Below are 125425 nucleotides of genomic sequence, written 5' to 3'. Positions count from 1 at the left end.
GAAAGTTACCGTGCAATTTGATCCTGCGATCTCCTTGCACCCTGAATATGACTCTGGATATGAAATGATGTCAAATCCAATATCATACTCATATTTCTCTCAATCTTATATGATAATTTAATTAACAAAATATTAGAAACTCTTTCTAATTTTTATTCTGCTTTGATCAAAGACTTCCTAAATCATCAATCGATCAGAACAAGTAGGATGCGATTTTCTCTTACCAAGAGTGATCGATTCCATGTTGACCTACTCACAATCTCCATACACATTCTACCATATCTAGAACACCCCGTACATGACTAAGTCATGAATGAGTATGAACCAAAAAATATGGATTCATGTATACAAGGTTCTATGGTAGTCTCAGGTCAAAGGATTACATGCACAACTCCCACTATAAGAAAATATCTCTTGATAGGTAAGTAAATTTCATAAGATATTTCTTAGGTCGGATCAATTCAAAGAACTCATTCTCTAATGAGCACCCACTTCCTTGTATTAGTGTCTCACACAAGTGGCATATGAGATCTGCCATCCTCTCCATCGAGCATACATAGAAAGTGCTAATCTATCTGGAACATTGATCCCCTACTCAATGCTCCTATGACTAGGAATATTCTAAATCAGGATTTTTGAGATTTTAGATCTCATAGGTATGATCTCATCATAACTCTAAACCAATTTTTCTGATTTATGGAGTTCATCATAATCATTACTAAAGTAAGATGCAGCATATGATGAAAAATACTTTTTATTATTTAAAGAGTCAATACATAAGTCTGAAAGATTACATGAAAAACCCATCAAAATACAAATTTTGATTGGCTTGTAGGGCATATTCCTTTCAATCTCTCACTTGCACTAAAGCCAATCATCCTTATATTTTATCCCCATACAATCAAAATGGCGATCGAACTGCAGCTGTGGTAGAGCCTTAGTGAATGGGTCTGCTATGTTATTCTTTGTTTCTACTCGTTCAATGATAACATCTTGTCTTTCGATTATTTCACGAACGAGATGGAAGCGTCTTAGAATGTGCTTGGATTTATGATGAGACCTTGATTCCTTTGCATGAGCAACTACTTCAGTATTATCACAGTAAAGTGGTACTAGATTTTTAATCTCAGGAACGACACCCAACTCAGTGATGGACTTCTTCATCCAGTCAGCTTCCTTGGCAGCTTCACTTGCAGCTATATATTCTGCCTCAGTGGTTGAGTCAGCTACATTCTGCTGCTTGGAACTTTTTCAACTAACAGCTCCACCATTAAGAGTAAAGACATACCTTGAAGTGGACTTGCTATCATCAGGATCTGATTGAAAACTAGAGTCAGAATAACTTTCTAGTTTTAAATCAGATCCTCCATATACCAGAAAAATATCTTTAGTCCTTCTTAGGTACTTAAGAATATTTTTTACTGCTTTTCAATGATCTTTTCTTGGATCAGCCTGAAATCTACTAACTATGCCTAAGGCATAAAAAACATCAGGCCTAGTACATAGCATAGCATACATGATCGACCCTACTATCGAAGCATAGGGAATAGAACTCATTCTATTTCTCTCTTCTGGTGTTTTAGGAGACATCCTTTTAGAGAGATGTATGCCTTGACTCATGGATAAATAACCTCTTTTACTTCTATCCATGCTAAACCTCTTTAGTACTAAGTCTATGTACCTGGATTGGGACAAGCCTAACATCTTCTTAGATCTATCCCTATAGATCTTTATACCTAGTATATAAGATGCTTCACCCAAATCCTTCATGAAAAACTTACTTGATAACCATGTCTTGATCGATTGTAACATTGGGATATCATTCCCAATAAGAAGTATGTCATCCACATATAAAACTAAGAAGACAATGGCACTCTCACTAGTCTTCTTGTATACACAAAGTTCATCCATATTTTTGATAAAGCCAAACTCTTTGACTGTAACATCAAATCGGATGTTCCAACTCCTCGAGGCCTGTTTTAATCCATAAATAGATTTCTTAAGCTTGCATACCTGATTTTCTCTCCCTTTTGAGACAAACCCTTTTGGCTGAGACATGTAAACCTCTTCCTCAAAATAACCATTAAGGAAGATGGTCTTCACATCCATTTACCAAATCTCATAATCATGGTATGCTGCTATTGCAAGCATAATCCGTATAGATTTGAGCATGACAACAGGTAAAAATATTTCATCATAATCAACACTCTATTTTTGCCTAAAATCTTTAGCTACTAATCTAGCTTTATAGGTTTCAACTTGGCCATCCGCTCCAATCTTTTTCTTATAGACCCATTTGCATCCAATAGGGGTTACACCCTCTGGTGCATCAACCAAAGTCCACACTTGGTTGGAATACATGGAGTCCATTTTGAATTTCATAGGCTCTAGCTATTTGTCTGAGTCTCTTCTCATGATAGCTTCCGTATAGATCAAAGGTTCATCATTCTCAATGATGTGGGCTTCATTATTCTCAATAACGAATCCATACTTCATAGGTGCATCCCGCACCCTATCCGACCTTCGGAGAGGAGGTGTACTTTGTGTTTGTACTTCATTAATGGATATTTTTGGTTGAGGATCATCTTGTGATTGCATTTGTAGGTCTTGAACTTCTTCAAGTTCAATTTTCTTTCCACTGCCTCTTTCTAGGATAAACTCTTTTTTCATAAAAGTGGCATATTTACTGATAAACACCTTATGTTCAGTAGGATGGTAAAAGAGGTATCCTATACTCTCTTTAGGATAACCCACAAATAAGTATTTATCTACTCTAGCACTCAGCTTATGTCCAAATTTTTTTTTAACATAAGCTGGACAGCCCCATATCTTAAGATACTTAAGATTAGGCTTCTTTCCTCTCCATGTCTCATATGGAGTGCTTGGCATAAATTTTGAAGGTACTCTATTCAGGATATAGACAGCAGTTTTTAGGGTATATCCCCAAAAAAAAATTGGCAAATCTGTAAGGCACATTATGGACCGCACCATATCTAATAAAGTACGATTCTTCTTTTTCACTACACCATTTAGCTGTGGTGTATAGGGAGGGGTCCATTCTGAGAAAATTCTATTTTCTTTAAGATCTAAAAATTCATTGGATAAGTATTCTCTTCCTCAATCAAATCGAAAGATTTTAATATTTTTTTCAGTTTATTTCTCGATCGTACTTTGATACTCTTTAAATTTATCAAAGGCTTCGGATTTGTGTTTCATAAGATATACATATCCAAACCTAGATAAATCATCAGTGAACGTTATAAAATAAGAGTATCCTCCTCTGGCTTCTATTGTCACAGGACCACATACATCAGTATGTACAAGTCCTAATAACTCACTTGTCCTTTCTCCATGTCCACTAAATGGAGTCTTAGTCATTTTTCCCATAAGATAAGATTCACAAGTACCTAATGATTCATAATCATAAGGATCAAAGAACTCTTCTTTGTATAACTTGTTAATCCTTATCTCACTTATATGACCAAGTCGACAATGCCAAAGTAAAGTATTATTCAACTCTTTTCTCTTTTGCTTTTTACTTTCATTAATATGAAAAACATTGTCATTAGATAGAATTAGAAGATCATTATTAATAATGCCATGACAAATAATTTCATTAGAAAAAGAAATTGAGCAACTATTGCTCTTTCCATTTATTTCATAACTTTGTTGCAATAGTAACGATACAGAAATAATATTTCTAATGATCTTAGGCATATAATAACAGTTTTCTAGCTCTAAGATCTTTCTAGAAGGTAACTTTAACATATATGTCCCTACAACCTCTGCTTGGATTGACTCTCCTCCAGCATCGTAGAGCTCGAAGTCACCCTTCTTTAGCACTCTAATATTCTGCAGCCCCTGCAATGACTTGCAGATATGAGAACCGCAGGTGGTATCCAATATCCAAGAGTCTGAATTAGAAGAACTTAATGATAAAATTGTATGTACCTCATACATATCTTTTGGTGCATCGCTTGCACCTGCTTTTACAGTTGCAAGATATAATTTATAATTTATTTTTCAGTATCCTGCCTTACCGCAGTGAAAGCAGGTACCCTGTCCGGAGACTTTCTTCCCCTTCTTCTTTATCTTGCCACCCTTAGGATTCAGTGCTTTCTTTGAACCCTTAAAACCTGACTTCTTCTTTGAGGTTTTGCCCACAAGAAGAAGTGGAGCCTTTTCTTTCTTAATATGCCTCTCAGCTGTCTTAAGCATATTTAACAGCTCAAGCAAGGAGGTATTCAGTTTGTTCATATGATAGTTCACAACAAACTGAGCGAATGACTCGGAGAGAGATTGCAGGATCAAATTCTGACTTAATTCTCCATCCATCACAAAACCAAGTTGACCCAATCTAGTGATCAGATCAATGACCTTCAGGATATGATCTTGTACAGATGATCCCTCAGACATTCTAGCATTGAATAACTGCTTAGATATCTCATATCTAGCAGTTCTACTCTGTTCTCCATATAACTCTTTAAGATTGAGGAGATGGATTGAGTATCCATGCTCTCATACTGTCTCTGCAACTCATTGCTCATAGAGGCCAGTATGATGCACTTGACAGTCAAACTGTCATTCTTCCACATCCTGTATGTGGATACCTCCTCTTCTGTGGCATCATCCGCAATTTCTTGTGGTTCAGGGATGTCAAGAATATAGGAGAGCTTCTCCTGAGTGAGTACGATCTTTAAATTCCTCAATCAGTCCACATAATTAAGACTGGTCAACTTGTTGGAATCTAAAATTCCTCGTAATGATAGTGAAGATGCTATTTGTAGAATTTAATCTACAATAATTAAAGAATATTACATAAGCAAACAACTCATATTGACTCATACAATTAAATAAGGTCTTTAGATTTAATTGTGTCTCTCACTATTTTTCAAACATCATAACCCTCTACTATGATGAACGAGACATATTTAATATTTATCTTAGTGGAATTGAGACTCTAATTTCTCATAATGATCTTGTGTTAACACAACAAATCCTTATGAATTCATAGGTAGGAAACTCTTTCCAATTGCATCTCATACAATTTTCAATATTATATCTTGGCTTCTAAAATATTATTAGCTTTGTGTTAACACAATAAGCTATAATATTTTAGTTAAGTTAAACCCTTCATTTCAATATAGTCAAATTCTAATATAACTGCCCTTGTGTTAACACAACAAAGCAGTATATTCAAAATTGCCATAAGCATCTTCTATGCATCAGGATTATGTTATATCAATCCTTATGACAAACCTCATGTTAACACAACAAACTAGCCATAGTTCATGATGTAACATTAACCTAGTATGAAGGAAGGCCCTTAATAGTATTTTCAACATTAAAATTTTTCAATATCAAGATTGCTTAATCAAATTGGCCAAATAAGTAAGGTGGGGGTCCCCCCGTTGCTTTCTTTAGATACCAATAAATTAATCAGGTCAGACAATGGAACCAATTAAAGAACCACCTATAGCACTTTTTTAGACACCAATTGATCAATGAATCAAGAATTGGTTAACCCATAGTTGCATATCACTACCACTTAATATAATTTTCTAATGAGGGCTTTTATTTGATCTCATGCATATTTTAACTACATAATACTCATTTATGTATCAACATTAAAACTTTCTATATGTGCAAGTGTAACATATGGACATTTATCATCCTAGGACAACCTTGCAGCATAACCCTATTATGCTAGGACAATCTTATGTCAAGATGATGAAGTGGTGAATGATATATGCATTATTTCATATCATCATATAAAAGCATAAATCATTTTATAGTATAAATCATACTATGGATCACATAAATATTATGTATATATGATTGAACCAAATAAGGCCGGCTTTGATACCACTGTAAGCTTTTAGGGTGGGCATGCACAGTGAAAACATAATGGATTTCAAAATTTTAATAAAAAAATCTTAAATGTTAAACCCTTAAACCAGCATCTCTTTGATGATTAACAATCATATATAACATAAATTCAAGATTAAATTTAAGTTATAGAAGAATACGTACAGCGCTTAATCCAAATTTTGGCAGAACCTCCATCAGGTGCCCAAGTATTCGTCCTCCAACGGTGATCCACACAGGGCTATGATCAGGACACCAATTCTTTGAGATGATTTCTCCTCCAAAATTCTCACTTTGAGAATTTTCTTGAACATCAGGATCTCAAGACCCTCTTCCTCTTCTCCTAGCCTTCCTATCCCTACCTTTCTTCTCTCCTTGTCTTCCTTAATTCTCTTCCTAGACTCTTGTCCTAAAATCAGACTTGTCCTTTCTATTTTTGAACTTATCATAACAAGAGAAGGAAGAGACTAATTGGACAATAGGAAGAGGTGTTAGAAAGAAAGGAGGAATTGGAAATCTGAATGACTCCAATCCCCTGGCGCACCCTCATTTAAATACTTAGCGATGGGTTGCCTTCGGGAATTTTTCACGCCCCTTCCACGCGCTATCTCGTATCTATCAGAAAATCTCACACCTCTTGATAAATTCTCATGCCCATCTGAAAGTTTTTGATACATGGCAATCATCGAAAAAAAATCCAAGAGACACTTCATGCAGAAGGACTCTTCAGAATATTTTTCTCGATGATTCTCTGATGAGTCATGCAGCTTCCCATGGCATAATTTGATTCCACCACCCATCAATGTAATTTTGTCTATCCAATGGCCAAAATCAAGGCACTAACATGAGAATGTCGTGAAAAAAAATTTAGATTAAGAAGTGGCGTGACAAATGGGTTAGAGTCCTTTACAAGTTGGACTCTTGGTCAGGTGCATGGATCAGGATGACAGGATTTCCAACTTCAACAAATTTCCATGATTAAACCAAAAGGAATTTTAACTTCAAAAAAATTTCTCATGCTCAAAATAAAGTTAGAAATCATCCAAAAATTTATTTCATCATGGAACATAGGATAAGATTAAGGATGAGGCATCCCATCTCATGGGATGCGAAAGTTGTTTCTGCACACAAAAACTGCACCCACGCACAAGAGAAACTTTTGACTCATGGAGACTTGGTTTCCTGGCTCCAAATTTTCAGTACGTGCAGCCAAGGGCTGAATAAACTTAAAATCAAAATTAATTTAAATTAATTTAGCTTTAATTAGCTCAATCTGGAATCAATTTTAAATCTGATTTGAAACAAGGAGCTAGTTTTTTGCAATATATGCTAGCATGTCAATTTTGCAAACATGATCTAATCCAATTAGACCCCTGATCAATATCCTTTGTGTGTGACCCATTGGGTTCCACATCTAACCAGCAATAGATTTGAGTTCAAGTCGATTTGATTTGATTAGAATTTAATCTAACCGATCTAGATCCAATCGAGCTAATCCGATTTCAGCAATTAGAACTCTTTCTAATTGGTGATGGAATTAAACTTTTTAATTTGATCAAACCCATAAGACAAGATTGACATCTATCAATATATCATATCTACCTAGAAAATATAAAATTTTTGATAGAAATACTAAAAATATCCTTCAGTGAAAAATTATCGTGCAATTTGATCCTGCGATCTTCCTGCACCCCGAATATGACTCTGGATATGGAATGATGTCAAATCCAATATCATACTCATATTTCTCTCAATCTTATATGATGATTCAATTAATAAAATATTAGAAACTCTTTCTAATTTTTATTCTACTTTGATCAAAGGCTTCCTAAATCATCAATCGATCAGAACAAGTAGGATGCGATTTTCTCTTACCATGAGTGATCGATTCCATATTGACCTACTTACAACCTCCATATACATTCTATCATATCTAGAACATCCCGTACATGACTAAGTTATGAATGAGTATGAACCAAAAAATATGGATTCATGTATATAAGGTTCTATGGTAGTCTCAGGTCAAAGAATTACATGCACAACTCTCACTATAAGAAAATATCTCTTGACAGGTAAGTAAATTCCATAAGATGTTTTTTAAGTCGGATCAATTCAGTGAACTCATTCTCTAATGAGCACCCACTTTCTTATATTAGTGTCACACACAAGTGGCATATGAGATCTGCTACCCTCTCCATCGAGCATACATAGAAAGTGCTAATCTATCCGGAACATTAATCTTCTACTCAATGCTCCTATGACTAGGAATATTCTAAATCAAGATTTTTAAGATTTTAGGTCTCATAGGTATGATCTCATCATAACCCTAAACCCATTTTTTTGATTTATGAAGTTCATCATAATCATTACTAAAGTAAGATGCAGCATATGATGAAAAATACCTTTTATTATTTAAAGAGTCAATACATAAGTCTAAAAGATTACATGGAAGATCCATCAAAATATAAAATTCGATTGGCTTGTAGGACATATTCCTTTCAAGTGCAAGGTCATCATTGGGTCCCTCATCTAACAGTTATTGGGCCCAACCCCATCCCTATCCTGGAGTAACTCCTCGCTAATAGAGTGGTTATGTGTTCTCGATGCAACTGAACCACTGTAACCAGTCGAGAATAATCAACGTCGGTAACACGCCTGCACATCTACAATGGTGGAAGATCTACGGACTTAATATTTATGGAGAGATTTAGATTTAGATCTCATCTAATCAGTCATCATATGACCGATCTTACTGGCATGGGCTAAACCAAACTGCTAAGCAACCTAATTAAAGACCCAATCTTCTAAATTGGCCAGATAAGTAGAGAACAATGGGGGTCCCCCCGTTGCCTTCCTTAGACACCAATGAATTTGTTAGATCGGCTAACGAAACTAATTAAATAATCATATCTCATTAACTTGTCTTAGATATCAATAGGTCGATTGATCAGAATCGGTTAGCTCAAGTGAATCGGGCTCAAACCAACGGGCCAAATTATGTCTTTAGGTTAATCGATTCTATATATGAGACTCAATCGATTTGATCAACAATAATTGTATGATCATTAACTTAATTGATCTAACTCAATTCAATACTTGACTCGATTTGATCAATTACTTAATCGAATTAGATCTATATGACTTAAATCAAAAATCTTAGATGTAATCCTATTACATGACCTAATTTTGATTTTTCTATGATCAAAATCCTCATACACAAATATAAATTTTAGATTCTAAAATCATATTTGAGATCTAAATTCTTTGCATAAAAATAAATTTTAAGATATGAAAATAATTTTCAAGTTTTGACATACAAACATATATCACATATATGTATGTAAAATTAGATCTAAATAAAATTTTTGATCTAAGCATAATATCATATATCTCATATACTAATTATAGATCAGATTAAAATCAAATTTATGATCTAAATATATAATTAAATATCACATATATGAATCAAAATTCAGATCATAAAAATTTTAGAATTCATGCATGCATCTATTTCAAATGAACTAGAACTCTTTCTAGGTCAATATTCAGATCTATGCATACATCAACATATCAATTATATGTTCTAGAATTAAATCTAAAATTAAATTTCAGATTTAAAGATCCATCCATATATCTCATGTATCAAGAAAAAATTAATTTTAAATTTTTTTCAAAAATATATATATCAAAATTCAGTATATGAAAATCCGTGGCTTTGATACCACTATTGAAATTTGAAATTTGGTGCATGCATATGTGTTTCAAAATTTTATTTTCTAAACACCATAGTGAAGAATAAGATTAAAATAATTTTAATCTAAATTATGCATGCATAAAAATATAAAACTATATGGATCTATTTCATATGCTGAAATTGATATATGCTGAAATTCAGATTGTGATCAAATTACACACCTGTTTTGCAATCTCTTTCTTCAAAACTGGATCTAGAAGAGATGAGGCTCTCTGTTAGCTACACAAGTATCCGATCTCTATGAGTATCTACTCAGGATCAGCCTAGAACAGTCCTCTATAATCTAAATTTTGATTCTCCAAAATTCAGCCTGCTGAATCTGAATGAAGTCTGGATCGCGATCAACGTTTTATCTTTTTCTTGATCTTCTTTTTCTCCTCTTCTCTAATCTTTCTCCCTTGCTTACGTGCTGCTACCAGCACTAGAAACCAGCAATCAATGGATGCCCAATAGCTTTTGGGCATGAGATAACTTGGGACACGTGTCCTAAGTGGTATGGTGTGGGGATGCCTAAGAAGCAGAGAAAGAGGGAGGAAGAGAGGGCATGGGAGGTTCTCTTGGGGTGGAGAGGGGCTGGCTTAAATGATCTTAGGACTTTAGGAGAGGTCCCCTTTTATAGGCACAAAGATTGAATCCTATTCAATCATATAATACAAGTCGTACTTGCATTAGGATTTCTATTAACTTAAGTTATCCAACTTATATTAGGAAGTCCATTAGGCACCAACTATTGGAGCCCTTGAATCCATAATTAGACACCCTCTTTTACACTCAAGAGACACCCCATATGAAAATCAAAGGCTCTCTAATTAATGGACACATCCAAATTGATCAAATCAAAGTGATGCCCCATAATAAATATCAAGGAGATTCATAAGGGACTTGCATCCTTAATTCATGTGATCCATAATCTTAGACACCCAACAATTAGAGTCTCATGAATCTTATTCATGTAGGTAATTAGTAGGTAATTAAGTTAAAATTATCTTATCAAATAAGTAATCCTAACAGAAAGAAGAATTGGGTCTAACCATGTACTAGCAAGGTTACCATGAATCCAGTGAATTTCTCTAAATCCAATTGATACTTCATAAGCTCAATTTCTTATTTCAGACCTAATCTCTTTGTTGTGTAACTCCATAGGTTCAATTTTATCTAATAGTGAGATATACAATGATCTCTATCATTATATCATTGAAACTCTTTACAATAGGTCGAAATAATTCCACTCTAACTCAGCAAGAATTGTCGATCCGAAATAATCTTAGTGAGCTCTCATAATCCACTAGTGATACCTAGCAATATGTAGTAGCAACCCAGTAGAATTGAAATGAACCTCTAGATGTAGTTAACGTATAGTTTAGTCCCTCTATCGTGAGTTCCGACTAGATGACAGGTCATGGATAAATTATCAAACCTCAACATCAGTCATATGATAGATTGATTAGCTCAAGTCCAATTGTGACTTCTATGAAAACTCTTTCCATCAATCACAATGTTGTGGCCACAGAGTCTTGGACTTAACCTCTCAAATCTTATAGGACTACTCCTCTCTATCAAGGTCGATAGATCCTATCTTGATGTGCATCCCACTTCTACAGTGGACCAACTGTCGTCAACATCCATTACAAGGGCTCATTGAGATCCATGTTTACGTGTTAATTAAACTCCAGTAGCCTCACTACGAGTAGCAGTACCATCTCAAGTCAAAGGATCAATCACACAACTACAACATCGAGACAATCACTGATGATTGAATAAAAATTCAAGTGATCTCTCGTATGGTCACGTTCAGTGTCAGTTATTCTCTAACAACCACCCGCACTTATCATCCTGTATCTCTACACAGTAGATTAGAGACCCATCTATCTTGAAGAAAATAATTTATGTGCCAATCTATCTGGATCTATCATCGCCCTTATGATGATCCTATGATCGAAAGCCTTTAGGAATTAAATATATATCTCTAATTTTTAACACTTTAAAAATATATATCGAAATTAATTTCATAGATGATTCAAGGACACATTACACTTGAATGAAAAAGAACTTACTCTTTTTATTGATCATATCAATATATTAAGTACAAATTTGTATCCTAGATATATTATAATGTGTCAGTCATATTAACTTCTAGGACATACATCTAACAATCAGTATGTATGAGACTTAGAACTTCACTAGCTTGCTCATCTTTTTCAGTAAAAGGTGATTTGGTCATTTTTTTAAGAAGACGGGACTCACAGGTTGGAAGTGATTCACAATCACTGACTTCGAAGATTCTCTCCTGTGTCAATTTATTTATTCTGTTCTTGTTAACATGACCTAACCTATAGTGCCAAAGTAGATGTCGGAGACATCACTACTTCTAGGGTATTTGTTGGATGTATATATTATACTAACAGGTTGTGACAATATATAAATATCATTATTCAGCTATCCATTTATCACATTAACACTATTCATAATGATATTAAAATTATTTTTTTTATAAAATTTCATAATCGTTCATAGCCAAGAGGCCTACAGAAATAATATTCAATAAAAAAGAAGAACGAAAGTGACATTCACTAAGAATAATTATATTCGACTTGAATACAAGCTTAATAATTTCTAACGTTAGAACTGGAACTGATCTTCCATCTCCAATATTGAGAAATTTTTTGCCTTCTTCAAATCTCCTACTGACCTGTAGACCCTGCAACGAATTACAAATATTAAAAGGACTTTCAATATCTAATACCCAGGTAGTAGAATCACAAATTGAGAAATTATAAGGTGTTATCATATAATTACCTTGTGCAGCAATAACTTGCTTCTTTCTTGGCCTATTTGAATCCAAGGAGGCAATGTACTGAGGATAATTCTTCTTCCAGTGCCCTTTCTTCTTGCAATAGAAGCATTCCGCCTGACTCTGATCGGACTTAGGTTTCTTGGTCTGACTGAGTTTGGGTGCCCCAGTACTTTGCACTCTTTTTTTGTTCTTTTTATTCTTCTTTCCTTTCTTAAAGGGTCGACGTCCAGAAGAAGACCCTCCCACTACATTCATCAACTCCTTTTGGAGTTGATGATCCTTCTCAAAATTCTGCAGCAATCCCAACAAATCATAGTAATTGACTACAGGCTTTGTCATTCGAAAATGAGTAAGAAAAAGGAGGTAGGACTTGGACAGAGTTCAGAATGGCATCTTTCTCCAACTGCTTATGCAGGAGAAAGTCAAGCTTTTTTAAACACTCAATCATTTCGATCATGTACAATACATGATTGGTGACTGACACTCCTTCCCTCATTCGAGCATTGAAGATGGCACAACTAGTCTTGTGCCTCTTAATGTCATCGAATGTGTCAAAAGATTCATTCAACATTTGTAACATGTCCTGTGGCTGAGCATTCTCGAAATGACAGCTGAACTCATCATTCATTGCTGCCAGCATTATGCAACGAACCATAGTTCGATCGTTGAGCCACTTCTGATAAGTGTTTCTGATCGTGCTACGTGCATTCGGAGCTAGCTCCTCAGGTGTCGGATCTGTCAATACATACAAGATCTGTTTGTGCTCCAGGATTATTTTGGGCTTTTGATACCAGCTATCAAAATTTGATCCCATCAATTTATCACTATCTAATAGTGATCGAAGCGACAAGATGGTAGCCATAACTGTACAAGAAAAATTAAAATCTAATTAGTATATGAATTGATTAAGCCTAAAGACATGATTTTTAGTCTAAAAGTTCTCTCACTATTTTATTCGAATTGATAGCCTCTACCTTCAATTCGAAGAATTATACTAATTTCTTAGTGAGTACTAGAATCCACATGGATTGCACATGGGCCCGAGTGTGGCTCGACCAACCTTTATGCATCTATGGATAGGTTCTTAACCAATTATTTCATCAACTAATTTTTAACATTCAATTTGGCCCCAGACACCTCTTCAGCAGGCGTGTGGTACCTCCACTAAAAGTTTTGGTTAGGTCCAACCATTAACATGCCAGAATTTAGTGCATCTGACAAACGAATAATCAGACTCAAGTGTGACTCGACCAACCTGGCCATCATTAGAAAGACACAACTAAATCCATATATTATGATGATAATTCTGACAGCCAGATGAGCACCAGATGTGTGGCACCTCCAATGATCATCTAAACTATTGGACTCATTATTATCTAACTTAATGGAAGGCTATAATCTAGTTATCACCATAACAATTTCATTTTAAGAACCTAGTAATTTTAAAAAATTTAATTGGTTGAATTGAGAGATGAGAAGAAACTTGATCAGTTAATCTTAATCCTCCCACTGACTTCATTAAGTCATATTAAAGAAGATCAAGCATAAGCTGGTCTAGCCAACCAGTCATGAATCCTCCCACTGACTTCACCAAGTCATAAAGAGGACTTAAGACAAGTTGAACTAAAGATACCTAAATCAGTCATACTGATTTTCTAGTTAGCATGGGTCAACTTTAATCATTAAATGATCTAATCAAAATATTATTCATCATGTTAGCCAGATAAGTGAGATCGGTGGGAGGGATATGTCATTAACTCGATATAAATTCAATCTATGCGAATAGCTCCCAATTAATGACCACCGACCAAAGCTGCCATACTTACCTTAGACACTAACTGGTTAGTCATTTTCAATTTGATCAATTTATAGACTTGGATTTGACCACAGAGCCACGATCAAAGTCCATATTGGTCTAATCAAAGACATAGACTTGACCTGTTGGGAAATATATCCCAAAAGCCAATCGTCAAGTTATTGACGGTTGAGCAACCAAGTATTGTAATTAATTTATTAATAAATAAAATATATTTTTGACATTTTCATCATAAGTTTTCATCTTCTAATGAACTCCACTGTTATGATGAAGTCTTTAGGACTATTTAAGTTCAATAAAGAGAGGATTTATCGATTAGTTCTTAAAATTGGTCACGATCAAATGATAGGCTGTTAATAAGGACGACAGCTTCTATCGAGCATAGGTCGCTGTAGACCATATGGGTTGGTTGTCCTCTTAACCAAAGAGTGTAGAGATACTGGTATGGCATACAGATGAGGTGTAATGATACATCATCATTGAACGTGACCAACTCCAGAGCATTCTGCTATCGAGAATGTCTCAGATGGGATATAGATATAAGTGTCCCTTAGATCTGAGATCATCTCAGTGACTTGCAAGCAACTCACTGTGCTTTGGTACTGGACTAACTGAATTTCTAATTCAGTGATGAAAGGCTTCTGGACACAGTCAAGTACTTGCGAAGTCAGGGTGATCGAGATTGAATTGACCACTCCAAGAGTTAGAGAACGATGAGTCGCAGTATTTCAATTTAGCAAAATCTTGACCAGGATAATCCATCAGATGGATTTGATATTTTGAAATACAGTGTGGACAACCAGATCAGAGTTGACAGTTGAATTCTGATGTGTCCTATGATCATTTTGGTCAAAAGGATAAATTATATGAAAACTAAATCCGCATGGGTTCTAAGGATGTTGTTCTACACATTCGACCTATCCGGTCGTCGGGTACCATTGCTAGATGGTCACTTCGATTGGTACAAAAATTTATTTCTGTACTATCAGCTTAGGTTTGGACCTATGAGGTCACATACATTAGAGTTCACAATCCGATCTGATGGTTGATCAATGATTAAGAATCATTCTAGGATTAAACGATCAATATGATTGACATTTAACCTAGTGCAAGTGTTGTAGGAGGATCAATTAGTAATTTAATTGCTAATTGGCTTAATTTGATTAAGTCAATGGGTTGAGATTAAGTCTAATTGAATATGATTTAATTAGATTTAGTTTAGGCTTGATTGGATCAAGTCCAATTGATTTATTGGATAAGTCAAGAGCAAGGAAAAACTAGTCCTAGTTCAATTAGGACTTGGGTCAACCTAATTTCTAATTTATTTAAAAAATTAAAATAGATTTAAATCTAATTTAATCTGATTAAATTAGATTCTTAGTTAGATTAAAATATATTTTAATTTGATTGATCTAATTTTAGTTTGATTTGATTTGAGAAACCAAATTAAAACAAGTCAAGATAGAATCCTAGTAAGACTAGGATTCTACCTTATGCCACATAAGCCCCCCACGCCCTCTCTCTTATTCCTGCCATCTTTCTCTTATTTTATGCAACAAAAATTCTCTCCCAGGTCTTCACCATGCCCAAAAGTTTTTCTCTCTTCTTTCTTACATGGAAGATGGTTGTGGATCAAATCAAAGTAGAAATAAGTTTGGATTTCAAATTCTATGAGATAGAGTTTTAGAAATCCAAAACTCTTTCCTTTTTCCACCAATTTTATCTAGATTTTTTCTAAGATTTTCATGGCTTTTATGGCACTTGATAAGCACCCTTTGCTATTGGTCCACACACAAAAAGAAGGAGGGGACGTCCAAGAGTTGGGCGCCCCTTATCTTGCCATGTTTGGATAAACCTTGACTAGGTATTTGACCTAGACAAGGACTCTATCATATCTCTCTATATAAAATAAATTTATTCATAAAATTTTCATGAAAAATAAATAAAAGAGAAATTTTTGGGGCATCCAAAAATTAGAGAGAAAGCAGGTTGGGGCGTGGAGATATAATAGACACAAGATAGGGTGTCTAGAGAGAGCAAAGAGAAGAAGAAAAGGATCTTCTTCTAGAGTTGTTGTGTTCATCTCTTCCCTTCCTCCATCTTGAGTTTTCTGAGAGCATCTCAGATCTGAAACTCCTCCTACTTTTCATCTTTGGAAGAGTCCAAATCAAGAAGAAGGAGGCACTTGATCAACCATCGAAGAAGGATCAACGCAGTACTAGCATACTGTGCTGATTTCCTGAAGCAGGACTTCTGATCGAGATTCGTGGGCTCGTGTGGATGACTCCTAGAGGTTGGATGTCTGTACGACTCACAACATCATCCTCAAGCCCAGATTAGCAAGGTTAGAATGTCTAACTTGCAAGGTAATAGATCTGATCTATTATTTATTACATATATTAGATGTAGCATAGAAACATATTGATATGATCAACATATAGCTTATTCTCTATATGTTTTAATTTCTAATTTAATATCATGTAATAATCATGTAATAAGATCTTAGATCTAGAGATTCTTTGATTTTATAAAATAAATTTTGATTTATTTGTCTTCTACTGCATGATCTCGAAAAAATTTCAAGATCTAACCCTGAAACCCTAGATCTGATTCCTACAATTGGTATCAGAGCCTAGGTTGTTTATTACATGATTATTTATACATGCTTAGATTATTTCTTAGATTAGATCTAATTTATAATCTGATTATTAAATCTAAAATTAAAATTTTTAGATCAATCACGAACTGCAAGGTTGTCCTGCTGTAAGGTTTATCCCTTACAGTGCAAAGATTATCCTAGTTCGTGTAGATCTATCTTTAATCATAAATTTATTAGATATAATTTAGATTAAATTTATAATTTATTAGATTTAAAAAATATTTAAATCTAAAATAAAATCTCTTTGTTAATATAACCTGCACAAAGAACTATCATATTTTTGTCTGAAAAATTTGTGCAGTTTAAAGTTGAAATTATTTCAATTACATGAACCTATTTAGATTAGATCTAAAATAGTTTCATATTTATTTCATTTGCATCTTGATTATGAATCAAACATGCAAGTTGGTTGGTGGAACCATATTGTAAAATTATTTTACAAACATGAAAATTATTTTCAAAAAATCGAACCCCAACCCTCAGTCCAAAACTTAATTGAGAATTAAGAAGTTGTTTTGATTAGGTTCTAGGATTGTGAATTGAAGAACCTAAGACAAACCATAACACATTGGATTAATGGGTTAGTGAGAATTAGGTCCATTAATTGGGTTAGACCTAAGGTTAGATTAAAGATGGACTTAATTAGAGAATTAACTAAATCTAATCAATTGTTGTCTTAGATTATGTCAAGGATTCTCTAGATCAATTACAATAGTTGTAGTTGGTCAAGTTCATGTCTTTAACGAGAACCAAATGGACTTGATTCTTGGCTAAGCGGTCTAGCATGAACTGTTAGGTTGATCCAATCGAAACTAATTAAACCAGTTGGTGTCTAAGGTAAACCAGACCGGTGGCTTTTAATCGGGAGCCCGCTTACCTGGCCATTTCTGATGGTGTCTAAGACAAGCTTTGGCAGGCCCTCCCACCGATCGAACTTACCTAGTTTCTTGATGAAATTATATTTTGATTGGATCACTTGACTATTCGAGCTGACCCATGTCAGCTAGGTAAATCAGTGTGACTGATTTAGGTGCTCCTAGACCAGTCCTTTTAATGGTCTTTCTTAAGCTAACTTGGTGAAGCCAGTGGGAGGATCATGATAAGCTGGTTCATCTGATCTCATCCTCTAAATCAATTAAATCTTCTAAAATTGTTAGGTCCTTAAAATGAAATAATTATAGTGATAACTAGATCATAGCCTCCCATTAAGTGGATGATAATGGATCCATCAGTTGGATAATCATTGGAGGTCCAAAGGCCTGGTGCTTATCGACTGATGGAATTATCATTCATAATATGATTTCTTGACTGTATCTTTCTAAGTGGTGGTTAGGTTAGCCAACCAAAGTTGGGCCTAATCATTCATTGGCTAGATGGGCCAAGTATGATAATGTTAATGGTTGGACCTAACCAGACCTTTTCAGTGGAGGCCAAAGCCTACTGATTAGGGACTGGGATAAAATTAAAATTACTAAAAATTGTTTAGAGAAATAATTGGTTATGAACCTATCTTTAGATGTACATGGGTTGACCAACCAAAGTTGGGCTTGTGTGCAGTCTAACTGGATTCTAGTACCCACTAAGAAATTAGGGTAATTCCTCGAATTGGAGGTAGAGGCTACTAATTCGAATAAAATAGTGGGAGAAATCTTTTGATTAAAGTCCAAATCTTTAGGTTTAATGATTCAATTACTAATTAGGTTATAATTTTTCTTTGTGTAGATATGGCCACTTCCCTATTGCTCCGATCATTGTTGGATAATGATAAGTTGGTGGGATCCAACTTCGGTAGCTGGTACCGAAAGTTGAAGATAGTTCTGGAGCATGAACGGATCCTATATGTGATAACGGATCCTGCACCTGAGGAGCCAGCTGTCAATGCACATGGAATAGTCAGAGCTACTTACCAGAAGTGGCTCAGTGATCGGACCACGGTGCGCTGCATCATGCTGGCTGCCATGAGCGATGGGTTCAGTCGCAAATTTGAGATGGCTCAGCCAAAGGACATGCTTCAAGAGTTGGAGGATGCCTTTGGCACACCCGATGACATGGAGAGGTACAAGACTAGTTGTACCATCTTCAATGCCAAAATACAGAATGGTGCCTCTGTCACTGATCATGTATTGTACATGATCGAGCTGATGAAGTGTTTGAGTAATCTCGACTTTTCCTTGCATGAGCAGCTTGGGAAAGATGCAATACTGAACTTGCTGTCCAAGTCTTATCTCCCATTCCTCACTCATTATAAAATGACAGAGCCTGAAGTAAACTACCACGGGTTACTGGGTTTGCTTCAGAACTTTGAGAAGGATCACCAACTCCACAAGGAGTCGGTGAACTTAGTGGGAGGTTCGTCTTCTGGTTCTTGACCCTTTAAGAAAGGGAAGAAGAACAAGAAGAAGAAAGTGAAGAAGGTTAAAGTTTAGGCTGGGACATCAGTGCAGGGCCAGACCAAAAAGATCAAGCCCGATAAGAGTCAAGTTGAATGCTTCTTTTGCAAGAACTGGGGGCACTGGAAGAGAAACTATCCTCAGTACATTACCTCCCTAGACCCGAACAGGCAGAGAAAGCAGCAAGATATTGCTGGGCAAGGTATTTATATGATAATTCCTTACAATTTCTCTATTTGTAATATAACTGACTAGGTATTGGATACCGATAGCCCTTATCATATTTACAATTTGTTGCAGGGGTTGCAGGTCAGTAGGAGATTTGAGCAAGGCGAGAGATTCCTGAATGTTGGAGATGGAAGACTAGTTCCAATTCTAGTATTAGAAATCTTGAAACTTGTATTTGAGTCCCATACCGTTGTTCTTAATAATTATCATTTCTGTCCCAGTTTCTTTTTAAATGTTATTTTTGTAGGCCTTCTGGCTAAAAATGATTATGAAATTTCAATAAAGAAACAAGTTTGTAATATCATTATGAATGATGTTACTATTTTTTGCGGATATTTGAACAATGGTATGTATATGTTATCACAACCTGTTAACGTAGCCTATTCTACTGACAAGCACCCTAGATTAGATAGTGTGTCAGATATCTACTTATGGCACTGTAGGCTAGGTCATATAAACAATAATAGAATAAACAAGTTGACTTAAGAGGGAATCCTCGAAGTCAGTGATTATGAATCACTTTCAATTTGTGAGTCCTATCTTCTTGATAAAATGACCAAGTCACCTTTTACTGAAAAAGGTGAGAGAGCTACTGAGCTCTTGGGCCTAGTACATACAGATGTATGCGGGCCCATGAGCACAAGTGCTAGAGGTGGATATTTCTACTTCATCACTTTCACAGATGATCTATCTAAATATGGATATGTCTATCTGATGAAATATAAGTCGGATTAATTTGAAATGTTCAAACGATTCCGAAGTGAAGTAGAAAAATAAACTGAAAAGAGTATTAAAACTCTTCGGTCTAATCGAGGAGGAAAATACCTTTCTGGTGAGTTTCTCACATACCTAGGAGAGAATGGGATTCTCTTCCAATGAATTCCTCTAGGAACACCACAGCATAATGGTGTGTCTGAAAGGAGAAATTAGACTCTGTTAGACATGGTCTGATCCATGATGGATTTTGCCAGCTTGTCGATATCCTTCTGGGGATATACACTCGAATTGGCCTGTTATCTATTAAATAGGGTTTCAAGTAAGTCTGTAATTAAGACTCCATATGAGATATGGACAGGACGTAAGCCAGCACTTTCACACCTTAGGGTCTGAGGGTGCCCGACCTATGTCAAACGGTTAGTTATAGATAAACTCGAATCTAGGTCTGACAAATACACATTCATAGGGTACCCCAAAGAGACCAAAGGATATTTTTTTCTATCATGCTAATGAACAAAAGGTGTTCGTCAGCCTTAAGGTAATTTTTTTAGAAAAGCAGTTCCTTGGTGAAGAAACCGTTGCCTCTAAGGTTGAACTTGATGAAGTTCAATAGGTAGAAGGACCGACACCAACAGCTGAACCTGAGTCGGATTTGATTAGATCAGATCCGGAGCCCAATGTACTTGCACCATTAAGGCGATCCGATAGAGTACTGCGTCAGTCAGACAGATACTACGATTTCTTGGTCCGGGATGGTGATCCCATTGAACTCGATGAGAACGATGAGGATCCGATCACCTATATGGATGCAATGCAGAGACCTGATTCTGAAAAATGGCTTGAAGCCATGAAATCCAAAATGGAGTCCATGAAGGTCAATGATATATGGACATTGGTTGACCCACCTAAAGGGGTTAAACCCATTGGGTGTAAATGGGTCTTCAAAAGAAAGAGGGGTGCAGACAAAAAAGTGAAGATCTATAAAGTCCGTCTGGTTGCCAAAGGGTATCATCACCGTTATGGTATTGACTATGACGAGATATTTTTTTCTGTGACAATGCTCAAATTCATTCGGATAATGCTTGCAATAGCTGCCCATCTGGATTATGAGATCTAGTAGATGGATGTAAAGATAGCTTTTCTGAATGGAGAGCTGACCGAAGAGGTGTATATGATACAATCTGAGGGGTTTACATCCATAAATGAGTTCAAGGTGTGCAAGCTTCAGAGATCTATTTATGGATTGAAGCAAGCTTCTTGGAGTTAGAACATGCATTTTGATAAAGTGATCAAAACATATGGCTTCGTTAAGAATGAAGAAGAGTCCTGCATCTATAAATGGATAAATGGTCCAGTTGTGGTATTCCTTATCTTGTACATGGATGACATTCTCTTAATCGAGAATGACATCCCCATACTACAGGGATTAAAAGTTTGATTGTCATCACAGTTCTCCATGAAGGACTTGGATGAAGCATCCTATATCCTAGGAATGAAGATCTATAGAGATAGATCTAAAAGGATGCTTGGATTATCCCAGTCTACGTATATAGACACTGTGCTGAAGAGGTTCAGCATGGAGAATTTCAAGAAGGGCTATCTACCGATAGGCCATAGAATTTCTTTCTCTAAGAAGGATTGTCCAACAACTCCTGAAGAGAGAGAGCGTATGAGTAGAGTCTCATATGCTTCGATCTTGAGATCTATCATGTACGTCATGACATGTATAAGGCCAGATGTGGCATACTCACTAGGAGTAGTGAGTAGATACCAATCTGATCCTGGAGAAAACTACTGAAAAGTGGTTAAAATCATCCTTAAGTATTTGAGAAATACTAAGGACCAATGGTTGGTTTATGGCGAGTCAGATCTGAAACTTGTGAGGTTCACAGTGAAGGAAAAACTAGCTTTTTCTGCCATAGGATCTTCCAGATCTAATGAGATCTGGGGCAGAATATTTCAAAAAATATCCTACGATTATTTTAGATCTAAAATATATTAGATCTAATTTCTATTATCTAATATTAAATCTAAAATTAAATCTAAAAATATGAGAAATACAGAAATACCTCTAGGATAATTTGATTACCCTGTAGATGATCGCAGCGATGTCCGAGGTTCTGATTTAGCCACGCAGTCATCTAGCCTCTACCAGTATCCACTCGAGCAGAATCTGGATCATCTTCTTCTCATGAATCTTTGCTCCAAAAATCAGATCTGGATCTGATCTGGAAGTTCTTCAAAAGACCTTCTGAAGTTGGAGCAGCGGCTTCTCGACAGATTGTTGTAGCCTCCTGATCAAGCCGCCACCACGCCTTGGATAAGCACCAGATGGACGCCCAACTTCTTGAGCATGAAGAGCGGAGAGAGAGGACCAGAGGAGGCATGGAGAGGTGGAGTGGTTTCAGGCTTTTGCTGGGTATGGCGCATCATCATTTAACCCTAGGCACAGACAGGGTTTAAATAGACCTTGCTGCACCATGCAGTGCCACATCATTCGACCAATCAGAAAATTTCAATTAATTTTGAAAAATTTTGATTGATGGAGTGATATCATCTGATCACATCAGATAAGAATCCTCACAATCTCTCCTACTGTTGGTGCCAACACTGGATAAGCCCAGTGAGGTTGGTGCCCAATAGTTTGAATTGATCAAGGCATCAGAGTCCTCATCTCATGGGACTCTGATCCTTATCCAATGGGGGCGCATGCCTAATCTGATTATGGCACCCACTTTGAGGCTTAATTTAGCAGGTGGACACTCTACAAAAACTCTCCAATGACCTCTTGCCAAGTGGCCTTCAGTCCAAGGTCCATAGGTCAACATTTGATCGATGTCCTAAAACGAAAAATGACAGGTGATAGAAATTAGCAGGTGTTTGTCTTAAATTCATTTTATGAATTAAGACAAGTCCTTTCTGAGCTGGACTGGCTCCAATTAGATCGAGAGAAACCTTCTCAAGGTTCTCTAGGTGAGTCAAATCATATTTGGTTCAGTCGAGATAGAAAAGATTACACGAGGAGAAAGTTAGGCTCAATCGTGTGCTAGCATGATTTTCTTGAACCTAATTGAATCTAATCTAAATCAATAACTGGGCTAGTTCAATTGATGACATCCAGATCCTAACTCTTATTTGTATGATCCAGTTAGGTTTATTTTCATATGGTAATGAGACATGTCGTGATCTCATCATCGACATCATCGAAACTCCTTTCGATGGACCAGAACTCTTTTGATTCAGACAATTAGAATGATCGATCATCAAGATCATTCTAATTACTCCTAAAATCCACTAGTGACACCTAGCAGTATATGGTGGCAACCCATCAGAAATGAAGACGAACCTCTCGGTGCAGCTACCTGTGTGATTGAGTTCCTCTATCATGAGTCCCGATTGAATTAGGGTTAAGGTGAACTCGTCAAATCCAACATCAGTCATATGAATTAATCGATCGATCTGAGTCCGATATGAAACCCTAATGAAAAATTCTTTTTCATTATTTCACTCTACCATGGCCATGGGCTTAAGGACTCGTTCTTTTGATCATCATAGGACTACTCTCATCTACCGAGATTGATAGATCCCATCTTGGTGCGATTTGGTTCTTACAATGAATATGCTACAACCAAGATACACCTTAGGATTCTGAATGGTTAAGAGATCGAGTTATGGTGTAGTCAAACTATAACACACTCAAGGTGAACTGTCGATGTACCTCAGGTCAAGGAACTAGATACACAGCTGCAGCATCGAGCTAGTCATCGACGAGAAGATAGACTTTCTTATGACTGCTCGAGGTGGTCACGCTCAGTACTCTCATTCTCAATGAATACCTGTACTCTCGCTCTGGTGTCTCCACATCGTAGACTTAAGACATATCTACCCTAAGAAAGCGATCGTATACCAACCTTTCGGATCGATCACCATCCTCGTGATGATCCTATGGTCAGGAGCTGTTTATGAGTTAGTTATGTAATTCATGCCTTAAATTTTCAACTCTTGAAAATATGAATTAACATTCCTACTAACTCAAAGAATGTATCACAGACATAATGTACACAATATGATAGTAAAATAACCCTTTTATTCATTTATAGTCAAAATTATAAATTTGTCCTTAGATTTGTACAGAAATATGTCAGTCAATCTGGCATCTAGGGCACACATCTAACAAACTCCCACTTGACCTAATGCCAATTGGCTGCATATCTAAGTCCCATCTTCTCAAAGTGGGCTTCAATCTTCTGCTGGTCTAATGGCTTTGTCAGTGGGTCTGCCACATTGTCTATGGAGTCAACTCTCTTAACCTCGACATAATCTTTTTCGAGATAATCACGGATCAGATGGAATTGCCGCTCGATATGTTTGGACTTCTGATGAGATCTTAGCTCCTTAGCCAGGGCTATGGTGCCATTATTGTCGCAGTAAAGAGGGACAGCATCCGATGACATCACTCCAAACTCTGCGGCAAACTTTTTATATCAGAATGCCTCCTTCGCAGCTTCCGATGCAGCAATATACTCTGCCTCCATGGTGGAATCAGCAATCACCGTCTGCTTGGAACTCTTCCAGCTAACTGCACCACCATTGCAAATAAACAGACTCCCAGATGTCGACTTTCAATCATTTATATCAGACCTAAAGTCTGAGTCTGTAAATCTCCAAACCTGGAGTTCTTCGTTCCCAAAGACTAGAAATATATCTTTAGTCCTTCTCAAGTACTTAAGGATACATTTCACAGAAGTTCAGTGCTCTTTGCCTGGATTCGACTGATACTTACTTGTGACACTCACAGCATGGGCTATATCAGGTCGTGTACATAGCATGGCATACATGAGGCTCCCTATTGCCGAAGCATAAGGGATCTTGCTCATGCGTTCAATCTCCTCAGGTGTGCTAGGGCACATCTTCATGGAGAGATGAATGCCATGTCTAAAAGGTACTAAACCACTTTTGGAATTTTTCATGCTAAACCTTTTTAGCACCTCCTCTATGTACATCTTCAGTGAAAGTCCCAGCATCCTATTTGGTCTATCTCTATAGACCTTAATACTCAGTATAAAGGATGCCTCTCCTAGATCTTTCATAGAGAACTCCTTAGACAGCCATATTTTGACTGAGGTCAACATGGAAATATCATTCCCAATTAGGAGGATGTCATCTACATACAGTAAGAGGAAGACAATTGCGCTCCCACTGACCTTCTTGAACACACATGGTTCCTCATCATTCTTGATGAAACCAAACATTTTGATCACATCATTGAAATGAGTATTCCAGCTCCGAGATGCTTGCTTAAGTCTATAAATGGACCTTTGTAGCTTGCAAATCTTGTGATCATCATCACTGGATGTGAAACCAAACGACTATTCCATATAGATATCTTCCTCAAGATATCCATTTAAGAACTCCATTTTCACGTCCATCTGTCATATTTCGTAATAGAAATAGGCTGCAACAGTAAGCAATGTGCGGATGAATTTTAGCATGGCTACGGACAAAAAGGTATCCTGATAGTCAATACCTTCATGCTGACTATAACTTTTCGCTACGAGCCTAGCCTTGAATGTCTCCACATTCTCATCTACACCTATCTTTCTCTTGAAGATCCATTTACACCTAATAGGTACAATACCTTTAGGTGGATCTACCAAGATCCAGACTTGGTTTGAGTGCATCAAGTCAATTTCTGATCTCATTGCCTTTAACCATTTCTCAGAGTCGATATCTGATATCACCTCGTCATAGGTCTTGGGGTCATCACCATGAGCCCTATTTCTCGTGAGGAACATTTTCTCTACATCCTCTTGTATAGTACCTAAGTACCTTTCAGGAGAACGAAAAATCTTAGTCAATCTACGAGGTGGAAGAGGTTGTGTTAGGACTAGTTCTAATTGATTGGGTTCCTCAGGTTCCTTAGCTCGTTACTCTTGGGAGACATTCTCCTTGAGCTTAATTATTCTTTCGATGCCACCATCTTGAATGAACTATTTTTCAAAAAAAGTAGTATGTCGACTCACAATCACATTGTAGTTTTTCAAAATATAAAAATAGTATCCTAATGACTCTTTAGGATATCCTATGAACCGAGTTCTAAAAGACCTAAACTCTAATTTGTCCGTCTGCTGTCTCTTGACATGAGCTGAACAACCCCAAATTCTGAGATGACTCAGACTTGGCTTCTTACCATGCCATATCTCATACTGTATGGTAGGAATGGTTTTAGAGGGAACCCTATTCAATACATATATTGCTGTCATGAGATAATGTCCCCAAAAAAACTCAGAGAGGTCTGTGAAGCTCATCATGAAATAGACCATATCTAATAGGGTCCGATTTCTCCATTCTGAAACTCCGTTGAGTTGTGACGTTCCAGGTAGAGTCCATTGAGAGACTATGTCATTATCTTTAAGATAGTCTAGAAACTCCTGATTAAGGTATTCACCTCCTCGATCTGATCGAAGAACCTTAATGGGCTTTCCTGTTTGTTTTTCTACCTCATGTCTGAATTCTTTGAACTTTTCAAAGGCTTCAGACTTGTGTTTCATTAGAAACACATATCCGTACCTAGATATATAATCGTTAAAGGTAATGAAGTAGACATAGTTGCCTCTAGCCGGTACATCAAATAGGCCGCACACATCTGTATGTACTAGGACAAGTAGGTCTGTGGCCCTTTTCCCATGTCCTATAAAAGGGAGCTTGGTCATTTTGCCTTGAAGACATGATTCACAAACTGGATATGACTCGAAAGTCAACAGACTCAACAGCTCAGATTTCTCCAATTTGTTAACCCTGTCTTCCGCTATATGACCTAGCCTTAGGTGTCACAGATACCTATCATTTAGACTATCTCTAGGCCTTTTAATTCTTATGGCATTCATATTTTGCTCGATATTAAATACAGATACATCAATATGTAGCTGATAGAGATTATTAATAAGAAAATCATTTGCAACTTTATTATTTTCAAAAAATATGTTATAATGATCCTTATGAAAGCTAATCATATAGCCTTCTTGTGCTAAACATGAAATAGAAATCAAATTCCTACTTACTGTAGGTACATAATAACAATCTCTAAGAACTAAATCTAATCATAACGGTAATCGCAGAGGGTAGGTTCCCACGGCCACAGCAGCAACTCTTGCTCCATTTTCGATGCGTAGGATCATATCCCCATCCCTCAGCCTCCTGCTCTCCTCAAGATCCTGCATAGAAGTACACAAATGAGCACTAGAACCAGAGTCAAGTATCCAATTGGATGCAAAAGAAACCATAAGATTAAATTCTATAACAAGCATACCTCCAGAAGGACCATCCTTCTTGTTCTTCAGGCTAGCCAGGTACTGAGGACAATTTCACTTCCAATGGCCGTCTGAATTGCAGTGAAAATATTTTCTCTTTTTAGCAGCCTTCTTCTTCGGTTCCGTCTTCTTCTTCTTCCCATCCACCTTCTGCTTCTTCGCAGACTTCTTCTTCTTTCTAAAAGACTTTCTCTTGAAAGAAGTCCTCTCCACAGTAAGGACTGAGCCTTTTGAACCCTTCAAAGAAAGCTCAGCCATAACCAATATGTTTATTAACTCAGTCAAGGTACACTGCATCTTATGCATATGAAAGTTCATGATGAACTAACCATATGCGTCAGATAAGGACTGAAGGATCACATCAATCTGAAAATCTCTGTCTAAGATGACATCGAGTTTTTCAAGCTCCTCAAGATCTTTGATCATCATCAAACAATGATCTTGGACTGACTGCCCATCATGTATTTTAGCCTTAAAAAGTCTTTGGCAGACTTGATACTTGGCTGCACGACTTTGTTTACCAAACAACTCTTGTAGGGGAGCCAATATTTGACGGATAGTCATAATATTCTCATGCTAGTGCTGCAAGTCATCAGACATGGCACCCAACATGTAGTACCTGACTTTGTTATCGTCATCCGTCCACTTTTTCAGAGACGCTCTCTGTTCAGCAGTCGGACATGCTGGCATGGTAGGTGGGTCCTGATCCAAGACATAAGTCAGTTTCTCAGAGCCCAGAATAATTCTATAGTTCCTCAACTAGTCCTTGAAATTGGGTCCAGTCAATCTGTGGGTGTCTAGTATTTTGGTCAGAGGGTTGGACGCAGACATATTTTCTGTAGAGAGTCAAAAGTTTCTAGTTAGATTTTGTAATCAGACTTAACCAATTTATTTAGAGGTTTTATTTTTAAATAAATTAGGCTCTCACTATTTTCTCAGATCCCTACACTCCCTAGGTAGAGATGTGAAAATCTTCATAATTAGTGATTTCTAGTGGGTGGTGCGGTCTCACCGACTGGCTCACCACCTCACCTAACAGTTATTGGTGATGGGTCAACCGATGAGTGGATAATATTTATCTAATAATTCTCTAATCATAGTGCACCCAAAATTTGATCTCTAATTCATGAAGCTCACCGTGCCCGAAATATTGCTCCAATCCTTAGTTAAGTCAGACCTACCATTTGCATGAACTAGATTCCTGATTGGGTCCCTCACCGTATCTAAAATATTGAGCACAACCCATCCTCTAATCCGTAGCATCCAATGCCTAATGGACATGGTTGCATCTTCCCGATGCAACTGAGCCACTGTAACCAGTCGAGAATAATTAACCCCGGGAAGGATCCGCACGTCCACAATGGTGGAAGATCTTAGACTTAATATTTTTTTAGAGAGATTTGATTTAGATCTCATTAAACTTGACTTAACATAGTCATAACAATTATGACTAACCTAGTGGCATGGGTTAGCCCAAATTGTTAGCCACCTCAAATCAGAACTGGGTCGACACATATGGCCAGGTAAGTGAGACCGGTGGAAGGAATATACCATTAACTCGATAAAAATGCATTCGAGTCGAGTAGCTCTCAATTAAAAATCAGTCAATCATATCTGCCCAACTTACCTTAGACACCAAATTGTCGAACCAGAATCAATTGGGTTAGCCTACAATCCAGGCTCTAACCATTGAGCCAAATTAGGTCTTAGCTTGATCGAGTCATATCTGAATGTGATTCGACCTTGAACTAGACTTAATCCTATTAGGCTGGTCAATTATTAGCTTTCATGATCCCACTTAACCAACTTTTGATTCGGTTTGATCAATCGCTAGACCTAATTGAGCTACCCAATTCCGAACCTAATTTTATGAAAATGACTTAGATCTAAAATTTTCAATTTTAGACCTAATTTGATTTCATAAGCTTGATTCATTAATCAAATTTTGGGTTCATAAATAAAACATGTAAAATAAATCCTAGAGTTTCAGGATCTAAGATTTTGCAGAAAAGTAAATTTAATTTCTGATTAAGGATGAACGCGCAGCACCCCTATACGCCATAAGAACACCCCATTGAATGGGAGGAGAGAGTCTTAAATCCTACTTTATTCTTATGACCAGATGGCCATGAGGAACATCTTAATCAGAATTATTAATTTAACTACAAAACTAGTTAGATCTAAGTTACATATCACATATATAATTTCAGATCTAACTTATACATGCTTTGCATACATCTCATGTATTAAAATCTGATCTAATTAGCATGCTTTCAGATCTGATACATCACATACAATATCTTGAAAATAAGATTTAAGTTGAACTATTCAATATGAAATCTATTCTAGACAGTTACTAGAACAATTCTACAACTAGTCTAGGCATGCAATAGATCAATCTTATGTATTAATTAAAATTTTATTTTTTATTTTTTGATCTGAATATAACATTTATAATATCAAAAAAATAAAGAATAAATTAGATCTAATTTATATTTTAATCACATTAAAATATAAAATTATAAGACTATTCATAGATTAAACTACTCCTAGTCTAGTCATGCATCTCATATATCTTAGATCTACTTAGATTTAATTTTAATTTTTTTGATTTCAGATCCTATCACATCGGATGTGACATCTGAAATTCATCAATATCAGATAAATAAAAATAAAAATTAGATCTAAATTAGATCTGAAATAGAGCCATCAACCTGGCTCTGATACCAGTTGAAGGAAAAACTAGCTTTTTCCGCTGTAGGATCTTCCAGATCTAATGAGATCTGGGATATAATATTTTAAAAATATCCTACAATTATTTCAGATTTAAAATATATTAGATCTAGTTTCTATTATCTGATATTAAATCTAAAATTAAATCTGAAAATATGAGGAATACAGAAATACCTCTAGGGTAATTTGATTACCCTATAGATGATCGCAGCGATGCTCGAGGTTCTGATTTAGCCATGCAGTCATCTGGCCTTTACCGATATCTACTCGAGTAGGATCTGGATCTTCTCCTCACAAATCTTTGCTCCAAAAATTAGATCTAGATCTGATCTGGAAGTTCTTTAAAAGATCTTCTAAAGTTGGAGCAGCGGCTTCTCGACAGATTGCTGTAGCCTCCTAATCAAGCCGCCACCACGCCTTGGATAAGCACCAGATGGATGCCCAACTTCTTGGGTGTGAAGAGGGGAGAGAGAGGACTAGAGGGGGCATAGATAGGTGGAGGGGTTTAGGCTTTTGCTGAGTATGGCGCATCATCATTTAACCCTAGGCGTAGATAGGGTTTAAATAGACCCTGCTGCGCCATGCAGTGCCACATCATTCGATCAATCAAAAAATTTTAATTAATTTTGAAAAATTTTGATTGATGGAGTGATGTCATCTAATCACATCAGATAAGAATCTCCATAATTTCTCCTACTGTTGGCGCCAACACTGGATAAGCCCAGTGAGGTTGGCGCCCAACAGTTTGAATTGATCAAGGCATCAGAGTCCTCATCTCATGGGACTCTGATCTTTATCCAATTGGGGCGCATGCCTAATCTGATTATGGAGCCCACTTTGAGGCTTAATTTAGTAGGTGGACACTCCACAAAAACTCTCCAATGACCTCTTGTCAAGTGACCTTCAGTCCAAGGTCCATGGGTCAACGTTTGACCGATGTCCTAAAACGAAAAATGATAGATGGTAGGAATTAACAGGTGTTTGTCTTAAATTCATTTTATAAATTAAAATAAGTCCTTTCTGAGCTGGACTAGCTCCAGTCAAACTGAGAGAAACCTTCTCAAGGTTCTCTGGGTGAGTCAAATCACATTTGGCTCAGTCGAGATAGAAAAGATTACACGAGGAGAAAGTTAGGCTCAATCGTGTGCTAGCACGATTTTCTTGAACCTAATTGGATCTAATCCAAATCAATCGAACTGGGCTTGCTCAATTGATGACATCTAGACCCTAACTCTTATTTGTGTGATTCAGTTAGGTTCATTTTTGTATGGTAATGAGACATGTCGTGATCTCATCATCGACATCATCAAAACTCCTTTCGATGGACCAAAACTCTTCTGATTCAATGATCGATCATCAAGATCATTCTAATGGCTCCCAAAATCCACCAGTGACACCTAGCAGTATATGGTGGCAACCCATCAAAAATGAAGATGAACCTCTCGATGCAGCTACCTGTGTGATTGAGTTCCTCTATCATGAGTCCCGACTGAATTAGGGTTAAGGTGAACTCGTCAAACCCAACATCAGTCATATGAATCAATCGATCGATCCGAGTCCGATGTGAAATCCTAATGAAAAACTCTTTTCTATTATTTTACTCTGTCATGGCCATGGGCTTAAGGACTTGATCTTTCGATCATCATAGGACTACTCTCATCTACCGAGGTTGATAGTCCCATCTTGGTGCGATTTGGTTCCTACAATGAATATGCTACAGCCAACATACACTTCAGAATTTCGAATAGCTAGGAGATCGAGTTATGGTGTAGTCAAACTATAACACACTCAAGGTGAACTGTCGATATACCTCAAGTCAAAGAACTAGACACACAGCTGCAGCATCGAGCTAGTCATCGATGAGAAGGTAGACTTCCTTATGACTGCTCGAGGTGGTCACGCTCAGTACTCTCATTCTCAATGAATACATGTACTCTCGCTCTGGTGTCTCCACACCATAGACTCAAGACATATCTATCCTAAGAAAGCGATCGTACATCAACCTTCCAGATTGATCACCATCCTCATGATGATCCTATGGTCAGGAGCTGTTTATGAGTTAGTTATGTAAATTCATGCCTTAAATTTTCAACTTTTGAAAATATAAATTAATATTCCTACTAACTCAAAGGATGTATCACAGACATAATGTACACAATGTGATAGTAAAATAATCATTTTATTCATTTATAGTCAAAATTATAAATTTGCCCTTAGATTTATACAGGAATGTGTCAGCTAATCTGACATCTAGGACACACATCTAACACACAGACTCCAGCTTTCAATCTGACCATGATGACAACAGAAGCGTGTCAAGTTATATCTTTACTCTGAATGGTGGAGCCATCTGCTGGAAGAGTTCCAAGCAGCATACTACGACAGACTCTATTTGTGAGGTGGAGTACATCGCAGCATCAGATGTCGTGAAGGAAGCTGTGTGGCTGCAAAAATTCATCACCGAGCTTGGAATAGCACCCTCCCTCGATGGTCCGATCCTGCTCTACTGCGACAGCACTGGAGCCATAGCTTAGGCGAAGGAACCCAAAGCACACCAGCGGACGAAGCATATTTTATGCCGCTTCCACCTGATCTGAGAGATCGTAGATCGAGGTGACGTCGACCTTCAGAAGATTGATAGAAAAGAGAATCTGGCCGACCCCTTCACTAAAGCCCTGGCGATAAAGGAGTTCAACAACCACAAGTCAAAGATGGGTATTAGATACTGTACTGAGTGGCTTTAGGACAAGTGAGAGTTGTTAGAAAATATGTCCCAAAAGTCAATCATCAAGCTGTTGACAGTTGAGCAACCAAGTATTGTAATTAATTTATTAATAAATAAAATATATTTTTAGCATTTTCATCATAAGTTTTCATCTTCTAACGAACTTCGTTATTATGATGAAGTCCTTAGGACTATTTAAGTTCGATAAAGAGAGGATTTATCGATTAGTCCTTAAAATTGTTCACGATCAAATGATAGGCTGTTAATAAGGATGACAGCTTCAATCGAGCATAGGTCGCTGTAGGCCATATGGGTTGGTTGTCCTCTTAACTAAGGAGTGTGGAGACACTGGTATGGCATACAGGTGAGATATAAGGGTACATCATCATTGAACGTATCCAACTCCAGAGCATTCTACTGTCGAGAATATCTCTGATGGGATATAGATATAAGTATCTCTTAGACCTGAGATCACCTCAGTGACTTGCAAGCAACTCACTGTGCTTTGGTACTGGACTAACTGAATTTCTAATTCAGTGATGGAAGGCTTCTAGGCAAAGTCAAGTACTTACGAAGTCAGAGTGTAATCGAGATGGGATTGACCACTCTAATAGTTGGAGAACAATAAGTCGCTGTATTTCAATTTAGCAAAACTTTGGCCAGGGTAATCCATCAGATGGATTTGATATTTTGAAATATAATATGGACAACCTGATCAGAGTTGACAGTTAAACTCTGAGGTATCCTATGATTATTTTGATCAAGGGGATGAATTATATGAAAACTATATCCACATGGGTTCTAAAGATGTTGTTCTACACATTCGACCTATCCGACCGTCGGGTACTATTACTAGATGGTCACTTTGATTAGTACAAAAATTTATTCCTATGCTACCGACTTAAGTTCGGACCTATGAGGTCACACATATTAGAGTTCACAATCCGATCGGATGGTTGATCAACGATTAAGAATCGTTCTAGGATTCAATAATTAATACGTTTGACATTTAACCTAGTGCAAGTATTACAGGAGGATCGATTAGCAATTCGATTGCTAATTGACTTAAATTGATTAAGTCAATGGACTGAGATTAAGTCTAATTGAATATGATTTAATTAGATTTAGTTTAGGCTTGATTGGATCAAGTCCAATTAATTTATTGGATAAGCCAAGTGCAAGAAAAAACTAGTCATAGTTCAATTAGGACTTGGGTCAACCTAATTTTTAATTTGATTAAAAAATTAAAATAGATTTAAATCTAATTTAATCTGATTAAATTAGATTTTTAATTAGGTTAATATCTATTTTAATTAGGTTGATCTAATTTTGGTTTAATTTGATTTGAGAAACCAAATTAAAACAAGTCATAAGATAGAATCCTAGTAAGACTAGGATTCTACCTTGCGCCACATAAGCCCCCCACGCCCTCTCTCTTATTCCATACCAATTCTCTCTTATTTTATGCGACAAAAATCCTCTCCCAGGTCTTCACCATGTCCAAAAGGTTTTCTCTCTTCTTTCTTACATGAAAGATGGTTGTGGATCAAATCAAAGTAGAAATAAGTTTGGATTTCAAATTCTATGAGATAGAGTTTTAGAAATCCAAAACTCTTTCCTTTTTGCACCGATTTTATCCAAATTTTTTCTGAAATTTTCATGACTTTTATGGCACTTGATAGGTGCCCTTTGTTGTTGGTCCACACACAAAAATAAGGAGGGGGCACCCAAGAGTTGGGCGCCCCTTATCTTGCCATGTTTGGATAAATCTTGACTAGGTATTTGACCTAGATAAGGACTCTATCATACCTCTCTATATAAAATAAATTTCTTCATAAAATTTTTGCAAAAAATAGATAAAAGAGAGATTGGGGCATCCAAAAATTAGAAAGAAAGAAGGTTGGGGCGTGGAGATATAATAGTCACAACATAGGGTGTCTAGAGAGAGTAAAAAGAAGAAGAAGATGGTCTTTTTCTAGGGTTGTTGTGTTCATCTCTTTCCTTCCTCCATCTTGAGTTTTCTGAGAGTGTCTCAGATCTGAAACTCCTCCTCCTACTTCTCATCTTTGAAAGAGTCCAAATCAAAAAGAAGGAGGCACCTGATCAACCATTGAAGAAGGATTAGCGCAGTACTAGCATACTGTGCTGATTTTCTGGAGCAGAACTTCTGATCGAGATTCATGGGCTCGTGTGGATGACTCCTAAAGGCCAGATGTATGTGTGGCTTGCAACATCATCCTCAAATCCGGATCAGCAAGGTTAGAATGTCTAACTTGCAAGGTAATAGATCTGATCTATTGTTTATTACATACATTAGATGTAGCATAGAAACATGTTGATATGATCAATATGTAGCTCATTCTCTATATATTTTAATTTTTGATTTAATACCATGTAATAATCATGTAATAGGATCTTAGATCTAGAAATTTTCTGATTTTATAAAATAAATTTTGATTTATTTTAGTCTTCCGCTTCATGATTTTGAAAAAGTTTTAAGATCTAACCCTGAAATCCTAGATCTATTCCTGCATGACCAACTATAACTATTGAAATTGATCAAGAGAAGAAATTGATCTAATCAGAGTTAACTTTTAAATAGATTTGATCAATTACTAATATGATCCATTATCAATAATTTCTAACTCTAGGTCTAACCCAGTTAAATAGACTTGACTCGAGCTAACCCATTAATCCATGAATTATGAAATTATTATCTTAGATCTTTGATTCTCAAATCTAGATCGTTTGATTCTCAATTAAGTTTTGAGCTGACATGAGTTCGGATTTGGTGTTTGAAAGTAGTTTTTAATTTTATAAAATATTTTCACAATCAATCATCTAATGATCAAAATATTAATTTTAAATCTAATATATATTATTTCAAATCTAAAATAAAATTTTAAAAATTTTTTTATTATTCATCATCATGAAAAAGATCGTGCAGCACCCCTACACGTCATAGGAGATCCCATCAAATGAAAAAATAGAGTTGTGATATCCTGATTTCTCCTATGATTGGATGGCTATGAGAATCTATCCAATCAGATTACTATATTACTCAGATACTAAATTAATTATTTAAATCTAATCTAAATAATTAAAATCAGATTATATGCAAGAATAAATTCATGTTATAAGCAATCTGGCTCTAATACCACTATAGGATCACGCAGAGATTTCATGCATGCATTTCAAAATTTTTAGCAGAAGAATATTAGATTAAACTATTTAATCTACAAATATATACATAAGATCTGATCTTAAAACTTCTATAAATAGATTTATAATATAAATTTATATGCATAAAAGTCTGAATCTAATATTACAAGCATTTGAACAAGAACAGTAATTAGTGATAGATTTAATCTACCACTTCTAGGATTCCAAACTCAATACCTGAGCATGGGTAGTCGATCTCCATAATTGGGCATATAGATCTAAAAGTTTTCTCTGATCGCTCGCAGCTGCACAAGTGTCAGACCTCTACGGATGGTCCACATGAATTTCTCAGACCGATCAGCCCTCCGTGGGAGTGCTAGCTCGTACAGTCGGCTTCTGATGACAGATCTGATTTGGTCTCTTCCTTTGATCACCTCGAATCTTTTCAATGTCAAAGATGGATCAGAGGGGACACTAGATAGTGGAGAAAAATTTGATGAAGACTCTCTTCTCTTTAATTTTTCTCTCACCCAAAATTCTAGAATAGTTCTAGGTCGCTCACTCGAGAGGAGATCGATCTCCTCTTTTGTTCATGCCAAGGAAGAAGGAAACGCACCCAAACCACATGCCCCAAAGAAGTATTTTCGACTCTCTTTCTCTCTAATATCTCATGATGAAAAGCTCTCTTTGTTTGGTGTACAAAATTATGACCTTTTTATGCCTGTTGCACAAACCAGATAAGACAGGATAAGGGCTGGAGTTTGTTGCAATTCAAATCATTTTGAATTTTAATTTGACTCCAACTTTTTTCACCTTTATCTAACTTAAAGAGAGACTTACTAAAGAAAATTAAACATAAAAAACTATTAAAAATATTTTCTTTTCTCGCACACAATAGGCCCCTTCAAAAATAGCCAATATGTGGAAGGATATGGATAAGGTTTTAAGTTAAAATTGAAACCATTTTGAATTCAAATCAAAACTAACCAAATCCTATCCTTAATAGATGACAAAATAAGGATAAATTTTTGATTTTCTCACACACAAACTAATTTTGTGCAATAAGAAAAGGTGTGAGACAATTTGGGTGGTGCAAGAGAGAGAGTCCCACTCATTTAGGACTCTAGGATTTAACCAATTGGATTTCTCAAACCCATCTAATTAGATCTAAATAAAATATGATAAATCTAATCTAATTAAGCTTCTATAATTTTAATTAAATTTGATTAAATTAATAAATTAATTGAGCCATAGATCCGATCAAATCAGGATCATTTCTTCCTTACCGATTAGGTCATCTCATAACCTAATCAGATTTGAATTGATTGAATCCAATTCAATCAAACTTGATCCAGACTTTAATACTCAATCAAATTAAGTTAATTAGTGATCTAATCATTAATTAATCCTCCATTAATGATAGAATCTCCGTCTAGTGGGACTCTTCTCTAGAGTCTCCGTCTAGTGGAACTCTCCAATAGAGTCTCCATCCACTAAAACTCTTCAGATTAACCATATGACTGGAGAGAAACTTCTAATGTGTGTGACCCCATAGGTTCGAACCTAAGTTGGTAGCACAGAAACTGATTCCTGTACCAATCGGAGTAATCATCTAGCAATGGTACCCGACATCTGGATAAGCCGAATGTATGTAAATCAACACTCAAGAACCTATTTTAATATATAGTTACCATATAATTCATCTCTTTGACCCTTAATGCTAGGATGACTTAGAGTTTAAACTGTCAACTCTTAATAGTACATTCATTATGTATCTCAACCTAATAAAATCTGTGACTCCTCACAAGGATTGTCCTAGCCAAGGTCTTACTAAATTGAAACACAAAGCATTCTCTCTAATCTCTTGGAGTGGTCAATTCCATTTTGACTCACGCACCGACTTCATAAGTACTTGACTATGCCTAAAAATCTTTCGATCCTGAGTTAAAAATTCAGGTAGTCTGGCACCAAAGCACAGTGAGTTGCTTGCAAGTCACCGTGGTGATCTCAGATCGGAAGGACACTTATACCCATATCCCTTCAAAGTGACTCTTGATAGCAGAGTACTCCAGAGCTGGCACGTTCAGTGAAATCTACTCCTATATTTCACCTGTATACCATACCAGAATCTCCACGCTCCTGGTTAAGAGGATGACCAACGATATATGGCACACAACGACCTACACTTAATATGTATATCATCCTAGTAATAGCATATCATTTGATCACAAACTCATTCAAGGACTAAACGATAAATCCTTCTTTATCAATTTTAAAAGTCCTAAGGATTTTCATCATAACACAGACGTTCAATATACAAGATGGACAAGCTTATGATAAAAATTATCAAATAAATATTTTATTAATTAATTTATATATAATTACATCAAATAGCACAACCATCAACAGGCTGATGATTGATTTTGGGACATATTTTTCAATATTAGTGGCATGTATAATTAATTCCTAAATGCTCACTATCATAGTATCATCATGAGGATAGTGATCGATCTAGATAGATCGATGCACAGATCACTTTTTTTAGGATAGATGAGTCTCTGATCTATAGTGTAGAGATACTGAGTGATGAATGTGAGTAGTTGTTAGAGAATAACTAGTACTGAGCGTGACCATACGAGAGATCATTTAAATTTTTAATCGATTGTCAATGATTGTCTTGATGCTGTAGTTGTGTGAATGATCTTTGAATTTATGATGGTACGATTGCTCACAGTAAGACTACTGGAGTTTGACTGATATATAAATATGGTCTCATTGAGATCTTATATTGGATGTTGGCAATAGTTGATTCACTGTAGGAGTAGGGTGCACATCTAGACGGAATCAATCGACCTTGATAGAGAAAATAATTTTATGAGATTTGAGAGACTAAGTCTGAGAGTGTGTGGCCACAACAGTATAATTGATAGAAAAAAATTTCTATAAGGATCATAATTAAATTTAAGCTGATCGAATCTATCATATGACTGATGATGAATTTTGATGATTTATCCATGACCTGTCATTTAGTCGGGACTCACGATAGAGGGACTAAATCACATATTAACTACACCTTGAGGTTATTTTTTGATTCTACTGAGTTGCCACTATATACTTCTAGGTGTTACTGATGGATTGTGAGAGCTTACTAAGGTTGCTCAAGATCGACAATTCTTAATGAGTCAGAGTTAAATTATTCTGATCCATTAAAAAAAATTTCGATGATACTTTGATAGAGATCATTGTATATTTCACTATCAGATAGAATTGAACCTATGAGGTTACACAATAAAGGGATTAGACCTAAAATAAGTAATTGAACTTATGAAGTCTCAATTGGATTTAGAAAAATCCTATTAGATTCAGGATAACCTTGCTAGCATATGGGTGGACCCAATTTTCTCTTTACACTTGAATTACTTATTTGATAAGATTAATTTAAATTAATTATCTGCTAATAATCTTAATAAATTAGATTCATTGGGCTCCAATTGTTGGATGCCTAGGATTTTGGATCATATGAATTAAGGATTCAAATCCTTAATCAATTTCTTTCATTATTAGCATGAGGCGCCACTTGATTTGATCAAGTTGGGCATGTCTACTTAAAAGAGAGCATGTGGGATCAAATTGGGGCATCCCATAAGTACCATGTGACATGTGAAAAAGTAGGTGCAAAGGCTCCAATAGTTGATGCCTAATGGATCTCTTAAAGGTGGTCAAATAACTAAGGGAATAAGGATTTCTAATGCAAGTAAGATTTATATTAAGGGGCTATTTGGTTTTGAATAAGATTCAAACCTTTTGTCTATTTAAAGGGGCTTTCACTAAGGCTCCTTATATCTGATTTCCAGCAGCTCATGCCTCCCATAAGAGCTCCCCACACCCCCTTTCTCTTCTCCCTCTCTTCTCCCCTAAGGTTCCAACGCCCAAAGGTGTTGGGCGTCCAACATCTCTATGCCCAAGAGAAGCTTGGGTGTCTCCTTGCTTGCTGGTTTTCAAATCTTGATTGCTTCATAATCAAAGAAAGAAGAGTAAGAGAAGAAGAAAAGAAAAAAATCAAGAAAAAAATCAAAGAGTTGATTACGATTCAGGCTTCGTTCAGATTCACAGGGTGATTGTTCTTAAAGAAAAAAAGATCAATACCAAAGTGGACTATTTTCAACTGACTTTGAGTGGATACCTGTAGAGGTCGGATACTTACATGATTAAGGAAGAACCTACTCTCTTCCATATCCAGATTTGAAGAAAGAAATTATGAAAAAGATATGTGATTGGATCACATATTGAATTTCAGCAAAAATTCAACATGTGTTCAATTTCGACATATAAAATAGATCTTTGTGTTCTATATTTTATACATGCATGATTAAGATTAAAAGATAATTTAATCTTCTATTCTGCTGTATTGTTTAGAAAAAAAAATTTGAAACATAGATACATGCCCCGACATGAAATTCCAACACTGATACCAATTGTTGTGCTTTGATACCACTTGTTGGGAGTGAAAGAAAAAAGAAAAAGAGAAAAAAATATCACAAATAAATCAAGGTAATGTTAATTAGCCTCAAACCTATCTCTACAGAGCGTGCAAACTTCACTATAAGAAAAAAAAATCAAACAGTTACAAGAGGAACTTAATCCTTGTACAAAGATCTCTCAACAAGAAGTCTCAAAATTCTCATAAAAGCTCTCTAAAATCTCTCAAAAAGTCTCTCTACATGATCAGGATGTCATCAGCTATCCAACACAATAAACAGTTCGTCAATCGGAGCTATATAGACTCCAGAATCACCAACACTATGTTTTCCTAAGATATTAAGCTCAAATCAAACCCTAGAATCTTTCTGGACCATTCGATCGTAACCAGCTCATATCAGAGCCATCCAATCACGCATATCAGCCCTAATCATGTCTAAAATCTTTCTAGACCATTGGATCACCATCGCAAGCATCGTCAGCCATCGGATCACACAAAGAAAGGCCGTGCACCATGACTTTTGGACTATGGACCGCTCCAATCTACAGCGACCGCGTGGACTGCACCATCCCATGTGGTCCACCATGGATCGCACCAAATTCAATCTGGGTTCGCATGCGCGCACCCACCCGCGCACCCATGCTGGGCCCACCTGCGAGCATGCCCACGCTGGGCCACTCCAACCTGGGAAGCATATCCCGCGCCTGGGCCGACCCAGCATGCAGTCGAACCTAGCCTGCGTCACCTCCGACCTATGTCAGCCCGTGGACCCCTCAGACAGCTCGTGGGCCATACCATCTACTCCTGACCTTCTCTCGCACGTATCTCCTTCGTCTGGACTCCGTTTGGACTGTTCTTATGTTCGTTGAATTTCGTTCGTCATCTTAGATCTCGTTCTTGATTTATTATGGACCGAATCTCAATATATTTTTCTCAATAGGTTAAGTATAAAACTATATCCTAAAAAGAACAAATGTATCGATCTAATTGACTTCTAGGGCATACATCTAACACTTTCTACTTTTCTATTTTTCAATATCTGTTCTCAAGATCCCAGCTGACTTAAGCATCAGAGAGTTCTAAATCGAAAGATACCCCACTGGTTTTAGAACTTCTTTTGCATGGTTACTTACGGACTTCATCTACTTGATCCTCTTCAGCACTCTAGCTCGATTCTTGACCGACCTTTTTGGAGCCTTGCAGCAACAAGTAGCATAATCAAAATATGGATGTTCTCCCTATCAAAATTTGATCTCAATTTTTTTAAATTTTAGCATGAACATTGGCATCGTGTCAAGTCGAAATTTGAATAAATTGAAAAAATAAGTGTTTTTTTATTTATGCTTATTAGCTAAGAAAAATATATTGTAGCATTCTTGATAAGGTGCTATACCGATTTAAAGTCAAAATAACTTTTTGAATATTTTTTATTTAATAAATAATTTTTAAATAAAAATTAAAAAATATGTATAGATAATTTATAAGTATTTTTTGAAGTATAAAATATATTTTTGCATTATAGTAAAAATTCAATATAAAAAATTAATTAAATTACAATACTTTTCAATAAAAATATATATAGCATCCTTGTTAAGGTTATATATTATTCTAAATCAAAATAATTTTTAGATATTTTTAATTGAATATCAATTTATTAATTAAAAATATAGTATAAAAATTATAAAAAATTTTATTACATATAAATAATATGTAGATTCTCTCAAGAAGAAGAATTTGTAGATAAATTTGCAAGAATAGATCCACTAGGAAGGACCCTAAGCATGACATTGGATGAAAGCATGGGTAAATGCTCTCAGATCACCACCACTAGATGTACAAGTAGTGTAGCTTAGAGTTCAAGAAGGAATAGATAGCTAGGATGAAGCAATATCTAGCTAGTGATTATCCCAACATGACTATCTATTAGTAGAGCTGATCAAGGGCCAAGCTTTGGGCCTAAACTCTATTCATTTTTAATCGAGTTTCAAGCTAGATCTATGTAAACTTTGATATATTCTGGGCCCAAGCCTAGCCCACGATCACGTCTATCTATTGGAAATACATGCAGGAGGTTTAGTAGCTTATGAAAAGCACTTTGCCAATTTCAAGGCAATGAAGCGAAAGGTTGCCAAGAAGAAGGTGAAGGTGGACCACCAAACAACCAAGTCACCATCACATCAATCTAAGGATGTGAAGGGTATTGATTCTGTGCTAGATGATGAGGCACAAATTCAAACTATCATCCAGGCAAGCTTTAATGATCAATGGCAATGGAATGAGTTTGCCAAGCACATGGCTCAATTTCAAACCGGACCTTCTTAGTATGAGGCAAGCATTGATTCCAAGGCTGCCAAGGCAAATCTAGCGCTCAAAATAACCTCTTCAATTATGGAGGTTGTTAGCAAAGATAGCACCTTGTTAGCATCCATATCGAAGCTTTTAGCAGTAGGAAAAGAAAAAAATTCATCCAGGAAGATGCCATCGAGGGCCAATATTCATAATCTAAATCTACATGCTTTCTCAAACTGAGATTCCAAGCAGCAAAAGGATGGACACCATGCTAGTGAAGGAGAAGAACATGTAAAGAGACATTACATCATGGTTCCACTTTATCCACATTCAGGCTAATGCAGTAAACAACATGTACTCTTAGTCTATCATGACCCTTATCCAGAGCGCCAGACTGAGTGTGGATCACAAGGGCCAAAGGATATTTACGATGATCTTCTGGACAACAATAAGATGGAGTTGCAAAATTGGATAGCCTCCTACTAAAGTAAGTGGGATGCATATGAATTGATTGTGATATGTGATAGTTGGACAAGTCCCAACAAACAAAAAATTATCAACTTTCTAACCTATTGTGATATGAAGATTTTCTTCGACAAGTTGATTGATACTTCCGATTAGGTGCCTAATGCTTAGTACATCTCCAAATTGATGGAGATGATCGATCAAGTATGAGAGCAAAATATAGTGCAAGTAGTCACTGATAATAGGCTACAATACAAGGCTGCTGGAGAGATCTTGATGAACAAGAAGCTACATATATTATGAACCCCATGTGCTACATATTACATTGATCTTATGTTGATGGACATCAAGAAGATTCATAAAGTCAAGTCATAGAGTGTTCCATATCCATCACATGGTTCATATATAACCATATATGGGTGCTTGCTTTGACGAGGAAATATCTGAGGACATCTTGAGACTAATAGTTACACAGTCTATCATAAACTATATTGTACTTGATAGCCTCCTTAAGAAAAAAGCAAGTTTGAGTCAGATTTCGTCAATACTCAATACTAGGGCAAGAGAGAAGGTATGCTCAGGTCAACACTATGATAAGTCATGTAAAGGGCCTAGTGACAAGCCAATAATTTTAGCAGCAGACTAATAAGATGAAAGAAGAGTGCCCTATAAGTCAATCGCAAGTGTATTACGATGGAACTTTTCTTTATAATTTTTTAACTCATGAAATGACATTAATTATTTGAGATATTGATTCATCATATTAGCTGCATCTTATTATGTCTAAGATTATGAAGAACCCCAAAGATTAGGACAATAGTTTTAGGAGACATGAATGGGTCATGCTAGTGAGACCTAAAACTTTAAAATCCTAATCTTAAATATTTCTGATCGTAGGAGCATTGAGTCGGGGATCAATGTTCCGGATAGACTAGCACATCCTATGTATGCTCGATAGAGAGGGTGGCAGATCTCACTAGCCACTTGTGTGGAATACTAATACAAAGATGTGAATGCTCATTTAAAAAATGAGTCCACTGAATTGACTCAATGAAAGAGAACATCTTATGAAAGCCTTACTTGCATGTCAAAGATAGTTCTCTAAGTGAGAGTTGTGCAAGTGATCCTTAGACCTGAGACCACCATAGAATCTTATGCATATGAACTCATATTTTGGTTCATACCTAAGCATGACATTAAGACATGTACGGGGTGTTCTGAATATGGTGGAGTGTATATGAAGGTTGTGAGTAGGTCAACATGGAATCGATCACTCCTAGTAAGATGAGATCGCATCCTATGTATTCTCAATCCTAGATAACTTGGAAAAAATCTTTTGGCCCAAAGCAGAAAGGAGATTAGAAAGAGTTTCTAATACTTCTTCATTGGAGTCATCATTGGTTAATTAAGAATCAATATGAATATGTGTTTGAGTTTAACATGATTCCATACTTATGAACATATTCAGGGTGCAAAGATGATCGAAGAATTGAATTGTATGATAACTTGCCACTGAAGGATATATTTGATATTTTTATTAAAATTTTATATTTTTTGGATAGTCATGATACGTTGCTAGACATCAATCTTGACTTATAGATTTTTGATCAAATTAAAGAGTTTAATTCAATCGCCAATTAGAAAGAATTATAATTGTTGAACTCGGGTTAGCTTGATTGGACCTAAATCGATTAGATTGAAATCTAATCAAATTTGGTCAACTTGCATCCGGATCTACTGTTAGTTAGATGTGAAATCTAATGGGTTACACACATATGAAGATTGGCCAAGGACCCTTTTGAAAAAGGTTGATTGAAATTTTGGATTTAATCAGGGCTTCGGTAAGCATGCTAGCACGTGTGGAACCCTTGCTCCTTTGGAAGTCAATTTGGTCTCATCCCTTGCTAATTAGCTAGCCTAATTTAGTGGGTATTTGGGTCAGATCATACCACCTAAAAGCAATCCAAATTGAGATGCACATCTCATTTTAACGCCAATTATGAAGAGTCCAAGTTGTGAAGGACTCTTGGCGCAAAACAGGTTCTGCATACAAGTGTTGGCATGGGCAGAAGAAAAGAGTCCTTCTGGTATGAGATTAAGATACGTGTGGTAGTTCATATCACCCTCCTTCCTCTGGTGCACATCTCAAAGTATGAGATGTATTTTTTCTAAAATTTTTGGGGCAGAGAAAAATTAGAAAAAGAAAGTTTCACGTGTGCACGCAGAAGCATCGCGTCTCTTTAAGATTTGGAGAGTCCTTCTCCACAACCAATACTTTCGAAATGGAACTATTTTTGGTGATAACATTCAAAATTTGACAAGCTATTTTTGATAATTTTTTTGAAATTTTTTCAGACTTATCTAAATGCCAAACGGACACCATAAATTCCTCCTCGTGCCTGCATGCGGGGTGATCAGACTTCACATGAAAGGATGTGAGAAGACATTCATTTGTGGAAATTTTTATTTACTTATTATATATTTTGGAATTAAGATTGAATCCTCTATCCACATGAATTTTTTAGGATTTTTTTAATTTGAGAAGGGATGTGAAAACATCCCTTCTCTGGTCGTGCATGCAGAGCAGGGTGCTGATCGACATATCATTGATAAGAGTCCTTCTGTTTGGAGGAACTCTTATCTCTGATAATCAGATTAGATAGGCCTCTTGGATGAGGCGTATACCTCTCTTTTGGTGTCCCTCTAGTGGCTATAAATTAGTTGGGGTACTGGGTGTCCGATGCATTCAGAAAGAGTTTTCAATTTTGTCTCCGTTGCTCTCTTTTCTTTCTTACAATCTATCTTAGTTTTAGGATAAGACTTTAGGATTTAAGACAAAGCCATATCTGATCCTAACAAGGGTTATGAGTGTCCTAAAGAAGGAGAATCAAAAGTTCAGAGGAGGTTCTAAGAGGGTAGAGTCAGTTTCTTAGAGAAACCTGATCGGTATGAGGCTAGTCGAGTTCTAGTGGTTAGAACTCTTGAAGCAAGGTGAAGGAGCGCTGTCCTTGGTTCAGTTTTCGTGTGAATCACCATTGGAGGGCAGACATTTGGATCCCTTGTGAAAATTGGGATTAGCGCTATAAGTATTCTTCTTATCCTAATTTATATTTATTGTACTTTGATTATTATAGTCAAGGATTTCTAGTGCATCGAGTATTTTGAATAAAAATTTTATACACCTAATCCTTCCGCTGCACCACCGAAACCCAACGTAAGATCATGAAGGTTATCAAACCATTATATAGAGTACTAAAAATAGTGGATAGTAAGAGATATCTCAAGATGAGCTTCCTCTACTACATGATGGCTACCAAGGTGCAGATCAGGGAGGCAGACCCTAGGCATGCGTAAGAATACATTAACATTGCCTAGAGATGGAAATGTCAGATAGGTAGAGAGTTGTAGGTAGTAGGTAATTTCACTTATATAACTATTTGTCATATATTGTTATGTGTTTTAAGTACAAATGTTGCAAACTAAATTGATAGCCTACTATTTGAATCCAAAATTCTAGTACACCATCCTTAAGATAGATATGGATGATAAACTTATGGCTACCCTACATGGTGTTATTTATCAAATGAAGCCTAATCTAGTAGTCCCTACCCTCTATCTAGAAGAGGTGACTTAAGTTTGCCGACTTCGGCAACTCGTGTGGACAATTGACATCATATAACATGTATCTTTTCTACAGATGAAAATATTTAGAGAGGGCTCGGGTAGCTTTAGTGACCATGCAACTGTAGCAATCGAACAAAGAATGAGTCTAGGCATTTTAAGATATGGGATACACTATTATGTGGATGTTATATAATTAGTATTTAGTAGTATCTAATATTAAGTTTTCTTGAATGCTTTTGCAACCGAATGGTAGATCAACTTTACCATGTCATCCACAAACCTAAGATAGCTAACGATCCAAATCCTCTCATAAATAGTCTCCTCCGGTAGCTATGAGCACAATTGGTCTATCTTCATCCTCATCCATAATAAATAAAGGAACCATCTCGTATAGAAGCGATTGAAGGATCTTGTGTATGTCTGCTACAATCTACGTATGCAGCTGAGGTGTATTGAAAAGGAAGTCAAGCTGAAGTATAACAATCCACTTCAGAACAACTTCATAGATGATGAAGAGAATCCAATGATCCAGTGGCATGGAGGCTAACAACAGGAGCTACAGTTGGATGAGCTAACATCACCTCCTTGACCAACTAGTTTCATAGGTAGAGAGGGTAGGGTGGATGCGGAGTGATGGGCAAAATGACATATTCCATATTCTGTTCTAGCCGATGAACCACAAGGGTCAAAGGAGAGTTGATCGCCGCACAACTGCATGTCGGAGACATCCTCCCAAGAATTTGATCGAGCGACATTGATGAGAGGCCACCATGGTACCAGTCTAATCGGGGTGGAGGCCCCAATCAATCCTTCTAGTAGAATTAGGACATAAAGGCAACAGTTCGAGTCAGCAAGAAAGGCAAGGAAAAGGTCGCTGCATCTTCTGTGGAAAGACTTGAGGAGGAATCCATTCACTTTAATTTAGAGACCAATGAACCATCTAATGACAGATTCTCTAGATCATAACAAGATACCAATGGTGGCAGTTCATTCAATAATATATCTAGTAGCTAGAAAAATTACGAGGAATGGGGACTCAACTCTAGGGTGGTCTCTAATTCACCACTAAATCTCAATTTATTCATGCCACACAATATAAGGACCATGGTGCATGGACATCATTGAATAAAGGAGACAAGCACCTCATGATCGTTTGGGAGGTGATGTTGCTGCAGCAAATGACATTGCTAGAGTAGGTCTTTCGATGTATCAGGTTTCGAATCATACATCAGACCTCATTCCACCCCGACACCGATGATCCATATACATGTGGATTGTCTAAGATGTCATACTCAAGCAATTACAATCCTTCATGGCCTCAGCTATATCTACATTTTTGGATAGCCAACCTAGTCTCAAATAGATAACTCCTCTTAGAGTAACGATCCGTTGGACTACAAAAAAATCATAGAGACCTGTCGCAATATCAACTGCTTGGAGAGTTTGTGTGGCACTCCTCCAGATGACTATTACGATCCCAATGACTGTGAGTGGCACACTCCAATTTTAAACATCAGCATATATTCTAAGTTTAAACGATTAAATTTATTGTACAGTATGTGTTTTTACTTATAAGTACATTAGTCGGTCTACTCTAATTCTGTGTCATGATAAAAAGACAACAAAACAAGGTTAAAATTATGAATTGGACAATAATCCCAATAAAATTTTTAAGTACAAATCCAAAAAAAGAGAAAAAAAAAGATGAAAAAATAAAAAAAATAATCAAAATGATGTACCTATCAGCTGATGGATATGCTAAAGTTGACCGCTAAGACATATCGAGTCCCGATATAGCACCAAATCGATACCATATCATACCGTCTGCTAATTGTATAGATCCTAATATCAGTACAACAAACCCTAGTCATCCACCTTGGCCTCTTCACCTTCGAATTTACTGGCTACTGGGAAGCTTGGCATGGTCTAGCTAATTATAGTATCCGTTGACTGCACCCTGTGTTGTATCATATTCCTATCTATCACAGTTGAACATTCACACTTGATGTCCTTTATAGTTTGCTTTAACAACACAAACTCTTAAGTGTTCTATTCCTAAAACATCACATATGATGTTGACCGCTTTCTAGTCTTATTATGATTATATATCTATATTGGAGTAAACCGACCGACCTCCATAAACCGATCGATCTCCGGCACACACCGACCGACATCCGACTCTGACCCACCAAATGAACAGATAATCTTGAAAGTGATTACCGACTATATATCGGCTGAGCAGGCCGACGCTACTCTCGACCGACCAATCGAACATCCCTCACCGAATCAAGATCGGTAGATGACCGATGTTCGGACCCTACAGACAATAAACTACTTTGGCCGTCGGTATTTCAGAGTTACTAATCGATAACCGACTCCCGACACACAGTCGGTCGACTCATTCAAATATATCATCACCGTCACGGACGGTTACTCCACTGATATCGTAACGTAATTTATTGGGATTAATAACCCACTATGAGATTATCGTCCTGTGATTCTACGCCGTTAAATGCGGGACCATATCCGACAGTTACGATGATCTACTCTATAAAAAGGGAGTAAGGCAACAAATTTTGGTAAGTTAATTTTGATACGTTGAGCTCTGTCTCTATTCTCATTCTACTGTTGCCTATTTTTCTTCTCTGACTTAAGCATCGGAAGGTCTCCACCAAAGATAACTCCGATCAGTGTGGACTTCATTTTACAGGTGCTCATTTTTTATGAACAAACGATGAGGGGATTGGCAGCAACAGATTGGCATGCCAGGTAGAGGCTAAAACAGCGGCAAGAAGGAAACTAACAATGACGAGAACCAGAGCACAATGATCAACGGCGACCGGCTCGGCGAGACACTCTTTCCGTCGAAAAGAGGCTCCTTCCCTGCCCCCAGTAGCAAAGCCCAGTTCTCCATGCCCCATGGTTACCACAGACGCTCAGATTGCTGTGATCGTGCAACAAATGAACGTCCTCACAGAGGCAGTCAAAAGCCTCCAACAATAGCAAACCCAACCACCACAACCGTCGATGGAGCAACCGGTGGTGCATTCAATGCCTTCCAAGCATAACCATCATCATCCATGACGATCTCAGTCTCCTCCATCAGATCGACGATCTCAGCTCTCTCAACGGGATGAGCAGTGGCACTCGCGGCAATCTCGATGCACCACCCACCATTCACGGCATCCCTCTCCTTCTCACTTAGATCGAGCAAAGAAGGGGAAGCGACCACGAACACCATCTGTCTCAAATTCATCGGGAGGATCAACCCCTAAAGTCTCTCACCATTGATGGCTTGAAGACTATGAACGTAAGTTCGAGAAAATCGACTGTCGACTCACCCAGCTCCAGACGGACGGTCAGAAATCATCAAATGACTTCGATTTTCATATCATCCAGCCTCTCTTCTGACTTATTTTGAACGAACCGATCCCGACTCGGTTCAAGATGCCGCATGTGGAGCCCTATGATGGTTCCACCGACCTGATCGATCATCTCGAGAGCTACAAGGCTCTTATGACAATCCAGGGAGCAACTGACGCTCTCTTGTACATCAACTTCTCGGCTACACTTCGAAAAGCTGTCCGAGCTTGATATTTTGGGCTTCGATCGAAAAGTATCCACTCCTTCGAGTAGCTGGAACATTCCTTCGTGGTCCATTTCAGCACCAATCAAAGGCCGTCACGAACCTCGGATAGTCTCTTTTCAATCAAACAAGGAGAGACCGAAATACTCTGAGATTTCGTGGCTCGATTCAATGCAGCCATGCTTGAGGTCAGGGACCTCAATAAAGACATGACCATATCGACCATGAAAAGAGATCTGAGAGGGTCTCGATTCACATACTCACTGGATAAAATCCTTCCTCGAACGTATGCTGAACTCTTAGAATGTGTGTACAAATACATGCGCACGGACGAAGGAGCTTCTGACCAGCGCTAGACAGAAAATAAAGGTCAGAAGAAAAAGCAGAAGAAGAATGGGGCTCCGGTCGAAACAAGTAGGCTCCCATCCAATAAGCAAGCCTCACCCCGATGACAGAGTCTGAGGCCGACACATAACAGGTATAATTCCTATACCCCTCTCTTTGCTCCTCATGCACAGATCCTCATGGAGATCGAAGAGGCAAAATATCTGCGATACCCTTCGTCGATGAAAGTGAGGAACCGTGACCGAAGTATTGCCGATTTCACCGAGACCACAGCTATGACACCGAACAATGCATCCAGCTCAAGGATGAAATAGAAGTCCTGATATGACGTGGCTACCTAGAAGAATATAGGAGGGAGCCGCTGACTCAACCCCCTCTCGATCGACGACCCCAAATGACTGAAGAAGATGTGAATAACCAACCAACTACGGGAGTCATCAACATGATCACTAGACAGCTAGACCATGGGGCAACTTCTGATGAGGAGTCAATGAAGCGACAAAGACTCCATCATGTAATAACCTTTTCGGAGGAAGATGCTCGGAGAACTCAAACTCCCCATGATGACGCTATTGTTGTTTCAACAACAATAGCGAATTATGATGTAAAAAGGATACTTATTGATAATGAAAGCTTAACTGACGTTCTGTTTTACTCGATCTTCTTTCGAATGAAATGATCGATTGACTGACTCAGAAAAATCTCGACACCATTAGTTGGCTTCACTAGAGAAACGATCACAATGGAAGGAGAAATCACCCTCCCCCTAACCGTTGGGATTACACCACAACAAAGCACTGTCTTCATAATTTTTATGATCATCCGAGTACCCTCAGCCTACAACGCCATACTCAGAAGATCCGGACTAAATGCCCTAAGAGCGATAGTCTCGACATACCACCTGTTGGTCCGATTTCTGACCAAAAATGACGTCGGAGAAATACGCAGAGATCAACAACTCATCCGACATTATTTCACGATCTTCGCCTAGAGCAATAAACCTGAGGACTCCCTATCGGCCGACAAATTAGACCAAAGAGAGAACCAGGAAAAGGGTGAGCCAGCCGAACAATTGACTTCCATCCCGATAATAGAAAATCCCAAGCAAACGATCCGAATCGGATTACAATTGTCCAACTCGGAGCAACAACAACTAATCAAATTGCTCAAAGCCAATGCCGACATCTTTGTTTGGTTGGCCATGGACATGTCTGGCATTCCTCCAAAAATAATGACTCATCAGCTCAACATCAGTCTAAACGTCAAGCCAGTGAGATAGAAAAAGTAATCCTTTGCCCCAAAAAGATAGAAAGCCATCGACGAAAAAGTCGACAAACTACTCGCAGTGGGCTTCATCAAAGAAGCCACATATCCAGACTGGCTCACCAACGTAATCATGGTGAAAAAGACCAACAAAAAATGAAGGATCTACATCGACTACACTGACCTGAATCGAGCCTGTCCAAAAGACAGCTTTCCACTGTCAAAGATCGACCAGCTGGTAGACGCGATATCGGGCCATCAACTACTGAGCTTCATGGATGCCTTTGCTGGATATAATCAAATCTACATGGCACCAGAGGATAAGGAACACACGACTTTCGTGAACGATAAGGGCTTATACTGCTATAAAGTAATGCCTTTCGGTCTAAAAAATATCTGAGCCACCTATCAACGACTCGTCAACAAAATCTTCAAAGCACAGATCGGACGAAACATGGAAGTGTACGCAGACAACATGCTGGTGAAAAGCACTCAGACTTCGAACCATATTCGAGATTTGGAAGAAGCTTTCAACACACTTCGACGACACCAAATGAGATTAAATCCGACCAAATGTGCATTCGGAGTGACCTCGGAGAAATTTTTTGAATTTCTTGTTTCGCAACGAGGGATCGAAGCCAACCCCTAGAAAATAAAAGCTATCATCGACATGAACCATCCAAACATGAAGGAGGTACAACAACTGAATGATAGAATCGCCGCACTCAATCGATTTATCTTTAGGTCGGCTGAGAGGTGTCTACTATTCTTCAAGACTTTGAGGCAAACGAAAGACTTCTCCTGATCAGATGAATACCGACAAGCCTTCGAAGACCTGAAGAAGTATCTGGCTTCTCCATCTTTACTCATAAAATCGAAGGTCGGAGAAATACTATATCTCTACTTGACAACATCGACAGAGACGGTTAGCTCGGTACTCATTCAGAAAGATGAAAATCGAATTCACCGACCCGTCTACTACACCAGCAAAGTACTCCACAACGCCAAAGTTTGATATTCAAGAGTGGAGAAAATGATCTACACTCTGATCATATCAGCACAACGGCTTCGCCCCTACTTCCAGGCACACTCCATTGTGGTCCTTACTGATCAACCATTAAAAGCGATCCTGCACTGTCCTGATACATCGAGATGAATGGCGAAGTGGGCGGTGAAGCTAGGCAAATTTGACATACAATACCGACTACGGCTGTCCATGAAGGCACAAGTTCTAGCTGACTTCATCGCAGAATGCACAATAGCCAACAACAAGTCGGAAGACGCAACTACGAAGGAGGCTGCAACCCCCGAGCCCGACCTAAGGTCGACCTGGGTGCTGCATATCGACAGGGCATCGAATGCTCAAGGAAGTAGAGCTGGTCTCATTCTCACCAACTCAGAAGGGGTAGTCACCGAGTATGCCCTTCGGTTCGACTTCAAAGCTTCAAATAACTAAGTCGAATACGAAGCTCTCTTAATCGATTTGAAAATGGCTAAGGAGCTCAAGATTGACAGTCTGAAAGTCTTCACCGACTCTCAACTGATCATGGGACAAGTCAAAGGCGAATTCGAAGCTCGAGACCCGATCATGGCAATATACCTTCAAAAGGTGAAAGACCTCGTGATGAATTTAAGATACTTTAAGATCTTCCACATACCCAAGACTGAGAATGCTTGAGTCGATGTACTTTTCAGACAGGCAACGACTGCTTACAGTTCACTAGGCCGAACATTCGTGGAGTGTCTTGAGCAATCGAGCATCGACAAAAATGAAAAAGTGATGCAGCTAATAGCCGAATATAGTTAGATGGATCCGATCATCCGGTATCTGTCCAATAGAGTCCTCCCTGAAGATCTTATGGAAGCAAAACAAACCCGATAGGCAGCTTCCCAGTATGTGATGATGGATGGTCGTCTCTACAAAAGATCATTCTCCCTTCCCTTACTGAAGTGCCTAGGACCGATCGATGCCGACTATGCACTCAGGAAAGTATATGAAGAAATTTGTGGAAGCCACTTGAGGGGCAAGTCCCTGGCCTACAAAATTTTGCGATAAGATTACTATTGGCCCATCATGAAAAAGGATGCAGCTGACTTGATCCAGAGGTGCGAACCATGCCAAAAGTATGCCAACATACAGCATCAACCCGCCTATCGGCCAACGTCCATTATCGCACCCTGGCCTTTCACTCAATGGAGAATCGACATACTCGGTCCTTTTCCCCCGACGTCTGACCAAAGAAAATTCATAATGGTCACAATCGACTATTTCACCAAGTGGGTAGAAGTCGAATCCCTGGCCCAAATCATCGAATGCAAAATGGAAGACTTCATCCAAAAATCCATCATCTACAGATTCGGACTGCAGCATACCATCATTACCGACAACGGATAACGATTCAATAATCAAAACTTCAGAAAATTTTGTACGAAGTTCCATATTACACATAAGCTTACATCAGTCGAGCACCCACAATCAAACGGAGAGATTGAGATGACCAACCGAACAATCTTGCACGGGTTAAAGATCCGACTGAATGAAGCTAAAGGTCTTTAGGTCAAAGAGCTATATCCAATCTTATGGGTGTATCGGACAACTCCCCGTACACTGACTGGAGAGTCTCCTTTCAACTTAGCCTACAAGATGGAGGTGATGATCCCACTCGAGATCGGATTACCATCAACGAGAGTTGAGTAATACAATGAACCGAACAACTCTGAGTGTCAGAGAGCCGACTTAGATCTCCTACCAGAACTCTGACACGAAGCTCAACTTCGCATGGCCACGTACCGGCAAAAGATAGCTCGGTACTATAACACCAAAGTTAAGCCGAAAGTTTTCCAACCAAGAGACTTAGTTCTGAGAAAAGCAAAAATTTCAAAATCTCTAGATCAAGGAAAGCTATCTCCGAATTGGGAAGGACTCTACAGGATATCAGAGACAAACAGACCGGGTGCCTATCGGCTCAAAACCTTGGAAGGTTTGGCTATTCTCCGAACATGAAACACCGATAATCTAAAATTGTACTATCAGTAATCCTTGTATGCATTTGAAAATATAGTTCTATTCCAGAATCGTAAACCAGACTTCTAATGAATTGTCAATCCTCATTGTGGAGGTCGAATCATCGATGTCACGGCTTGGGGTCTGACTTTCCAAAGAAATCAGAAACCTTCAGCCTAACCACCGACTGCATCCCAACTCCCCTACAGAATCGACCTATCTACTTCAACAGGAGGCTAGCACCGACCATGCTGATTTCCTCCACAGAAGCCGTACTGCCCCCATAGTCAGTTTTTCATTCAAATGGCTAGCTAATTTGCTGATTTGGTATCAACTAAGAAAGGCAAAATATCAAAACGACCAAGGTCGGATTGAAATTATACTAACATGGCCATGGCCAGTCGAAAAATATTCGGCTTGCCACCATTTATCAAATAATACGACGTATAAACCCGATCAAAGTTCGGATAATGGATATACGACTTACTATCGTTATTCTAACTAAATACGTTGGAAACTACACGACCAGTAGACCTTACAATCTGCGGGATGGTCGGATCTACGATCTACATTCGGAGATTACTCCACGGACAGATATCACAGACATTTCAGCAAACAAAATTTCTATCTTGAAGGAAAATATTTTCATTCATTATCAGAAAAGAAAGTACAAAATTGGATCGAAGCCCGATTATAACTTTCTTTAAAAAAAATACCGACTAATCTTCGTCGCCGCCTCTCGTTCTGCCAAAGAATCGACAGACCCACTTTGAATGGACTTCTCCAATAAACTTTACCTTCCAGCTCGAGAACGGTACAAATCGGATTAGACTGCAAAGATGGTTGTCCGATCATACTACCCGACCAACCACGCCAACAGCCTGACCCACTTTTATATGAAGAATGTGATCAACGATCGCACCCTCCTTGCTGAAGCCCAACCGACAACCAGAGCTAGAGGCAGGCTTCAGATTTTCATCCGCCGACGAAAATGACTTTGACCATGCAGCAGAGACAGGGATGCGGAATACATAGTAACGAATCGTCGACCCCACCATCGGCATCAAGGGTGAAAAGTTGATGCCGGCTTGAAGCACAATTCCGCTTCCGAAACCGACTTACAATTAGACCACATAACAGAAAAACCTTCGGATCCGGCAGGGAGCCGTCTGTCGGAATCTCCAACCAACCACCCCCTGCAAGAACCTCACCCATCAAAACCATTTGGGAGGCTTTGAAAAATGATAAGAAACAGTTTTTACTCGAGAGCGACTCTCTGACAAAGCTCTCCCATCAGAAAGGACGAAATGAGGGATGAGTACCTGACTGACAGCGGCCCCCTTATATAGAAATACCCAACAGCCTAGATGAAAGCAGTCAGATCGAGAACACGTTGAATGACGACACGTGATAGCATCTAGACCCATCACTGATTGACGGTTCGACATACTTGCCCCATATTGAACCATGTCATCCCTATCCGCATGAACATCTCTGACCCAATGGCACCCCGACATATGACGAAAATCTACATGCCAGAATTAAATCCTGCGACGTCGGTTCGCCTTCCCAATGTAACAGCTGGTGTCGGCTTACCTTCCCGATATGATGCCTGACACCAAATCCTCCTGTCGATACGATGGCTCAAAAGTGACAAAATGACTGTTCGACCGTACTCCAACGAAAGTGGTGTCAAAGCCAGAATTCGACATGACAGACAACAACTCCTTTCGTCCAAGGTAATTAACCACTTGACGACGCACGCAATGATCCACCATTGGACTCGACAGCTATCAGGTCCAAAATTTTAGAAAGTATTCTCCATTCAAAACATCAGAAGCCTCCATCCACCTATACACAACCTTCTTCACGAACGAGTAGCATTTTAAGATCCCAAGTTATTTTTCTCATTATGACAGATAGATGAATCATTTTTAAAGAATGAGGATGCCCTACCACTGGAACTATAGGAAACGACAATCTAACATGAGAAACCAAAAAAAATAGCCAAAAATTTCATTGCCAATGAGCAAGGCATCTTAAACCTTATACTTCCTACCTTGTAGGATTAAGAAAAGAGAATTTCAGTCCCCACACATTTCCCCATCATATGCAAATTCAACACAAAAAAAAGGAGAAAAAGAGAAATATAACATCCTCCACTAAGATGTTAACAAGGTAAAAATATGTATTAAATATACAAATACTCACATTTATATCAACCTCTTAATGATAGACATATAAAATGGCTCTTTAAGTTACCATGTGTACATGATAAAATGTTTGGTCATACAAAAATTATCCTAATACAATAAAAGTTTATATGAATACAAAGATGATGTAATAATATATACATCATGCTTCCAATCCAAGATTGCGAATCGAGGGTCATGGCAACTGCCGCATACTCATAAGAAACTCTTCCCAAAAGCATGCAAGGCATTTTATCACGATATCAATGCTTCACAGCGGAACAATTAGTCAATAATTTAAATCCAAAATATAACAATTTAAATTTCTTCTTTAATATCTCAATAAATTTAACAATGATTCATAGGTCTTACATCAAATTTCATAAGACTTTCAACTTTGTTGGTGCAAAAATCTGCCTGCATCGGAGAAGCTGGAGTTACGGAGGTCGCGGTCGCCGCCGGGACATGCAAAAGAAGTCCAAACCGGAAGTGGGGTTGCTCCGGCAAGATCCTCCGACGCTCAAGTCAGTTCTCTGCCTCAACAAGAATGGAGTGCTCGAATGAAAATTTTAGCAGAGTTTCTAGGTAAAAATGAGAGCTTAGAGAATAACGTATCTGGGGTCCCCCCTTTTATAGGCGGAGGGGGCAACAGACTGATAGCGATATCTGTAACCGTCTGGCAGTGGGCCACCCAGAGTCAGGAGGAGTTTGTTGCGAAGAGTAGTGAAGTGGAATCATGGCTATCACCGGGACATGCCACGTGGAGTCTGTCGTGAAGAGTGGAGCGGCATCCGTTGTCGCGACTTGCCAGAGGATGGAAGAATCGTGCGGCATCCATCACAAGAAGTGGAGCAGGATCATGGGCATCATAGCGGTTGGCCAGGGAGTAATGGAGCCGCATGGAATCCGTCGCAGGAAGTGGAGCAGAGTCGTGGCCGTTACTGCGGCCACGCCAGGGAGTGCAGGCCTGTCGGCTGAAGCTCGGCTGGAGTGTCTGGCGGGGAGAGGTGGTTAGCTACCCGTTCTAGAGGAGCCTGGAGTCCGGCTCTCGTGGGAGTCCGGACGGAGTCTTCCCGCAGCCGGAGCTGGAGGTGAGATCTGACTCCCGTAGGAGCCTGGGCGAAGTCCACCTGCAATCAAAGTCAGGGGTGAAGTCCGGCTCCCTTAGGAGTCCGGACGAAGTTTACCAGCGGTCGGGGTCGAGGACGGAGCCCGGCTCCCGTAAGAGTCCAGGCGAAGCCTCTCCGCAGTCGAGGTCGGGGACGAGATCCGACTCCCGTAGGAGTCCGGGCTGAGTCTACCTGCAATCAAAGTCAGGGGTGAAGTCCGGCTCCCTTAGGAGTCCGGACGAAGTTTACCAGCAATCGGGGTCGAGGACAGAGCCCGGCTCCCATAGGAGTCCGGGCGAAGCCTCTCCGCAGTCGAGGTCGGGGACGAGATCCAGCTCCCATAGGAGTCCGGGCTGAGTCTACCTGCAATCAAAGTCAGGGGTGAAGTCCGGCTCCCTTAGGAGTCCGGACAAAGTTTACCAGCAATCGGGGTCGAGGACGGAGCCCGGCTCCCATAGGAGTCCGGGCGAAGCCTCCCTGCAGTCGAGGTCGGGGACGACATCCGACTCTCGTAGGAGTCTGGGCTGAGTCTACCTGCAATCAAAGTCAAGGGTGAAGTCCGACTCCCTTAGGAGTCCGGACGAAGTTTACCAACAATCGGGGTCGAGGACGGAGCCCGACTCCCGTAGGAGTCCGGGCGAAGTCCGCGTGCAGCCGAAATTGGGAACGAGGCCTGGCTCCCGTAGGAGTCCGGGCGGAGTCTTCCCGCAGCTGGAGCTGGAGACGAGGTCTGGCTCCCGTAGGAGCCCGGGCGAAGTCCACCTGCAATCAAAATCAGGGGTGAAGTCCGGCTCCCTTAGGAGTCCGGACGAAGTTTACCAACGGTCGGGGTCAAGGACGGAGCCCGACTCCCGTAGGAGTCCGGGCGAAGCCTCTCCGCAGTCGAGGTTGGGGACGAGATCCGGCTCCCGTAGGAGTCTGGGCTGAGTCTACCTGCAATCAAAGTCAGGGGTGAAGTCCGGCTCCCTTAGGAGTCCGGACGAAGTTTACCAGCGGTCGGGGTCGAGGATGGAGCCCAGCTCCAGTAGGAGTCCGGGCGAAGCCTCTCCGCAGTCGAGGTCGGGGATGAGATCCGACTCCCGTAGGAGTCCGGGCTGAGTCTACCTGCAATCAAAGTCAGGGGTGAAGTCTGGCTCCCTTAGGAGTCCGGACGAAGTTTACCAGCAATCGGGGTCAAGGACGGAGCCCGACTCCCGTAGGAGTCCAGGCGAAGCCTCTCCGCAGTCGAGGTCGGGGATGAGATCCGGCTCCCGTAGGAGTCCGGGCTGAGTCTACCTGCAATCAAAGTCAGGGGTGAAGTCCGGCTCCCTTAGGAGTCCGGACAAAGTTTACCAGCAATCGGGGTCGAGGACGGAGCCCGACTCCCGTAGGAGTCCGGGCGAAGCCTCCCCGCAGTCGAGGTCGGGGACGAGATCCAGCTCCCGTAGGAGTCCGAGCTGAGTCTACCTGCAATCAAAGTCAGGGGTGAAGTCTGGCTCCCTTAGGAGTCTGGACGAAGTTTACCAGCAATCGGGGTCGAAGACGGAGCCCGGCTCCCGTAGGAGTCTGGACGAAGTCCGCATGCAACCGGAATTGGGAACGAGGTCCGGCTCCCGTAGGAGTCCGAGCGGAGTCTTCCCGCAGCTAGAGCTGGAGACGAGATCTGGCTCCCGTAGGAGCCCGGGCTGAAATCTGGTAGTTGTAGGAATCTACCGTTGGAGAAGTTCAGCCATTGGCAAAGTCCGAGGTAGTTCGGATTGGAGTTGAACCTGGCTGGAAGAAGTCTGGAAGGGATTCAGGGAACAGTTGATATTCGTAGAAAGTCGACTGGCGGTGGAACTTAGTGAGCGCTTAGGGCGGCTTAATAGATAACTGGGGGAACTCATGTTGAAGGAGCTCGGGTGGTGTAGTGGGAGTTCGTTCGTCGGGGGAATTCAGTTAGCACTGTAGGAATCCGACTGTTGGAGAAGTCCGGAGAGATACCATCTGCGGTCGAAAGCCGGAGGGATCCTGGGAGGGTCAATCCTGCTAAGAACTTCGACTGAGGGTATTTTATACCCAACACTAGTCCCCCTACTTTCGAGTTTGAATTTCGAATGAAGTACAGAAAGATTGTCACAGCCGAAGTTGCTCCCTCGATGTCCGCACGCAATCGTCCTCAGATATTTTGGCATTTAATGCACGTGCGCTGGGATCTTTTCAAATCGAGGCAATCCGAAGAGGCTCTTTTGGAACCTGCAGCGGAACGATGCTCAAGGCGTGGCGCAATAAAGGCACTGTCAACTGTCTGTCACTTTTTAACCGCCCGCTGTGGTGAGTGGGACACGCGGCGAAAAGAGACCGGCTAGAGGGGATTCGCAATCGTCATTATGCCGGATCTCAGGGCCTATTTAAACCCGCACTCCTCCAAGAGTCCCGCTCTATCCGACGGTCTCATTCTGACGTCCTTCTTCTTCCTGAGAACTTCGATTTTTCTCAGCGCCCTTTCCAGCCTTAGGCGTTCCTCGAGCCGTCCCCATTTTCGCACCTTCGTACTTCTCCGAATCACCTAGGTTAGTCTCGAAACTCCTTCCTCTTTTTGTTCTTCCTTTTGCCGTTCGATCTTTCTTCCTCTTGCTCTGCACATCAGTCCCCCGAGACCTTGTCCGTGATTTTCCCCGATTTTTAGGGATTTCGCCTCTGTAAGTGGTCTTCGTGTGATTCTAGATGTCTTCCAGGGGTTCTTCTTCTAGCGGCTCCAAGAGTTCGTCTGTCTCGATCTCCCAGAGTCCTCAGGCGGTAGATGAACCGGTGGGTAGAGCTGAACCTCGTCTAGTTTTTGCACCGGACGCCATTCCTTGTTCTCTGACTCCGGACGAACTCCAACTGATAAGAGTTCAGTATGGGGTTCCTCCGAAGTACGAAATGGAACTTCCTGGCCCGTCCGACCGGGCTAGTGCCCCTTCCCCCGGCTGCTTCTGCCTGTACCAGGAGGCCTTCCGTGCCGGACTCTGGCTTCCTCTGCCGCCTTTTATCATTGCTCTTTTTCGATTTCTAGATATTTCTCTGGCTTCGGTTGCACCGAACTCCTTTAGATTTTTGATAGGGTTCCTCTCTCTTTGTCATGTAGTCGAAGTCCAGCCCACCCTTTTCTTGTTTAGATACTTCTACACCTTCAAGCGTCATCCCACGGTGAAGGATTGATGGTACTTCTCCCCACAGTTCGGTAGGAAGGGGTTACTGAAGGGTTCCCCTTCTTCTATCCATAACTGGAAGGGGAAGTTTCTTTATGTTCAATGCCCGACATCGAGGCTAGAGTTGCCCCCTTGGGGCTCCCTGTGGGACTCCGTCCACCGGGCGCCCAGCCTGGGGGGAGACGACCATCAAGCCTCCTAGAAACTCCTCAAATATCCAACTCTTTCTCTCCCCAACCTCCTGAAGGAGCAGTTTCTGTTCAACATCGGCCTGAGCCCCCTGGATCCCGCCAGTATTTCATCTCTCCTTTTTTTTCTTTCTTTTCCTTTCCTCTCTTTCTCCTACTTCTCTTCTTTTCTTCTTTTTCACGCCCTCCTTTTCTTTTCTCTCTTTTTTTTTTTTAGGCATGGACGTCGAAGAAGCACAGATGCTTGCCATGGGCCTGAAGGCTCTCAAAAGAAAGGGCGCCGCAGCCTCCGAGCCGGCGAAGAGAGCCAGAGCAGAGGGGACGAGTTCGACCGCGCCCGCCCAAGTGACCTCAACTACCGACGTCCTTCCAGACACTGAGCGTCCCGCCACCCGGGCCTCCCGGAGGGGTTTGAGTTCTCCTACCGAGGTCCCCGCTTCAGAGACCCGTCCTGAGGAGGTGCCAGGGGGTGAGAGGAAGAGGAGGAAGACCTTGGCCCGCAGGGTCGGCAGTCGTCGGGCTGCCACTGAAGAGTCCCGCGGCTCTGAAGAGGAGCAGGGGGATGATCCCTTTAGTGACAGGGATCTAATAAAAAAGCTGGTAGACGGGTGCTCACTGCCCGAAGTCATCCAGAGGATCGTTTGCGTCGATCCTACACAACGAGTCTGGGACTCGCTGGGGGCCTTCCTCGAGGTAACTAGATTCGTCCTCCTTTTTTCTCTCGCTTCTTCATTTAATTAACTTCCCAGCTCCCATTCTGACTCTCCGGTCGCCCTTGCAGCTCGGGCACCAACTCCTTGCCAACATCGAGACGACAAACAAGACGGTGGAAGGTCAGCAGGTCGAGGCTGTCCGCCTTAAGGAAATAGCCCTCAAGGTGGCCGGTCTCTGAGAGGCGCTTGAGAGAGAGAGACAGACCTCGACGGAATAGAAGGCCGACCTGGAGGAGATGGTGAGGAGGGCGGAGGCCGAGGTTGCCAATATGGCGGAACAAATCCCGACCCTGGTCTCGGAGGCCAAGAGTCAAGCGGTGGAGGAGTTCAAGACTTTCACCGAAATGAAGAAGTTGAAGGTTGAGTTCGGCCAAGCCGCATTCAATAGAGGGTTCGAGCTCTGCCAGGAGAAGATGGTCGTAAAATTCTCCGAGCTCGACCTCAACTTCTTGGACGAGGCATCCGAGGATGAAGTCGGACCCTCCACCACCGTTGCAGCCACCGCGGTCCACCCTCCAGAGGTGCCAAGTCCCCCCGTTGATCCAGAGGTCCAAGACCTCTAACCTTGTATTCTTCCTTTATTGCCATTTTTCTTCTTTCTTTTGTCTTCAAGAAACGTTCAGTCAATAAAATTGGTCTCCTCCTTGCGGGGGACTTTTCTTCTCTTCTTTTTCTTTCTTTCTTTCTTCTTTGTAATGAGCTGCATTTTAACGTGTTGACCTCCCGATGGCAGCGCCCCGCTGAAGCGCTTCCCTTGCCTCAGGAGATTCAGCTGAAGTCTACAATCCAGCGGCTGAAGAAGGAAGTCCTCCATTTAACAAAAAGGTCGAAGAAGACGGAAGGCGAGCTTCGCAGGTTGAGGGAGAGTCATTCCGAAGCCACCGCGGAGGCCACCTACTTTCAGAATCTCCACGTGAAGGGGATCATGAAGTACAGCCGGAGGAAGGCGAACTTTGAGAAGGAGCTTGAGGAACACAAGAAGCGTGCCAGCGATCAAATTTGGGCTCAAGCCGCCAAAATCAGTTCCCTTAGGGTGGAGCTGTCGGCCGTCCGGGAGAGGATTGGCCAGCTGAAAGGAAGTTCATCCCGGCTTTTGACTCGGGCCGACAGTGATCGGGAGTGGTCGAAGAAGGTCTCCGACCTCCAGCAGCAGCTCCAGGATGCCGAGGCGAGCTACAATGCGTACCGGGCTGGCTGGCGCAAGCAGGTGGACGAATACAAAGGGAGGCTCCGGATGGCGACCGACGAAGTTGCCCGCCTCTGAAGGCAGCTAATCGAGGGGGCTCAAACCACCTCCACTCGAGATTCTGACAAACTCCAATCCTTGAGAAGGATCGCAGAAGAACTATCCGTCGCTCTTGGGGAGGGGAAGGCCGAGCTGCAGCACTTGAAGATCCAGCTGGTATGCGAGCAGCAGGCCGTCAAGGACGCAGAGGCAGAATCTGAGGTCCTGAGAAAAAGGCGTCGAGAGGCGGAGAGCGAAAGCCAGCGATTTCATCAAAGATACATGGAGATATTAATGAGAGAGAGAGAATTGGAAGCAGAAGTCGGATGTTTAAGGGGTTCCCTGGCGAGGGTCGAAGCCGAAAGTCCGAGGTCGGAGGAAGCCGGGTCCCCTTAGGGCTCTTTTTGTCCTTCCATCTTTTCATGTATATATCTTTTCTTTTGTTGTTTTATCTTGTTCTTGTTGTTTTGCTTTCCTTCTTTTAGCCTACTGGGCTTTGTAGTGTATATTTTGTGGATGAAATGAAAAGGAGATTTTGTGTTACCTCGTCCACGTGTCGCATTAAATCGTCGTCCGCCGAACTTCTTTCATCTCTTGACTTGTTCGACGTCGATGTCGTTCGGAGGTGCCCAGTCGTCACCACGTTGATTTACTTTTCTTGTCGTCCATGGTCATAGGCTCGAGCTTGTGGTCTGAACTTCGTATTACCTTGGAGGAGTCATTATTTTCTTGACCCATGTCGAGAACCTTCTTAGAGACCGAGGATGCTCGGTAGGAGCTCCCGTCTTTGTTGAGACGAAGTTCCCTATGTTTTTGGTGTAGTTTGTTTTTCATCTGTTGCCGATGTAGTTCGTCGCTTTTCTTTTTTAATTTTCCTTCTCTTTTCTAAGCGAGGGTCCTCCCCTTGCTTTTCGCGGGGTCGCGTAGGGGTGTGGAGGTGCCATTGAGGGGACTTTTTCCTTTATCCGATCATGTTGGGTGACCAGATTTTTATCATCGTTAGGACGAGATCCTCCTTCTGTCCTTGACGTAGTCGATCTCAGCTCAGATTAGGATGAGGTTCTCCTTCTGTTCCCAACAGGGCTGTGGGGGCACATAAAGGTCGTTGCAAGGGCCTCTCCCCCCATCCGATCTAAAAGAACCGGGTCTTCGACTTTGCTCATGTCAGGACGAGATTTTCTCCTGTTCCTAACATGGCTATGGGGGCACATTAGGGTGTTGTAGGGCCTCTCCCCCATCTGGTCTAAAAGAACCGGGTCTTCGACTTTGCTCATGTTAGGGTGAGGTTCTCCTCCTGTCCCTAACATGGCTGTGGGGGCACATTAGGGCATTGTAGGGCCTCTCCCCCCATCCGGTCTAAAAGAACCGGGCTTTTGACTTTGCTCATGTTAGGACGAGGTTCTCCTCCTGTCCCTAACATGGCTGTGGGGGCACATTAGGGTGTTGTAGGGCCTCTCCCCCCATCCGGTCTAAAAGAATCGGGCCTTTGACTTTGCTCATGTTAGGGCGAGGTTCCCCTCCTGTCCCTAATATGGCTGTGGGGGCACATTAGGGCGTTGTAGGGCCTCTTCCCCCATCCGGTCTAAAAGAACCGGGCCTTTGACTTTGCTCATGTTAGGGTGAGGTTCTTCTCCTGTCCCTAACATGACTGTGGGGGCGCTTAAGGGCCGTTATATGGGCCTCTCCCCCGATCCGATCTTAAAATAATCGGACTTTCATTTTGCTCATGTTAGGACGAGATTTTTCTCCTGTTCCTAACATGATCATGGGGGCGCTTAAGGGCCGTTATATGGGCCTCTCCCCCGATCCAATCTTAAAATAATCGAACTTCCATTTTGCTCATGTTAGGATGAGATTTTCCTCCTATTCCTAACATGACCATGGGGGCGCTTAAGGGCCGTTATATGGGCCTTTCCCCAGATCCGATCTTAAAATAATCGAACTTTCATTTTGCTCATGTTAGGACGAGATTTTTCTCCTGTTTCTAACATGACCATGGGGGTGCTTAAGGGCCGTTATATGGGCCTCTTCCCCGATCCGATCTTAAAATAATCGGACTTTCATTTTACTCATGTTAGGATGAGATTTTCCTCCTGTTCCTAACATGACCATGGGGGCGCTTAAGGGCCGTTATATGGGCCTCTCCTCTGATCCAATCTTAAAATAATCGGACTTTCATTTTGCTCATGTTAGGACGAGGTTCTCCTCCTGTTCCTAACATGACCTTGTTTTAATTGTTTGAAGGGGTTATCCCCAATCGTAACAAGTCCATGCCAAAAGGGAAAGACATGCAAAGTCGAAAAGAATTTTGATTCAAAGCAAAATCGTGAGTAGTACATTTACAAGTTTCTCGAGTCCCATGGTCGTGGAAGGTCTGCTCCTCCTGAGGCCCTCCAGTGATGGAGTCGATGGTCCCGATTGGAGGCCGATCTCCGGGCTGCTCCTCCCTCCTTGGCGGTTCAGGTTGCGGCACGGCCCTTGGCCGATCTTCTCTACCCTCAAGCCGACGTCGAATGAACCTATCGAGTCGGCCTCGTCGGATGAGCTCCTCAATCTCGTCTCAGAGCTGGATGCATTCCTCCGTGTCGTGGTCGTGGTCGTGATGGTAGAAACAGAACTTGTTGGGGTTGCGCTTCCCAGGGTGTGTGCGCATCCTCTCTGGCCTAGGGAGCTGCTCCCTGACCTCCATCAGTACCTGGGTCTTCGAGGCATTGAGGGGGGCGTAGTTGCGGAATCTTCCCGGTGGAGAACCCCACCGAACTCTGCGGTCTGGACTTCTCTGTCTACGTATCCGGAGAGGAGTATGGACACGCTTGTGCCCGGGAGGAGTTTGAGAACTTGGCCGAGCTTCTCTCGACCCTTTTTCGACTGCGGACTTATTCGAGTCTCCCACCTGTCGCTCTCTCGCAGTCTCCTCATCCTTCATTTTGAAGGCTTCTTCCATTCGGGCGTACCCTTCAGCCCGAGCCAACAGATCAGCAAAATTCTTGAGGTACTTTTTCTCCAAGGAGAACAAAAGGTCATTCTTCTGAAGGCCGCCCTTCAGAGCGGCCATTGCTACCGATTAGTCCAAATTTCGGACCTCCAGCGCTGCGACATTGAAACGGTTGATGTAGGCCCGAATGGACTCCCCCTCCCTCTACTTGATATTGATGAGGGACTCCAAACCCTTCCGGGGGCGCTGGCTGCTGACAAAATGGGCCACAAATTGGTGGCTCATCTGATCGAAGGAAAAGATGGTACCCGACTTCAGCGCCGAGTACTAATTTCTCGCTGCTCCCTTCAAGGTGGATGGAAAGGCTCGGCATAGAATGGCGTCGGGTGCGCCATGAAGCAGCATCATCGTCCGGAAGGCCTCCAGATGGTCAATCGGGTCCGAAGTCCCATCGTAGCTCTCGAACTGGGGGAGTTTGAAGTTTAGCGGGATCGGTTCCTGCATGATCATTTGAGAAAAGGGAGGGTCAGTACAAATATCCTCACCATAAGTGGGGGGAGCATGGCGGAGCTCTTCGATCCGTCGGTTCATCTCCTGGAGCCTCCGGTCCAGGAAATCCTCTCGACTACGAGTCTCGAGGGTCCTCTGACAGAATGGGGGTAGAGATCTTCCAGGGGTGGAGTCGTGATCCGACTGAGGGCTCTCCACCCTCGGGTTCGTCTTCCCAAGAAAGACGGGGCGGCTGGCCCAAGTGGCCCGCCCTACCGCCGGATTCTGGTGTTCCGGTGACACTCTTTCCAGGCGTATTGATGCCTACGGCTGCAGCTGCTGCTGCATGGCCTGCACAGCTTCAGTGAGGCCTCTGACCTGCTGTGCCAGCAGATCAAATTGCTCCGCGCCGACCGCCGTTGCCGGAGGAGGAGGAGGTTGGAAAACTGGAGGTGAGGTTGGAGCCTGAGATCTGGCCGCGGAGGTCGTGGATCGTCACGTGGATGCCTTGCGGGGAGGCATCGGGCAAAGACCAAGTGGAGGAAGGAGGAGAGGACGCCGGAAAAGATGTCCGGGGGCGGTCCCGTTGAGCGCTCCTTTAAGAACAAGGGTACTGCGAAGACACAAAGCCCTTCCTCTAGCACCAATCCTGTTGGTGCAAAAATTCGCCTGCGCTGGAGTTGCGGGGGTCGCGGTCGCCGCCGGGACCTACAAAAGAAGTCTAAACCGGAGGTGGGGTTGCTCCGGCAAGACCCTCCGACGCTCAAGTCAGTTCTCTACCTCAACAAGAATGGAGTGCTCGAACGAAAATTTTAGCAGAGTTTCTAGGTAAAAATGAGAGCTTAGAGAATAACGTATCTGGGGTCCCCCCTTTTATAGGCGGAGAGGGCAACAGACTGATAGCGATATCTGTAACCGTCTGGCAGTGGGCCGTCCAGAGTCAGGAGGAGTTTGTTGCGGAGAGTAGTGAAGTGGAATCGTGGCTATCACCGAGACATGCCACGTGGAGTCTGTCGTGGGGAGTGGAGCGGCGTCCGTTGTCGCGACTTGCCAGAGGATGGAAGAATCATGCGGCATCCGTCATAGGAAGTGGAGCAGGATCGTGGGCATCATAGCGGTTGGCCAGGGAGTAATGAAGCCGCGTGGAATCCGTCGCAGGAAGTGGAGCAGAGTCGTGGCCGTTACTGCAGCCACGTCAGGGAGTGCAGGCCTGTCGGCTGAAGCTCGGCTGGAGTGTCTGGCGGGGAGAGGTGGTTAGCTACCCATTCTAAAGGAGCCCGGAGTCCGGCTCTCGTGGGAGTCCGGACGGAGTCTTCCCGCAGCCAGAGCTGGAGGCGAGATCTGGCTCCCATAGGAGCCTGGGCGAAGTTCACCTGCAATCAAAGTCAGGGATGAAGTCCGGCTCCCTTAGGAGTCCGGATGAAGTTTACCAGCGGTCGGGGTCGAGGATGAAGCCCGACTCCCGTAGGAGTCCGGGCGAAGCCTCTCTGCAGTCGAGGTCGGAGACGAGATCCGGCTCCCGTAGGAGTCCGGATTGAGTCTACCTGCAATCAAAGTCAAGGGTGAAGTCCGGCTCCCTTAGGAGTCCGGATGAAGTTTACCAGCAATCGGGGTCGAGGACGGAGCCCGGCTCCCATAGGAGTCCGGGCGAAGCCTCTCCGCAGTCGAGGTCGGGGATGAGATCCGACTCCCGTAGGAGTCCGGGCTGAGTCTACCTGCAATCAAAGTCAGGGGTGAAGTCCGGCTCCCTTAGGAGTCCGGACGAAGTTTACCAGCAATCGGGGTCGAGGACGGAGCCCGGCTCCTGTAGGAGTCCGGACGAAGCCTCCCCGCAGTCGAGGTTGGGGATGAGATCCGACTCCCATAGGAGTCCGGGCTGAATCTACCTGCAATCAAAGTCAGGGGTGAAGTCCGGCTCCCTTAGGAGTCCGGACGAAGTTTACCAGCAATCAGGGTCGAGGACGGGGCCCGGCTCCTGTAGGAGTCCGGGCAAAGTCCGCGTGCAGCCAGAATTGGGAACGAGGCCCGGCTCCCGTAGGAGTCCGGGCGGAGTCTTCCCGCAGCTGGAGCTGGAGATGAGATCCGACTCCCGTAGGAGCCCGGGCTGAAATCTAGTAGTTGTAGGAATCTACCGTTGGAGAAGTTCAGCCGTTGGCGAAGTCCAGGGTAGTTCGGATTGGAGTTGAACCTGGCTGGAAGAAGTCTGGAAGGGATTCAGGGAACAGCTGATATTCATAGAAAGTCGGCTGGCGGCGGAGCTTAGTGAGCGCTTAGGGCGGCTTAATAGATAACTGGGAGAACTCATGTTGAAGGAGCTCAGGTGGTGTAGTGGAAGTTCGTCCGTCGGGAAAATTCAGTCAGCACTGTGGGAATCCGGTTGTTGGAGAAGTCCGGAGAGATACCATCTGTGGTCAAAAGTCGGAGGGGTCCTGGGAGGGTCAATCCTGCTAAGAACTTCGGCTGAGGGTATTTTATACCCAACAAACCTAAAATAAAAGTATGGAGATTCTGCTTCTAATTACTCTTTCATTCATATCTTGTATCATCTTAATTTCTCAATATCTGTAAAAACAGTAAAAATAGGAGGTAATGAGTTAGACAGCCCAGTAAGCAATGATCACTTTCAACAAATTTCATCAGGTATTTAATAAATAATCATTTATAAAAAAATAAGTATATAGAGTTCATCAATTTGAAATCAATTTCGATTATGCAATATAGTTCATGCCAAATTTATTACTTTTTCAAAAATTCGAGTTTCTTTCGAGATTTCAATTTCTTTCATTCTTAAATTCTTTTCATCAACCATGAGCTATGACTACATTTTTTCTGTGGCAAGGTCATAACATTGCATATCTTCTTGCGGTGAGCTGCGAATCATTTGACAGCAAAATCCTTCAGAACCGCTGGTCTCTCTGACGGTTTATCGCTGGTCTCTCTGACGACATGTCGCTAGTCTCTCTGACGATATAAACCCTCAGGATAAATCAATTACCAACGTATATACCCCTATTGATGGGATCCTTTACATAGTCAGGTTGTCAATTCATATTGTTCTTATATCAGAATTCTTCATAAATCATATTTCATATTCTAATTTCGATAAAAAAATATATAATCATGTAGTATCAAAATCAATCAATATAATGTATCATGAAATCAATATGTTCAATCATGCTTCATCATAACATTTCGAATAAGATATTTTTTCATAACAAAATATCATTCATCCAATTCATGCATCGTTTCATAAATCATATCAAAAAAATACATTATAATTTATCGATAAATCTAGAAAAAGTGAAACATTACTTACCTCATACGTATTCCAATAAATTCACATAATTCTATAAATTTTCTTCCAAAATTCTTCAGTTCATAAATTATATTACAATATCCGATTATCAAGTGTCAATGATACCTATACGAGATCAAATTCAATAATCAGAAAGAATACGAATACCATATTTCAACGGTTTAGATTAGGTCCGATCATCTAATTTTATCTACTCAAAATCTAATTAGAACATAAATGATCCAAAGTTTGACTATCAGATCAAATCGGATTTGAAGTGATAGGACCGAAGTTTCTTCATTGGTTTCATAAAATCAAGTAGAGAGAGAAAATCAGAGGAGAGAGAATTCATGAGGTACAATTCGAATTGATCAAGTGATACAATCTAACATTACGATTGGTCCAATATCTCGATTGATGAAATCAACATGATCTAATCAAGTCATGACTAGATCGAGATCATGAATGATCAAATCTAATGATTCATAGTCTGATCAAGATGCTGGCATACTACCTGACAACCACAGATTAGGATGCTTTCACTAGAATCATTCAAACTCATCAAAATAAAAAAAAATTTCTTGATAAATTTTAAAAAAATAAACTTCTAGAGAGATACAATTCTAGAGAGAAAAATTTATGAAAATGAATCTGTACTAATTAGACGATACGGTTCAATAAATTCATTTGATTAGATCAAGATAAATTAATCAAATGATGCTGAAATTACCACATGGATAATTCAATAGAATCCTAGGTGATAAAATCTAAAGATATTTGATCTGATCAAGGTGGGTGCTAGTATGCTGTCCGACAATCATAGATCAAGATTCTTCATCAGATCAAAAATATTAAAAAAAATTTCTCATTGATAAATCGATCAAGAGAAAAACAGTTTTAGAGAAGAAAAATTCTAGAGAGAAATTCATCTTGAACTCTTCAAACGGTATGATTCAATAAATCTGATCGATCAGATTAAATCATTCTGAAATTATCATGTGCATAATTTAATAAAATTATAAAAAATAAAATCTAAAAAAATCTTATCTGATCAAAATGGGTGCCTGTATACTGTCCGGCGATCACAAATCAAAAATTCATCACTAGAATCATTTAAATTCATCATCATTCTTCTCAAAATTTTAAAAAATCTTAGGAGAGAGAAATAACCTAGAGAAAGAAAGTAGAGAGAGAAAGTAGAGAGAGACTAGAGAGAAAGAGAAAGTAGAGAGAAGAAAAGAGGGAGAGAGAGAAAGTCTCTCTCTTTCTTTTTTTTCTTTTTTTTTTCTTTTTCTTTTCTTTTTCTTTTTTTTCTTTTCTTTTTCTTTCCTTCTTCTTCTTTTCTTCTTCCCACGGCTTGCCTTGGGCCGAAACAGGGGATCTCACTATCCCCTTGATTAGTCAGTCGACCAACGATCGATCGGCATGAGACTGACCGATGATAAAAGGACGACGATGGGCGGCTCGAAGGGACCCAAATTGGTGGCCGACGGCGATCACTGATGTCCGAAAAAAATCAAAAAAAACTAAATTCTCTATTTTGACAAAATTCAACAATTTCGATCGCTGGCAAGCATGCACACCGACACGGAAAGGAAGGGGGAGAAGAGAGGAAGGGGAGGAGGCTCACCTTTGATGCCAGCGAAGCTTTTCTGATGAGAAATCTCAATGGACGCAGGGATGGTCTTCCGCAGTAGCTTTCCGGCGATTGCCGCTGATGGACTTCGAGTTTTTCGGTGAGAGGGAGAGAGAAGGGATCCCCTCCTTAAATAGAGTCGGAGGAGGCCTCTTTCCGACTCCAGTTGGGAGTCAGTGAGAAGAGGAAGAAGACTCCCTTCGGGAGTCTTCTCCTCTGTTTCTTCCTTCCTTTTTTTTTTGTTTATGTATTGGGCTGGGTTTAAGGCCCAATGGGTCGGGCCATGACATTTTTCCTCTCTAAAAGAAATTTCGTTCTCGAAATTTTTCTTACTTGAGTCTTCATAGTTTCTTACTTGAATTTCATCCTCAAATATTTCAATATTCTAATTTTTGATATAAAATTTATTCTTTAAATCATTTCATAAGGAAAAAATCAATACATCAAATATTGACCTGAAACGGAACCATTCATTTTCTTATTTATTGAGACCAACATCTCAAAGATTTTTAATATTTCAAGATTTCAAAATTATGATCTCATTTCCTATAAAAATAATATTCAATATCTCATGACTCAAATTAAAATCAAATCCATCTCTTGTAGATAAAAAAAAAAATCAATGTCTCTATCCTTACATAAGAACTTCATTCATCATCATCATTTTTTTTTAAATATTAACCACTCTTAATTTCAACCCGTCATAAGATAGGAAAAACATACTTTTGTAAATCATACAATGACATCCCAATCAATCAAAATTCAAAAATATTTTTTTTTATTCATATTTTCAAAGGTTGAAGATTCACCATTTTAATCTCATCCTCAAATTTTTGATATTTTAATTTTTGATGCAACTTCATCATTAAATCATTTCATAAAGAAAAGATCAATATCACTAATATTGATTAGAATCAATATCACTATTTTTTATTATTAAAATTAATCTCTCAATTCTAGATAAAGATATCAAATTTCTCATCAAAAATTCTTAACTGCTCATGATTTAATCAATTTATCACAAGATCATAAATAAATTTTACCACATTCTCCATAAATAAATTTTTGAGTATGAAAATCTAAGATCAAAATTATTATTCGATAAACCATCTCAAATTCTTTCTAATAAATAGAGAATTATTTAATTTTGAGATAAAAAATTTATCTCTAAATATTCTAAATCAAAAAATCAAGGATCTACTCATCCTAGAATTATGATGCTAAATATTTTTATAGCATAGTAGGTGGAAGCACTACTTTTAAAAATCATATTAAGGATATCCAAAATAATCTAAAATTTTAAAATATTATTCTTTCTAATATCAATAAATTTTTTGTATCAAATCATATTATCTATCATAATTTTTTAACTCAAAAAATCAACATTCCTGACTTATTCAAAATAATCCAGATCACCATGCTTCCACTGCATACTCTATTCTAGCAATCAAAATTTTTTAGGTTCACCAAAAAAAAATTTTGATCAAATTATTTCTTTTATCTTATTAATAGAAAAGATCTAAAATTTTAAATTTCAATTGAAGTCAAATTTTTACTTCCTATTCTCATTCCTACTTTTGCTGGTATATAATAATCTTGATTAACCCTTGAATCCAATATCACATTCAAAAACATCATATAGGTTTACTATAATCAATATGAATCAAATCTTAATTCTCATATCAATTCAATTCGATAATTACAAATCAAAATCTTTATAAGTCAAATCAACGAGAAAATCCTTCGATGCTCCACCAAATTAAGACAATCAAAATATATACGAATTTCAAATCATTATTTTTTTCTAAAGTTTATAATATCAGAATCTTCAATATCTATCAAGTATCCTTTCATAACAATCATACAATTCTCAAAAAAATCAATTCTGTACTTAATAGATTCAATCAGGGACCTCATTAACAAAAGTAAAAAAACTCCATATCAATTCTTAAATCCAAAATTTCTAAATTATAAATTCACATGGATCCCATAATCTCAAATAAATATAAATCAGATCTTTTATCTTAATCTAAAGATATCAATTTTTTATTAACAACCTCAACAACAATATCAGAAAATTTTTTGATCAACTTAGATACGAAATCTTTAAATTAAAATTTCATACACATCATGTAGTCTCTAAAAGACACAAATAAGATCTATTATTTAGATCTAAGAATGATAATTAAAGATTCAAGTACAATGAATATTCTATAATCTCATAATCGATTTCATTAATAAGAAATAGACTTCTTTGTAATATCTCCAAATATGCATTCATCCTAATACGTCACTTTATATATAATCTATGTATCAAATTCAATTTCGATAAATATTCCAATCAAGCATCATAAAAGATTTTCTTTGTTCATCCTAGAATAATATTTTATCATCAAATCTTTATCTTGCCAATAATAGTCAACTTCTCAACTAGAAGTAATATCATAGTATTATTCTCACATCGAATTTAAACTTACGATTCACTTGAATAACCAATGATCAAATTAATAACCACAATGCACAATAAAATTTTATGTCAATCTTTTTGTGATTACTTTCGATCAAAATCAAACTAATCATATCATGATCTATAGATCATCCATCATATTTCAAACTCCATATGTCATAATCTCTTGTGATCCTTTCATACATAATCTCAATGTATAACCAAAAGTTCATAAAAATTTCTCACACTGTAATCATCATAGATCTACACTACAATGATCCTAGTGTTTATCCACTTACACTCATTCTATATCTGATTATACACATCTTAGTTCATCTACTAATGCTCTAATACCACTTTAATTATCATGCCTCCGATCCGAGATTATGAATCGAGGGTCATGGCAACCGCCGCATACTCATAGAAAACTCTTCCTATAAGTATGCAAGGCATCTTATCACGATATCAATACTTCGCAGTGGAACAATTAGTCAATAATTTAAATCCAAAATATAACGATCTAAATTTCTTCTTTAATATCTCAATAAATTTAACAATGATTCATAGGCCTTACATCATATTTAATAAAACTTTCAACCTAAAATAAAAGTATAAAGATTTTACTTTTAATCACTCTTCCATTCATATCTTGTATCATTTTAATTCCTCAACATCTGTAAAAACAGTAAAAATAAGAGATAATGAGCTAGACAGCTCAGTAAGCAATGATCACTTTCAACAGATTTCATCAGGTATTTAAATAAATAATCATTTATAGAAAATAAGTATATAGAGTTCATCAATTCAAAATAAATTTCGATTATGCAATATAGTTTATACCAATTTTTTTTTTCAAAAATTCGAGTTTCTTTTGAAATTTCAATTTCTTTCATTCTTAAATTCTTTTCATCAACCATGAGCTATGACTACATTTTTTCTGTGGCAGAATCATAACATCACGTATTTTCTTGCGGTGAGATGCGAATCATCTGACAGCAAAGTCCTTCGAAACTGCTGGTTACTCTAGCGGTTTGTCGCTAGTCTCTCTGACGATATATCGCTAGTCTCTCTGGTGACATAAACCCTCAGGATAAATCAATTGTCAATGTATATACTCCCATTGGCGGGGTCCTTTACATAGTCAGATTGTCAATTCATATTGTTCTTATATCAGAATTCTTCATAAATCATATTTTATATTCTAATTTTGACAAAAGAAATATAATCATGTAGTATCAAAATCAATCAATATAATGCATCATAAAATCAATATGTTCAATCATGCTTCATCATAATATTTCAAATAAGATATTTTTCATAACAAAATATCATTCATCCAATACATGCATCGTTTTGTAAATCATATTAGAAAATATATTATAATTTATCGATAAATCTAAAAAAAATGAAACATAACTTACCTCATACACATTCCAATAAATCCACATAATTCTATAAATTTTCTTTCAAAATTCTTCGGTTCATAAATCATATCATAATATCCGATTATCAGGTGTCAACGATACCTATACGAGATCAAATTCAATAATCAGAAAGAATACGAATACTATATTTCAACGGTTTAGATTAGATCCGATCATCTAATTTTATCTAATCAAAATCTAATTAGGACATAAATGATCCAAAGTTTGACTATCAGATTAAATCGGATTCAAAATGATAGAACCGAGATTTCTTCATTGGTTTCATAAAATCAAGTAGAGAGAAAAAATCAGAGGAGAGAGAATTTATGAGATACAATTCGAATTGATTAGATGACACAATCCAACATTACGATTGGTCCAATATCTCGATTGGTGAAATCAACATGATCTAATCAAGTCATAGCTAGATCAGGATCATGGATGATCAAATCTAATGATTTATGATCTAATCAAGGTACTGGCATACTACTTGACAACCACGGATTAAGATGCTTTCACTAGAATCATTCAAACTCATCAAAATATTTTTTTTTTGATAAATTCTAAAAAAATAAACTTCTAGAGAGAAATTTATGAAGATGAATCTGTACTAATTAGACGATATAGTTCAACAAATTCGATTGATCAGATCAAGATAAATTAATCAAATGATGCTAAAATTACCATATGGATAATTCAATAGAATCATGGGTAATAAAATCTAAAGATATTTGATCTAATCAAGGTGGATGCCAGTACGCTGCCCGACAATCATGGATCAGGATTCTTTATCAGATCAGAAATATTAAAAAAAATTATTGATAAATCGATCAAGAGAGATAATTTTAGAGAGAAAATTTTAGAGAGAAAATTTTAGAGAAAATTTTATCAGATCAGAAATATTAAAAAAAAAATTATTGATAAATCGATCAAGAGAGAAATAATTTTAGAGAGAAAAAATTTTAGAGAGAGAAAATTCTAGAGAGAAATTCATCTTAGACTCTTCGGACGGTATGATTCAATAATCCGATCGATCAGATCAAATCATGCTGAAATTATCATGTAGATAATTCAATAAAATCATGAAAATAAAATCTAAAAATACCTGATCTGATCAAAGTGGGTGCCTGTATACTGTCCGATGATCACAGATCAAAAATTCATCACTAAAATCATTTAAATTCATCATCATTCTTCTCAAAATTTTAAAAATTCTTAGGAGAGAAAAATAATCTAGAGAGAGAAAATAGAGAGAAAGAAAAAATAGAGAGAAGAAAAGAGAGAGAGAGAGAAAATCTCTCTCTTTCTTCTTCTTTTTCTTTTTTTTTTCTTTTTCTTTTCTTTTTCTTTTCCTCCTCCTCCTTTTATTTTTTCTTTTTCTTTTTTCTTTTTCCTACAACTTGCCTTGGGCCGAAACAAGAAACCTCACAGTCCCCTCGATTAGTCGGCCGACCAACGATCGATCGGCATGAGACTGACCGACGATAAGAGGGCAACGATGGACGGCTCGAAGGAACCCAAACTGATGGCCGACGGCGACCACCGACGCCCAAAAAAATCAAAAAGAATTAAATCCTCTATTTTTACAAAATTTAACGACTTCGGTCGCTAGCAAACATGCACACCGACACGGAAAGGAAAGGGAGGAGGCTCACTTTCGATACCAACGAAGCTTTTTTGACGAGAAATCTCGATGGGCACAAGGACGGTCTTCCGCAGTGGCTTTCCGACGATTGCCGCCGACGGACTTCGGATTCTCCGATGAGAGGAAGAGAGAAGGGATCCCCTCCTTAAATAGAGTCAGAGGGGACCTCTTTCCAACTCCGATTGAGAGTCGGTGAGAGGAGGAAGAAGACTCCCGAAGGGAGTCTTCTCCTCTATTTCTTCCTTCCTTTTTTTTTTCCGTTTGTGTATTGGGCTGGGTCTAAGGCCCAATGGGCCGGGCCATGACAATATATTTGTATCCTTTTTAATGCTTAGCAAAAGGCAATGGTAGGCTAAATTTAGATAAAAATTGAATCCACGCAGCTAGAAATTGCACAAGGGTACAATTGCATGGGATGAAAACGGATGTTTAGATGGGATCATCCATCATTTTTGAAACTTGCTCCATAAAAATGTGGCTCCAAAGAGCTAAGGCATGAGGGGTTTCCCTTTGCACAAATATGCATCCTTTGACAAATATTTGTTTCTATAAATGTATCTGAATGTAGAATCTTAAGACTAGTAAAATATTATATATGTTCTCTCTACCTCTTCCTGGCACTATAGGCCCATAAAGAATTATAGACACAGCAAAATCATAGGCACAATTTATTTCAAGTACCATAAATGGAACATTAATGGAAAAGGAACTCATTGCCTTAGTTGACAAGTAATCATACCTCCACCAATAATTTCCCTGTAAAACAGTAGAAGAAAATTAACACCAACAAGCTGATAAGGATGGAACATTAATGGAAAAGGAACTCATTGCCTTAGTTGACAAGTAATCATACCTCCACCAATATTTTCCTTGTAAAACAGTAGAAGAAAATTAACACCAACAAGCTGATAAGGGTTCATGATCAGCTCTAAAACTGATTCTTCACTCACACAAACTGCTTCAACATCTTCCTATTTGCAAATGCAACAGAAAGAAAAAGTACTAATACATCTACAGTCAATGAAATCATACAAGGATAAACTATTATAGCTCTTAGATTTCATCATAATAGTGAACATGCAACAAAACCAGGACCAGATTCACAATCCTACAAGAAGAAGCTCCTACTTCAGCATATCAATCACAATCTTGAACAAACAAACCTTAGAGCTCTTGCCGCAGAACTGCTGACATCTTTGCACACTTTTAAAGAGCCTTACTGGCCACATTGACTTGCTCTTCATCTTCCACCTGCAAGTAGATGGTCTTTGGGTGGGGATATTTGTCGCAATTTCAAGCTATCAAGCTAACCCAAGCTGTCAAGCAAAGCCACACAAGCACAATTTCCCCTCAGATTTCATGAAAGCGCTCTAATGGCTTGCAGTGGCAATGTTTATAGATGGGGAGAATTTAAATGGATGCTTTATGTGAGCTGTTTTGAAGGGTTCTTTAGATCACAAGGTCTATGTTAAGGCAATTAATAATAGGTTATTGAATTACCTATTTATCATAACTTCCAATGATTAAGATTGATAGAGAGGAAGCATAAATGAATCCATTGGCTGACTTTTAAGCAAGATGGCGGATTAGTCCGTTAAAAGATTGAGTCACATTAGTTGGTGAACTTAAATGACCCAACTAGGTTCATATGTTTCAACTAGCCATGTTGGATGACCAATTTAAATGGATAAAATTTCTATAGTCCGGCCGATCATGGAAGGAATTATGATCGGACTGTCATCATCTGCCACGTGCATATATTGGGATATCCATCAAAAAAGGAATAGTTATGTAATGTTTATCTAAACTGTTCAAATACCTCTAGAGTTCATCCATTCCTCTTTTCTTAGTATTTTAATGCGTGCGCATTTTGATGGATGTTTTCGAAGCATGCCCGACCATAATTTCTTCCATGATCGGCCCGACTATAGAAGTTTTATCCAATTTAAATAGGCTAGATGACTCCAAATTTAACAAAGTTTATGGAATGGTAGATAGGGTATAGGTTTCGTGTTGACTAATATTGAACCAATTTTGACTAAATTTTATTAGAAATCGAATCTGATCGAACAAGGTAGAGAATTAGGTCAAAAATTGCAGAAAATAGTGAAAAATGGTAAATGAAAAGGGAAAAGTGTCTAATACTTGTTTGGACATTGGTGTATGCATTTGATGTGGTGATGAGGATAGAAAGAGAAAAGGAGGTAAAACTAGGGTTTAAATTAGATCCAAATCTTGTCACACTAGCATTTAGCTTGTAAGTGTTCAAAGAAGCTTGAGGGAAAATCCAAGGGGATGTTGAGCGGTGACTATGATAACAACAATTATCCATGAATTACTCCGACACCTTGATTTATTTGTATTCATTGCATAGATTGATAATTTATATAAATGGTATAAATATCATCCAATGGCAAAGACCTTATCACATATTATATGGACCGCTGCAGATCCAAGCCATCTTTCAGGTATTGTCACCCACTTGAATAACTCTAGGATTTGAGAGAGGAGAAAAGAGGAGAGGAGAGCTCCAAGCCAGGGAGTCTTCTCCATTTTGATCTTTATCCATCAGATTAGCTTAGATCCACCTCCACATCCATCAAAAAGCAAGTATCAAGCTTGAACCTTCTTAGATCAACAAGCAAGGGAGCACCTAGAAGGCATCTTCCCCCATCTCACTAATACCTATTAATTAACATAATCATAACCTACAAAATCAAACATTTATTATATATTCAAATGTGGTTTATCTTCAATGTTTCACTTGAATAATGCATCCAGTAGGCACAAAGATACGGAAGTTCTATTTTGGAAATGTAGCTGCCACTTTTTGATAGAGAACGCAACTACGGACTTTGCAGCTTAAAATAGCAAAATGTCTGAGAGAAAAGAAACTAAAAGGGAGAATAAGATGAATTTCCTAGTGCAAGATGCAAAATTTTGAAAAATACATCCATTCAAACAACTAAAATTTTGCTTTAAGTTCTTGATCTGTTGCTAATTATGGAAAGAGTGGAAAAAGAACAGAGCAGAAAAGGAAGTTCAACCTAAGCTCATAGTTTTGAGAGAGATGCTTTGAAACCAACCAATAGCATGAGATGCCTACAAGTAGCTCTACAAAAGGTTTATGGTATTTCTTGGTACCTGATAAATATATAGTAAAGGTGATAATTCCCATCTGTTTTTTTCTACAATTCAATAAATGATGTCTATCAATTATATATTCTATCCTTTTAAAGTTCTAGCCATGCTGCAATCCATGGAGACCTCGGTAACTTGAAACAATCAATGTTGGTTGGCAATCAATATGTCATACTGATAATATAGAGGGTGAAGAAGTCATACCTAAAATTCTACAAAATTTTTAACAAGAAGGGAATAAGAAAATGATTTGGTCTCAATATCATGATAACAGAGACATCAAAAATTAACAATGGAAAAATTTGACATTCTCCAAAAGGATTTTTATAGAATATTATTTTAATTAACATTCACTATCATCTCGTGAATAGAGTTGTAGATGCAGAAAATATTGCCAAGACATGTAAACAAGCGCAACATATTGATAACAATGTATGATATAATTTTTGTAAATGAGTAGCATGTTGTAAGCACCTCATTTAAACCTATAGTACAAGCAACTACAATAGCGATGATGATGTTTTTAAGTCATTCAAGATGTATGAAGTTTCGAAAATATATGCATGCCTCTTTCTTTAAGTTGGGCTCAAAGAGCAAAGTATGCAACATTAACTACTAGAATTCTTGCTCAAGAATATCCAAATAATAACCCCATAAATGCAAATTGAAGACTGCAATTTTGTGATATCAAGTACATTTTTAAGTACAATGTTATTACTAATTATACTGGCACCATGTTTGGAAGCCTGCAATAGTAATATTAAGAATATTTTATGTGTGATGTCATGATTGATGATGTTCACAACATATTTCACTGATCTTATTCTCTTAAAAGGAATATGGAAATATCATTCTAATTCTTATTATCCCAGATCCAATTACTGTAGTTTTATATCATCATCCTTCCTCCACTTATCAAATATATTGACAGGATATCATATTAACGTTTCCATGTTTGTTGTGCTGTTTTCTTGTTCAACAAACAGGATTAAACTTCAGCCTCCTACAAACTATATTCAAAACTTCTGCTAATACAAGCTAATAATCTTCATTCCTTTCAGAAACCTTTTTGATAGAACTCCACACATCTGCCCTCCCCTACCACATGAATTGGTCTATCAACTCTCTCCTGGCTCAAAATCACTAAGGACTAATCAAAAAATCAACAAAGTGTTTTACCTTTTCCTAATAACAACAGTAGCAACCTATCGAAATCACCCTAAAATAACAATTGCCTTGTAATACAATACTTATTAAGAACTCAAGCATACACCTATATAACCAAAGTCTATAAATAGCTCTTTACCATCACTTTGGACCTAACAAGCCTTTCTCTCCATATTTGAATTGACCTCATGATATACCAAGCCTATGAGAGCCACATTTTTCTATACCACAAGCCCTTTCATTTTCATCTCCCCCTCCCCTTTCAAAATACAAATTAAACTCCTCTCCCTTACCATGAACACTTTGGTCCCCGTTGTCCATGAAAATAGAATTTTAATAGTTCCATCTCTTTGATTCCTACTGTTGCAACTTGTACACTCCCTCTCAGTTCTATGATTTAATGTCTCAACAAACATTTAGCTTGACCATTTCATAACGCTAACCTATCATTTGTTCCAAAGCCCTTGTAACAACCCATTATTTGTGTTCAGAAGTCTAAATGACATGTCAGAACCATTAAACTCTCTCAAAACATGACTCCTTTTCCATCTTTCAACTCTAATGCATTCATTTAGATTACCTGTTGGCCATCAATTATGACTGAAAAAACATTGCCATTCGTATGTTTTAACTACAAGTCGACTATGAGATATATAATTTTGCTTATCTGATTTTCTCAATCCTGTAAAAATAATTCTAATACCCCCTTTAACATTCACCCACATCCTCATCTCATTGGTCAACACTAGTTCAAATAATCTGCAAGACTTAAGCTAGCTGATGATAACCATTCCCTTATATTATAGCATTAATGATCCTGATGGCAATGTTAATATGTTGTTCTTCTTTCAACACCCACTAAATTACCTCTTCTGATTTCCAGAATATCCTGTCTATAAAATCATTCCCAAATTCCCACTTCTTTCTGAAAAACTCCAATCAATGACTGAAGCAGGAAAACTGTTTCATGGCTTGCATTGTTGGTATAAAGCCCATTTTCAATTTGTGAGATTGTTTGTCTCTTCTGTGAGATTCACATCATGGTCAACTATAACCTAAATCACAACTAATTTTATTAAATCATATGGTGACAATACTGCATTATTTCTCATGCATATATTGGTAGCACAATTGCTAAATTGCCTTGCTCATTTCATAGAATTTTCTTTCTTGAGAATCCAATATTTTTCCTTCACATGCAGTCAGGCATTCTAAAGTTCAGTCCTAAATCTACATCTTCAAAACTGCTCCCATGCAGCATATTTCAAAAATATAGGTGAGTCACCAGTAAACGTTAACAATGGTTGAAAAAATCATTAATAGAGAATAGAAACTCTAGACTTGCTATGTGAAATAATAATCCGTCAAGCTGATTTCTTGAATAGCACATAAAATGAAAGCCATGTGTTAAAATATGACACATGATTGTAATGATACAAAATGATTTTCTGCTGATTTCTTGAAGCTAGCACATAAAATGAAAGCCATGGGTTAAAATATGACACATGATTGTAATGATAACAAATGATTTTCCAGCACCTACGCTGATTTGGAACAGAAGACAGATCTCTAAGTGAAGGATCCAAATCGAGACCAGTTCTTGAGGTGGCTGAAGTATGGGCGTGACATATGCAGATCCTTATTGTGCAAACCCAACTAAAGCCAACTTGAACATAAAGCTTCCAAAATTTTGGATTTAGATTATACGGTCAAAATCTTCTACAAACACATTGAGTTATTAAGTTGGATATAAGAACAAATCCTAGACTTGCAATCATGGTTCACTGAACCACTCCAAACCGGATAGTTCTGGGCATGCCAAACTGTACCGCAGCCTATTAGTGCAGTTCCGATGTTTGATTTGAAACACCAACGAAAATAGAGGAAGGAAAGAAGGAAAGAAGGAAAGAGAGAAGAACGAGGGGGGAGGGATGGAAAGGAAAAGACCGGCGGTGGCCGCTAGTGGCCCGCCGAAGGGCCGCTGAGTGACATAACATTGGCAAATAAAAATAAGAATTCACAACAGATGAAATCCTTCAAGATACCAAGGAGAAACCCTAGACTCCAACTGGAGAAATAATCTTGAGATTTTATTGATAAGAATCGAATAAACACAAAATAAAGCTATTTATAATGTCTCAACCCTAACAAGGGTAGTTCCATAAATAATAAAATATTCAAATAACATGACAACACCAAAATAAAACTAATAGCCCAATTGAAAATTAAAGAAAAGCTAAAAATGTGAAACTGAACCAAAGATGGACCTCCAAACATAAAACGGCCCCAAAACCCACTAAAACGATGGAATTTGGGCCTGAAAACTAGGGTGAACAGATAAACCCAATTCATGATCATAGGGCTCAAAACAAGCTTTCCATTGATATATTATGGATCCCGTAACTCTTTTCGGATCAAAAGTTATGGTCATTTGAAGTTTAGATCCCTGTTTTGATGCTCCAACCCATCTATTTGGGCTTTCACTGCTTCCTGCACTCCATGGCCCAAGTATTCTTCAGCTTGATGTTCCGCATCACTCCCTTCCACTTGAGAAAAATTCACCTTCAAGTTGTCATCAGCATCAGGATACAAAACATCATCTTCAAGATAGTAAGGATAAATATCAGCAACATTAGGTCCTGAAAATACCCATACTATCAGGCAAATCAACAATATAAACATTATCATTGATCTTCTATAGGATCTGAGACGGCCCATACTTCTGCTGTAGCTTGTTGTATGTGCCAACTGTAAACCTTTCCTTGTGAAAAAACATCATGACCATGTCCTCTTTAGCAAAAACTTTCTCCTTGCGATACGATGCCTATCTGCAGCTGCTTTATACTTAGCATTAGCAGTTTCAAGCTTCTATCTCACCTCAACCTGAATATCGTGAACCTATTTTGCAAACCTCTCAACAGCAACACTGAATTCAAGTCCCCTAGAAATATTCACCAAGTCCACCACATGCCTCGGAGCCTACAAATAAACTATTGAGAATGGCAACCGCCCTATAGTACTATGTTGCACATTGTTACATGCAAACTCCGCTTGTGCAAGTGCTAAATCCCACTACTTCGACTTGTCTCCACAGATGCTCCAGATTAGGTGGCCTAGAGTTCGATTAAGAGATTCGGTTTGTCCATAAGTCTATGGGTGATCTGTGCTGCTATAATTCAAAGAAGAGTCAAACATCCGCCACAGAGTCCTCCAGAAGTGATTGAGGAATTTGCTGCCTCTATATGAGGTAATGGTTTTAGACACACCATGCAATCGAACCACCTCCCAAAAGAACAGCTTAGCAATATGCTCAACATCCAAAGTGCTCTTGCAATGGATAAACATTTTAGAAAACCTATCAACAACAACAAATATAGAATTCACACCTCTTTGGGTGCGGGACAAGCCAAGAACAAAACCCTTGGACAAATCTTCCCAGATGTTTTCAGGAACTGGCATATACAATCCTGTATTCTACACATGTCCTTAGCTATTTGACAAGTGTAGCATTTTCGAACAAATATACAACATCTTTCTTCAACTGTGGCCAGTAATATCTCTCCTCCACTGCAGCAATTGTTTTATCTTGCCCCAAGTAACCTGCTATGCCACCTCCATGCAAATCATGAATAAGTTTCTCCCACAAGGAAGAACAGGGAATACATAACTGATTACCTGGCATCAAGAAGCCCTCAAGTATGTCGAAATCTTCAACTAGATATTTTTGAATGCATCTGTGTCAAATTTCTCCAAAATCCTCATCATCCACATACTACTCTTTCTAGCAATCAAAACCCACAATCTCCTGTTGCAAGGTCACCAATAAAGCTACTCGCCTACTAAAAAAGCATATGCCACCTTATTCTGAACCCCAGCCTTATATACTAATTTGGATGGGAGCTTATGTAGAAAAGTAGTCCACCTCGTATGCATTTCATTGCTTATCATTTTCTGGCTATTCAAATACTTCAAAGCTTGATAATCAGAATAAAGGATAAACTCCTGTCCAATCAAATAATGCTCTCAATGCGTGAGAGTTTGAACTACAACATAAAATTCTTTATCATATGTGAACCACTACTGCCTGGCATCACATAGTTTCTCACTAAAAAATGCTACTAGCCTCCTCTCTTGTGACAGAACAGCCCCAACGCCAACTCCACAAGCATCACACTCCACCTCAAACAGCTTTTGAAAGTTAGGCAGTGCTAATATAGGTGCATTACTCAACTTCTCCTTAATCAGTACGAAACTCCTCTCTGCAGCCTCATTCCAATCAAATTTCCTTTCTTCAAATACTCAGGGATTGGTGCCATAATGCTGCTAAAGCCTCGAATGAATCTCCTGTAGAAGGTCGCTAAGCCATGAAAAATTCGCACCTCACGGTCGTTTTTGATGTCGGCCAGTCTCTAATGGCACGCACCTTCTCCTCATCAATATGAATCCCATCTACACTCACAACATAGTCTTAAAATAGCAACCTGTCAGTCATAAAAATACACTTCATGTTGATATACAGCTTGTTCTCTTGCAAAACTATTAGTACCGCCCTTAAGTGCTCAATATGCTCACCTTTTACGCGACTATAAATCAAGATATCATCAAAATAAATAACAAACTTGTTGATAAAAGATTTCAAAACCTAATTCATAAGTCGCATAAAAGTACTCGAGACATTAGATAGTCCAAACGGCATCACCAACCACTCATACAATCCCTCCTTTATCTTGAAGGCAGTCTTTCACTCATCCTCAGATCTAATTCAAATCTAATGGTACCCACTCACCAAATCAATTTTTGAAAATATCACAGATCCATGTAACTGATCAAGCATATTATCTAGCCTAGGAATTGAAAACTTGTACCCTGCTGTAATTCGATTAATGGCCCTACTATCAACACACATCCACCAACTGCCATCTTTCTTAGAGGTCAATAATGCAGGTACTACACACAGACTCATGCTCTCTTGAATTAGCCCTTTCCATAGCAGCTCTTCTACCTTTTCTCTCAGAATCTCTCCTTCCTTCGAGCTCATCCTGTAATGCAGAAGGTTTGGCAGGGGGGCTCTAGGGATCAAATCAATCTAGTACTGTACATCCCTCATAGGAGATAAGCTTTCAAGAATCTCCTCTGGTCTGATTTTTGCAAACTCCACCAATAAAGGCTTGACTATTTCTGGCATTGTAATCTCATTCTTTTCTTCATCGCTGTCGGTCATGCCTTTCACTACTAATAAGTACAGCTCCTTGGCCTTCTTGTAATCTGTTTCAAACTCACGGCAATGGTTAGTCAAAGTTAGGAACGCCTTCACCTCCACTTTAGAAGTTATGGATGGAGAACTTCCCTTGAAAGATAACAGCATAAATTTCACCCCATCTTGGCTAAGCTTGTACACATTCTCTTCTCTCATGCCTAGCATCAACATCAAACTGCCAAGCTCTACCAAATATCATATTACAAGCATCCATGTCAACAATATCATAATACACCTCATCCTTATAAAGAAAAAAATCTTACACCTCTCAAGTACTTTAACATCATCAACTGCTTTAATCTAGCCAATAGTGTAAGGGTTAGGGTTCTTCTCCATAATCAATCCTAATCTCTTCATAGTCCCCCTATCAATTATATTTTCACAACTACCGCTATCAATTATTAAATCAAAGAGAGACTTGTTAATTATGCACCTCGTACGGAACAATTTATTCCATTGTGTATCATCCTCCACCTTAGATGATAGCATCAGCCTCCGCACCATATAAGTTTGGCCCGGCTCATCATACTCTTCTCTATCTCCATCTGGCTCACAAAGGTACTCATCACCATCATCAGCATCTACATCTTCTCTCTCCATCAAATTAACAGCCTTTCTCAGTGGATAATTACTAGAACAGTGACCCGGCTCATTGCACTTATAACACTTCGTGGGAGATGGCATAGCATAAGGGTTATTTGCCCGCTGGTTACCTCGATCATAATTGTCCCTTTCATTATTGCCTCTTGTCTGCATCTGGTTTCCACCAATCTTGTCTACTCTACTTTTCTGCTTAGGCTGTGAATTATTTTGAGATATTTTGCCCTTATCTACATTAAATCAGTTCGATTCACCCCAATTTTGTCACATATAATCGAACCTATTGACACTAGAGAATGCTCTTGAATCAGCATCTCAGCATCCAGTGTCATGTTTCTCACCTCTGAAACACTACGAACCATCTGAACTCCTATGCAATCCTGTATCGCTAGATTCAACCCTAGCATATACCTTGTCACCTGCTGCCCTTCAGTTTCCAACAAGTAATTCCATTCTACCAGCCTAAAGAATTCAGCAATATATGCATGGACTATTCTCTGACCCTGGATACACTTTTGGTTCTGGTACTTATTAAACAAAATCTGATCATAATCTAGAGGAAGAAATCGCAGCCTCAATCGATCATCCATCAATCTCTGCCACCACGTGGATGCTCCTACCCTCAATCTAAATGCGACCAGTCTCGCCATCTTCTCATCCAAGATATCCAGATACTCCATGAATCCATCACACTCAGATAGCCAGTCCAGAAAATCCTCGATATTGAGATCTCCATTAAAGGATAGGATGCCTGCTTTCCAATAAAAGTCTTCCAACCCCCTCAGATATCGATCAAAGTCATGATGCCAATTATAATCTACATAATCCACTTCTTCCTGATCATCGTAATCTTCTTGAAAGCCCATATAGTCTGGTTGTCTACGTCGGTTTGCAGAAATAGCTCTATTGATAGGTAGGCTGCGAGCTCCATCTCCAACAAATTCCCTATCTCCATCATGATTCTTGTTTGCATTGATCCCCAAAGCATCAAACCGCTCACATAAGCCCTCTAGGGTTTGTTGCATGCATGCAAACCGCTACTCAAGCACCTCTGTTTGCCACTCCAGAGTTTCAACCACTACTTCCTAGGCACGTCTCACCTCCCAGTTTACCTGCACCCCTTGATCAATGTCAACAAGATAGTTGCCTCTGACTTTATCACAGCCATCCATCAAGAATGAATGGTGCTGTGACTTGCTCTCAACGTTGGCGAATAAAAATAAGAATTCACATAAGATGAAATCTTTCAAGATACCAAGGAGAAATCCCAGACTCCAACTAGAGAACTAATCTTAAGATTTTATTGATAAGGACCGAATAAACACAAAACAAAGCTATTTATAGTGTCTCAACCCTAACAAAAGTAGTTCTGTAAATAGTAAAATATTCAAAACAACATGATAACATCACAATAAAATTAATAGTCCAACTAAAAATTAATAAAAAGCTAAAAACGTGAAAGTGAACCAAAGACGAACTCCCAAACATAAAACAACCCTGAAACCCACTAAAACAATCGATTTGGGCTCGAAAACTAGAGTGAATGGGTACACCCAGTTCACAATTGTAGACCTTGAAACAAGCCTCCATTGATATATTATGGATCCCGTAACTCTTCCCAGATCAAAAGTTATGACCGTTTGAAGTTCAGATCCTCATTTTGATACCCCAGCCCATCTATTTGGGTTTTCGCTGCTTCTTACGCTCCATTTGGCCTAAGTACTCTTTAGCTTGATGTTCCGCATCACCGAGGCCTCCAGAACTCCCCCTGACTCTAAATAGATGAAAATAGAGAGAGAAAAGAAAGGAGGGAGAGAAATGGATGGAAGATGAGATGGTAGGGAAGTCGATAGTGGCTATCGGAGGGTCATAGAGGCCCCTAAATGGTTGGATTTCCATCCACGGCCTCCAATGGATCGGAACAAGGGTGACTTGCGCCTATTTTGATCGGATTTTAAAAGTCAGCAATAGGATTAGTGACTTCACTGTGGATCAAGAAAAAAATTAAAATCGGATCCAAACAAACATGAATCGCTCCTGTTTCGATCCAATGGAGGCTGTAGGATGAAATCCGACCGTCCGAGGGCCTTCGCGGCCCTCCGACAGCTACCACTAGCTTCCTCGCTGTCTCTCCCTCCATCCACTTTGCTCCCTCCTTCCCCCTCTCTTTATTTTTGTCTATTTGGACTCAGAGGGAGCTTTGGAGGCCTTGGCGGTGCTCCGACAGCCTCAACAAGCCATCATCGGCTACTGCCAACATCTCTGCCAGTCTCGCTCTCCTTCTCTCCTTCCCTCCCCCCTCCCCCCCAGACCCTTTTTCCTCTCTGGTTCTCCCTCTCCCCCGCTTTCTTCGCCGTGTCAATTTGAGCCTAGTATAGCTTGGCACAAGGGCATGCCGAATCATACCATCAGCCGGCCAACGTGGGATCTGGTTCTAGTTCTGTGACCTTACTTGCAATCAATTTTGGCTAGGACACATCATGCAAATATGAACTCCAATAGACTCACCTGAAATTCCTATGTTCCACTACAAAGAGAAGGAAACTATGATGGAAAGAGAGAGGGATCTCTCCCTTTGGTTAGATAGAGAGGTGGAGCAAAGGTGAGAGAGTACCAAAAAATGACCATTCCTCATACCATAGGGAGATAGAAAGAAATGTAAAGATGAATGACTGGGACAGAGGACTAGTATGTTGGGTTTGTTACAACTATGTTGTCTATGAGTCTATGACAAATGCCTATAACAAAAATATACAATTAAAGAAGATAGGTTAATCAAGTCAGTGAAGCTATCCATATCCTCTCCATCTTTTTCCCTGATCTAGATGTTTTTCCCCAAGATCCTTTGACTTTATATCTTCTTAAGGTCTAAACCCCGAGTTTTCTTTTCTGTCAAAAGGCACTACTCTTTATCTTCTCAAGTTAAGCATATCCTATGGACATCTCCTTAAGTTGTCTACCCATCTAAATAAAAAAAAAATAGAATAAAATCATTATACCATTAGGAACACATGAGTGCACAAAAACACATCAAACACATACTATCATATCACAATAAGCACATTTTCTTCAAAATGAAAAAAGTAAAAATTTAGAACTGAACAAGGCAGCATGAACAGCACAAATCATCAGTATATAGATGTAGAACCTACTAATTATATCGAGGATAAACAACAATCAGCCTAATAGTAAGAAAAAGAAAGAGATTGATCCTTTATTAACCAAAACAAGACGAGAATGAAAACACATTGCAGCCATATTTCCAATTCCATCATCTGAACATCCAATAATGGGAAAACTTCACAAACAAGTAGTATAGATGGCACAATCAATTCGCACAAGAGGGCCTGAAGTGCACGACTGTTTGTATTATTTTGTCCAGATTTTAACTTGCAAGCTTTGCTTATGCGTTATTTGAAGTTTTAAAGCACTCAATCTAATGTTTCCTCTGTGGATAGACTTTCTAAAGAGGTGCTGCAGCACTGGAGTATTAACCAGCAATTCAAGTTCAGTATACTGAACTGAGTCAAAATTTGGAATCCAGTATCAGACCAATAAGTTGTACAGAGGAACTAGTAATAATACCAAACAAACAGGATGGATGTTTCATTCCAAGATTAGAAGCAGATTTTTCTTTTTTTCCAATAGCAGAAGGCAAGAAAAGAAAAACGGCTAAGTTCGAAGCCAGGAAGCACATTTTTGCGATGCGAATCATCACTTCACTTGCCGAAAAGCAAGCTCATGATGCTTCTGAATACCTGGCCTCGCTTGCTGAGGTTTTCTCTGACCGCTTTCTCATCCGGCACGAACCCCTTCCCTTTCATCTCCTCCAGCAGCGCCCTGGCGTCGTCCGTTCTGTCCCCCTTGACGTAAGCCTCGAACACGGCCAGATAGGTGGCGGTGTTGGGCCGCATCCCCTTGCAGATCATCTCCAGCAGGTACTTGCGGACCTCGGGGAGCCTGCCGTCCCTGGCGAGACCCTTGATGAGGACGGTGTAGGTGTAGGCGTTGGGGGAGACGCCGGAGGCGAGCATGCGGTCGAAGGTGCGGAGGGCGTCCTTGGACTGGCCGCCGGCGTTGGCATAGGCCTCGATGACGGCGGTGTGGGCGACGACGTCGGGCATGGTGCCCTGGTCCTTGATGACGGAGAAAAGCTCGAGGGCCTCGTGGGTGAGGCCGTCCTTGGACAGGGCGTCGAACATCTTGATGGCGTGGTTGGTGAGGCCCTCGGTGCGCATCTTGTGGAAGATCTCCTGGAGGTTGGACGGGTCGCTGGGCTCCTCGATCACCGGCTTCTTGCTGAACGGGTCGTAGGGTGGGGGAAGATTGCGGCTCTTGTCGTCAACCGTCGTCGTCTTCTCCTTCGACTTGGGGGTGGTGGTGCCGTCGTCGCCGTCCTTCTCGTCGTCGGACCAGTCGAAGGAGGTGGTGGGATTGGTCAAGCTGGAGCCGGAGGAGGAGGAGGAGGTGGAGTGGGAGAGGGAGAGGGAGAGAGGAGGTCTGGTGTTGGGGATAGAGCAAGGGATTGGCTGGTGGCGGTGGAGGTAGTGGGGTTTTAGGAAGAGGAGAGGTGCGGAGAGGGAGGAGAACGAATGGAAGCGGCGAGAGGAAACAGTGAAGACGAGAAGGAGGTGATGGCAATGAGAGGAGGAGGAGGAGAGGAGGGAACGAGGAAGTATTGCCACGGCTGCGCCAGTCACCGCCATGGACGGAGTCGGGTGGGCGTCTCGTGCACCGATCAAACCGGATGGGCAGAGACACAGAACCGAGCTAGCTTTAAGTAACTCTCACCTGCAGCAACAAGACGGACCGACCCGTTATCCTACAGGTCATGACTTTAATATTTAGAGTTGTACTTTGGAGCAAATTCCCCTCAATCGACTCGATCTATCCTGGAACAACAATAACAAAATGTACGACAAATAAAGATTAAGCACAAAAAGATGTTACGATAAAATGCTAGAGCTAATATATCCAATTTTAGTTGAGCCTTGCTTCTGCATATAAATCTAATTTAATATATATAATATAAAATAAAAAATTTTCAATGAAGAAGTCTCCAAGTGACATGTGGAGTATTAGAAAAAAAAAATCACGTAGTAGTTGGGAGGAAAAAGAAAAAAAAGTCGGGAGGAGATGGGTGAGGGCCCGATGAGGCTGTTGATGGAGATACGCTCCGTCCACCATTTTTTTCCGACAATGGTGGAGATAATGACGGCGGAGGCATCCGCAAAGATAGAGATAATGGTGATGGATGCATCGATGGAGGCAGAGATGATGGCAGTGGATGACAACGGCGATAGAGGTATTGGCGGAGGCTAAGGGTTTCCGACAGCGAGAAAGGCTGTCGGAAGGGTTTTCCATCCACATCGACCTCTCTGTCGTGCTCCAGCCAGAAAACTATCCCCGATGCCGATGCATCCTAGGGATTCCGCTAGAACACCCTCTACGCGTGGATCTTCTCCAGGCACCGCCACCGCCGCTCCTTCAGCCCGGGCATGGTCCTCCAGGCAGCTGCAGCCGTGGAGGCCGGATCTGCCTCCATCGATGGTATCGTCGAGGCGGGGGATGTGATCTCCGGCCATTGGAGGAGGGGCGGGGAGGGCTTTAGGTTTCGGCAACGGTGCTTGAGTCACAGAGAAGCTTTCCCATCACCTCCTCCTCTCTTTAGGGCTTCTTCTCCCCTCCCTTTCTAGCATTCAAATAAATTCCTCCGCCTGTCCCGAGCATTGTTCCCTAAGTGCTTCAGTTTTTTTTAAAAAAAATAATTATGTGAGGGACACTTCATGTTGGATGTATATCTTAGAAATCAATCTTGACTGATACATTTCATATCTCTAGGATATGATTTTGTACTTATTGGGCAATTATATTATCATTCATGTTTATGTATCCATAAATCATCCAAGGGATTAACAAGATAATGACACATATTCTCAAAAGGTTGAGAATTTGAGACATGTGTCATTAATAGTTGATTTCTAAATTACTCCTGATCATAGGATCATCATGGGGATGGTGATTGATCCGGATAGACCAGTGCATGGATCGCTTCCTTCAAGTAGATGGGTCTTGAGTCTGCAATGTAGAGACATTGGAGCGAGAGTGTAGGTGGTTGTTAGAGAACAACTAGCACTGAGCGTGACCAACATGAGAAGTCATATGGATGTCTGCTCATTCGTTAGTGACTTTCTCGATGCTGTAGTTGTATGACTGATCTTTTGACCTGAGGTGACACTACTGCTTGCAGTGAGGCTGCTGAAGTTTGATTGACACATCAACATAGATCTCAAGGAGCCCTTATAGTGGATGTTGGTGATAGTTGGTCCACTGTAGGAGTGAGGTGTGCATCAAGACGGAATCTATTGATCTTAACAGAAGGGAGTAGTCCTATGAGATTTGAGAAGCTGAGTCCTTAAGACTATGGCTATAGCAGTATGATTGATGGAAAAGAGCTTTTATAGAGTCACATATGGACTCAAGCTGATTAAATCTATCATATGATCGATGTTGAGGTTTGACGATTTATCCATGACCTGCCATCTGGTCGAGACTCACGATAGAAGGATTGTATTATATGCTAACGGCACCTAGATGTTCATCTTTTATTCTGTTAGGTTGTCACTATATATTGCTAGGTATCACTGATGGATTGTGAGACTTATAAGGATCATCTTGATGATCAATGATCTTTGGTGGACTGAGTTAAAATTATTCCAATCTATTGAAAAGAATTTTAATGATATTGTAATAGAGATCATAATATATCTCACTATCAGATAGAATAGAATCTGTGGAGTCACACACAAAGAGCCTTTTGACTGATCAGATGGTTGAATTACGATTATAAATCGTAACAGGATTTGATTATCAATTTAATTGATAATTGATCTAATGCAAATATTACATTATGTAACTTACTAAAGAGTTAGTAAGTTATAGTAGGATTAATTAGCAATAAGATTGCTAATTGGCTTAATTTGATTGAGCAATGGGATTTGCATCAAGTCTAATTTGATTGGATTTAATTTGACTCATTATGGATTTGATTTGATCAACCCCAATTGAGTTATAGGATAACCCCAAAAGGATCAGATGATTAGTCCCAGTTGAATTAGGATTTGGATTTGACCCAATTCTTAATTAGACTAGGATGTATGAATTCCTAATTGGACTAGGAATCCTCATTTTCATAGGTACACCAAATTCTAATTGGATTAGGATTAAAAATTGAGTTTGACTCAAGCACCAAGAAAGAGTCCAATTAGACTAGGACTCCTCCTCCAATTAGGAGACATCTAATCTAAATAAATTAGACTCCAAATTAGATTGAATTTTTCATCTTTTTGAGTCTAATTTGATCCTAATATGATTAGAATTAATTGATATTTTATTAAATTTAAAACAGCCACATTAAACAAGAGTCCCATGAGATTGAAACTCCTCCAATCCATGTGCCAAAACACCTCACGCCACCTTGATTTTTGTTTCAACGTTGAATCAGGTTTTGCACCACTTTTTCCTCCTTAATTTAGCATGTAAGAAGGCTTTTAAACTCCCTGTGTAAAATCTGGGCGAATTTCTGGTTGGTGTTGGCATCACAAAAAATTCAAGAATCCTAGATGTTTTGGACTCTTAATTCCTATCCTATTTCGAACTCATCTCTTAGCCTATAAATAACCTCCATATGGGATGTGTAAAGGAGATAAGTCATCAGGTTATGATGCCCAAAATCAGAAGAAAAGGCATGAGAAAAAGTCAAGAAAAAGGGGACGGCATGAAGGATAGAGGTGTGAGGTTTGTTATGCTCCCTATCTCTTCTTTCTTGCAACAACTAAGGATTGGTTGTTAGGACATCTTGTCTCCTCCCTCTTGTCCATGTTTAGATATGATTGTCTCCTCTTTCTTTTGTCCAAAAGTTGAACAAAATTTTTATCTCTATTGTAGAGATTTGGTGCATTGATTTTAGGAAGAAAAGAGAAGAAAAAATTCTTCTCATGATCTCCAGCATAGAGATCAAGATCCTCCTACATCTTCTTATTCTCTAAAAGTATCTTGAGAGAAAAAAAAATTTTAATCATCAAAATGCGATCTCTACAATAGATCTAGTATCCCGATAAAATCAAAAGGCTTCTGATCAGATTAGAGTCTCATGTGGATATCCGTAGAGGTCATACGCATGTGCGGCTAAAAGGAACCTTCGAAAGACATCCATGATCATCCATTCGTGTTGAAGATTGATCCATGACTAGATATATTTTATATTTATTTTTTTTATTTAATTTTTATATCTGAATCTTATCTCATATATGATGATCTTGTTTATAGTTTTAAGATTTGATCTTATACATGCTTAGATTAAATTAGATTTAAGCTGAAAAAATTTTAAATTCTACTGCGTACTAGTATTGTAAAATCATGCGTACATAAAATCATAAAATTTTAATAGTGGTATCAGAGCCACATTATATACATGAGATTAAGATTTAGATTTAAAATCTATAGAGAAAAATTTTAGATCTGAAAGGTTTTGATATCGTTCTGACATAAGGTTGTCCTAGCATAATTTGTTATTTTGAATGGTTGTCCTAGAATGATGTTAAAATTTTCAATTAGATTGAATTTCTTAGATCTAATTTTTACAGCATATATGTGATATATATTTTGTTATTTAGATCTGAAAAGAGTTTCGAGATCAATTTTGATTCATATATATGATATATGAAAATTAGTTTAGGACTGAAATTTATTTCTATGATCTGAACTTATTTATGTATATGATACATATTTGTATTCATGATCTAAAATTATTTTGAGATCAAAATTTATTCTTCATGTAAAGAATTTAGATCTAAAAATTTTGATTGAAAATCTGAAATTAGTGTTTATGTATGAGGGATTCGTTATGGGTAGATCAAATTAGGTCATATAATTAGATTACATCAAAAGAATTTCTGATTTGATCATGTTGGGTCTAAATTAATATAGCAGTCGATCAAATCGAGTCAAGTGTTGATTAGGATGAGATCAATAAAACCTAAAATCATACAATTATTATTGATCAAATTGATTAACACTCATATGTAGAATCAATTAACCTAAAGACCTAATTCGGCTTTGTGGCTCGAGTCTCATTCACCTAAGCTAACCTATTTAGGTCAATTGTCCAATTGGTGTCTAAGGTAAGTAATTAAAAGGTGATTATTTAATTGGTTCTGTTCGTTTATCTGATCAATTTATTGGTGTCTAAGAAAAGCAATGGAGGGACTGATGCGTGTCGTAGCACATCAAAATTAATCCTACTCACTACTATGTAGATAGGATGAGTCAGGATCGTATCCATAGAGATCTTAGTTGATTGTTTCGAAAATATAAAAAATAATAATAATAGATTGTAAGAAACTAAAAAAGAAGTAAAAAAATTATAATAAAATTATTTTTCATTAATCAAATAAAGAAGCGTACGTAAAGAAAAAAAATAAAATTGTGATACAAGATAATTAAATCAAGTTGATTTTTTTGCTGCATCTGATAGTGGATGTGTCTCCTTAAATCCTTCATCTTCCTCCATGCAGACAGCGGCAAGATGGCTGGAAGGCTTGATTTAGAAACTTCAATGAAGAAAGGTCGATGGAAGTGGGTATATAGAAGAGAAAGGATAGCGGCACTAGGATTAGGACCTCTCTTAGATTTGATAGGATGTGAAAAAAAAATTTGTGAAGAAATATGGTATCGTACTAGGGTTAGTACCTCCCCTAGACTTATGGAGAAGAGGAAGAGAGAGAGAGAAAGAGAAAAGCTTGAAGAGAACTTAGGGTTGGCTTGATTGAAGAAGATGGAGGCCTTGGGGTTCTATTTAAAGAGTAAAAAGGCTAGAATTTCATGAAAAAAGAGGTGAGAGCATGAATAAAGATCTTTGGATCTTCATATTGATTCTTCTCCATTGATCTTTAAGTCATGTTCACACTGAAATAGGAGCTGATTACCTGGTTCACTCAAGTCAGATCCAATTTGAGTCTAATTTGAGTCATATGAACCCAAACTTTCAATTACCTACAAAATAGACTAGAGAACATCAAATTTTAATAAAATAACATCGATTATTATAATATTTAATACCTTTAGTGACTTAAATTAAGTATTCATCACACTCTCCAACTTGAACTTTTACTTGTCCTCGAATAAAATAGATATATTAGCATTGTGCATCAAATTATCCTTGAATCGAAAGTTATCCTAGACATTCCTAACTGTAGTGGATATTCGACTAGACCATTAATAAGGTACATTGAATTATCAATTCGATCCAATTAATGGTTGAGTATTAGCCATAAAAATTTTTAAAGATCTTCTTTCACCAACTTTTTACTCTACTCTTTAAGTCTTCTAACTTGATGTGAGCATGATTTATTATCTTCTTACAATTTAGTCTCCTTATTCTTTCTCTTTTTTTTTTATAAAAATATTTACATATACAGTCAGTGCAATGTCCTAATCCATTAAGCTTTCTAATTTATTCTTGTAGCGAGCTTTAGGCCAATGACTCCCAAACCAGTTAGCTTTAGGATATTAGGTGTAAAACACCTCTCAAGCTTATTGACTTGAATCAAAAAGGCTATAAGTTAAAAATAGACTATACAAGAGGTTTCTTCACATTCTCATCTTTTGACGTGAACAACAATGCTTACTTAGGTGAAGGAGTCCGGTTACTTAGTGAGAAATACTAAAAATCTCTCTTTTTTATTTTATCTTTTTTTAATAAAAAAAGATTTTTACATATCTCGATCTTTCTATCCATACCCCCCATAAAGCAGATTCTTCATTGAGATGGTGGGAAGAGAATTTTAGAATCACTTCAAAATTTAGTCTGGTCTAAATTCTCTCATTAATTAAGTGTTCTTAATAATTTTTTTCTCAATATCTCTAAAATTATCTAGATCGTTAATCACTCATTGATTAGGGTGCCTAGTTAACTTCAAATCGAGATAAATTCAGATACACAAAATTAATTATTTCTGACCATACTGGAGGACTAAATTAAATTAGTTATTCTTCTCTTCAACTTAATTTTTATTATCCTCAATGAAAGAAGAGAATCATAATAAAGCTAAAATAGAATGTAACAAGAAAGGATGCCACCTGAGTTCGATGTATGTAATCTTGATTGAGAGGTCCTTCACTAGTAGGTGTGGTGTGTTCTTGACTCCATTGATCGTGGTACTCTCCCCCAACTTAGCTAATTATCTTTCTCAAAAATTCTTACAAAATAAAAAGAAACTGGATAACTAAAAAATAAAATATTAGGTTGCCTCCCAACAAGCGCTAAGTTTAAGGTCTTCAGCCAGATCAAATCAAAGTTCTATTGTAGATTGGATCCTGCAATTCAATTGAGTCAACTTGCTCACCATCTCTGATTTAATCCACATAATATTTCAATTGCTGGCCATTTACTTTGAAGGTGTTTTCCTATTTAGGATCTTTGATTTCAATTGCTCCACGAGGAAATACCTGAGTTACGATATATGGTCCATCCCAACGTGAACGAAGTTTTTCAGGGAATATTTTTTGTGAAATGTATTTATCATAATAAGCCTTAGTTTGAGCCTTATAAATTCATGAACTCTCGTATGCTTCATTGCGTAGCTCTTCTAATTTGTTCAATTGTAGTCTCCTATTACTATTCATATTTTTTTTGTCAAAATTGAATTACTTTATAGCCCAAAATGTGCAGTGTTCTAGCTTTACCAGCAGATGACAGACTTTTTCAAAAACGAGCCAGTAAGCTTTACTAGCAGTGTCCTGTATGCAGTACGGTAGATCCATAATGCATTGTCTAATCATCCAGATCAATCTTTTCGATCAGGCCTAACCATTTTCTCAAGAATTCGTTTGATCTCTCTATTGGAGACTTCCACTTGGCCACTAGTTTGGGGATGATATGGTGTAGCAACTTTGTGAGTAATTTTATATTTCTTCATTAAACTTCAAAGTACCTATTCGTGAAGTATGCACCTCCATCACTAATAATGGCCCTTGGGCAACCGAATCGACTTAAGATGTTCTGTTGGATGAATTTGATTACCACCTTGTGATCATTCGTCCTAGTTGCCATAGCCTCAACCTATTTAGATACATAATCTATCACAATTAAAATATATTCGTATCCATAGGATGGAGGAAAGAGGCCCATAAAATCGATTTCCCAAATATCAAAAACTTTCACGACTAAAATGGGAGATAGGGGCATCATGTTTTTCTAGAAATGTTCCCCATCTACTGACAGCACAAACACTCAAGGAAAAATTTATGTGCATCCTTAAACAATCTTGGCCAGTAAAACCCACTTTGTAATACTTTCATGGTCGTTTTTTTTCCACTGAAATGTCCCCCGCATACATAAGAGTGTCAAAAGGTAAGTATACTTTGATACTCACTCTCAAGGACACAGCATCGAATCATTTGGTCAGGGCAATGTTTGAACAATTTGGGTTCCTTCCAATAATAATGTTTGACCTATGAGAAGAATTGATCCTTCTCCTATTTTGTCCAATGGAGAAGAACTTGTCCTATTGCCAAATAGTTAACGATGTGGACAAACCATAGGATTTGGTCAGAGGAAGTTGCAAAAAATTATTCGTCAAGAAATTTTTGCTTAACTTCATCTGTACTTATCGTATGATCAACTAAGATTCTAAAAATATGATCAGTGACCATATTTTTGGAACCCTTCTTATCTTGAATTTCTCGATCAAATTTTTGAAGCAAAAGGATCCATCTGATCAATCGTGATTTAGTATCTTTCTTTGAGAGTAGATGTTTCGAAGTCACATGATCAGAATATACTAAAACCTTAGACCCTAACATATATGAACAAAATTTATCAAGGGCGAATACCACCGCTAGTAGCTCTTTTTCTGTCGTGGTGTAGTTCAATTAGGTATCGGATAGAGTTTTGCTAGCATAATAGATCACATGTGGCTCCTTATTGATTCTTTGACCTAAGATAGCTCCTATTGCAAAATCAAAAGCGTCACACATGATTTCAAATGGAAAAGACCAATCAGAAAATTTTATTATGGGTGCTATTGTCAAGGCTGCTCGTAATGTGTGGAAGGCTTGTAGACATTCTTCATTAAAGACAAATGATGTGTCTTTGGCTAGTAGATTGCGCAAGGGTCTTGACATTTTGCTAAAATCTTTAATGAAGCATCTGTAAAATTTAGTGTGACCTAGCAAAGATCGTATTTGTCGAATTGAAGTGGAGAGTGGTAGTTTTGAAATGACCTCAATTTTGGCTTTATCTACCTCAATCTCTTTTTTAAAAACAATGTCCCAATATGATTTCTTTTCGATCTATGAAATGGCTCTTTTTCTAACTTAAAATCAGATTTGTTTTCATGCAGTGCTTAAGGACTTTGGAGAGGTTATGAAGACAATCTTCAAAGGTGGTTCCAAATATGGAGAAATTATCCATAAAAATTTCAAGATATTTATCCATCATATTCAAAAAAATGATCAAAATGCATCGTTGAAATGTAGCGGGTGCATTGCATAGCCCGAATAGCATATGCTGAAAAGTGAAAGTGCCATAGAGGCAAGTGAAGGTGGTTTTCTCTTAATCATCTAAAAATATAGATATCTGATTATACCCTAAATAACCATATAAAAAATAGAAAAAATATTGACCTGCTAGCCGTTTTAGGATTTGGTCGACGAAGGGTAATGAAAAATGGTTCTTCTTAGTAACAGCATTTAGTTTCCTATAGTCAATGCATACTCGCCAGCTAGATAGTGTGCGAGTGGAGAACAATTCACCTTCTTCATTCTCCACCATAGTAATACCTAATTTCTTAAGTACTACTTGGGTGGGGCTGACCTATTTACTATCGGATATGGGGTAGATGATTCCAGCATCTAACCATTTTACCACCTCTTTCTTCACTACTTCCCACATGTTTGGGTTTAATCTCCTCTGCATGTCTCAATGGGATTTGGCATCTACCTCACAATGAATATGGTGCATACAGATGGAGGGGTCAATTCTTTTTAGATCGATAATGGACCAATCGATAGTCTCTTTATTTTCCTTCAGAATACCAACCAATTATGCTTCCTGATCCAGGGTCAAATCTGATGCAATGGTCACTGGGAGAGTGTCATTAGGTCCTAAGAATGCATACTTGAGTGTGGCTGAAAGTGACTTTAATTCTAGTGCAGGTGGTGATTCTAATGATGGGACTGTGGGTGTATTGGCTAATACGGACAATAGCTCGTACTTGATTGTCTAAGGAGGAGTAGTTTCAGTATTTGATGTATCAACTAGAATATTTATTTCTTTGCTAGCTCTCTCCATATCATAGTCATCCACTCCAAAGTGCGTCAAGTGGGTGTCTCGAGAATCATGTGCAAAAATCATTGATGTTGCTTCCTCTATGATGTTTTTGAATGTATCTATCTCGAAGCAACTATCAGTTGATGGTCCCTAGAATACACTGAACACATTCAGTCTCAGTTTTTTATCCCAAATGATACATCCATGACTCCTATCCTACAATTGATGCACGTGTCTGCTGTAGCTAGGAAGGGTCTACCTAAGATAATGAGAATTTGCCTTGGATTGCCACTCAGTTTCATATCAAGGATTAAAAAATTAACTGGAAAATAAAACTCATCTATCTTGACCAAAATATCTTCGATCATCCCACGTGGTATCTTAATTGATCTATCAGCTAACTGTAAAGTGATCGATATGGATTTCAGTTCTCCAAACCCAAAAAGTTCATAAATCGAGCTAGGTAAAAAGTTCACACTGGCCCCTAGGTCCAGAAGAGCTTGTTCGATGTGAAAATTTTCTATAATGCAAAAAATGATAGGGGTACCTAGATCTTTAAGCTTTGGAGTAGTAGCGTGCTGGAATACAAAGCTAGCTTGTTCGGTGAGGCATACTTTCTTCGAAAGTTGTGATTGAGATTTACATTTCTGAGTGCACAATTTTTTCAAAAATTTTGCATAGGCTGGGACCTATTTGATTGCATCTAGAAGGAGAAGATTAATTTGGACTTGCTTAAATAATTCTAATATCTCATCGAGTCTTCCTCCCTTCTTATCCGTAGGAGTAAGGGCTTTTAGGGCACTCGAAAATGGGGCTTTAGGTAAGTAATGTGATTTCGGTGCAGTTGGTCTATTCTCTACTTTTGGGTCCTCCTTGTTCTTGGGTGATTCGGGCTGGTCAGAGATCTAGGATCGGTCTCATTGGTTTTACTCGTGTGTTCAATGTTCTTCCCACTTTTGAGAGTCATGATTTATTTGGCGTGTTCAAAAAAGGTATCTAGAGTATTGGAGCTCTCAACCATGAATTGTCCTCTCAGACTGCTCTCAGGTTGGCTAGATAATTTCTCTCCTTCCCTCCTACTGACTGCGATTGCAGTTGACCTATTTGGGTCTCTAGCTTAGCAATGAATTACGTGTGAGAGTTAAGGGTTTGGGTGTTGACTTCTAATCGTTCTAGCACTTTTAGAACCTTCTCCTCAAAAGCAGAGCTGTGACCAGTGGTAGACAGTTGAGGAGCATTTTGGAACTGGTGGTATGGTCTATGCCTATATGTCGGGTTCTGATAGTTAGGTCTAGGTACAACAGGGCCAACCACTAGCTGTGGTCTTCAGAAAAAATTTGGATGGTTTCTCCAGTCGAGGTTATAAGTGTTCGAATATGGATCATTTTCTGATCTACGAGCTTGTTGGGTTTGAGCTTGCTGGACCTGCTCATGCACAAACTCAAAAAATTGAGGTGCAGTTGGGCATTCACTAATAAAATGGGTCGGGCTTGCACACAATATACAAACATCTTGGGTCGGGTTAGGTAGAGTCAAAGAGTGTTCAGTATTCAGAAGATGATCTAATTTTTGGAACAACTCATCTACCTTACTGTGGATATCCATAATATTTCCAATCTGATAGATTCCACCTCTTTTTTGTTGAGACATGGGTTGTTCTCTAGAGATGGCAGACATGTGATGCAGGGAGTTTTCACTAAGTGTTTCAAAGAGCTGCCAAGCCTCATCCTCACTCTTTAGCATAAATGTCCCACCACACGATGTATCAATCATTTGTCAATGTTTCTCTGATAGACCATCATAGAAACACTGAACAAGTTATCATTTGGGGACAACATAGTGGGGCATTTATGAATAAGGTCTCTTAATCTTTTTCATGTCTCATGAAAAAGTTCACCATCCAATTGAGAAAAACTAGTGATAGCTTTTTTAATTTGATTTATTTTTCTAATTGGGAAGTATTTCTTAAGAAATTCTCTCTGAAGATGGTTTTAAGTTGAAATGATTATGGAATCTAGGGAGTTTAACCAATGCTTGGCTTTATCCTTAAGTAAAAAAGAGAACAATTTCAACCTGAGGGCATTATTAGAGAAGTTTTGAATTTTTACTGTGGAGCATATCTCAAAAAATTCATCCAAGTGTTTATACGGATCCTCATTCGTCAGTCCATAGAATGATGGTAGCATTTGAATAATTCTAGATTTGATTTCGTATTGTGCCGCCTCCATAGGAGGAGGTTAGATATATGACGAGTAGGTGTAAGATGAGGGAGTAAAATACTTCCTCAATTATCGTGATGGGTCAGTCTCTTATTTTGGATCCATGGTTTTGATTTGGTTTATTCAAATCATTCTTTCTAGCTCTAGGTCTAATGGGTGTAAATCAGGTTGTAATGATCGGCATCCTAGCATGCACCCAAAAGATCTCATCGAGTTTTAATTTCAATAAGTTTTTTTTTTGAAAGAGAAGAGAAGAAAAGGAGGAGGGAAAAGAGTTCTAAAGAAGAGAACCTATGAAGTTCTAATGCTAAGAAGATAGAGAAGAATTAATTAAATTTAATATTTTTAGTTAACAATCAAGTGATTCAATCAATCCTATCTATGGGTTACCCTAGATCTAGACAGCTCCTAACTATTAAAGTCACCTTTAAGCACTCCAAGTAGCAGACTAGCTGCTCAACTGGTCAGGTAAGTGTAAGGTTGGTGGGGGTCACCCCGTTGCTTTTCTTAGACACCAATTGTGTTGGCTAGATAAGCGAACAGAATCAATTAATGAACCATCTTTCTTCAGGACATAATCTCTGAACCACTTTCCTAGACACCAGTTAAACTGACTAACCTGAACCCGATCCAACTTTTAGAGTTCCTTGTCCTACTGAGCTCGAGGATCCTTAGGGGTCAACGTCTAATCAATTTTAAATTAGAGGTTTAGGTCAATACAATTGCAAGATGGTGGTTTGTGGGCCAAGAAAGGGTGATGAAATTCTCATCTTATGTTGATTAGGATTTTGCCTTTAATATTTTTTATGAAAATATGCAATATAAAAAGAAAAAATGTCCAAACATGTTAAGTAGCTTTTAAGATTTAAATGATTTATTTATATTAGTCAAGTATTATGTGATATTTTTATATTCTTTTTATATTATGTTATCTTTAAGCAAGAAGGAATAAGAGGTAAGTTTTAAATTAGATTAATTAGGTATGAAAAGATCTAGTAAATCTAATTAAATAAAAAGTAAATAATGCTAATATTAAAAGGCAAGTAGGTAGCCTACAAATAAAGCAATAAATTAAATCTACTTTTAGGATAATAAATTATTCTAAGCTATGAAAAGCAGTAAATCACTAGGAATAATGGATAATAATAAATAAGATAACTACTCACTATGCAAATAAAGTAATCTCACAGTTAAGAATAAAAGGTAACTACATAATCTAAATAAAAGGTAAAAAATCTAATCTACTTAGGAAGCAGAAAATCACTAATTATATAAAGCAGTAAATTATTCTAATCTATAAAAGATAGTAGATCACTAAGCTATAGAAAGTAAAAAAATTTTCTATGCATGTAAATAAAAAAATCTAGATATAAAATAGTAAATCTACTATATACGAAAAGCAATATAAAGCAAAAATTTTTCAAAAAGAATAAATAGAAGGTAATTAAGTAATTAAAATAAATTAACTAACAATAAAAGGCAAACTACTAATCAACAAAGTAAAGTATGGAAAGCAAGAGTATAAGAGAAGAAAATAATCAACTAAAAATATAAAGCAGTAAAGCATATAAGGCAGTCAAGCAATCTAAAGTAAGAAATAAAAATTTAGAAAGTAGTAAAATATTTTTTTATTATTTTATAGATTTTTTTATTTTTTTTTTCAAAATAATCACATCAAGATCTTCGACAATGGTGCAAAAATTTGATGCGTGTCGTAGCATACCAAAATTAATCCTACTCACTACTATATAAATAGGATGAGTCAAGATCGTATCTGCAAGGATCTTAGTTAATTATTTCAAAAATATAAAAGAAAAGAATAATAGATTATAAGAAACTAAAAAAGAAGTATGAAAATTATAATAAAATTATTTTTTATTAATCAAATAAAGAAGTATATATAAAAAAAGAAATAAAATTATGATACAAGACAACTGTTGGTGCAAAAATCTGCTTGCGCCGGAGAAGCTGGAGTCGGGGAAGCCGCGGTCGCCGTCGGGACCTACAAAGGAAGTCTAAACCGGAGGTGGGGTTGCTCCGGCAAGACCCTCCGATGTTCAAGTCAGTTCTTGGTGCAAAAATCTGCTTGCGCCGGAGAAGCTGGAGTCGGGGAAGCCGCGGTCGCCGTCGGGACCTGCAAAGAAAGTCTAAACCGGAGGTGGGGTTGCTCCGGCAAGACCCTCCGATGCTCAAGTCAGTTCTCTACCTCAACAAGAATGGAGTGCTCGAACGAAGAATTTAGCAGAGTTTTGAGATAAGAAATGAGCTTAGAGAATAACGTATCTGGATCCCCCCTTTTTATAGGCGGAGGAAGTAACGGATTGATGGCGACGTTTGTAACCGTCTGGTCGTGGGCCGCCCATGGTCAGAGAAAATTTATTACGAAGGGTAGTGGAGCGGAATCGTGGCTATCACCACAGCTCACCACGTGGAATCAGTTGCGAGGAGTGGAGCAGCGTCCGTTGTCGTGACTTGCCAGCGGATGGGAGAATCGCCCAGTATCCGTCGCAGGAGGTGGAGCAGGTTCATGGCCGTTATTGTGGCCTGCCAGGGGGTAGTGGAGCTGTGCGGAATCTGCCACAGGAAGTGGAGCAGAGCTGCGGTGGTTACTGCGGCCTGTCAGGGAATGATGGAGCTGCGTGAAATCCGCCACAGGAAGTGGAGCCGGATCGTGGCCGTTATGGTGGCCTGCTAGGGGGTGCAAATCCATCGGCTGAAGTTTGGCAGCGGTCGGAGTCCGGCCCCCGTAGGAGTCCGGGCGTGGTCTTCCTGCAATTAGAGTTAAAGGCGGAGTCCGGCTCCCGTAGGAGTCCGGACGGGGCTTACCAGCAGTCGTTGTTGAGGACGGGGCCCGGCTCCTGTAGGAGTCCGGGCGGAGTCTGCTTGCGGCTGCAGTTGTTGGTGTCGAGGATGAAGCCCGGCTCCCATAAGAGCACGGGCGAAGTCTCCCTGCAATTAAAGTCAGAGGGGAGGTCCGGCTCCCGTAGGAGTCCGGACGAGGCCTACCAGCGGTTGATCCTGAGGACGGAGTCCGGTTCCCGTAGGAGTCCGGACGGAGCTGTCCTGCAGTCGATGTCGGCGGTGGAGCCCGGCTCCCATAGGAGTCCGGGTGGAGCTGTGCTGTAGTTGATGTCGGCGATGGAGCCCGACTCCCGTAGGAGTCCGGGCGGAGTTGTGCTGTAGTTGATGTCGGCGGTGGAGCCCGGCTCCCGTAGGAGTCCGGGCGGAGCTGTGCTGTAGTTGATGTCGGCGATGGAGCCCGGCTCCCGTAGGAGTCCGGGCGGAGCTGTCCTGTAGTTGATGTCGGCGGTGGAGCCCGGCTCCCGTAGGAGTCCGGACGGAGCTGTCCTGTAGTCGATGTCGGCGGTGGAGCCCGGCTCCCGTAGGAGTCCGGGCGGAGCTATGCTGTAGCTGATGTCGGCGGTGGAGCCCGGCTCCCGTAGGAGTCCGGGCGGAGTTTGCTTGCGGCTGAAGCTGTTGGAGTTCTCGGTGACAGAGCCCGGCTCCCGTAGGAGTCCGGGCGGAGCTGTCATGTAGTCGATTCTGCTGAGGGTTTCGGCTGTGAGTATTTTATACCCAACACCAGTCCCCCTACTTCTGAGTTTGAATTTCAAACGAAGGAAGTACAGAGAGAGATGGGCACAACCAGAACCGTCCCTTCGAATCCTGCGCACTGCCGCCTCCAGATATTTTGGCATTAAATGAGCGCGTGCCGGAGTCTTTTCGAATTGGAGCGGTACGAGGGGACGCTTCGAAGATCCCGCAGGTACTCTGGCCTAGGTATGGCACAATTATGATTCTGCCAACCGTCAGCCGCTTTTAGCCGTCTGCCAGGGGGAGTGGGACACGTGTCGGATGCAGACTGGCCTGGGGGATTCGCGATCATTATGGCGTCGGATCTCAGGGTCTATTTAAACCTGTCCTCCCCCCTTTAGGTGTCCTACTCCATTCCTGAGTTTTCGCTGGTGTCCGTCTTCTCTTCGAGAACCCTGCTTTAGTGAGCGTCTTCTCGAGCCGTAGGCGCCTCCCATTTCTCATCCCCCAGGTCCCTCAAAGTAACATAGGTTAGTGCCAACCTTCCTCTCACCTCCTAGGGGCTTCTCCTCTCATCATTGCTTTTGTGCCTCCCTCCGAGTTAGCCTTCAGCCTCTCGTTCTCCTTTCGGTCCGTCCTTTTAGGGTCCTTTAGATTCTCCCTTCGAAACTGCTCAAAATGTCCTCTGGCTCTTCTGTCTCTGGCAATTCCGAGAGTTCTTCTGCTTCAAACCCCCAGGTCCCCGTCTCTGCGGACGAACCCGCGTCCGGGGCTGGGCCTCACCCGATTTTCGCACCGGGCGTTATTCCATGCTCGACGACTTCGGAGGAACTCCTTCTGATAAGGGTTCGGTATGGGGTTCCTCCGGAGTACGATCTGGAGCTACCTGGCCCCTCTGACCGGGCCAGCACTCCACCTCCTGGTCGCTTCCGTTTGTATCAGGAAGCATTCCGTGCCGGACTCCGGCTTTCGCTTCCTGCCTTTGTTGCTGCCTTCTTCCGCTTCTTGGACATATCTCTCGCTTCCGTGGCCCCGAACTCCTTTAGGTTTCTGATAGGGTTTCTCTCCCTCTGCCACATAGTCGAGGTTCAGCCATCCCTCTCCTTGTTTAGGCATTTTTACACTTTCAAACGCCATCCTTCGGCGAAGGACTGATGGTACTTCTCCCTCCAGTTCGGTAAGAAGGGGTTGCTGAAGGGCGCCCCTTCTTCGATTCACAATTGGAAGGAAAAATACCTCTTCGTCCACTGCCCGACCCTGGAACTGGGCCTGCCCCCTTGGGGTTCTCTGAGGGATTCCGTCCGCCGGGCTCCTAGCCTGGGGGAGGACGACCTCCAGGCCGCCCAAAAGCTTCTAACTTATCCCGCTCCTTCCCTTCCTAATCTTCTTAGGGAGCAGCTTCTTTTCAACATCGGCCTGAGCCCTCAGGATCCAGCGAGTATTCATCTTATCTTTTCTTTTCTTGCCTTCCTCTTCTTCTTCTCTTTACCTCTTTTTCCTTCCCACTCTCTTCTTTTTCTTTCTTTCTCTTTTTTTTTTTTTCTTCTCCTTTTTCTTTTCTCATCATTTTTTTTTTTTTTTTTTTAGCAATGGACGCCAAAGCGACGTGGATGCTCGCCAGGGGCATGAGAGCCCAGAAGAGAAAGGGCGCGGCGGCCTCCGGATCGGCGAAGAGGGCCAGGGCGGAGGAGACGAGCTTGGCTGCGCCCGTCTGGGCGACCCCGACCATCGACATTCCTTCAGACGCCGAGCCAGTGGATCCCCAGGCCTCCTCGAGGAGCCCGCCGGTTGGGGGCCCCGCTCCGGGGGTTCGCCCCACGGAGGCGCCTGCCGCGGGGAGGAGGAGGAAATCGGTGGCTCGCAGGGCGAGTAGCCACCGAGCTGCTGCAGACGAGTCCATCTGCTCCGAGGAGGGATCGGAGAACCCCTTCAACGATAGGAACTTGATCAGGCGGCTGCTCGATGGCTGCATCCTGTCCGACATCGTGGAGAGGATCGACCGTGCCGATCCTGAGCAGTGGGCTTTGGACTCCTTGGGGTCCTTCCTCGAGGTAAGTGGATATTTATTTACACGGTCACTCGGCCTTTGTCATAATTCTCTATCCATCCTTGCAGATTGGGCACCAGCTCTTCGCCTATGTCGAGGCGACGAGCCGCATGAGAAGGGACCTCCTTCAGGCGGAGGAACGCTGCCAAGCCGAGGTTGCTCGCCTCCAAGCGAAGATGGCTGAAGTAGTCGCCCTCCAGGAGGCCCTGGAAAGAGAAAGGCAAGCCCAGGAAGAGGAGAGACGGATCTTGGAGGAGTCGGCGAGGAAGGCGGAGGCCGAGGTCGCCCATTTGGTCGAGAAAACTCCGGTTCTGGTCTCGGAGGCCAGGGCTCTTGCGGTGGAGGAATTCAAGGCCTCCGCGGAGATGAGGGTCCTGAATGTCCAGTTCGGCCAGGAGACGTTCACTAAGGGGTTCGAGCTCTGCCAAGAGAAGGTGGCCAGCAAATTTCTCGAACTCGACCTCGGCTTTCTTGAGGAGTCTGAAGATGAGGCCGGCCCCTCGTCCGCCGCCACCGCGGTCGTACCCCCCGCACCGAGTTCTCCACCTCCTGCCCCTGAGGTCTGAGACCTCTGATCCTGTGCCCTTATTTTGTCGCCATATTTTCTTTCTGTTTGTCTTCAAAATTATTCAATCAATAAAGTCAAATTTCTTGTTGTGGATGGCTTCTCCTTCCCCCTCCTCCCTCTTTCTGCTTTTCTTCTTGTAATGAGTCGATCTTTGATGCTTGCATCTTCCGATGGCAGTGCCCTGCTGAAGCTCTCCCCTTGCCCCTGGGGGTTCTGCTGAAATCGACAATCCAGCGGTTGAAAAAAGAGGTCCTTCACCTGATGAAGAAGTTGAAGAAGTCGGAAGGCGAGCTCCGCAAATCGAGAGAAGGCCATTCTGAAGCCGCCGCTGAGGCCGCCCACTTTCGGAGTCTCCATGTGAAGGCGATCATGGATTACAGCCAGAGGAAGGCGAACTTCACAAAGGAGCTCGAGGAATACAAAAAGAGCACCAGCGATCGAATTTGGGCTCAAGAAGCCAGGATCAACGCCCTTAAGGTGGAACTATCAGCTGCGAAGAGGAAGATCGGCCAGCTGGAAGAAAACTCATCCCGGCTCTTGGCCCGGGTTGATGATGGACAGAAGTGGTCGCAGAAGGTCTCCGACCTTCAGAAGCAGCTTCAAGACGCCGAGATGAGCCACGACGTACAGCGGGCCAGCTGGCGCCGGCAAGTGGAAGAGTACAAAGAGAGATTCCGGACGGTGGCTGACGAGGTCGTTCGTCTCCAGAGGCAGCTGGTCAATAGGGCGCAGCTTACTTCCGCCCAAGATTCCGAAGAGCTCCAAGCCCTGAGAGGCACTGTTGAAGGGATTTCTGTCTCCCTCGGGGAGAAGACAGCCGAGCTGCAACAAGTGAAGATCTAACTGGCACTGGAGCGAAAGGCCGTCGTAGACGCGGAGGCGGAGTCCGAAGTTTTGTGGAAGTGGCATCGAGAAGCGGAGGCTGAGAGCCAGCAACTTCGTCGGGCGCTCCAGGATGCGCTGCGGAAGAGGGAAGAACTAGAAGAAGCAATGGAGAACCTGAGGCAGTTCTGGTTGAGGGATGGAGTAGATAACCCTAGGTCGGAGGGAGCAGGGCCTCCTTAGAGCTCTTTTGTCTTTATGTCTTATCATGTAGTTACTTCCTTTTTGTCATTTTGTCCTTCTTTCCTTGGTCGTCCTGGCCTTGTAGTGTGCATATCGGGAATGGAAAAAAGAGCATTTTGTGTTACCTCGTCCACGCATCGCACTGATATTATTGTTTGCTGAACCTTTCTTGTCGTTTGACTTGTTTGACGTAGACGTCGTCGTGGGGGGGGCTTTTTCCTTTCATCCGATCTTGTTACGCGGCCGAGTTTCGTCACCATTAACCCTTGCTGCAGAAGTTGCGGATGGAGCCCGGCTCCCGTAGGAGTCCGGGCGAAGTCTTCCTTGTAGGCGGAACCCGACTCCCGTAGGAGTCCGGGCGAAGTCTTCCTTGTAGGCGGAACCCGGCTCCCGTAGGAGTCCGGGTGGAGTCTTCCTTGTAGGCGGAATCCGGCTCCCGTAGGAGTCCGGGTGAAGTCTTCCTTGCAGGCGGAACCCGGCTCCCGTAGGAGTCCGGGTGAAGTCTTCTTTGGCGGCGGAACCCGGCTCCCGTAGGAGTCCGGGTGAGGCCTACCTTGCAGGCGGAACCCGGCTCCCGTAGGAGTCCGGATGAAGTCTTCCTTGCAGGTGGAACCCGACTCCCGTAGGAGTTCGGGTGAAGTCTTCCTTGGCGGTGGAACCTGGCTCCCGTAGGAGTCCGGGTGAGGCCTACCTTGCAGGCGGAACCCGGCTTCCGTAGGAGTCCGGGTGAAGTCTTCCTTGCAGGCGAAACTCGACTCCCGTAGGAGTCTGGGTGAAGTCTTCCTTGGCGGCGGAACCCGACTCCCGTAGGAGTTCGGGTGAGGCCTACCTTGCAGGCAGAACCCGGCTCCCGTAGGAGTCCGGGTGAAGTCTTCCTTGCAGGCGAAACCCGGCTCCCGTAGGAGTCCGGGTGAGGCCTACCTTGCAGGCGGAACCCGACTCCCGTAGGAGTCCGGGTGAAGTCTTCCTTGCAGGCAGAACCCGGCTCCCGTAGGAGTCCGGGTGAAGTCTTCCTTGGCGGCAGAACCCGGCTCCCGTAGGAGTTCGGGTGAGGCCTACCTTGTCGTTGGAACCCGGCTCCCGTAGGAATCCGGGTGAGGCCTTTCTTGGCGTAGGAACCCGGCTCCCGTAGGAGTCCGGGCCTTCCATTTCGCTCGAGCCGACGTGAGGTTCTCCTCTCGTTATCAGCTTGGCTTGTGGGGGCGCGTTAGGGCACTGTAAGGCCTCTCCTCCATCCGGTCTAAAAGAACCGGGCCTTCGACTTTGCTCATGTCAGGACGAGGTTCTCCTCCTGTCCCTAACAGGGCTGTGGGGGCATATTAGGGCGTTGTAAGGCCTCTCCCCCCATCCGGTCTAAAAGAATCGGGCCTTCGACTTTGCTCATGTCAGGACGAGGTTCTCCTCCTGTTCCTGACATGGCTGTGGGGGCACATTAGGGCGTTGTAAGGCCTCTCCCTCCATCCGGTCTAAAAGAACCGGGACTTTGACTTTGCTCAAGTTAGGGCGAGGTTTTTCTCCTGTCCCTAACAGGGCTGTGGGGGCACATTAGGGCGTTGTAAGGCCTCTCCCCCATCCGGTCTAAAAGAACCGGGCCTTTGACTTTGCTCATGTCAGGATGAGGTTCTCCTCCTGTTCCTGACATGGTTGTGTTTTTGGAGGGATCATATCCAGTCATAATACATCCACGCCAGGTGGGAAAGGCACGTTAGGTAGAAAGAAAAATAGATTCAAGGTGAAATCGTAAGTGATATATTTACAGTTTTCTCGCTCCTCCTTGAGGCCCTCCAGTGATGGAGTCGATGGTCCCGATGGGAGGTCGGTCCCCGGGCCGCTCCTCCCTTTTCTGCGGTTCAGGCTGTGGGAGGGCTCTTGGCCGGTCTCCTCTACACTCAGGCCTGCGGCGGATGAATCTGTCGAGTCGACCTCGCCGAATGAGCTCCTCGATCTCGTCCTGGAGCTGGATGCATTCCTCCGTGTCGTGGCCGTGGTCGCGGTGGTAGAGGTAGAACTTGTTGGGGTTGTGCTTCCCGGGGTGTGTGCGCATCCTCTCCGGCCTAGGGAGCTGCTCCCTGACCTCCATCAGTACCTGGGCCTTTGAGGCATTGAGAGGGGCGTAGTTGCGGAATTTCCCTGGTGGGGAACCTCGTCGAAACCTGCTGTCCGGGCTTCTCTGCCTGTGTGCCCGGGGTGGAGTATGGGCGTGCTTATGTCCAGGAGGGGATCGGGAGCACGGTCGGGCTTCCTTTGGCCTTTTCTCAACTGCGGGCTTACTCGAATCTCCCGTCTGACGCTCCCTTGCTGTCTCTTCGTCCTTCATTTTGAAGGCTTCTTCCGCTCGGGCGTATCCTTTAGCCCGAGCTAGTAAATCGGCAAAATCCCTGGGGTACTTCTTCTCCAGGGAGTACAAAAGATCATTCTTCTGAAGGCCACCTTTCAGGGCGGCCATGGCAACTGATTGGTCCAGGTTCCGGACCTCCAATGCTGTGATATTAAAGCGGTTGACGTAGGCCCGTATGGACTCCCCTTCCCTCTGCTTGATGTTGATGAGGGACTCCGAACCCTTCCGGGGACGCCGGCTGCTGACAAAATGGACCACAAATTGGTGGCTCATTTGATCGAAGGAAAAGATGGTACCCGACTTCAAAGCCAAGTACCAATTCCTCGCTACTCCCTTCAAAGTAGACGGGAAAGCCCGGCATAAGATGGCGTCAGGAGCGCCGTGAAGCAGCATCATCGTCCGGAAGGCTTCCAGATGATCGACCGGGTCCGAAGTCCCATCGTAGTTTACGAACTGGGGAAGCTTGAAGTTTGGCGGGATAGGTTCCTGCATGATCATTTGAGAGAAGGGACGGTCAGTGCAAATATCCTCACCATAAGCGGGGGGCGCGTGGCGGAGTTCTTCAATCCGTCGGTTCATCTCCTGGAGCCTCTGGTCCAGAAAATCCTCTCGACTTCGAGTCTCGAGAGTCCTTTGGCAGTACGGAGGCAGGGATCTTCCAGGGGTGGAGTCATGATCCGATCGAGGGCTCTCTACCCTCGGATTTATTTTCCCGGGGAGGACGGGGCGGCTGGCCCAGGTGGCCCGCCCCGCCGCCGGGTTCTGGCATTCCGGAGATGCCCCTTCCGGATGCGCCGACGCCTGTGGTTGCTGCTGCTGCATTGCTTGTACGGCTTCGACGAGGCCTCTGACCTGCTGCGCCAGCGAGTCAAATTGCTCCGCGCCGACCGCCACCGCCAGAGGGGGAGGAGGAGGAGGCTGAGAAACTGGAGGGGAGGCCGGAGCCTGAGATCTGGCCGCGGAGGTCGTGGACCGCCGGGTGGACGCCTTGCGCGGAGGCATCAAGTGTCGATCTCGCGGGGGAAGATTAGGAGTGGGTGACGGAGAGACAGTCGGAGACGGCTCCGTTGAACACTCCTTTAAGAACAAGGGTGCTGCGAAGACACAGCCCCTTCCTCTAGCGTCAATCCTGTTGGTGCAAAAATCTGCTTGCGTCGGAGAAGCTGGAGTCGGGGAAGCTGCGGTCGCCGTCGGGACCTGCAAAGGAAGTCTAAACCGGAGGTGGGGTTGCTCCGGCAAGACCCTCCGACGCTCAAGTCAGTTCTTGGTGCAAAAATCTGCTTGTGCCGGAGAAGCTGGAATCGGGGAAGCCGCGGTCACCACCGGGACCTGCAAAGGAAGTCTAAACCGGAGGTGGGGTTGCTCCGGCAAGACCCTCCGACGCTCAAGTCAGTTCTCTGCCTCAACAAGAATGGAGTGCTCGAACGGAGAATTTAGCAGAGTTTTGAGATAAGAAATGAGCTTAGAGAATAACGTATCTGGATCCCCCCTTTTTATAGGCGGAGGAAGTAACGGATTGATGGCGACGTTTGTAACCGTCTGGTCGTGGGCCGCCCATGGTCAGGGGAAATTTATTGCGAAGGGTAGTGGAGCGGAATCGTGGCAATCACCGCAGCTCGCCACGTGGAATCAGTTGCGAGGAGTGGAGCAGCGTCCGTTGTCGTGACTTGCCAGCGGATGGGAGAATCGCCCGATATCCGTTGCAGGAGGTGGAGCAGGTTCGTGGCCGTTATTGTGGCCTGCCAGGGGGTAGTGGAACTGTGCAGAATCCGCCACAGGAAGTGGAGCAGAGCTGCGGTGGTTACTGCAGCCTGTCAGGAAATGATGGAGCTGTGCGAAATCCGCCACAGGAAGTGGAGCAGGATCGTGGCCGTTATGGTGGCCTGCCAGGGGGTGCAGATCCATCGGCTGAAGTTTGGCAGCGGTCGGAGTCCGGCCCTCGTAGGAGTCCGGGCGTGGTCTTCCTGCAATTAGAGTTAAAGGCGGAGTCCGGCTCCCGTAGGAGTCCGGACGGGGCTTACCAGCAGTCGTTGTTGAGGACGGGGCCCGACTCCCGTAGGAGTCCGGGTGGAGTCTGCTTGCGGCTGCAGTTGTTGGTGTCGAGGATGAAGCCCGGCTCCCATAAGAGCACGGGCGAAGTCTCCCTGCAATTAAAGTCAGAGGGGAGGTCCGGCTCCCGTAGGAGTCCGGACGAGGCCTACCAGCGGTTGATGCTGAGGATGGAGCCCGACTCCCGTAGGAGTCCGGATGGAGCTGTCCTGCAGTCGATGTCGGCGGCGGAGCCCGGCTCCCGTAGGAGTTCGGGCGGAGCTGTGCTGTAGTTGATGTCGGTGATGGAGCCCGGCTCCCGTAGGAGTTCGGGCGGAGCTGTGCTGTAGTTGATGTCGGCGGTGGAGCCCGGCTCCCGTAGGAGTCCGGGCGGAGCTGTGCTATAGTTGATGTCGGCGGTGGAGCCCGGCTCCCGTAGGAGTCCGGGCGGAGCTGTCCTGTAGTTGATGTCGGCGGTGGAGCCCGGCTCCCGTAGGAGTCCGGGCGGAGCTGTCCTGTAGTCGATGTCGGCGGTGGAGCCCGGCTCTCGTAGGAGTCCGGGCAGAGTTGTGCTGTAGCTGATGTCGGCGGTGGAGCCCGGCTCCCGTAGGAGTCCGGGCGGAGTTTGCTTGCGGCTGAAGCTGTTGGAGTTCTTGGTGACGGAGCCCGGCTCCCGTAGGAGTCCGGGCGGAGCTGTCATGTAGTCGATTCCGCTGAGGGTTTCGGCTGTGAGTATTTTATACCCAACACCAACTAAACCAAGTTGATCTTCTTACTGCATCCGATGGTAGATGTGTCTCCTTGAATCTTTCATCTTCTTCCATACAGATAGCGGCAGGATGGTTGGAAGGCTTGGTCTAGAAACTCCAAGGAAGAAAGGTTGATGGAAGCGGGTATGTAGAAGAGAAAGGATAGTGGCACTAGGATTAGGATCTCTCCTAAATTTGATGGGATGTGAAAAAGAGATTTGTGGAGGAACATGGTGTCGTGCTAGGGTTAGTACCTCCCCTAAATTTATGGAGAAGAAGAAGAGGGAGAGAGAAAGAGAGAAGCTTGAAGATAACTTAGGATTGGCTTGATTGAAGAAGATGGAGGCCTTGGGGTTCTATTTATAGAGTGGAGAGTCTAAGATTTCATGAAAAGAGAGGTGGGAGTGTGAATAAGGATCCTTGGATCTTTATATTGATTCTCCTCTATTGATCTTTAAGTCGTGTTCACACTGGAATAGGAGCTGGTTTTCTGGTTCACTCAAGTCTGATTCAATTTGAGTCATATGAACCTAAACTCTCAATTACCTACAAAATAGACTAGAGAGCATCAAATTTTAATAAAATAACATCGATTATTACAGGGACCCCCACCAACCTTCATTTATCTGGCCAATTTGAAAGATTGAATCTCAAATATGGTTGCTTGGTGGTTTGATTTAGCTCATGTCAATTACATCAGTCATGTGATGACTAATTAGTTGAGACTTAAATCTAAATCTCTCCATAAAATTTTAAGTCCAACGTCTTCCATCATTGTAGATGTACGAGCGTGCTATTGGCATTGATTGTTCTCGACTGATCATAGTGGTTCAGTTGCATCGATAACACGCAATCACTCTATTAGCAAGGAGTTATTACGGGGTAAAGATGGGGTTGGGCCCAATAACTGTTAGGTGAGGGACCCAATAACGGCTTTACACCTGCTTATGAATGGTGGGTCTGACTTAACTAAGAAGTACGGACAATAACTGTTAAGTGAGCCCACATGACTTAGAGACCAAGTGGCTGCAACATGTTTAGAGAAGCATCTAGGCAAAGAGTTGTCCACGCATCGATATTTATTCATATTACCAATAACTGTTAGGTGAGGTGCACGGCATCGGTGGGACCGCAGCACCCACTAGAAACTCAATTATCATGTTAAAATTTTTATTTCTCTACTCAGAGAGTGTGGGAGATCTGATAAAATAGTGAAAGTTTTCTTTTGCATCTAAAAATTTTTAGAGCAAATTATGAAATAAGTATAAATATTCAATTAGAATCTTTGCTCTCTACTGTTCATTATGTCAGCTTCCTACCCTCTAGCTTGAATCCTAGATATCAACCAATTAATCGAAATCAATTACATAGACTGGCTCATAAACCTAAGAATTGTTCTTAATTTTAAAAAATTAAGCAATATACTCTATCGAGTTATTCTAATGTTAACAACTCTCCAACCCATAGTCAACGAGCTATACTGGATGAGTGGATGGACAATGACAATAAAGATAGGTGCTATACATGAGCACATATTTACTGCCTATGACGCATTGATTTATCTGCAAATATTGTGAGGTGACCAGAGTCGCATAGCACATATAATGCGTGATGGGCAGTCAGTCTATGATCGTTATTTGATAATGATCAAAGAAATTAAGGAGCTTGAAAGGCTCGACATGACCATGCATAAGGAATTACTTATGGATTTGATCATGCGATCTCTGATTAGTTTATATAGATAGTTTATGGTAAACTACCATATAAAAAATCATCATGGTACTTTATTTGAATTGGTCAAAGTGTTGATAACAAAAGAATCTTGAAAGAGTACAGAGATAAATACTTAGAGAGCTTAAAGAAACAAAGAGACACATAGAGTAGGTATGTCAAAATTGCTCAATATTATCCTTACGATTTTTTCTTCTCCCAGTTGAGCTATGGACTCTAGCGTAGAGTCGATGGAAAGGTAGAGGGCTAAGGAAGTAACCCTTAAATTGGCTATAGGGCAACAGTTGTTACTGTGATCATGGGTATCTATCTTTCACGATCATCATTTGAAATTATTTCTTAGAGATAGTCTCTATCATTTGCATGGTGATGCATATGTGAACTTACTTGAGCAAGCAGTGAATGCCATTGGATCTGAGAGATCTAGAATTGAGATAAAATTTAGAGTATATGTAGACCCTTAGGCTAAGTCGTATTGGAGAAGAAATGATTAATAAATTGAAGAAATATGGGCTTGGGCTCATTAACTATTGAGTCAAATCTAGTTTGTATATTATCTCTTTGAGAAAATATAATCAAGCTACTCTTGTAGGAAAAGAGGAAAAGGACCACTGAGATACTTATCCTTGTACATATTTGATGTGTGTAGCCCTTGTGATATGCTAACTAAGGAGTTATCTCTACTTTGTATATGAGATACAAATCTAAAATTTTTGAAAGGTTCGAAGAATTCAAAAGTAAGTAGAGAAGCAAATCGAAAAATTTTTAAAAGTACTTCGATCGGATCGAGGATGCAATACCAATAATTTTTTTTTTTGATTATCTCATAAAATAATATAGATTCATATTGGACCCCTCTTAGTACATCTCACTCAACGAGATTAGAAGAGTCATGGGACTATATGAGATATGGTCTGGTCCATAATGAACTTCACTGATTTATTTATATTTCTTTAGGGACATGCTTTATTTCTATGAAATTGGATCTCTCTAAACTTGTTCCTACCACACCATATGAGATATAACATGGTGAGAACTGGATCTTAATTATTTTGAGATTCAAGGATGTCCAGCCTGTGTCTAGGACAGTAAGTGGATATGTTAGAAGATAGGTCTATAAAGCTCATCCTAAAAAAGTTTGAGATACTATTTTCTGATGGGATTACAATGTAATTGTGATCCGACATGCTATTTTTTTAAAAAATTATTTAATCAAGATAAAGTAGTGGGAGAAAAGTTAAGCTCGAAGAGAGTGTCTCTGTAGAGCAACGAGCCTTGAGACCTTAAGAACCTATTTATCATGATGAGCTAGTAGACGTATATTCCTCCTCCTCCTCGTACACATAGTAGAATCTCCAATCCTCTCGAAAGGTACTCACATATGCTTGACAGAGGATGTAGATAAAGTCATTTCTCATGAGAGATGGGAGCATAGAGATAATCCCAGAACCTATAACGAGGCGATGTATGACATCGACTCCAAGAAAGGGATGTGAAATAACTTTTTTGAGAAGAGATCTTCTGAAGATTTCTGTATGGAATAGCCTATGAATTTCACTTGTGATAGGAGATCACAAAGTCTATAATAATCTTGAAGTTAGAATAGTCATTTTGATAATATGATCAAATTATTTTATCAGATATGAGAAATTATAGATTTCAAAAGGGTCAGTAAGAGTGTCCAATACTGACATCGGTTAAAATATGATGGAATATAGATTTTTCCAGAAAAGACATAAAGCGAGCATCCTAAAGATCTATAGAGATAGACGTAATTGGATGCTTGTGTTTTCACAGATAAGTACAGAGAGTTGATGCTGAAAGAATTTAGCATAAAAATCTCAGAGAGGGATCTGCTACCCTCTCGGATATAGTCGTATGTCATGTAATATACTTGAACTGATATAAATAATACTATGATTGTCACAAGTAGATATCAATTATATCCAGGTCGTGAACACTGGATTGCTGTGAAAATATCCTTAAGCTTTTAAGAAGAATTGAAGATATGTTCTTAATTTGAAGAAGGATTAAAGCTAGGAGTGGGAGGATACATCAATTCAGATTTTATGTCAATATTAATGATAGAATGTCTACGTCATAGGATGTGTTTTTATGTCGATATTTTGGAAAGATTCTAAATAATCGATCAATGGAAGTTGAGTACACTGTAGATGTGTAAGATACATTCTGGTTCTAATGGTAGTTACAGAATTGATTGTTATACCATCAAATACCGTGACATTATACTGCAAAGATAATTTCACCATAGTCTTTGCTAAGGAGCTTAGGTCTCACCAGATATCCAAGCACATAGGACAGCTGAACACGCGACTACCTTGAGTAGAAATATATAGAGGTGCAGAGAGCAAACTCCACATGTGATGTGGTTGACCCACTGGTAAGTCATTTAGCCAGCCTAAGACTATAGTCTGTCTTGTGAAGATGGGGCTTGGTAGATGACAGATTGGCTTTAGTACAAGTGGAAGATTGTTGGATGTATGCCCTACAAGTCAATCTTGGTTGACACATTTCATATCTCTAGGACATGAGTTGGTACTTATTGGGCAGTTATATTGTCATTCATATTTATGTGTCCATGAATTATCCAAGAGATTAACAAGATAATGATACATATTCTCAAAGGTTGAGAATTTGAGATATGTATCATTAATGATTGATTTCTAAATTACTCCTGATCATAGGATCATCATGAGGTTAGTGATTGATCTGAATAGATCAGTGCATGGATCGCTTCCTTCAGATAGATGGGTCTCAGGTCTGCAGTGTAGAGATATTGGAGCGAGAGTGTAGGTGGTTGTTAGAGAATAACTAGCACTGAGTGTGACCAACACGAGAAGTCACATAAATGTCTGCTCACTCATTAGTGATTTTCTCAATGTTGCAGTTACATGACTGATCTTTTGACCGGAGGTGGCATCACTACTCACAGTGAGGCAGCTGGAGTTTGACTGACACATCAACATGGATCTCAAAGAGCCCTTGTAGTGAATATTGACGACAGTTGGTCCACTGTAGGAGTGGGGTGTGCATCAAGATGAAATCTATCGATCTTAGCAAAAGAGAGTAGTCCTATGAGATTTAAGAAGCTGAGTCCTTAAGTCTATGGCTATAGTAGTGTGATTGATGGAAAAGAGTTTTCATAGAGTCATATATGGACTCAAGCTGATTGAATCTATCATATGACCGATGTTGAGATTTGATGATTTATCCATGACCTGCCATCTGGTCGAGACTCACGATAGAGGAACTGTATCATATGCTAACTACACTGAGAGGTTTATCTTTTATTCTGTTAGGTTGCCACTACATACTGCTGGTGTCACTGGTAGATTGTGAGACTCATGAGGATCATCTTGATGATCAATGATCCTTGGTGGGCTGAGTCAGAATTATTTCAATCCATTGAAAAGAGTTTCAATGATATTGTGATAAAGATCACAATATATCTCAATACCAGACAGAATAGAACCTATGGGGTCACACACAAAGAGGCTTTTGATTGATCAGATGGTTGAATTACGATAATAAATCGTAACAGAATTTGATTATCAATTTGATTGATAATTGATCTAATGCAAATGTTGCATTATGTAACTTACTAAAAAGTTAGTAAGTTATAGGAGGATTAATTAACAATAAGATTGCTAATTAGCTCAATTTTATTGAGCAATCGGGCTTGCATCAAGTCTATTTTGATTGAATTTAATTTGACTCATTATGGGTTTGATTTGATCAATCTCAATGGGGTTATAGGATAATCTCAAAAGGATCGGATAATTAGTTCTAGTTGAATTAAGATTTGGATTTGACCCAATTTCTAATTAGACTAAGATGTATGAATTTTTAATTGGACTAAAAATCCTTATTTTCATGTGTGCACCAAATCCTAATTGGATTAGGATTAAAAATTAAGTTTGACTCAAGCACCAAGAAAGAGTCTAATTGGACTAGGACTTCTTCTCCAATTAGGAGACATCTAATCTAAATAAATTGGGCTCTAAATCAGATTGAGTTTTCATCTTTTTGAGTCTAATCTGGTCCTAATATGATTAAGATTAATTGATATTTTATTGGGTTTAAAAGAGCCACATTAAACAAGAGTCCCATGAAATTGAAACTCCTCCAATCCATGCACCAAAACACCTCATGCCACCTTGGTTTTTGTTTCAATGTTGAACCAGGTTTTGTGCCACTTTTTCCTCCTTAATTTAGCTTGTAAGAAGGCTTTTAAACTCCCTTATTTTCATGTAAAATCTGGGTGAATTTCTGGATGCTGTTGGCATCACAAAAAATTCAAGAATCCTAGATGGTTTGGACTCTTGATTTCTATCCTATTTCAAACTCATCTCTTGGCCTATAAATAACCTCCATATGGGACGTGTAAAGGAGATTAGTCATCAAGTTGTGATGCCCAAAATCAGAAGAAAAGGCATGAGAAAAAGTCAAGAAAAAGGGGATGGCGTGAAGGGTAGAGGCGTGAGGTTTGTTATGCTCCCTATCTCTTCTTTCTTACAACAACCAAGGATTGGTTGTTAGGACATCTTATCTCCTCTCTCTTGTCCATATTTAGATATGGTTGTCTCCTCTTTCTTTTGTCCAAAAGTTGGATAAAATTCTTACATCTCTATTGTAGAAATTTGATGTATGGATTTTAAGAAGAAAAGAGAAGAAAGGGTTCTTTTCATGATCTCTAGCATAGAGATCAAGATTCTCCTACTTCTTCTTGTTCTCTAAGAGTGTCTTGAGAGAAAAAAAAATTTTAACTATTAAGATGCAATCTCTGCAAGGGAGCTAGCACCCTGGTGAGATCAAAAGGCTTCTGATCAGATCAGAATCTTGTGTGGATATCCATAGAGGTCGGACGCTTGTGCTGCTAAAAGAGACCTTCGAAAGATATTCATGATCATCTATTCACATTGAATATTGATCCATGATCAGGTATATTTTCTATTTATTTTTTTCTATTTGATTTCTATATCTGAATCTTATCTCACATATGATGATCCTATTTATGATTTTAAGATTTGATTTTATGCATGCTTAGATTAAATTAGATTTAATCAAAAAAATTTTAAATTTCACTGCGTACTAGTTTTATAAAATCATGCATACATAAAATCATAAAACTCAACAGTGGTATCAGAGCCAAGTCATATGCAAGAGATTAAGATTTAGATTTGAAATCTGTAGAGAAAAATTTCAGATCTGAAAGGTTTTGATATTATTCTGACATAAAGTTGCCCTGGCATAACTTGTTATATTGAATGGTTAATAAGTGATATATTTTTATATTTATTATAGGTATTTTTGATAATTTATGGTGCTAACATCTTCTTAAAAACCTAATTTCATGAATAAACTAGATTTTATTGTAAAAATAAATAATTTTAAAAATAATATGAAATTAGAGTATATTTATGAAAAATAGATATTAATTTAATTGAGTAATTTAAGTACTAAAATAATAAAAAAAATTTAAAAAATTTAATGCATATTTTTTTTAAATTTTTCAGGCAAAAATCAGAGTAAAAATCGAGTCAAAATATCTTAAAAAATCTTAAAAATAGCCTTCGGTGCACGATGAACTGGTAGCTCGGTCCATAGAGTCAGGGCATGGTCCATTGAAAATAATATGCGATCCACAGGCATGGCTCACAGCAGGTTGAGATGATTTTGCATGATCCAACAGTCCACAATCATCCCGACTCAGATCCAACGGCTGCTGTTCGTTGTTGGTTGATAAGAGGAAGATTTTGTACGATCTGATGGCTTAGAATAAATTCAAACCTAGATCGAACGGCTGTGGTTGAATCCAACTTTGATAAGGATTAAAATAGTAATTTTTGATCAAATCTGAGTGATCCAAAGATGATCTGATGGTCAGAAATTAATATAAAGGGTATTATACGAATTCTAAGGATTTTAAGACTCTTTTTCCTATCAAAAAAATATAAAAAAATATTTATAAATAAAAAGTCCGAGAATAAGTCTGGAGAGTAGAAAAATTTAGTAAAAAGGGTAGAAAAAAATAGAAAAAAATATTATATAGCTTTAGGGACCCAAGGAGAAGAAGGAGAAAAGTTGGTTCGCTCTATGGAGTATGACGGAAGAAGGAGAGGTTATCAACTATCTTTTTGATGAGGTTAGACTGATCAACTTCAGATCTTTGTTATAATTTTATTTTTATTTTATTTTATTATTTTTTTAAAATTCTCTGTACTTGAATTTTAATTTCAATTAATGTAAAATTTATTTTTTTGCACTTTAATTTCATGTCTTTTATTTTTTTTATAATTAGATGCTAGGATCTAATTAGTAGATCTTAGTACCAATTTATTTTATACTTATTCTTGTTATTTATTTTTATTACAAGTAGATGCTAGGATCTAGTTAGTAGATCTTAGTACCAGATTTATTTTTCATATTTTTTATTTTTTGACTTAAATTTTTTTTTTCAAATTTTTTTATAAAAAATTAAAATTTTCAAATCAAAATTTTATCTTCTCTATGAATTTGATCTGACTCACTACTTTCTATATATTTTTAATTTTATTGAAGTCAAAATTTGATTAATAATAATGGTGTCCTAACAACAACATCGCGATCATATCAATGGTTATTCTAGAATAATGTTAAAATTTTCCATTAGATTAAATTTTTATAGTATATATGTGATATATATTTTGTTATTTAGATCTGAAAGGAGTTTTGAGATTAGTTTTGATTCATATATGTGATATATGAAAGTAAGTTTAGGGCTGAAATTTATTTCTATGATCTGAACTTATTTATGTATGTGATACATATTTGTATTCATGATCTAAAATTATTTTGAGATCCAAATTTATTCTTCATGTAAAGAATTTAGATTTAAAAATTTTGATTTAAGATCTAAAATTAGTGTTTGTGCATGAGGGATTGGTCATGGGTAGATCAAATTAGGTCATATAATTGGATTACATCA

At 40.1% G+C, this 125425-nt stretch overlaps 1 protein-coding gene across 1 annotated transcript; it reads right to left on the bottom strand.

Annotated features, from left to right (window-relative positions):
• Positions 1-27575: 27575 nt before the first annotated feature.
• On the bottom strand, positions 27576-92639 carry LOC105034399 (uncharacterized). Its single transcript, XM_073248520.1, has 4 exons — positions 91585-92639; positions 78515-78632; positions 78401-78417; positions 27576-27773 (listed from the first exon to the last, which is right to left on the bottom strand). The coding sequence occupies exons 1-4, from the start codon at positions 92530-92532 to the stop codon at positions 27591-27593; spliced, it is 1266 nt and encodes a 421-aa protein (XP_073104621.1). The 5' UTR covers positions 92533-92639; the 3' UTR covers positions 27576-27590.
• Positions 92640-125425: the final 32786 nt, after the last annotated feature.

Source organism: Elaeis guineensis, chromosome 14 (genome assembly GCF_000442705.2).
Source record: "Elaeis guineensis isolate ETL-2024a chromosome 14, EG11, whole genome shotgun sequence".
Lineage (NCBI taxonomy): Eukaryota > Viridiplantae > Streptophyta > Magnoliopsida > Arecales > Arecaceae > Elaeis > Elaeis guineensis.
The sequence above is the reverse complement of the archived record's forward strand: the minus strand, read 5'-3'. Positions and strand labels throughout refer to the sequence as shown.

Excerpts from the sequence above, each read along its gene's own strand:
- LOC105034399 (XM_073248520.1), bottom strand. The coding sequence starts at position 92,532 with ATGGCGGTGACTGGCGCAGCCGTGGCAATACTTCCTCGTTCCCTCCTC. Across the intron at positions 78,633-91,584 it reads ACCTCAGCAAGCGAGGCCAG|GAAGATGTTGAAGCAGTTTG; the intron begins GTATTCAGAAGC and ends ATTTGCAAATAG.